The 144,179-nt window shown below is 44.5% G+C and overlaps 2 protein-coding genes across 2 annotated transcripts in view; both read left to right on the top strand.

The window, feature by feature from the left end:
- The first annotated feature begins 46,251 nt into the window (after positions 1 to 46,251).
- On the top strand, positions 46,252 to 118,374 carry Frmpd3 (FERM and PDZ domain containing 3). The gene is made up of 14 exons (XM_027433584.2): positions 46,252 to 46,399; positions 50,474 to 50,576; positions 53,362 to 53,407; positions 67,329 to 67,433; positions 71,963 to 72,070; positions 75,630 to 75,761; positions 76,807 to 76,926; positions 82,271 to 82,407; positions 82,748 to 82,874; positions 84,900 to 84,989; positions 87,023 to 87,202; positions 100,055 to 100,199; positions 113,078 to 113,899; positions 115,322 to 118,374. The coding sequence occupies exons 1-14, from the start codon at positions 46,252 to 46,254 to the stop codon at positions 118,372 to 118,374; spliced, it is 5,316 nt and encodes a 1,771-aa protein (XP_027289385.1).
- A 20,268-nt stretch (positions 118,375 to 138,642) lies between these two features.
- The window catches only part of Prps1 (phosphoribosyl pyrophosphate synthetase 1), a 20,318-nt gene continuing 14,781 nt past the window's right edge, over positions 138,643 to 144,179 (top strand). Inside the window, exon 1 of the mRNA XM_027433621.2 lies at positions 138,643 to 138,918. Within this exon, the coding sequence (XP_027289422.1) occupies positions 138,797 to 138,918 (122 nt within the window). The 5' untranslated portion in view covers positions 138,643 to 138,796. The remainder of the gene's footprint in view (positions 138,919 to 144,179) is intronic.

Here is a 144,179-nt window from a genome sequence, read left to right as displayed (position 1 = left end):
AAAAACATCCCATGTGTTCTCCCTAGCATTTCGCACAACACCTAGCACAGTTTTGGGCATCTGGTCCAGGCTGTTTACTAAATATTTGTCTCCTCATTTTAATTTCTCTCTGAAACAAGACACAGTATAAATAAAGAAAAAGAAAATGTTTGACTCGGTGCCTGGCTTCACTAGACGGAAGAGCCGAGCTGCACAATCATACAGAAATTGATTGTTAAAATGGCTAGGGTAAAAAAAAAAAAGTAGCTGAAATCTTAAGTGATTGGTGGCTGTGTACAGCTATCTGAAAGCAGAGATGAAAAGAGCTTGAATGAGTGAGGGACTTAATGCTCTATGCTGTGCTAACAGCCATGCGCCTTCCTTAGGGTAGGGTGGGAACCATTCTGGAAGTGGGACTGAGGGCCGTGGGCACCACATCAGCTCTTAATCTCTCCATCCTGCAAGACTAATGGTCAAGTCAGTTGCTGCAGTCTGTCCCCCCCCTCACCCAAATGCTGCTGAAGCCTCCACTGGCTGCTGCCGAGGGCTTAAGGCTCCTCTCTCTTTCTGAGAACCTTTTATGGCCATTTTATTCCTTTGTGGAACAATGGTGCTGGGACTTGTACAGATTTATTTGATGTATTGGTTTCTTGTTAATCAGCTCTGAGGAGAGGGGGCTGGGCTGAAATGAAGGCCATTACCTCCACCCACAGGGATTGTCTCCCTGCCTCAATGCAGCCTCTGGCCACATCAGCTGCTTGGGAGGCAGCACCCTTGGGAAAAATTATAAACACTAATTGAATTTTCGAGCTGCAACAAACGTTCAAAATTATCTAACAGGATTATTAATGTCTCATTTATACAGCATTTCATAGTGTATGAAATGACTATATGTGACTCACTCTTCTGACTTTAGGTGTAGGTTCTTTTGTTTATGTAAAAAGATCCTGACAACTGGAGGATAGATGGTTGTTAATTTCTTAAATGTGAGAATGATATTGTGGTTACAGAGGACTGTTCTCATATTAGGAGGTAAATTACCAAATATTTAGGGGGTGAAGTGTCATGATGTTGGAAACTTTAAAATGCCATAGCATTTCAAAGGACATAGCTAAGGTCAGAGGGGTATGAAGTTGCTACTTAATGAGTTCAGAGCTTGATTTCTGGAGATGGCTTACCATTGTTTAAAAAAATAAGACAAAACTAGAATCACTGAAAAAAGCTACAATGGTAAATTTTGTTATGCATATTTTACCAGAATTATATGAGAGAGAAGAGACAGATATAGGGAACAAAACTGACGAAAGTCGTAGTAAATGTTGAGTCTAGATGATAAATATAAAAGAAATTACCGACATGATCGAAGTACCTTATATACTTACATGAAGGTTGTCTGTATAAAACTCAGTACTATATACAATGAATGTACATGAATAAAAAAGAAATGATAGTATAGGTCTTGTCTAAACTTAGCTGCTCTGCATATTTAAAAATATTTGTCATCATAAATGGATGAAAAAAAAAGAAACTTAATGTGAGCAAGCTTATAGAGAAATGGACACCCAGCTTTTTGTAGCTGACCCAGATTGTACTGAAGATGAGTCATGTGTCCCAAGAGCACTTGGAAGATTGGAGCACCATGATGGTGCGGAAGCAATGGCTGAGTCACCGTGTGGCTGAGCATTGCTGGTTCATTGACAGGTAAGATGGCAGAGCTGTAGCAGCTGTCTACTGTGGCTGATTGGGTTGAACGATGGGCAAGTTGTTATACGGACAGTTCTTAGGTTACAACAGCTACAGCTCATGAATAGGGTTACCTCAACGGTTCTGAGTCATTCAGAGGAAGATACATTTTGTCTCATGCCCCCTATGGGTCATGGTGGTGCTTGTCAGCCATCTATGAATGAAAGAAGAATAGAGACATGGCTGACATTCTCATCCATTCATTTATATTAGCTTTGTTCCATCCAGCCTTGATCTTCACATCTCAAATCTAGAAGTGGGAGTCAGTAGGACTTTCTTAAAAAGTGACCTGTAATGGCATGATGGTAGTGGTAAATGGCCCAAGCTTTGATAAAAAAAAAAGAGATATCAGCAGGAAAGACCAGTCACCCAGCCTTACTTCTATATGATCTATTGGTTATTTGAGGTTTTGCTCATAAGAGAGACAGGATTCTGTAACCAGGCACCTTCTGCATTACATGCTCAGAGAAAGAATGTATCACCCATCTTTCTGCTGGCAGGGTGTGAGGCTTAGTTCAGAGCTCAACACAGTCATTAGGTTGCAGGTCAGCTCCCCCAACCACACAATGAATGGTACTCTGTGGGGATCACTTTGTCCCTGCTTCTCCTTTGCTACACCTGCCCAGTTTGAGCCCCATGAGACAGAAGGGCTCTAGACCATCCCAGTGTAGGAGGGAAAGGGACAGGGACATTATTTGCATTTTCCCTTGGCAAGATTTTGCCTAGTGTCTACATCAATCACTAAAAAGGATAAATGCCACCAAGAAAATGGAGAGAGAGGGAGAGCAAACAAGAGAGGGAGACGGGATAGGGAGAGGGAAAGGGAGAGAGGGAGAGAGAGAGAGAGAGAGAGAGAGAGAGAGAGAGAGAGAGAGAGAGAGAGAGAGCAAATATAGAGTAAACTAGATTGAGTAAACCTGCCCAACTCCTGATAGAGGAAGCAAGCTGGTCACAAAGCTAGCCAAAATGAATCCTTGGAGATTCTCCTGAATCTCTGGGACTTCAGCCTCTAGGAAATTAAATCTCCTCACATGTCATGTTTGATAGCCATTTTCCAAAATCATTGAGTCTGCATCTGGATGAAATCTGGCTGCTCACAAGGGCCAATGTAGAATGGGTATAACAAATGAGTGTAAGTGGGAGGTTAGATAGAGATAGACCAGAATGCAATGCTTTTTAGTTCCATTTTCTTCCTAGTATTGTACAATACCCAGCTAATCAGTCAAAGTAGAGCCCCAGAATACTAATCTAGTCTTTAAAAAAAAAGGCAAGGACTCACATAGCCTTAGCTGATCTTGTAATCACTGTGCAGCTAAGGATGACCTTGAACTCATGATCTTCTTGTCTCCACCTCCTATGTGGTGAGATTATAAGAATGCACCACCATACCTGGTCTAATCCAGTCCTTCTTAAAGGAATCGTAATACAGTATGCATTGTGCAGGTAAATAAACAACATCCCCCTCCCACACAGAGAGCTCTTTTCCTCTCATGTACCTTTGCCAGGCAGTCCTAATTGAAACCAGCCCTTGAAAGAGCACATCCACTTTCCTGTGTTCCCACAGCAAGGTGGCCATGCTCTGGAGTCATGCCAAGGTCCAGTAGGTCTTCATGTTCTTTCCAGCCCCCTCCTGCTCCCTCTCCTTTGTCAGCAGAGGCTCACTGGAAAGGCCAGTCTGAAATGAAGGTAATGTCTTGCAGTGCTTGTTAGTAGGTAGCTGCTGGCTGACTTCAGGGTTGGCCATCTCTCAGTCTTTTCAGAGCTTTTGGGTCTGTGTTTCACTTTCCCGATTCTTAACTGTAACTCTGAGCACAGGGATGGCCTGATTCTGCCCAGAGGTCTAAAGTTTTCCTCAGTCAGCTTCCTCTATCAGGTTTCTGGAGAAGAGGAGCCAGAAGCAAGGCTTTTAAGGGTCAAGATGCCTAAGAAGGGGAAAGGGGGCTTAATCTGTCTCCACTGTATGGATAAGGAAAGTTAGAATTGCTATCACTGTGTCAATAGGTTCATTTTCATCCCAGAGCAGAACATGAAAGAACAGCATCCCCAAAGAGCGTGCTCGAATAGGAGTCTCACCCAATATTGGGCAGAGTAGTTAGTTAAGTGGCTGTGCATCTGAAAAGGAATCCAAGGAAGGTGTTGGAAGACATAAAAGACATGTGTTACTTTTACAGCAAAGTAAAACATAGCTAAAACATTTTTGGCAGGCAGAAGGTTCTGGAAAATAATTCCCTCAAAAACAAAATTGCATCTTCACCTCAGAATCACAGCTTCCCACTGGTCTGGTGACCCAGCCACTTTCTCCATTACACCCGCTCATAGACCCAGTCTTTCCATGCTCCAAAACCAAAGATGATATGTTGTGGGCCAGTCTCTAACTTCTCATTCTGGGCCCAAATATGAAGGAGGAGAACAGTGGTGTGCTGTTGTTTGAGCTACTCCATACAATTACAGAGGCTCTCACCAAGACCATGCTCCACTTCCCAATCATGTGCCCCCACAGGGAGCCCAGATGGACTTATCTTTGGGGGGCATGTGGTTTGGGGAGCAGAGCATGGACTGGCCAGGTTGGGGTCTCGTCATCCTGCTGCTGTCCAGATTGCTCAGCCCTCAGCCCAGGATTTTCTGCCTTTGTGCTCTGCTCTCCTGTCTATCCTAGCCACCCCACATCTGAGATGCCTCTTGTTCTTCCTGGTAAAAAAAAAAATGAGCTAACCTTTTGTCTGAACTCAGACTCTGACTGCCATGTCCACTGTTTGCTGTGCCCTGCCAACTACCCGTCTGCAATCCGCTGTCTCAGGGAGAACCACACCCTCAGCCTCTGCTGATAGGGCCCAAATATAGGGCAAGTGGGGGCAGGGCTCTCCGTGGCACTCCCTCCGCTTGCTCCTTGTCTGCCTTTGTGAATGGATGGTAGTGCTGCTCTTCACTGCAATGTATGTATGTGTGTGTGGGTGTATACATGTATATATAATGCACAATACACATACATCAGGTACACAAAGAGTGACAGTGACTAGAAGCTGTCGTCTAAAGGGCTGAATCATGTTCATGTAGTCCAGGGTTAAGACTCTCCCTGTACTGTAGGGGAATGGCTAGATCAGACTGGAGAGCTGTACATGATGTGAAGGGAGCTGAGCAAGCAGGTGGTTCCTTGACACGAGTGTACCTCCTTCTGGATGTACTCACAGCCTCTGTTCCCAGACCTTCTAGACACTACAGCTTTCCTATGAGCCTCTTGTAGTGCTCCCACAGCCTGAAGATTATGCTGCCAGATGGGCCTGAAGCAAATTGCCCAGCAGAGTCAATCTGGGGAAGAAAGGGGCCTTGGGAGAAGACTGGTACTGGGTCAATCAGTGGGGAGGTAACAAGGAAGGACCCAGCCTTCCTAGAGCTCTGCACTGGGAAAGAGAAGCCATGGAACCTCCTCTTTCTCTTCCTCAGCTTAACCAGTTCAAGGGAGGACTATCATAAACCTTGAGGATTTACGAATATTAATGGAACTCTAAGCATTCTCCTCAGATCCCAGAGCCAGAAGGAGGCAGACAGTGGAAGAAGAGGTGGGGAAATCCATCAGAGCCAGCCATCAATCTTCACCTGTGACAAGCCGCATCAGTCCTAGGGCAGGGAATGGGGGCTCCAGTGAGAGCTCCTTTCTTGTCCAGGAAGAGCCAGGCAAAAAAAGACTAAGAGGAGACACCCCAGGCAAAAGTCTGGGAATGCAAAATTCTTAGAGGAATGTCTAGACCAGGACAATTCAACTCCAGATAGATTGGAGAGGGTAGGAATTTTGGAAGGTCCAGTATCTGTGGCCATGGAGGACTAGAAGCTGTTGGATTCCCCAGCAACATCCTCTAACTGTGCAGATAACCTCCTATAATGAATATAAATCCAAATGACCTGATTAACTAAGACCAAGGATCTTTTCGGGGGAAGACTCGAAAGCTCTTGAGAAAAGGAAATCCCAGATTCTACTTGTTCATTGTTAGAAATATCTACCTCCCAATTCTTCTAAAGTCTCTGGAAAGGACCACACACCTGAAAAGGATGTTCCAGTTTTGTCACAAGATCGGTCCACGCCAGCCCAGAAATGTGGTGAGCAGGAAGCAAAGGGAAAGTGCTGGAGAATGGGAGGCGATGCGGATGCCTGGAGCTTGGGTTCCCCTGCTACAGAAGTTGTTCCATGGTGGCCTTGGTTAGGACTTGGGAGATTTTGCAGAGGCCCCAATGCAGTTGGGGTTTTCTTCTGGGAAAGTGGGGCCTACAGGGAGATGATTGAGGCCAAAGAGAAATTGCCCAAAGAAGCATCTCTCAACTACTAAGCCAAGGATCCTAGACCAAAGCAAATGCTTTAGGCCTTTTCAGATACAATGATTATTCAATAATGTTAGAAATACACAGGTTTCTTCTTTGGTTTAATTGGCTTACCAGGCTTTCAAACACAGCTTTAGGGGCTGGCAGAATGGTTCGATGGGTCAAAGTGTTGTATAAACCTGACTGACTTCAATCCTTAGATCCCACAGTGGAAGAAAAGGACAAGTTCCCTAGGCTCTGATCTCTACATATGTGCTGTGGTTGCATGCACAAAAGCAAGCCAGTTCAAATTCCACCATGGATGGAGGTAAGACTCACCAAGAGGAAGAGCTATTGGCAGTTGTTGTCTGGTGCGGGAGGGATAGACAGTTCTCCTGAAATGTGGCCCTGCTCTAAGTTGACAGTGCTCTAGCAGATGGCCCTGCATCCATGCACAGCTGGCAGCACTAATTGGACCCAAGGAGTTAAAATGGAGGGAAGCGAGGGAAGGGTGGAAATGATGAAAATAAATTCTTTAAAAGAATAACATCATGCTGGGCAGTGGTGGCGCAAGCCTTTAATCCTAGGACTCGGGTGGCAGAGGCAGGCAGATCTCTGTGAGTTTGAGGCCAGCATGGTCTACAGAATGAGTTCCAAGGACAGCCAGAGCTACACCGAGAAACCCTGTCTCAAAAAGAAAAAAAAAAGAATAACATCACAAAAGGCTCATTGTGAGTGGGAAAATGGAATATGGAATGAGTTGTGGATGGAAAGGGCTGGAAGCAAAGATGGGAGTGGAATGATGGACCACATATAAACACCTGACATGGGACAAGACACACCATGGCAACCTGGTCCTGTTCACCTTTGCTGCCTCCTGTGGCACACAATGGAAGACCTGTGAAAACACACTGAGAATTGTGCCAAGGGATGCGTGAGGTCCAGGGAGGGAAATGGCCATCATTACCAGCGCTTTTCCTTCAAGAAGATTCTTTTAAGTTGTGTTTTAAAAGAGTATATGAGCCGGGCGTTGGTGGTGCACACCTTTAATCCCAGCACTCAGGAGGCAGAGGCAGGTGGATCTCTGTGAGTTCGAGGCCAGCCTGGTCTCCAGAGCGAGTGCCAGGATAGGCTCCAAAGCTACACAGAGATACCCTGTCTCTAAAAACAAAAAAAAAAAAGAGTATATGAAATTGAGAGAGACACAATGTGGGGTGGTTCTGGTAGGAGTTGGGGTGAAGGAGAGGGGGTGGGTTGGATGAAAGCACATTGTGTATACATGGATGAAATTCGCAAAGGGTAAATTAAAAAATTTAAAAGTAATGTAATTCTTTGTTCATTATAAAAGGATTCTGGGAGCCATTGAGGTATCTTGGGGCTGTCAAGATGGCTCAGTGGGTAAGGTGCTTGTTTCACAGTCCTGGTGACATGAGTCCAGTCCCTGTGTCTTATATAAAGGTAGAAGGAGAGAGAAGACTCCACAAGGTTGTCCTCTGACCTCCACAGGGGCACCACAACACATGTATGTGTGTGTGTGTGTGTGTGTGTGTGTGTGTGTGTGTGTGTGTGTGTGGGTGGGTGGGTGGGTGTGGGTGTGGGTGTGGGTGTGGGTGTGGGTGTGTGGTGTGGGTGTTATGTATTTGTCAGGTATACAGATGCACAACAATAAACAAATAAAGTTTTACAAGAAAGGTATCTGTGAAATTCTGAAATGCTTCAACAAATTAACAAACTTTACTCTGCTATAGTTCCAGTCTACTGGATTCATACCTGTGGCCCTGGGAAAGGGAGCTGTGGCAACCCTGTCCCTGTAGATAGCTTTAGGGCAGCCTTGTTTTAGATGTTTCCCCAGTGGAGGGGCAGGAGTGGAGGGAGGCATGGATATAGGAGTGAGAGCAGTGTCCCTCTTTGGTTCTAGCTCACTGAATGGCTTCCCACAGCAGAGCACTCGTTTGTCACATTTAGCTTCAGGAGGTGAGACAGGATGATCCATCCCTCAGGCCTAAGCCTATAAAAACTAGGGAATTGGCATCTGCAATCTGCCATTCTCTGCTTTTGCCTTCTCTGGTTGCAGCTAAACTGCTGCTAAAATGCTGACTCCTGCCTTGCCCATGATGGAGTGAGCTTTTAACTGGTAACTTGGCCTGTGAAGCTTACTTTACCCAGAGCTGCATAAAATGCTGCGGTGGGGGTTGGGGGCTGAAGAGATGGACAGGACCTGTCGAAATGAGCGGGGAGGCACTATGGATGGATGTGGAAAAGAGCCCCAGGAAGCTTGATCTTTCCTGGATGCCATTTCCAGTGATTGCATAGAAATGGGCCCAGGTGTTCTAGACATTTCTCAGGTGTCCAACTCCAGCACTGCTTTAAGTAGTGTAAAGACCAGGAAAGGTCAGCTCCAGATAGATTGTGGCCAGGCAGCTGAGTATTGGAGACTCCAGGGACAGTCTTTTCAGCACCTCTGAGGACCAGAAACTGCTGGAGTTCCCAGTACCCTCCTCTAATAACCTGCCAAGCTTGCCAGCAGTGGGATTACTTTGAGGACTGTCCTAGGTTCCTCTGTCGACAAAGATCTGTGAGAAACCCATTGCCTTATGTGATGGTTGGTTGTCAACTGGACTGTATCTAGAATCAACTAAAACCCAAGCTGCAGGGCTCTACTGTGGGGGATTTACTTAAACAGACTATTTGAAGTAGGAAGGCGCACCCAGTATTAAATCCAACTTCTTCGGGATTCCAAACACATGCTCATACATATATAAACACGTCCACATGCCCCACACAGGGAATGAGGGAGGACTGAAGAGGGTAGGAGAGAAAGAAAGAGGGATCCAGAACAAATAATAGGAAAGGGGTAATGGAGATGCCCAGCCCAAGATGAAGTGTCATGGGAGCTGTCATCGCTCAGGCAGGGAGGGAAAGCTGGACAGCTGTGAGGGACGTCCTAGAGGAATGACACCAGTTAGCCCTCCCTGAAGCTAGACACTAAGATTTATTCAAGACCTGTGTCCTGCGTGTTCCCAGGGAGGATTTCCATTCTCCTTATCCCTAACAACAACTTCTGGCTATGAGAGCTTGGTTCCATTGTGGTACTATATCTTCACTGTCAGTCAGAAGCACTCCAGGAGATTTGAAGAGTGTCAATACACTCTTAACGGTGCTGGCTACACCCAGATCAGTTAAATCAGAGTCTCTGAGGGAGGGCCCAAGGGGACATTGCTAGATTTTAAACATGCACCCTGTGTGACTCTAAAGTCCAGCAAGAGTTTAAGAAATGTGGGTTTAAATTGTTTACTTGTTGCCTTTTTTCCATGTCCACAAAAATGTGGAGCTTTACTGTCTTCCTTAACTCCACACAAATAACCATTTCTCCAGGGATTGGGAATAGAGGAAGGCTCTTGGCAAAAGGAACGATTTTCAGTGCAGCAGTGCAAACAACTGCATTAAAGTTTAGAATCTTGGGCCTAAGAAAGACCTTGGTCATTTTCTTAGTCAGGTTCCAGCTACCCATTCTGTTCCTGAGTTCCCCTCCTCTCCTCTCCTCTCCTCTCCTCTCCTCTCCTCTCCTCTCCTCTCCTCTCCTCTCCTCCTCTCTCTCTCCTCTCTCCCCTTCCTCCCCCTCCCCTCCCTCCCCCCTCTCTCTCCTCTCCACCCTTCCCACCCCTCCTTGCCCCTTCTCATTCTCCTCCTCTTCCCCTCCTCTTCCTCCTCTGTCACCATCACCTTCTCTCTTCCTTCCACAGCTGCATGTTCCCCTCAGTGTTCCCTACACAGTATTCAGCTCTCTCCTCCTATTCCTGTCTTGTGCCTATCCAAGTAGTCAAGGCAATGAGCTTAAGACAATCTTTAAGACAGTCCCAATTCCCTCTCTAAAAAGGATTCCGTAACCAGCTGGTGCTATGACTGAAATTTCACCCCAAATCCACATGGTTTTGACAAGGACCCCAAATGACCTCCTCGTTATATCTCCATTGGCTCTGGAAACCATCACAGAGGCAGGCGCTGCTATTTCCATCCAAAGAAGCAGGGCCCAAATCTTGCAAGGGAGGCCCAGAACTGGCAAAGCATTTGGAGAGTGACTGTTTGTGTATTCACTTGAGGGAGTCTTTGTGTACTTGTGGGTGTTTAGCCCTTATGGCTAATATTCAAATTAAGCCCATTTGCAGACTGACAAGACTTTTCCAAGTGCAGAGAAAAGCATCCTTATTCGTGACCTGAAAGAGAGGCGAGAGAGGGAGAGGGGAAGGGGGAAGGGGGAAGAATAGGGAGAGAGTTGCTACAAAAATACTTCGTGATGAAAATGTGACGTTTTATACAGTAGATAATTATCGTGCACTGTCATGCTTTAGCCTCTGAGCTACATGCTTTGGATTTGATGGTGACTCAGACCTTCAAGCCTGACATTAGCAGCTTGGCCTGGAAGATTTATGAATTCGCTTTTTGAACAATATTTCTTGAAATAAAAGGTACTATCTGGGGGAAACACATTTTAAGCCCCAAATCATGAATCTCAGTATACTGGAAATTCTATTCAACAAATAGGCTTATTTGGACCCATGGTTATATATAGAAAGGTGCATGGGATGTACATAAGTCCTATAGATCTGTATGTGATCCCCAAACAGGATTGTGAGAGCACTTTTAACTCCACATTTTCCTTCCCAAAGCTCTTTCAGATTCCTAGACCATGGTCCAGCACGGTGGCTCTCTCCAGTAACCCCAGCATTCAGGAAAATGAATCAGAAGGATCTCCATAATTTCTAGGCCAGTGTGGGTACATAATGAGTTCTATTGCAGAATGGGTTACAGGCTAAGACTATCTCAAAAATTTTCAAAGATTCCAGATCACTAGCGAACTCATTGAGAGTTGCTGATGCTTCTACTGGAGCCCCCGATGTCACACATGGTGTTTCATTTCATTTTCACAGTGGTAGGAGTATATTTCACAACTGAGAAAACTGATGCTTCCAATTAGGTACCAGCATACACATTCGAACCCGGAAGCCTGGCACGTTTCAATGTATACTGCTTCCTGATGTCAACCACCAAAGTTCCCTCCTCATCAAGAACAACACCACCATTGCTGTCATTGGGGTAATTGTCATCTTGTCATCATATTAGCTGTCAAAGGCTTCCTTTGTCCTAAAAGTTCTTTTAATAACAGTTAAGAGTGTTGCTAATAGCACTTGAGAGTTAATTTAATCTTGTTGTCTGCCAGACACTATCATACTACTCTTAGCTGTGTTTTCTTTATTTTTACTGTTTGTTTTGGGTTTTTTATTTGTCTGTTTGTTTTTGAGACAGAATCTGGCTGTGTATCCCAGGCTTGACTTGAACTCACTATGTAGCCCAGTCTGGTCTCCAACTCAATTCTCCTGCCAAAGTCTCCCACGTTCTAAGAATATAGGTATGTATCACTATATCCTGCCTCTTGCCCACTTCTGAGAAGAAGAAATGGAAGTTATATGGGGCAATTTACCCATGACCTCACAGTCAGTCAATACCAGAGCTAAGACATGACCTTAGTCTGACTCTAGAACCATGGGTCCTATGCCAAACTGCCTCTTGGATTAGGAGTCCTGCCTGAAGAAATGTTTGCATTTCTCACTTTTTATGTTTTTGCAAGCACTGTCTGCCTACCATGGGCTTCTGATGACTGGAAATGTCTCAAACTTATCTGCTAACTGGGATAGGGCCTGGGGGAGCAGGCCACCATGAATGTCGATGGATATGCCCTCCTGATGAACCAAGACTATTTCCAGCTGGCAGCCGATGCCTTGAGAATAGGGAGTGTGCTCAGAGAGGGCCTCTGGGCCAATCAATTTCTATAAAGGAACTCTGAAAAATTACCATAGCTAAGACCTGTAGGTGGAAGCCTGGTAAACAAGATGACTCTTCTGTTTGTATTTTCTTCCTCTGCATTTGATCCAGTAGGATTCTATGAGTACAAATTATCTTCATGACAACTGCTAGATGCATCTCTTAGCGGGGCTTCCTTCTTTCTCCTAACCTAACTCACCCGAATCCCTTACCTCCTGTCTAGTTTCAATGTTCTTTGTTTATTATCCCATTTTTCTCTTCTTGAAAATGCCAGCTCCTCTCCCCCTGTAAATCTCTTTACTTTCCCCTTCTTTTATTTCATCTCAAGCCACATTAAGGCTGTGAAGCACTTTGGAAAGTACTGAGTATGGCAGGCTGGTAAATAGAGTTTGGGGATATTTTTCTTTCATTGAGCTTTGAAAACCATTGGTAATTCACAGCCCTGGTATGTCTTTGTTCTTGCAGTGCTATTAGGTAGCAATAGATGGGGTTTGTGGCCATGAGCCCAAATGTACAATTCTTGCGGGGGGGGGGGGGGTGAAAAGTCACTCCAGGTGAAGTAGTATTAGCTTGATTAGCATTTCCCAAATTGACTTCTATGGCATTCCACGTGTGAGGGATTAATAGGTACCCTGGGGTACCTGGGTACAAAAGGGGTTTCTGGGTACAAATGACTTTGATAAGTACTGGGTTAGATAAGCTAAGTTTTACTACAGGATTTTGCCGAGCTTTTAATATCCTAATGAGCATCATGAATCTCCAAGAGGACATTTAGAGGTTTTCCATTTAAAGTGTGGTCTGAGGACTGGCAGAATAGGCATCACCTGGGAGCTTGTTAGACATGCAGGAGCTCAAGCCTCCACCCCATACTTTCCCAGCCAGAACTGGCATTGTGACAAGATCATCAAGGGAGTCGTCTGTGAATTAAATGCTGAGTGGCACCAATTTAGAGTGCATAGCATTTCTCAAACCTTTTTGTGTCCATAGGACCCTTCTATACAGAGTCTTCAGGAGCATCATCAGAGAAATGCCAAGGCCAGTAAGTCCCTCATAGAATTTTTTTCTAAAGAAACGGGAGCTAACACCACAATTTATAAATTGGGGGACTGGTTGGTTGTGCAGCACCCTAAGACGCATTTTACAGCGGTTTCATGTCTTCTGACTCTTGTGTCACCAGAAAGTCTTTCCATACCCCCTTGTTCCCAATTAACTCATTTCCCGGGGCAGTGCCACTGTTATGCTTCTTGGTCTGTTCTCTAGCCCAAATCACCTTGTTCATTTCTTAAACCCGGCAGCTTCTCCTGGGTGCCAGAGCTCAGAATCCGAGCATGCAAAGAATGTTCCATGATCCCCTGCTGTAAATCATTACAAAGACAATTTTCTTGAAGCTAGGCAACTTTTCAGTCCGGTGTGTTCTGTTCAGTTAAGCTGTCGTTGTTTTTCTTTTAGGCCTTTAAGCTATTGTGCCAAACATCAAAATAACACTAGCTATTTTGTATTCAGATCTTGCAACTCATTTGGGGGCATTGTTAATATTTTATAAGAAAATTCTCTTTTTTCCATTCATATTTGTGATTTTCAAGTGTGTTGCTCTGTTGCATTCATAAACACAATTTTTATTAAGTCTTGGGGCCCCATTTTTTCTTTCTTTTTCTTTCTTTTCTCTTCTCTCACAAGAAAAAAATTCTCCAGTTTTATGTTAAAAGGAAAATAAGGTTTGGTATGTGAACATTGGTTTTGCAAGGAAGTTGTCCAAGATGCAACTGTTCCATACAGTGGAGTACATCTGTGCCTAGACTCTGGTTCAGACACAGGCAAAGCTCTCAGTACAGTTTCTTTGGAGGTTATCACAAGTGTCTTTGCCATGGCCACTTTCTGTGGCTGGCCAGGATTGTATGTTTAGAGACCAAGTAGACTAGGTAAGATAACCAGAAGGATAACACTTAGAGATATTTGAAATTGAGAAAGACTGCCAATCCCTGAGGCTGACCAGTGTGGGAAAAACAGTGCTTCTGACATTTTCCATACTCCCATTGGCTGACCTGTCTCATACTCCCATTGGCTGACCTGTCTCATACTCCCATTGGCTGACCTGTCTCACACTCCCACTGAAGCAGAAACAACAGTGTAAAAGGAACTAGACTATGGAAACATCTCATCATGCAGGAGATCTGAGGCTTCATTTTAATTTCTCACTAGCTCAACAATACCAGAAGTGCTTTGGTACAGGGTCTCATCCTTTAAAGGAGACATGCAAACTCACTGAAAAAGATAATCACGCATAGCAATGATTCCTAACCCTTCTAAGTAGTAACATCAGGACACATCTGATAATAATGGATTATTCTACTGGAAGTGTTTTCTCTTTACTGATAACCCACAGTTGGTATGGATTAAGAGTTTGCCCCCTACTAGAAATCCATGGGCCTTTCAGCTAACCAAGGTCACATAGATTGAGCTGTGTCATTCATTGCTAGCTGTGAATTTCTTGAGCACTTTCTGTATACTTGGCACTGGCCTCGTCACTTTTATTTACATTATCACTTTATCTATAATGCCATCCAATCCTCACAATGCCTTATCATTTCCATGTACAGATAAGGAAGTTGAGGTTCAGAAAAGTAGAAAGGCACACAGCTGAGAGATACAGCCTCAGAGCAAGCCCCAGTGTGTAGAACTCCCAAGTTGTACTCTTTACTCCTTGGGCTGGAGGATCACAGAAATCACTACAAAATCCAAAAGGAAGGACCAGGGCTTTGGGGATTACTAGTCACATATGTTTGCCTCGTCATTTTACCTAGGGCTAGCCCTGAACACAATTGAGATTACAGTAATCTGAATAGCCCACTTGAAGAATTACCAACAGAGCCAATTCCCCAAATCTACCTTTGTACCCCATCACTCAGCAATGCTTACACTAGACATGCTCTACTTGAGCCTTTGCACACACTGTTCCTTGTGCTTACAATACCCACTCCCTTTCTTTCTTCAACACTTTGCTCAGTTGCCACCTTCTCTGGTGCCTTTCTCTTGCTTTGTTTTCCCTCTCCCCCCAAAGACTTATTTTCTATGCTAGCATAGAATTTTACCTACAGATTTATTTATCATCTGTGTCTTCTCACTAAAATACAAGATATACTAGGGCAGGGCTTTTTTTTTAAATCTCTTTTGTTTAGTGTAGTATCCTGAGGGTCTAGCACTACCTCTGGCATGCTGTAGAATCTTGATAAATATTTGTATGAAGAATGACTGAATATGAAGGAAGCTTTTGGCACAGTTCCCTGCCTATGCCATATCTACAGAGTCAACCATGGCCTTTGGAGACAAAATAGCAGGTGATCAGATAAGAGATGTGTAACTTCTCAGGTAAGAAGAAACAGAGGTGGAGTATTTTACATGCAAAATGACAAAAGCTGAGGTTTCATATTCTAGTGCCTCTTCCCAGCAGTTTTACTATCTGTTGATTGAAAAATGCATAGTGATGATGAATTAATCTAAACTTGTGGCTGTGTTTATTTATAAACAGGCTAATTGTGTAGCCTAGACTGACTTCAAATTGGCAGTCCTCCTGCCTCAGTCACCTGAGAGCTGAGATTACAGGTATGTTCTACCACACTGAGACATGTCTTAAAATAAACATAGATTTGGTTAATCATTCTGGCATTGGCCTAATGATTGGAAAACAGGGATATGTAATTTGTTGCCATGTTTTAGGATCGATGCTTAAGTGTCTGGCATCTCTTGGCCAGAGCTTGACTTCTAGCATTGTCTCTTATTATCTGTATGATCTTGAGGAAGTTAATTAAACCTTGGCCTCAATGTCCTTATCTTTACAAGGAGACTAGGAAGAGACTCAAGTTCATAGAGTTGTTATGAAAATTTAATGAGTCACTGCATGGGCAGCCTGTATAAAGTGACTGGCATGTAGTAAATGCTCCCCAATTTAAAAGTTGTCGTCATCATCATCATCACCATCATCATCATCGTTGATCATTATTTGAGAACTCAGATAATGCTCCCCAATTGAAATATGTTGTTGTCATAATCATTGTTGGTCATTATTTGAGAATTCAGACAATAGTTCCATGTATATAAGTTTGCATATGTACATTGAAATTTGGGGACTTTAGTACCCCCAAAGTCCTGGACCTGCAGTTCTAGGAGCCAATGCAGCTGGAGCAAGGTATCCCTAACAGTCAAAGAAAATGGATTGGAGTCTGGGTGTGGTGGCACACACCTGTAATCCCAGCACTTGAGAAGCTGAATCAGGAAGATTGCTAGTTCTAGGCCATACTGGGCTACATAGTTCCAGGTCAGCCTGGACTATATAGCAACCCACCGCCACCAATTTACAAAACATTTTTAAAGTAGATTAAGCCCTGGTAGCTAGAGGACCTAAGCATAGTGACAATGGGTAGGGATATCAACCAAAGGCAGTGAGTGGCATCATTTCAGGAGGATAGCTAGATGTACACATCAAGAGGGGAAGCCAGAAGCTACAAGACAGCCTTCCGATGATTTTCAAATACTGACTTAGCTAATAGTTGCTGAGGAAGACAATTAAAGATAGTTATCACTGAAGGACCTTGCTATAAGTTGTGAGTATCTTATCGCCCTGTGTTAGCTCTTCAAAGTAGTGAGGCTACTTTGATCTTCACCTTATCTGGCTTTGTATTATACAAAGAAGTCTTAGTGCCAGGCACTAGCCCATCACTAGAAGGCTATATATATATCCCTGCTCACCCCCTATCCCAAATGAAGACTCAAGAAGGCTTTTTGAATGGTCCTGGACTGCTAGGCTGTGCAGCCTAAGTTGGTAGTCAATAGGCAGTGATGCTTTCTCCTCTGTCTGTCATTGCTTGGTCCTGAAGAGCTCAAATCATAGGATAGATTAGCCAAGGAACCTGGTGAGTCCTGGAAATTCAAGAGATCCAATAAGAAGGAGGTCAAGGATGAAGATCCGTGGGGGTAAGGAGAAGTGGCCACCCCCTGAAGCTACACATTATTGGATAGGAGCTAGTTCACCCACGGAGAGAGCTCACAAGCTGGGCTCTAGGCTGATTAATTTGATGAGGGAGTTGAGCATATTCTGTGATTTTTTGCTAAGAATGGGCAACAGAGCCAATTAAACCTCACCTTCCTAAGGAAGAAACTGGGAATCCCAGCTTCTGGGTTTATTTTAGGAAACTGATCTTTCTGGGGGAAAAAACCCTTCGGTAGCACATGGCAGTATGCCACAAAAAGGCTGCTTCTTCTTGACCTTCAGTCCAAACTCCTGCACACACCAGAGATTTGTGTCCCAAGCCAAAGAGCTTAAAATACCCCTGTTGGTCTCATCCAGATCCAGTGGTGCCCCATCATCATTTCTCCCAGAGCATCAATTCCATTCTCCTTGTCGTGCAGTAGACCATTTGTAATTGTCTGGTCCTTCCCTTGTCCTGATGGCGAGTTCTGCTTTGTGGCCTCATTTGCATCAACAAACGCAGACTGGCATCTGTCAGCTTAGCACCTCAAGCCAAGGATCTGGAGCAGCAACCAGTAACCTTCTGAGCCAATACTTTGGATACTGAATTCAGAAATGACAGTGTCAAATTGGGGCTAATTTGCATAGGCTTATCAGGTTAATTACTACAATGTCTCCAGGAACTTAAAAATCCTTGAATTCTTATGCAACCAGAATGCTCAAAGTCTGTTGCTATGAAACTTGGAGTGTAAATTACCATGAATACCATTAATCTGTTCACTAGGAGGTTAATTTGCAATTTGTTGGCAAATCACATGTGGGTCTTATAGCAAGAGTGTGGGTGGTGTTTTCCTGCCAACTTGTAGCCCTGCCTGTGTTCCGGTGCATGTGCACAAGCACTCATACTAGTGCATGTATGCACCCATACATACACACAGTACTGGGATAGGCACCTTATGGAAACTTACTTCCTTGGTCTTCCCACGGTCTCCTAATGTTACCTGGATGTTCTGGCACACCCTACATCCTAGGGTGTGTGTTCTCCAACTTGGAGGGCTTCTGCACAGAGCACTGCTTGGTCTAGTGCCAGCCACCTTATGTGACACTAGCTCCTCCTGAGACAGAAGCACCAAAGTGTCTGCTAAAGCCTCCGAATCATCTGGCTTTTTGGAAAGATGTACTTTTGACTCAATGGCTCTCAAGTTGTTTTTGCATGCCTATGGTCTGTGTCTAGAGGAAAGAGACCAGGAAAATTTGCCTTGAGATTGGAGATGGTAACCATACCACACTGGTGAATGAGGCAACTGTTGAGCACAACTGTCCTATGTTATTCTTATGACTGGTGACAGGGTTGGTGACCCAAACTATTTTAGCTTATGCTCCAACAGAGACTGGTACATACAACCACTTGAAGACAATTCTCTTCTGATTCAGAGGACAAGCTGTGGGGAGTGACGGAAGGGGTGTTAGAACTACACTCAGAAGTAGCTAGCATCTCAGGGTACTCCTTTGGGTAGAAGCATTCTTGATTCAACTATGTGCTGAGAAGAAAGACCTAGTAAGAGATCATAAATGGAATGAGAATATAAAGTACCCATTCAGGAGGGATCTTCAGGAAATTCCTAATGCTTCAGGGGGCACTGAAAACCTGGGTGGGAGAAGCATACATATCCATCACAGTGATGGCTACCCAAAGGAATGAGGACATGGTACAAGCTTAGAAAAGCTCCAAACTGGTTTTGTTTACTGACCTTACCAGAAAGTCTTAGAACAGAGAATGTCTGTTAGATGGGAGAACATGGGATGTTCGGCACAGACACCTAAGAAAGTGTGACTGCTAAGGTGTCTTCAATAGTTCTCTTCACCACAATCTCCCGAGCCCATTCACTCACAAAACATTACCTGGAACTAGAGAAATGAGTTCGCAGTTAAAAGCACTAGCTGCTCTTCCAGAGGACCCAGGTTCAATTCCCAACACCCACATGGTGACTCACAACCATTTGTGACTCCAGTTCCAAGGAATCCAACACCCTCTTCTGGCTTTCATTGGCATGGGACAAAAACATGGTACATAGTCACATATACAGGCAAAACATTCACACACATAAAATAAAATAAAATAAAATAAGTACAAATTGTTTTTTACAAATTAAAGTATTAACTGAGGGGGGATAGTGGTTCATGCCTGCAATCTCAGCAATGGTAAGGAAGGAGGATGGTAAGTTTGAAGTCAGCCCTGGTTACATGCTGAGTTCCAGGCCAGTCTGATATGTATGTATGTATGTATATATGTATGTATGTATGTATGTATGTATGTATGTATGTATAAAATTTACAGTGTCTGGGTCTGGGGATATGATGAGCAGAACACACATTCTTTTTTTCTTTTACTTTTTTATTTAAATTCTTTAATTACTACTCATATTTACATATCCATCCCCCATTCCCTCACCCTCCCATTCTCCCATGTTCCCCACCAACCCCCCAGCCCATGCCCCAACTCCTTCCTGGGGATAGTGAGGCCCTCCACCAGGGACCTTCAAAGTTCATCATATCGTTTGGGGGAGGGCCTAGGCCCTCCTTGCTGTATCTGGTCTGCAATAATATCCCTCCATAGGAAATGGGCTCCCAAAGTCCATTTGTGCTCTAGGGTTAAAGACTGGCTCCACTGTTAGAGGTCCCATAGACTGTCTTGGCCTCCTAGCTGGCACCCACATTCAGAGGGCTTAGTTCGATCCAATGCTGTTTCCCCAGCTTTATGACTAGGGTCTCCATGCTCTCACTAGGACAGATCAACTGTTTCTATGGGTTTCTGCAGCCCCATCTTGGCTCCTTTGCTCATCCCTCCTCCCTCTCCACAACTGGATTCCAGGAGTATGGTTCAGTGCTTAGCTGAGAACACACATTCTAATGGAGGCTGGACTTTGAAATTAATTCTGCCTAGAGGCTTTCCCAGGCAAGGTGACTTCATTTGAGTCCAATAGGTGAGGTTGAAGATTGCCAGCCAGTCAAGGTGGCAGAGAGCACCCCCAAGAAAAGACATAGCAAAATGAGTACATACATTAGGGACATAATTTAGTAACAATAATAATAGGTAATGTTATTCACACTCTACCCATTTCACAGATGATGAACAAGAAGCTGAACTACTCAGTCAGTATCATAAGGTATAATTCAGCTACCTTCCATTACTGAGGTTCTGGGGACTTGCTCTTTCTTCCTGGTTCCAAGCCTGCCTCCATGGGTCAGAGGTTGTCTGTGACATCAACTGCCTACAAGGGTGCACCCTCCACCACGAAGACTCTGCACCAAGCTGTTACAGGGGCACACAGCTTTTATCCTTTCACTGTGCTAAAGAGATGGCAGAAGGGAAAGATGGGATTATGAACTCAGATGCCCACATGGCCAAGTCTGAAAGAGACAATGTACTCATTAGGGGAAAGATCAGATATAATGCCCAAGAAATGTTCTCTTTCCCTTTTTAATTGTCCTTTTAATAAAAAACAACCCAGAAGTTTAACTACAATATTAAATGGAAACTGACACTTTACCCTATAATGAGGCTACAGAAAGAATGGTGGGCACTGGGGTGACCCAGAGAGCCTCTCATCCAAAAGGGACACTGCCATTTTAGTTCCATCAAATTGTTATTTGGTGGATCCTTAAAACACTGAGTTACCAGTAGGAAATTTTTTCAATAGAAGCCAAAAATCTGGATCTCCATGTGAGATCTGAGGACTTTTACATTTTAAAATAACGTTTATTTATTGATTTGTGGGGCAGCATGCCACACTGTGTGTGTGTGTGTGTGTGTGTGTGTGTGTGTGTGTGTGTGTGTGTGTGTGTGTGTAGATCATTTGTGGAAGTTAGTATTCTCCTTCCATTGTGTGGGATCTAGGGACCAAACTCAGGTCATTAGGCTTGGCAGCAAGTGATGTTACCTGCTGTGCTATCTTGCCAGGACAATTTTTATATATTAACAATAAAAATGTTTTTCTATATTAACAGTAAAAAAAAATCCTCAAGGGTCTGGGAAATGGCTCGGAGGTTAGGAGCATTTGCTGCTCTTGCATAGGATCTAGGTTTAGTTCCCAGCATCCACAGTGGCTGGCTCATAACTATCTGTAACTCCAGTGCCAGGGAGTCCAACACCCTTGCTTGACCTCTGAAGGTAATGCACACATATTGTACACATACAGACAAGCACACAAACACATATTGTTTGATTTGATGTTTTGTTGTCGTTGTTGTTTTATGGGGAAGGGGTTCAGAGAGAGAGGGAGAAAAAACATGAATTTGGGTGGTTAGAGAGATAGGGAGGACCTGGGAGGAGTTAGGGGAGGGGAAATATGATCAAAATATATTATATATAAAAAGTAAATAATTTAAAAGTCATTGACAACATGGGATAAGCCTAACAAAGTTCTCCTGCTTACCTGAGTGAACTTTGAATAAAGTAACTGGAGTCTCATTTTCCCCAATATATAAAATAGGTACAAAAGCAATACCTGTTTCAGAAGATAATTATGAGAACAAGCTAAGGGCACATAACTGGAATACCTGTCACTTGTAAGTTAATAATAAGTGGAAACTATTTAGATGGTTATTATTCCTAAGATTTTCAACATGTAATCTGAAGGTGAGCTATTTCTAATTGACAGACAGGGAAGTCTTTATACCCTTCAGCTCCAGAGGTCCCAATGCTATATAACCCAGGCAGTTTAGCTCCTGTTTGCAGACAAAAGATACTAACCACACTTAGACATCTGAATAGTACATGTAGAGAGAGCTGTGCCTTTACTCTTTATGCCATGATTTACAAAGTCAGCCCAAGGCTGAGGAGGAGCTGAAAAAGCCTGCAGAATGATTTTAAACAGAATTCAGGGGGATACTGAGGCCATAATTTACCTCCACTCTACCTCCGGTTCTAACTGGAGATGCCCACGGTTTTCAACAAAGCTGTAGGCTGCTAAACCAAATGTTTTCTTTTTCTTCTGGTCGCTCCTTTCCACTGCCCACTGCCCACTGCCCCCTCCTTGATCTCTCCTCTCTTCTTCTCCCCACTTCCTCATTTCAGGCATTGGCTCTCACCCTAGCTCACATAAGGAATTGCCTTTTGAAAAACTACTCAGGTACGAGCTTGTCCTACAGAGATTCTGTGACCCCCCTTACACAATCGTAATCCAAATTCATATCCTAGTATGTACAGACCTACACCTTCCCAAGAACTCCGTATGGTCCTAGAGGGGAATGTGTGGGATGCTCTGGAAAGAGCTGTGTTTCTAAGCCCTCTTGGCCATTTCCCATCATGTTTTACTGGTCACACACACACACGCTTCCTCACCTCTCTGAGCCTTGGTCTCCTCACCCATCCTACAGGAATGGTTTCCTCTGGTGTTTGTGAGGATGTGGTGAGTCACTACATCGTGTATAAGAGTGTTTCGCAGAAGCCCAGACCTCTCTCCACCAGGGAGAGCCTGCTATTACAAGGTTAAGAAGGGTGTGCGTGGGGAGGCAACAGAGGCAGCAGGGAGCAGTATCACACATGGAGAAAAGGCCAACCACGTTAACAATGCAGCTCACAAATGAGAGCAAATTAATATTGGGCCCAGGGAGAACAGAACATTCACACAACAGGGGCAAAGCACCTATTGGAGCTGCTAGGCCTTGACAGGGAGAAGGAAGCAGGATCTCAGGAAGAGAAAGGAGAGGGGCCAAGTGGGGGGGGGGTTCTGGTGCTAGGGAGCTTATCTAGCTGGAAGCAGAAAGTAAGGTGCCAGCTACCAAGGAGGGAAAGATAAGAGGAAGAAAAGGTGGGGAGGGAACTTTCCACCTAGACTTGGGGAGCAAGTGGGAGTATCCAACAGCCCCTTCACAGGGCAGCAGTGTGACAAGGCAGTAATAACAAGGAGGCATGTCCCTCCACCATCAACACATTTGCCTTCATACAACTAGCAACTGGTCCCAGATCACCAAGCAGAAGGTCACCAAGGCAGGAGCTGCAAACTGTATAACCAGGCCCCTTCTCCCCCATGGCTATCTCCTTTGTCTCTGTGCCGTAAAATAATCAGGGTCCATTGACTAGGAAGCAGCAAGTCAAGCATCCCTCAGTTCAGAAAATCCCTGAAAAATCTTCAGAAGGAAGAAAACTGGAAAGTGGGGGGGGGGGCAGTGAATAGAGTGGACTGCTAGATCAGGGCAATATTAAACATTCTTATATGGCCTCCATTTCAGAGGCACTGACCAGTCAAAATGAGCAGTTCTGAGAAGCAGAGCATGGCTGTAGAGAGAAGCCAGTCGGGGGTGCTAGGAAAGGGGGACATTTAGAAGCCTTTAGGGGAGCAGCTATTTACCAATCACTAAAGAAGGAATGTTAGGTTTTACAGGTAAGATGGTGTTACAGGTGTTTCCTATGGGAATGTCAACCCTGATCCTCCATTAGTGGAATCAGTCCTAGAAGGTCTAGGATTCTTAGGCAGATAACTACCTCTCAAAACCCAAGGAGTCCTTTGTTTCTGCTTTGCTTCTATAGCAAAGGCACAGTAGATCGTGCCTATACTATTCAGTAGCAGTATCAGGTTCATGCCCATAGTCCCAACTCTTTATCTCCCCTGCATGAAGAATGCTTACATACCTGCGGCCCTGTGGTCAGGACCCACCCTTACAAGAACAGCAGTTCCAGCGTCAGAGAGCTTAGAGTCTGTGTTTATTTAAACAGGGAGGAACCATAGAATCAGCTAACCCAGCATTCTCATTTAACGTGTGGGGAGACAAAGGCTTAGAAAGGGAAAGCATAAGGCCACATATGTCCAGTTGCTGCCAGAGCTGAGGTGAACAGCAAGTTGTCTCTGTTCACAGCCCAGGATCTTTGCTATTATCCCAAGTCTTCATTATATTTGAGCCAAAATGCCAGAATATCTTCAGGGCCAACCTTAAACATAGGTAAACATTATGTGATCAAATGTGTCTCCCCAATTGTCTGTCTCTGTGCCTGAAATTTTACCATCATGACTCATTCCTTTGGACCTTGAGGCTTTCTGCTCTTTGGGGATAGAGTATAAACAAGGGAGTGGGGAGTGTTGTTGACAATCACGAGAGAAACGTGTTGTAAATTAGAGCCAAGCTACAGATTTGGAGAAAGCAGCAGCAAATGGTATAGAGGATAAGATACAGGCCAGACAGAGAAGAGCTTAGTGCAAGCATCTGAACCTGGGGCTTGAACCACCATGCTGGGGCAAAGACAGAGTATTTGATTATGAATGCATCCAAAGCTACACTCAAGCCACAAGCTTGGACACTCGGAAAGATTTTCACCCAGAAAACGATACTGTGACCCAGGAAGTTTGAGTCACTGCTGGCTAGAGAGAAGGATGTAAAAGTGAAGGGTAACATCAGGCTGTCTGGAGTGGCGGCAGGAGCACTTTATTAAGAGAAGCAGCCTGGGTGAGATGGATGTGACAAGAGAATCTATGAAGACATCGAGAAGAGCCCAGCCACAGAGGGATGGGCTCTATGGCTGCCAAGGAAGACTGGGTGTGGGATGTGTCTGTTCCGTGTCTTCCCTAGGGACCTACTTGCTGCAGGTGCCCTGGCCCAAGGCCAAAGTGCTTGCTCTTCCTCCCTTTGGCTTTCTTTCTAAGTCTTCTCTGGACTTGGCTCTGCTTCCTAGGTTCCTGAGCCTTCCCTTAGCCTTCTATCAGCTCTAGCATTCTTATAGCCAATCTTGATTGCAACCTGACAGGAAGTGGGAACAAGCTAGCAGATTTGCCTAGAAACTGATTACACCCAGCACGACCCTGTGTTTCCTTAGAGTGTGTTTGCTTTGAGGAGCTGGGGGTAAAGGTGAGTACATCTGGAAATTTGGGAATGTGTCTTGAAGATACAGTTACATAGCAGATATACTACAGTCAGTCCTTTGCACCCTTTGGTTCTGCATTCTCAGATTTAACCAACTGTAAATCAAAATATTCTGAAGGATAAAATTATCTTGCTTCTTTTGCAAAAAAAAGAAAAGAAAAAGAAATTCTGAAGAGAATTATGTTTGTGTTGAATTTTATTTCTTGTCATTATTCACTAACCAATATTGTATGACAACTCTTACATAACTTTTACATTGTATTGGATTTTTAAGTAATCTAGAGGTGATTTAAAGTATACAAGAGGATGTTCATAGATTATATGCAAATACTGTGTTATTTTAAATAGGGGAGATGAGCATCATTGTATCTTGGAATCTGTTGTGATCCTGAAACCTTCCCTGTAGATCCCAAGGGACAGTTGTGTTGTAATTTAGATTGTAGAGGTATTTGGAATGGTCCATGGAATGAGCTAAACAAGTGAAAGACCCTCCCAAAGTTTCTACTAGCTCTGTTGCAAGTCTCAGCTACTTGGGCAGAACACAGAACCCCAGCTATTACTAAAAGTAGCTTCACTCTTTTGGCCACCAACTGCTGTCTGACAAGAGCTCTGTGCTTTCTGAATGGAATGTGTCTTGGGGCCTCAAGAGATTCAACCCAGACACTTGCAATCCTGGGACTGGGTAATCTCATGGGAGGAGGAGGCTGCTATTGCCATTAGTTAGAGATTCCAAGCCCAGACAGTTCTGCTGGCTCCATTCAAGTCCCCAAACAATCTCCCCAGTTTAAGAGCAGGTCATTCTTAACCAATATGTCATAGGCACCGCTGATGGAGAATGCTATTTCACAGAGCAGGGGCTGCCTGGGCGCAGGCTCAGTAGCTCTGGAAAGATGAAATTCAGTGCAATCAATCTGGGAGAGTCATCCAGGATTTCTTTTCAGCTTTACTTCCCAGGAGCCCCCTCCCACCTTGGAGACAGACTAATCCCTGACATTTGTCTAGTGGCTTTATACTTTCAAAGCTCCTTCACATCCATTACCTCCATCCAGCATCACAAACACCCCCAGAAAGCTGGACTGGAAGGTGTTATTATCCCTGTCTGACCAATAAGAAAACTGAGGCCCCAAAGGGATATATGACTCATTCAGGGTCATGCAGCCATTTAGTCAAAGAACTAGGGCTTTAAATGTTTCCTAACTTCCAGCCTTGTGATCCTCTGGCTTGCAAGGTGGACTTCCTTCCTACAGGACTATGGAAGTGTGCTCCTAGCACAGTACCCAGCACACACAGATACAAATGAATATTTGCTGCATGAATGACCGAATGGATAGGCAAGCAAGGAAGGAACACACATTCTACAATGGTTCTTCTTATTTTTGTTGTTTTTGAAAAATGGTATCACCATGTCTCCCAGGCTGTTCTTGAATTCCTGGCCTCAAGTGATCCTGTATACTTCTAAAATTCTGAGACTATAGATACAGCCAACCACACACAGCTCTATTGATCGTTTTAAGCAATTAAAATAGGACAAGTATGTTACATTATTTGATCATTTTGACCCAGAAGGAAAGAGTACATGATCTTTCCCAATTCACTGATGTCAATGCCAAAGAAAGCCAAGTGTGACACCCATAGGGAAGCCAATGAGGCCTAATCTCCTAACAAAGCTGCCTTCTACTGATCCTTCCCAGAGTGCTGGCTCCCATTGGCCCTCAATCCAGTAGCAGGAAGGAATTAGAATCAGCCCCAATTCGAGACGGTCCCCAAGTTGTCTCCCGGAGCTTCTCTCTGCCCCCCCCAATCAGTGGCTCTCTGAAGTTCTGCTGTGAGAGTTAGCTGAGAACACTGGCTGCTCTCATCTTTAGGACCTGAGCATGCTCCTCTCCTTGATGAATTCCTAGCATAACCCAGACTTCAGAGGCTCTGGGCCTATCTCAGAGAAGACCACCTGGATCTTGCCTTTTCTGTCTCCCATAGAGTGTGGCACATAGCAGGTACCTATAAAATGTTAAGAAATGCAGTGTCTGTGCTAAAGAAGGATGCCCGGAGTTGCCACTTGTCCTTAGTCCAGTTAGAAAAACAGGGAAAGCAGAGGTAAAGACACCGGTTTTGAAATGCTACCTTGCAGTAATACCACGTGGAGTTTGTGCCAGGTAACCTCTCATTTAAGATCCCTGTGGTTTCTAACCGTGGATCCACCAGTTCAAGTCTCCTGAATCTCAGGAGACATTTGTTTTGCCACCCCCCACCCCGCCCAGCCTCAGTTTTGTTTTCTGTACAATGCTGAGGGTGCTGGAATGAGAAAATGAATGCAAAGCAGCGTCCAGCCCAGCCAAGCAGCAGCTGGATTATCCACACACCTCTGTTCCCAGAGGGAGGGGTCCCCCAGGGGCACGAGATTGCTCCTGAGGCCAGAATCCAGGTGGAAAAGAGGGGCTGAGGCTGTGTTTACCAACCCTGTGCTTAGTTCATCACCTCAGCCTCGGCTCTGGGGCTGAGCCAGTCGCCTCCTTCTTTAAGATTCTGGTCACAGCAGGGGCTGGGTTTCTAAGGCAGGCGTGATCTTTCTCTTCCTACAGACGCCACTGCCGCTAGTGTCTGCGCTGGGCACAGGCAGGGGCAGCGCGCGGGAGAGACGGCGGCGGGCGGGAGGGTTCCCGGCTCCGCAGTCACGCAGCCAGCCAGGGCCTGGAGAGGGTCCCCGACAGTAAGTACTGCACCCCAGCCTCCAGGTTAGGGCTTGCTTAGGAAAGGGTCCTATAGCTGGGGGGGGGGCGGTTGTGAAGTCCGAAGAGATTGCTAGGGTCCTCATTGGCACCTCAGAGCTACTTGGGGGCAGCTATGGAACATGTCCCTTCCTTCTGGGAGCGCCCCCTTTCTAGCTTCCCTGGGGAGGGGGCCAGAGGTTGCACAGAGTTGGCGCTTAGGGAGATGACATTCCTCTCCATCCCCCACCTCAAGCCCCCAGGGATTCCTTCTAGTTGCCAAGAGGCCCTCGGGTCGGTTCGCGGTGCCACGGACCAGAAAACTGCAAGGCAAGATGCAAGCGGGGCAGAGGTTTGGATGCCGATGGCAAAGTGGCAGCAGGAGCGGGAAGTTTTCCTGCCGAGGGTGGGGGGCAGGACGCGAATAGGGTAAAGAGCGGCTAGGAGAGCAGAAAGCTGGAGGGGACTGCAGGTGTTGGAACCCAAGACCCCTGCCAGCAGCCAGATCCCTCCAGGATCCTCTCCAGGTGAGAGCTTTGGTTCCCTGCTAGCAGCTGCAAGCCCACTGGGGGGAAGATCTGGGCTTCTAGCCTCTTCTCTTCCCAGGCACAGTGGCTAGGTTGCGCTCCGGGGATCTTTGAAGGTGGGGGAGGGTGCACAGGGGATGTTGATTGTATTGTGGGGAGGGGACAGCTGAGACCTGAGTGTTCTCCACACTGAGGAACATGGTGGTGCATTATTTACAGACATATCATTAGCAAGTGAGAATGAACAGAAACATATCCATCACTGTTTTCTCTTGTTTGTGTAAAATTTAGAGGGTATCAGGCCTGAGAGCACAAAGACCCAAATCTCCCTTCTGTTTTCCACCTTCAGCTCTATTGGTTAGGCTCACTAAGCTCTTTACCTCCCAGTAATAACCAGTCATATGCAGTAATGACAACACTAGCTGTCATTCGCTTGGAGCTTGCTATATGCCAGGCACAGTTCTAAATACTTTACATGCACTATTTTGTTCAGTCTTCACAAAAATCCTGTCGGGTAAATACTAATATTATTCATATTTTACAAAAGGGGAAATTGAGGTAGGGAGAAGCCTTCAAGGCCATGGCCCGAGAACTAGTGAAAGGTGAATCTCAGATTTCAACCCAATCTTCCTTCATACACATCCCTATTGGTAACTACTGGAAATATGATGGCAAGCTAACTTTAATGAAGTAATTTTTTAAAAAGGTTGATATCCCTGTGGCAAAACTTATTTTAATTCTGTATTTCTGAAGTCAGGGCCCAGTCCCAACGAATGTTGAATCAATTTTTCAAATCACCCCCAATTACCAACTGTGGAGAAAGACAAACAGTGGGCCAGAACAACACAGCGGATCCTATCACTTGATGTCCAATGATAATAATAATTTCCAGTAGAGCCTATAAATGAGCACTTGCTTTGCCAGCATGTTTCATGTCTTTGTATAAGTGTTTTGATGCAAGCCCTATGATGAGTATCACTTTATGGACAAAGGAATTGAGGTTTAAGAGTTGGGCTTCCAACCCAGATCCAGTAACTCCAAGCCCAGAGTGAGCTGTAACAACCCCTTGGCAGATCCATGCATGAAAATAGGGGTTTGTATTTACTGCAGTCCCCCAGCTGGTTGCCCAGAACACTGCACTGTCTTTCTCAGTTCTCGGCTCCTTCTACACCAAAGAAGGAATTGCATAGCTTGGTGGAGAGCAGGCTTCCAGGAGAAGATAGAGTGTTACGGATGGATTTGGATTTTGTTGTTGTACTAAGGGCCATGCCTGTAACATCAATAAGTTGTTATGCTTTGTAGGTTTTATTAATTAAGCAAGTGTCTGGTTTGCTGGCTTGGAGTTATTAATCCGATATTATGGCTCTATCAGGATACTTTAAAAAAATACTTTCAGCGATGGGCAAAACTGTCTTTGTATCTCCTGAGGAGGGGGGCTCTTGTTTTGAAACTACAACTTAAGTAGCAGAAGCTGCAGCTCATGCATGTATAATATTATTGTTGTGCCCCCCTCCCAGCATGGTCCCTGTGAGCTTAAACCTATAGGTAACTAAATCCCCTGAGGCTGTTCCTGGGTTATATCTAACCCTTCAGTGGAGTCCTTTGTAATTTCCTCCTATTTTCCCAACCCATTGAAAAAGCTAGCATTGAATAGACCCTCTTCAATATGAACAAAATAGGGTGTGTGAGCCCTGTGCCTTTGGTCTCTGGGACTATGGCGGATCTGGATCTTATTGAACCTGCTGTCCGCCTACCTTTCCTGCTGCTCCTACGAGAGGGGCCTTCCATGTGTAGTTCCAGGGTGCAGCATGAGAAACGCGCTGGTAATCCTGGTGTTCTCAGGGCTCTGGCTCTCCTCTCCCAGCTCTCAGCAGAGTCCATTGCATCATTTCATAAAGCCACATGAAAGGCGTCAGTGGGGAACTGGGCTCAAATTAAAGTTTTGCTTGACTTTATTCTGTAATTTCTTCTAATTTCAGTGACTTAAGTACCCAGAGGTCTCCCCTCTTTGCTGACTCTTCCTAACTATTCATTTGCTGTCACAGTTGACATTCCTTTCCTGGAATGTCCTTCTCATCTTCACCACTCTGCCAGGGTAGGGGAGATGTGCTGGGAGATCCCTTCTTCTGTGTTCGCACATCATCCTCTGCAGCCCTCTGTGCAACCAGGTAACATATGGTTTTGTGTTTGTTTACATACCTGTCTCCACATTAGATTGCAATCTCCCTGGAGGGAGAAGCTGGATACATAGTAGATGGACACTAGAATTTTTTGGTGCACATACAAAGGAGAGAATGAGTTAATGCTATCCAAACGCTGCAGAGGAGAGCATCTCATTCACAGCAAGGCACTATGCCACCCTTCCCTTTATAAGAAGGTCAACAGAAAGAGAACTTGCACCAGTCTTCAAGAAAGCCCTGGCTCTGTGGGGTTTAATCAATCAAATCAAAATGCACCATACTACTAAAACCTGATGGCTTACAGAAGGACTTTCTTGGTTAATAGGCTACTTGGGTATAGCAACTCAAAGTTAGTCCTCAAAAATTATCATTTTTCTAGATTTTTTTAAATGAAAACTCATACAATAGGTTCTGATCATGGTTTTCCCTCCCCATCTCTTCCCAGACCTTCTCCAACGCCCCACATATCCAACACCATCCTTCTTTGTCTCTTTAAAATACCAACAGGCAGACAAAAAACAAATAACTCAAAATATAAAATAAACAAACAGAGAAAAAGCACAACACACACCAAAAAAACCCTACAAAAAACACAAAATTGGAAACCATAATGTATATACAAAAGACCAGTGAGATTTTAAAAAGTGCCCAAACAAAGCAGTATGAGATTTAAAAAAAATCTATAAAAACACCATTAAATTCGTTTTTGTGTTGGCCATCTACTGCTGGGCATGGGGGCCTGCCCTTAAGTGTGGTTTGTGTACACAATGGGACTCCATTGGAGAAAACTGGTTTTTCCTTTGCAAGCCGTTGTCAATTAAATAGCTTATTGGTTAGGGATAGGGGAATATGCCCTTTTCCCTTCTCAGCACTGGGGTCCCATCTGAGCCGATGTAGGCCATGTGCATGCTTGCCAAGGTCTTTGTGAGTTCAGACGTGTGTCTGTCCTCCTGTGTCTAGAAGACATTGTATCTTTGGTGTCCTCCATCCCCTCTGGCTCTTACAATCTTTCTGTCCCTTCTTCTCCAGGGTTTCCTGAGCCTTGAGGGGAGGGATTTGATGGAGAAATTCTATTTAGGACTGAGTGTTCCAAGGTGTTTCCCTTGCTGCATGTTGTCCAATACCTATCTACCTCAGGAGAAAGGTTCTCTGATGGTGGCTGAATGACATTTATCTATGGTTATAGCAGAATGTCATTAGGAGTCATTTTATTGCTATGTTCCCTTTGCAGAACAGTAGAATTTGGTTTTCCCTAGGTCCATGGCATACCTAGTCTCAGATTCTTGGCCACCAAAACAGTGTCAGGCATAGGTTTCATCTCATGGAGTGGGCCTTAAATCCAATCAGATAGTGGTTGGTTAATCCCACAGTTTTGTGCCACTATTGCAAGCAGGTCACCATTGTAGGTCACAGCGTTTATGACTGGGTTGGTGTTTCCCTTTCTCCTCTGGTAGTCTGTAGAATACCTTCCAGTACCATGAACACTAGTCAGAAGGGGTAGGCACCAGCTCAACATCACCATTTTCAATGAGTTCTATAAGTGTTATCTTCAGCAATATTGCCTTACCATCAGTTTGTGGGGAGTAAGAAATAGCCTTGGCAATAGCCTGGGTTGCTTGGGGATTATCATGGGGCCCCGTTGGCCAATGACTCAACTAGATGTAACCTATTCCTGGTACTGGAGGTTTCACTTGGTGGAAGATGTCTAGTTGAAGCATTGCCTCCCTATTATTTGGTGAATCCTGTTAGATTTCTCCCTTGTATGTATATATTTTAAGAAGCTTCCATATAGCCCCTCATATTGTCTGAGGTATTAGTTGTCCCTTCCTGTATTTCCCCCTTACTCTCCTCTTCCTTCCCTCTCCTCATTTCATCATCCCGTTCCAGTCTGTCCCATCTCTCCGTAACTATATGTTCTATTTCCCCTTTCTCAGGAGATGCTTCCTTCCCCTCTAGTCCTTTACTCCATGCCTAACCTCTGTGGTTATGTGGATTGTAGCTTTGACAGGTACTTTCTGCCCATGGATTTTATTCTTAGGTGGAGTGTTCATCAACCTCCCCATTCTTTCCTGACCCCAGTTCGGGAAAGACCTTAAAATTCCTTCTCTCTCAGCTTGAAGATGCAATTAGGCAGAATAAAAGGTGTCTCATTGTCCTGAGGCTGCAGTTAGCATCTCTGGACACCTCCTGGCAGGGTGTTATGAGTTAACCAGGACTCTATTCACATCCTTTCCTTTGTCTAGTGGCTTCTTGACCTAATTTCTGCCTTGTATCTGGGGAGGACTGATTGAATAGGTCTCAGATGATACATGAGAAGGAGCTAGAGGGCTGCTCTCTCCCACATCAGCCTGGTGCTTGTTGATCATAAGTCCTACGCTGAAGATACCCATTTCAGGCATCTAGGCAAACCACCAGGGTAGATTACTTTACTGTCTTCTCAAAAGCTTCCTGAGAGAACACTGAGGGGAGGATTCTGTGCCCCTGCAAAGCCAGGCGTGAGAGAGAGAACGTGGGAAAGACCTATTCACTAAGTTAACTATAGCCTTTTGCTTTCCTGTTAGCCTGTACTTCAGTTCACCTTTATGCCTTCTGCTACATATTTCCTGAATGATATGGTCTCTGGACCTGGTCTTGTGCCCTCCCTCTCTACTGGCCCAAGTCTGGCACTTCCTCCAGGACCCAGCTGCAGTCCTAGCCTTCCCCTCCTGTTTCTGGAAATCACCAAGGGTGCAACAAGAGCAAGTAAATAACTTGCGTGGTCCTTGCCAACTCTGAGATTGTCCTGGAGTTGACCAAATCAGAGGCTGGGGGCATCCAAGGCTGGTGGCTCAGGCCATTGATGCTTAGCAGTCTCATAAAGAGGAGGATCTTGGCACAGACCACCAGCTGAATAGGCCCTCTTTTAGCTTCGAGAGGCTTTGCCCAGAGCCCTGTGCAGTCAGTGCCTGCCAACAAGGCTCCAGGGATGAGTCCTGGGTCTTTGCTGCTGGAGGCAGCTACTTGGGAAGTTCCCAGAAACTCCTGGCCACACCTGCTCCCTTGTCTGTCCTCCAAGCTTTGTTTACAGTTCAGCCCTTGGCAGACTAAAGGCTGAGATCCAAGAGAAGCAAAATCCTGGGTAGCTAGGGACCCTCTCTTGGCTTGGCCTTTTGTGCCAGAGCTCTATGGTCTAGCCTGGCCTCAAAGAGGTGTGCACTGAAGGAAAAACTCCAGGCCTGCTATTCCTTTCCCTGCCAACTCTACTTCTCACATCATGACTATGCTCTCCTATTTTTTGCAGTTCTCTCCCAGTCCTGTATGGCTTCTGTTATCTCCCCTTTCACAACAAAAATCCAGCTTCTGGTGCCTGGAAAATTGGCCTAAGTCAGCAAAGTGTCCTGGACCTTTCCCTCATGTTTCCCATTTGTCACTTGCCCACTGCATCCCCATCTGTGAACCGGGTATGAGCACCGTACTGTCGGTTTGGCGAAATAGGAACCCTCCTCCCAGAAGAGTTCTGTTATCTGAAGTGCTCTGTCTGAAGGCTCTCATTACCAAATATGGTCCTTGAGCAGCGGTGGATGCCCTAAGGGTGACACTGGGGGCAGCTGGCAGGCATCTAGAGGACAAGGGAGAAATTGGAGAGGGCCTCCCAAAAGCTAAGGTGACTAGAGATGGTGTCTCTGGTGTGTTTGCCTTCCCCAAACCTGCGCCTTTGCCTTCAAGGTCTCCAAGGTCTTTCAATCCAATTTCTTCTCTGTCTTGTTGCCATTGTTTCTTTCCCTCTTGGCTGTGGCAGGCCCCCTCTCCTGTTCAGCTGTCTTCTCTTCTTGCTTGTCTTTGCCTTCATTCCTCATCTTGTTCCCTCTGGCTCAGTCAATCTGTCTTGGCCTCCTTCAGAAATACTTGGTGTCGAACATGGAGGTGGGGGCTGAGGTGCCCAGGGTTCTTTAGAATGACATGACAACTCCTTCAAACTCCCATGACTATTTCATTGCTCTAGTGCCCCCTCACTGCCTCAGCCAGTGGCAGGTGAGTGAGGGCTAAAATGCAAGGATCTCCCCACTAACTGCCACAGCTCAATGGCAGCAGCTTCAGATCTGGTGACCCAGAATGCCATATGGCATCAGCCTCACATCTGGAACAGCCCTAACATCTGTCACCAGACTGGCAGGCCCAGCAAGGAGAGTTTAGGAGTGTGTCCGGACCTATTAGGCAGCATGTCGGAATCTACTGAATGTGCAGCCCCTGAGAAGAGGGGAAGGCGAGCGGACAGCTGCAGAGAAGGTCCTCGACAGCTTCCTTTCAAAGACACTTCAGGCTTGATCTTTGACAAAATCACTCCAAGCTCCTAAATATTTGTAGAAGAACAGATGAGTTTGGTCACTACATTTTCCCTCTTATGACAGATAACAGTCATTCCAGCCCACCAGGGGAAAGCTAGTTTAGACAATCAAAGAACAGAATCCAGACACCAACAAGTTTTCCCAAAGATGCTCCTTCAGCCTCAATTGAAGAGGAAATTGCAGGGCTGTAAAGACCTGGGAAGGAAGAAAGAGTTAGCCCAAGGAAAATAACTAACTCAGCCACCTAGAGACTCTCAGGAGTGGGAAGGACCATCTACTCTTCCTACCCACCCCAGTGCTTCTACCATCCTGAAAAGATGATTGCATAGCCTTTAATGAAAATCCCTTCCCTATGAAGGAAATCCTGTTTGATTTCTAACTCTCAAAAGACTTAGAGCAGGCCGGGCATTGGTGGCGCATACCTTTAATCCCAACACTCGGGAGGCAGAGGCAGGCGGATTGCTGTGAGTTCGAGGCCAGCCTGGTCTCCAGAGCAAGTGCCAGGATAGGCTCCAAAGCTACACAGAGAAACCCTGTCTCGAAAAACCAAAAAAAAAAAAAAAAGACTTAGAGCCCTACTGTCTCCTGTTCCCTTCTGTATTATAGTCTTGGACTCTTTCTTGGACTCCATTCTCTCCCTGGTCTTTGGCCAGATACATTGAGGAGTGTCTCCTTTGGGTCAGATTCACTGCCATGATTTGTATATGACATATTATCTCCCAAAGATGTGTGTGTGCTGAAGGTTTAATGCCCAACTGCTGGATCTGGTTGGATCCTAAGTTTTCTAATCTAATCAAGGCATTAATATCTAGTGGATTTATAAAGCAATGATTTTGGAGGAGGTGACAAAAAGAAGGCCCTAGTTGGAAGAAGTGGATCAATGGGTGTATGTGCTTCAAAGATGTGTCCTGTCGTTGTCCCTTCCTATCTTTCTGCTTCTTGTTTGCCTTGAGAACAGCTGCTTTCTTCTATTACATACTCTCTGCCACAAGCCACAGCTTCCCCACAGACCTACAAGCAGTAGGGTTGAGTTTCTAGGAAAGGTCTTTGTGAGGAGGTGATATTTAAACAGAGACCATCCATGTAAAGAATGAGGAAAGAGATTTCCACAAACGAATGCGATACCATGTGAGCATGCACTGAAACCTGCAAAATCACGGATGAAAAAATTAGGTCTTCCTCTTTTTAAGTTGTTTTTTTTTCAAGCACCTATTATAGAAATGAGAGTCTAACCAATATGATCACCATCTATGAATCTGACTTTCATGGGGTAAACCACAGGCAGTAACCAGTTGACAATGAATTGTATGGAATGACCAGAGCCCTCTATTATGTGTGCCTCAAAGTTATTTCTCTCACTTATGCATTGGTTCACTTGGAAAACAACACTAAGTCCCAACTATTTGCCAAACACCATAATAGGTATACTGTTAAACAAAAGAGACCCAGTCCCAACTCATAGGGTTTATAGCAGATTATCCACAAAATACATAATTACAAAGTGTGATGAGTCTCATGAAGGAAATAACGGGCCAGAATAATAGGACAGTTTCCAGGAAAGGGTTTTGTGAGGGAGTGATATTTAAGCACGGACATAAAGGATAAAAGAGCAGCCATGTGGAAAATAGGGAAAGAGGTTTCCAGGAAAATAGAATAGCAAGTGGGCTGGCCTGGAGATGGCAAAGAACTTGTTCGGTATGATGAGAAACTCAAAGGTAGGTGATAGGGCCATATTGTAATAGTCAATATTAAGAATAGCATTGATGAGATCACAAAGGACATGCAAGCCATGGAAAATAAGTTTCAATAATGTTTACGAGCCCTGGTGAATGTCTGAAGCATTTTAAACAAGAGAATGACTAGCTCTGGTCTTGGCTATTGAAACACCTGTAAATGCCAAATTTAGAAGGGGACAGCAGTGATATCAGAAGGCCAATAAGGAGGCAGCTGCAGCAATCCACAGGAGAAGTGATGGTGGCTTGCATCAGTGACAGCCATGGAGATGGAGAGAATTGCACAGATTCTGGATGTCTTTTGAAGTGACATCTGACAATACTTACTGAGAAATTGGGTGTCAGGGATGAAGGAGAAAAGACAGGCTTCAAGAAGGACTCGGGTTTTCAGCTTGACTCAGTGCCATGTACTGAGATGAAGAATGTTGAATGAGGTTTTAGAGGGAAAAAGAAATCACGAATTCAGTTTCAGCCATGTTAAGTTTGAGATTCCTGAGAGATATAAAAATAAAAATGTCAAAGTCTGGAAGTTTGGGAGCTCCTGAAGAAGAGTGAGTAGACTGTAAGTTTGGAGACACTATATACATGTTGGTTGTATCTAAAGCCAGGGTGCTGCATGGCATCACTTCAGGAAGGAGAAAAGAAAGGAGAAATGCAGACCAGATAGTCGAAGAACTCCAATATCTAGTGCCAATGAAAGAAAGAAAGAAACCCATAAAAAGACACTATGGAAAAATAACTGGGGAAGTAGAAGGACAACCGGGAGCTATTCACAGAAATCAAGCAGGATAGTATTTCTAGAGGGAGTGGCCATCTTTGTCTACATTTGGTGAGAGGTGACGTAGGAGCAGAACTGGATGTCTGTAGAAGACAGAGAGTCCCTTAAAAGAGCAAATGTGGGGTGACATGTGAAAATCAGATGATAAATGATCAAGGAGGGAAACAATGAGATGAGAAAGTATGTGTGGAAGTTTTTGGTTTTGGTTTTGGTTTTGGTTTTGGTTTGAGGAATTTTTTTCTATGAAAGGGAGCAGGAAATGCATCAGTAAAGAGATCCTGTAGTAGAAGATGGGTTTGGTTTGTTTTCATAAGGATGGACAGTTTTCATCAACATGGCAGCATGATTTTGGAAATCGATATTTTAAGGAAGACAGTGGATGCTCAACGGGACAAAATGCTTGATAAGGTGAGAGAGGTTGGTCCCAGAACCTAAGGGACAAGGCTTGCCATTGATAGAAGAAGAAAAAAGCGTTCTCCATTTTACCAAGGTCAAGTTGTACACATGTGTTGCTGTATGCTTTTAATGGTAGCGAGATGGGGATAATCTCTCTAATAATTTCTGTCTTTTTAGCCTCATCAGCTGAGACATCTTGAAGTTTTAAATTCAGCTGATGGGAAGAGTGAGAAAAGAAGAGGAGCTATGAAATAGGTATAGTAGAGAGTGACAAAGTAGTGGCCATCCATCAGTGAAAATATGCACTAGATTGGAGACCATTAGGTTAGCATGAAAGCCAGCTAGCTACCCAGCTGTATAATAGTCTGTGTGAAGCGTCCTCCAACTACTGCTAAGACTACATATGGTTGCATTCTCAAGGGTGAGGTTTTAGCAGGCAATCCTAGCAGAGGGAGAGAAAAGAAGAGAGTTGAAGGTGTTTGAAAATGACCATAATGGAAGACCAAGACTTACAATCTGGAGAAGAGAGGACTTGAAACTAAGAAAGAGCTTGAAGGAGAAAACTAGTGAATAAGCAGGGCAATTTGATATTTGAGAGCTAGTAGATGGAAAGTTGGCTCAGGGGAAAATGGAGAAGATTTCCAGGGAATATGGGAAGCTAATAGATGATCAACATGCATTCTGGTGACTCTTGCAATGGAAATCCTTTGGAAGAAAAGTGAAAGTACGGTAGACAGCATGTATGTAGTGGAGTGTTAGCACTGGAGATTAGGGAGTTAGTACAATACTTGGTAGTGTCTAGGTATGACAACGAAGTGAGTTCCGTGAAAGAAGTTGTTTTCAGTGGCTTCCCCGTCACCTTGTAGATATTGAATTCACCAATAGTGATAACAAAAGTAGGAGTGGGCCCACCATTTCATAGCTATTATGAAAACAAAAGAGTAAACAGAAAATAAGTCTTAGCTAGAGGGAAGTGGTGTAGCCATTGTAGGAAACATTGTAGCCATTCCTAAAGAAAATTAATTATAGAGTTCTCATCATATCTGAGAATCCCACTTTTAAGTTGGATTAGTCAGTTTTTCATCGCTGTGCCAAATGCTTCTGAGAAATCATTTTAAAGGGGGATAAATTTGTTTTGGATCATGGTAACATAGGTTTCAGTATACAATTAGCTGGTTCCACTAACTTTAGGCCCATGGCACAGCAGAAACACCCTGGAGGAAGGGCATGACAAAGGAAAGCTGCACACATCATGGCAGCAAGGCAACAAAAAAGAGAAGTGAGAAAGGACAAGATTATGTCTCTCCAGGGTGCTCCTCTAGTGACTTCTTTACTCATCCAAACTAGGCCTCCACATCCCCTTTCTCCCACCTCCAAATAACACCATCACATTATCTATCCATCAAGTGATCAGTCCATTGGTTGACTCAGATTCCTGGAATCCAATTGCTTTCCAAACAGCAACCAAACCCTGGAGGCATGAGTCTTTAGGAGAAACAAAGCATGGGTATAATCCCCCAAAAAGTGAAATGAGGGATCCAGCAGATAGATATTTCTACTTCTGTATTCATAGCAGCATTATTCGAAGTGACCAAATGTTGGGAACAATCAGTGTCCATCAACAGATGAATAAAATGTGGCACATACATAGAATATGATTGAGCCTTAAGAGGAAGGAGGTGCTGGCACAGGCGACAATATGGATGAATCCTGAAGACATTCTCCTCTCTGAAATATGCCAATCACGTTAGTTTCTGTTTGTGAAGAGGAAAGCTTTCTGGAGAGATGGATGGTGGTGAGAGTTGCAAAACAATGCGAGTGATTTTAATGTCACAGAAGTAATTGTATAAGTAAAAATGGCTGATGTTGTAAATTTTATGTTATGTATATTGTGCCAAGATTTCTTTTGAGAACGAGTGGAGGGAGTATCACATATGATTAGGAATAAAAGTCTTCAGTGACCTTGGGACCTACCTAGAAGATCTAAAGGAAACACTGGGAAGGGAGGAAGACTGGCAACAGTAGTGTTGCAGGTTCCTCAGAAGGTGGGGGCACTTTAGAAGAAAGAACTAATGGCCTAGAGAGGACACTGGACGGTACAGAGGGCCTACCTCCCCTGTAGAGCCTGAATGACAGAGATTTCAGAGAGAGAGAAACGAAAACAATTTTACAAAGCAAGCAGCTTCCAGTGAAAAACGAAGGACTGGGAGTGAGACAGATCCCTGACAAGCAGAAAGATAGGGAAAAGGTACACAAGAAAGACAGCAAACTTCTGAGCTTTTCCTCACCCTCCTCATCTGAGATAAAGGCCTGGTGGACTTTTCCTCCTGCCAGCAGAGCTCCCCTCCCTGCTGAGCAGCCCTAAGTATATTTACCTGAAGCTGTAGGTCTGCCTGTTCACCTTTCTTTGGCTAAGCTGGCCAATCCAAAATGAGGAGAGGGGAACCATCCAAGGCAACCACAAACACTTAAAACTTTCAGCCATCGAGGGGAGGGGGTTGCTGTCTTCATTGCCTGTCCACTTACACAGCAACAGAAGGACAGGCGGAAAGAACTAGCCTCAAGAAATAACCAAGTCTCCATTTGGAAAGATGGCAGGCAGTTTCCAAAGAGTAATTAAGAGTGCAAAAGAGTGTGCTATTGACTAGAAGTTCTAGAGGCCACAAAAAATAAAGGTCATTACAGTAAACCCCTCTAAGCCAATGGCTTCACTTTCTGCAGTTTTAGTTACCTTCACTCAACCAGAGCCCAACAACACCAAGTGAAAAATTCCAAAAGTAAACAATTCATACCTTCAAAATAATTTTTATTATAGTCCTGTCTTAGTTTCTGTTCTGTGGCTGTGAAAAGACACCATGAGCAAGTCGACATATGAAAGAATGCATTTAATTGAGGGCTTGTCTACAGTTTGAGAGGGTGAACCCATGACCATCATGACAGGAAACATGGCAGCAGGCAGGTAGGCTTGGCACTGGAGCAGTAGCTGAGAGCTTACGTCCAGTCCTCAAATTGGAGGCAGAGAGAGAGAGAGACTGGGTCTGGCAAGGGCTTTTGAAACCTCAGAACCCATGCCCAGTGACAAACTTCCTTCAGCAGGTCCATGCCTCCTAATCATTCTCCAAACAATCTCATCAGCTGGAGACCAAGCATTCAAATACATGAGCCTGTGGGGGCCATTCTCAATCAAACCACCACACGTACATGGTTATTAGTCAGTCTCATTTCGTTTCTTTCTTTTTAGTCAGGACTCTCACTGTATACCTCAGGTTGGCCTGAAACCTATTATGCAGCCAGGCTGGCCACAAACTCCTGATCTTATAGCCTTAACCTCTGGAATACTGGGATTACAGATGTGCACCAATAAACCCATCTTCTCTTTTATCATTGTTAATCTTTCACTGTGCCTCACTAGTTAAATTAAACTTCATCATACAGGCATATGTACAGGAAAATAACCACAATATATAGAGAGTTTGATATTATCTCTGACTTAAGGTAACATTGGGTGGGAGGGTTGTCTGAGAATATCTCCTCCATGAATAGGAGGAGGTCAGTTCTGTGCCTATCATCCCTGATGTTGTTTACTGCTGTGGTGGCTTCAAAGAGGGCTGCTCTTAAAGATGGCACTCAAACAGCCCTCAGTTCACTTTGGAAAGAACAGTCCATTGAGCTGACCTCACTACATTTTTATAAACTGCTAGGTTCATAGGTTCTTGACAAAAATCATAGAGTAATTGGCAGATCTGGGTTCATGTTGTAGTTCCACCTGGCTTAAAAGTGTATATTCTTTAGCAGGTTGTGTGATCTCTTTTGTCAAGTCTGTTTCCTTATCTGTCAAATAGTCATAGTACTGTCTAGCTCAGGAGGTTTCCATAAAGATGGAGGAGGGTGATATGTGAATAGACCCTGGAGCTTGGAAAGTCCTCAATAAACACCTTATTCACTTTGCATACCCTTCCTTTCAGCATCTAACTACCTGACTCCCAGATGTCTCTAGTCCTTGGGATGACCAAATTCTTCAGTAGGGCCAAATTGATCTGTGTCTTTTCTCTCCTTGCCCCAATGTGACCTTGCCTGTCTCATTTCATAAATGTTTTGAGCTCTCCATATTCATTCCTCAGATATATCTTATTCAGCCATCCAGAGCTTTGTTTACAAAATTAACATGTCCATGATAGATGATAATGGAATTTTTTTCTACTGATTGTTTTTTAGTAGTTTTGAAACAAGGTCTCATGCAGACTAGGCTGACCTCTGTAGCTGAGGATGACCTTGAACTCTTGATCTTCCTGTCTCTTTGTGCCACCTCCTGGGATTACGCATGTGTGCCACCACCCCGGCAACAGTTGTGTTTTAACTGGGACTTTCAGTGGTACAACAAAACAGAGTAAAAGCACTTCAGTCCTCCCATCTGACTGTGTTTCTCCCATTGTCTAAGGATAATGTCCTTGCATCCCAATTATAGTCAGCAGTGGCATCACCCTAGAATAGGTCTGAATGTCAGAGCTGACTACAGACCTGCTGCCTCAGAATAATTTGGCAATACCCCCACATGACCCATGTGCACATTAAAATTTGAGCAGCACTACACAGTAAGAAGCAGCTAGCTGAAATGAGAGGTGAGGGCATCTTTACAAGGGGAAAGAGTTTTACACCCAGAGGAGCTATTTCAGAGCTCTGGAGATGGGTCTCCCATTTACTGCCACCTGGAGTCCATGGCATCTCATAGGTACCCAGATGCTTGCCTGCTGTGCTGGATCTTTGGAGTTTCCAGGAGAGTCAGGCTCCAGTTACTGGAATCAGAGGGCTAATTGGCGCCACATGGCTCCAAATCCTGCCAGTTTCAAGGAGAATGACAAGACTCCCCAAGGAGCCAACCAAATGTAAAGAAAAAAGAGCCAAAGGCAAGGAGGGATGGAGAACTAAAAGCCAATGCCTGGAAATGTAACTGTAACATTTTAGTCCTCCTGCCCCAAAGCGAAAAAGATAGAGCATTAGCTTAGAATCATTTCATTGCCCTGTCAGTTCATCTGTCTTTAGCCGCATCCTGCCTAGCAACAGTTGTTAACGTGAACTCCAGCTCCTGGTTTCTCTTTGGCTAGTGATGGAAGTCAGGTTGGTCCACAGAGGAATCGAAGCATTCAAATGGAGTCAGACTGTCTGATAGTTTGGGCCAGGAAATGGGCCACCCAGCTAACAAAGGAGCAGAGTGCAGAGCTGTCTCTTAAAAAGAAAAGAAAGGATGTGGGAAGGCCCCAAAGCTGTGTGACTTTGAGTGAAGGTTCATTTTTGACTCCCTTTCTCTGTTCCTCCAGCCACCTTGAATAATGCTACCCATAATATTGTCACCTCTACATTTGTATGATATACTTAACCTTCGGAGTGCTTCTCTTTTGTAACCATGATCTCATCTCATTCTCCCAACACCACAAAGTGACTAGGATCAGAGACCCGTTAAATATAATGTGCGCCGAACATCCAAGCCTGGCCAGGACATGACATGTTACTATTCAGAGGGCTGAAGCCAGCTTGAAGTGGAAATTCTAGGTGGTCAGGGTCCAGGACTCCGAAACTATGTAGCAATGATGCTGGGATTTTTGGGGTTTGCCAAGGAGATTTGGCTCCAGTTGGATCACGGATGTGCTCAGTCTCTGTGAATAACTGCTCCTACCTTGAGGGCTGGGAGAGGAGCAGTGACCTTGCCTCTTTGGCAGGACAGATAGCAGCTGTGTGGAGCTAATGGATGCAAAAGTATGTTTTCTCAAATGCCATAATAGGTGTTAATGGGCAAAGTACATGGACCTAAAGGGTTGTAACTATAAGGCAGAAGGAGAAGACTAGAACTTTTTTGTGGATCACTGAATGAAGAGGGCTACCCTGGTGTAAGATGAGCAGATACTTCAGAGATATTGTGTAGAAAAGGGGACTAAATGAAGGTGTTGTATGCTTGGGGGCAAACAACAGAAGAAACTAGCAGATGCCAGAAATAAAGCAATTGGGGGGGAGGTTCCGTGAGATTTGGCTCCTTCATAATTTGTTCAGGGTTACCCTGTTTGGAGAGACCAGAAGCCAAACGTCTTTCAAAGTCAAATTGCCTACTTTCCCCCAGGAAGGCAGTCACGTGGCCCTTGGATGGCTGAGCTCCTCTCATCTATCACTGCTTGCCTTCAGTGTCACTCCTAAGTCTCCAGACAGTTAGCAAATTTCAGAGGGACTGGGCTGCAGACACTGAAGGATGCAGACCTTAGGAGGGAAGGAAGACCTTCCATTGGACTATAAAATGGCCTCCTGGGTCTGTTAATAGAGGTTTCTCCCCGACCCAAGCCATGTGGGAAGACCTAGGCACTGTGAGGCATAGATGCTTGTACAATTGAGAAGGATCCAGCCAGGGACAGCTAGTCCAGCTCAAAAACAGGCCTAATGAGGAACAAAATGTGTTTCCGTTACACCTGGAGACGTGCCTTTTATGGTGGAGAATAGCTGGGCCCCTTGTGTGAGAGAGCTTGTGTTCACATCTCTCTGTACAGTGTGTCTTTTCCTGGCCCACCAGAACCACTCCCACACCCACCATGGCACCTTCTCCAGCTTTTCTGCCCTTTCCTCTGGATGTACCAAGGCTGTCTTAGTCTCAGTCACACTCTAATTGCTGTGTGCACTGGGCCCCTGTCTTTTCTCTTCCAGCTAGACTGGGCTCTTCAAAGCCACAGACCTAGAGCTTCTCAGTGTCCTCGGGGGCTCTGGACTACCTGAGTAGGTGCTCAATAAATACTCGTTGATTGACCAATGTGAGTCAGGATAATAAAGCAAAACATAGCCCCAAAGGCGTGTTGGTTGTTCTGGTTCCAACAATGACTGTTTCAATCAGTAATGGTGATTCCCCAAGGCCCACTGAAGGCTGAAGTGTCCCCAGCTTCACAAAAAGAAAAGGGAGGGTAAATCTGGATTATTAAGTGGTGGGGATGGAAGGCTGAGTACAAGACAGTACAGGATACCCATGGTATACCTGCAGCCTCTTTGCTCCCTGTGCCAGGAGCTGTGCAGCACAACAGGTTCTCAAGCATCCACCCTGCCCCAAAGGATGCCCACATCATCAACAAGTTTATGGCATCCCAGGAAGAGGCTTCTTATTGTCTTTGAGATTAGGTGGCAGAAACGAAGGCTCAATGGAGTAGCAACTCAAGGCTGAGGCCAAGACAATGCTCTCTGGCTCTCTTCGAGGCTAAACTTGTACCTGCCAGCAGAAACAGAAGTCAGAAAAGCACCTCAGGTCACCCTCAAAGATACCCTACACCCCCAAAATACCTATTGGGGAAACAGCCAAGTCACCTTCCAGCTGCTTCATGCCCTTCGGTTAGAAAGTGTCCATTTGTCTTAATAGGATAGGAAGCCAGGAGGGAGCTAGCTTCTAAATTTGCTCTATAGAGACTTGCCCTATACTAGCATCCCTTTCCACCTCTCTAAGGGATGAAAGACAGTCTCCAGGCCACATTGGATACGGCTGGAGTACATGTGGCTAATTCATATCAGCCCTGGTCTGGCATGATGGAGACAGCTGTGGGGCCTTTGCTGGACTATCATTTATCTTTCGTATAATTACTCCAAATCGCACCTTCCCCCCAAATAGTCTAACGATCAGCTCTAATTAGTTGGTTCTTGATAAACAACCTAGCTGCTTGAACCCACCTGCCACTGAAGTATTTGGAATCCTTAGCTAGTCAACAATTGCATCACTCTATCATAGAGTCAAAACCTCCCACATCTTCTACAAACCTTGTACTAGTTTGATTAATTAACTCCTAGTCATCTGTTTCAAAGAGCCCTTGCTAGAACTATAGTTTTAGAGAATCAATATACTGAGGTAAGGAACCTAGACTCATCTGCTATACCTGAAAGCCTGAGGGTATGGGGGAGCCAGATCCAGTTGCTAAGATTCTGAATCCCTTGGCTCTGATCCTCTCTCTTCCATCTCTGCCTGCTTTGCCCTTCTGGACCATCATTCCCTGTTTTACTAACTCCTTTATCCCTGGCACCCAGTGCCCCCACAAACTCCACTTTCCTTACCCCCCACCCCCCCCAACACACACTGCTTAGGGTTCTTCATCCAAATGCTACACCTGGGCCTATCTGCCTGAAATATGCATCACCCTGGCCCTCAGTGTAGAAGCTTTATACAGCTCTGTGTAACTGCTAACCTTTAGGAGCTTAAGTAGTAGGCATGGAGAGAGGAACGTGAAATGTCCCCCAGGTGTGAGGGAAGTGTTTCCTCTTGCCCAGCATTGCCTGAGTTTCGGGTCTGTCAGCAGCCTCAAGAAGATGTTCCCCTTCTGGCCCACAGAGGCCATTTTCCAGCTGTCCCATTAAGTGAAACAAGTTGGCATTATGTACAATTGTGTAAAGTAATGGTCCTGAACATTAGCACGCTTGTTTATATATGCCACCTAAATAGTTCCTTTTTATATATCACCTAATAGACATTAAAGCTTAAAATTGCATAAGGACTTCGCGAAGATGTTCCTCATTCTGGAATGACTTCACATTTCCTTTCCCACTTATTCGCCTGCTTTTGTGGCCTGTTCCCTGGGGGGTTAGTTTCCTTTAGGGAGTTAATAGCTAATTAAGATAGGTGATACCCGTTCGTTAACTTCAGAACAATATATTTGCATGTAGTCTTCTTCTAGAGTCCCAACACCATAGAGAATGAGTGTGACTTGCAATTCCCACGTCGCCAGTTTCTCCTGAAGACAAGTGGCTTCTCCCCCTAGCTCCCTCTTATTCCAGGATGAACTACGAGGTAGTCATCGCTTCTGCTGGTCCCAAAGCATGAAGGAAATTAAGCTGTGGTCTCCCAGGTATCATAGCCAGAACCATAATTGATGTCCCTCCCAGCTGGCTTTGAGGCTTAGTTCCCTTTGCATCTTGTTTTGCTCCTATCTTCCCCTCCCCCCCAGTCATGTGATGCAGGAAGAGAGCGCAAATGATATGGAATGTGTCCAGCTGCCAACAGAGACACTGCGACAAGTGACCATTCACCGAGACCCTATATATGGCTTCGGCTTCGTGGCCGGCAGTGAGAGGCCTGTGGTTGTTCGATCTGTGAGGCCAGGTAGGTGACCCTCAGAGGGTACCCCTCCAACCCCTGGCATTTGTCACCAGTACCTCCGTATCTTCCCAGAGAGCAGAGCTTTTAAGTATATGGGATGACTAAGTAATTTACCAAGCGTGGGTAAAGATTTCTCAACTGATAGCAAACCATTTGGGGTCTGAAACAGAGACTGCAGTTAAGAGGATTTGGGGGGAAATCTTCCTTTTGCACAGAACATGCATAGAAGAGACATCATACCTTGGCTGAGAAAGTACCATTCAATTTAGTTCAACGAGTATTTATAGAATGCCTACTCTAAGGCCAGCGGTGTTGCAGGGAAACACAAGACACAGTTCTTGTCCTCAAGAACCTGGGGACCAGAGAAATGGCTTAGTGAACAAAAGCACTTGCTGTGCATGCCTAATAGCCTAAGTTTGATCCCTGGAATCCACATACATGTGGAAGGAAAGAATCAACTCCATGAAGCTATCCTCTGACATCTGCACCTGCACAATGGCATGCATGAGTCCATACTTGCACCACACACACACACACACACACAGAGAGAGAGAGAGAGAGAGAGAGAGAGAGAGAGAGAGAGAGAGAGAGAGAGAGAGAGAATCTGATCTCCAGGCTGTGGAGACTATTCGTGAGAGATGAGCTAGTGAAGACCAGAATTAGGATTGGGACCACTGGTAGGATGGGAAAAGGATAACAGAACGAACAGTCTCAAGGCCAGACTGACAGTAGCAAAAGCTCCTATTGACGAAGCATCTCCTATGTCCTTTGTTTTGCTTTGTTTAGTTCTCACAGCAAAGCCAGCAAGGTAAGAGACACCACTCCCATTTTACCAATGAGGAAACTGAGGCATAGCAGGGTGGGTAAACTAGGAAGCAGCCGAACTAAGAGTCTGCTCAGAGCCTGTCTGAGTTGGAGAGGGGCAAGTTGGACTTGAAAGGGACTGCATGGGATGGAAAAGGGAACAGCCCCCAACCCCCAAATATGAAACCCTGCCATTGTGAATGAAGTAGAGCCACCGAACTGTTGTGTTTGAATTCTCTGTGCATTGACAGGAAAGGGCTTTATTCCTCACTAGCTAGGTCTGAGGCTTGAGATGTCTACAACGGTTTCTCACTCAGTCAAAAGGAGCAGCAGAGTACGAACTGGTCTTGCAGAAATTTGATGAATTTCACTATCCTCAAAGGAAAAGAGAAAAACATCTGTAAGCTGTCTTCAACTAGAGGGCACAAGCAAACAAAACTCAATACAGGAGTTTGTGGATAACCTAAGGCTCCTGAATCAGTCATATAGTTTGCCAAAAGAGTTCTGTCTTCTGATCAGAAACCAAATTTGTCTAGGGAAGAGGGAATAGGTGAAACTTGGTATAAACATAGACCACCAGGAACCCCTACTTTAACAAAGTAAACAAAATTTGAAGGCTGGTAAGAAACCATCCCCCATTCCATCCCTTTCCCAAAGCAGAAGGTGAAGGAATAAAAAGCAAAGTCCAGGGACTGGAGAGATGACTCTGTGGTTAAGAGCACTGACTACTCTTCCAAAGGACCCACGTTCAACTCACAGCACCCACATGGCAGTTCACAACTGTCTGTAATTCCAGTTCCAGAAGACTTGACACCCATGGCAAAACACAAATGAACATAAAAATAAATTTTAAAAAGAAAGAAAAGTACCATGATAGAGCCACAAAAAGCTAGGAGCTGACAGGCCCCGCCCTGTAAAAAAAAAAATGGGCTGATTCATGCAGCTACTGGATGCAGTGGGTATTTGCTACCATACGAGGCCACAGAAAAGATGAAATATCCTATAAAGGGTCACTCATGGCTCTGAAAGCCCACACACCATTTGTGCAAAAGGCAGATCAGTATCACCACTGATGTGTATAGGCCTAAGGCCCTAGAAAGAAGTTGTGTTCTCCGAGGACCTCTTCCACTACAAGCTAGAAAGAGAGGGAAGAAGGAAGGGAACTAAGTAAAGCAGCCTCTGCCTGAGAGACTGTTATTTTCATTTTGTTGACTTTTTAATGTGTGTTTATTTTTTACAGTCAGGGCTTTGTGTCGCCCTGGCTAGCCTGATATCAGCTATGTAGCCCAGGCTGGCTTTGGGCTGAATAATTGTCCTGCCTCAGCTCTCTAGTGTTTGGATTATAGTTGTGCACCAACACATCCAGTTTATTTGGTTCTGGGGAGTCAGCACATGGCCAGGTGTATGCCAAGCAAGGACTCTACCAGCTGAGCTACATCCCTAGCCAAAGACAGTTGTTTTGACAGAAATAGAAGTAATGAAACAAATGGAAGAAATTGTCCCTTGGAAGCTCCAATAGGCATCATTTATTCAGTTCTTACCGACAGCAATCAGCTATTTTGTTTTGTTCAGTTTTTGAGACAGTATCTTACACAGTCTAAGTTGATCTTTAAATCACTGTGTAGTTATGACTGACCTTCAACTCCGGATCCTGCTGTCTCCACTTCCCAAGAACAAGGGTTACAGGCGTGGACCACTGTACCTGGATTAGTCAGCTATTTTAAATACTATACATTCATTATCTCATTTATCATCCCACTATTCTTATGATGTATAGGCACTGTCATTTTCTCAGTTAACAGATAAGTGACTGGGAGACATTAGAAGTCTCACTCAAGGTCACATGGTAAATTGCAACTGAAAGATTAGAGCCCAGTTCTTCGTGGCTGCAAAGTATATGATTGTCAACCCCATGCCCACAATTCCTGAAATCACTGAGCTGTCATGAGGCACGGCCTAGAAAATGTCATTGCTGTTCCATTGGTGATTTCTGCTGGTTATGCTGGCTTAGGTGTCCTCTGCACATGAGTCCCAGGCACCAGTGCCATTGAGATACATTCAGGTGACTTTTCATTTTTGCACTTGGGATTGAACCCCATGTATGCTGGGCCATTAAAACCTTACCTCTCACCTGTCTTCACTTTTTTTTTTGTCTTGATACAGCATCTTGCTAAGTTTCCCATAATAGCCTTGAACTTACTTAGTAGCCCCAGCACCCATGAACTTCAGATCTTCCTGTCTTAGCTTCCCTAGCAGTAGGGATTGTAGGCCTGTGCCATCAGTGACATACTTGTGATATATATGTTTGGTGCACTTCTTTTTGGAGAGAAAAGTTGGGATCTGGACTTTTTAAAATGGCCACAAGCAATAATCAAGGCCAGTTTGAGAGTGGGAAGTAGCTTTTCTTTAGGTTTTGAGTCAGGCTGAATCTGATTTCTTACTGTCTTTGTCTCTGGAAAGCTTTTCTCAAGAAAAGAAAAAAGGAAGGAATGAAGGAAGGAAGTTTCCTAGATAGCAGAGGCAGCACTGCCTGTGGCACCTCTCTGTCCCTCCCTTTTGCCTTAACCAAGGCATATAGCTTTCCCACAGATCAGTTCTTAACCTCACCATTAGAGACAGGAAGGCAGCAAGAAGATTTCCTGCTGCCCAGGGACCTGTTCTTTGTTTACACATTTGTAGGGGATAGCATCTCTCAGTGTTGGAAAAATTTTAACCCTTTAAGTCTTAAAATCCATCCCCCCATCTCCAAGCATATGAATGCCTAAACATTTCCAGAATAAATATGAGTAATATTCAGATGAGAAGATTTCTTCCCCTTCTCTTGTCAATTGTACCAGAAGCCATTCATTTTGCCTAAGTAACACCCTCAAATGAGACATAAGTGTCTGTTCCTCTTTAGAACCAACCCAGCCAGACACTTACAACCACATCTGAGCCTGGGGCCTTTTGCTAAAGGGACTCTACTCCATTCTCTCTTCAGTCCTCTGTCCTCCATGGGGAGAAGCCTGAGCTGGAACAACAAACACCTCTGTCACCATGCCTCAGTCTGCATCATCCGCAGGCCACTGTTGGAGTGTTCTCTCTCTCTCTCTCTCTCTCTCTCTCTCTCTCTCTCTCTCTCTCTCTCTCTCTCACGCGCGCTCTCTCTCTCTCGCTCTCTCTCTCTCCTCTCTCCCCTTGCTTGACTCCCTCAAGCAATGTGGCTTTTGCCCAGACTTGCACTTTCCATGGCAATACCTCTGAGCCCTCACGCCTCTCTCCTCTCCTCTGCAGGAGGCCCCTCTGAGGACAAGCTCCTGGCTGGTGACCAGATTGTGGCTATTAATGAGGAGGACGTGAGTGAAGCCCCCAGGGAGAGGTTCATAGAACTCATCAGGTAACAGGGGCCTCTGGGGCCTTGACAGGAGCTGAGCAGTGTCCCCACCCCTGTCCCAGCAGTGGCAAAGGGCTTCCACTATTCAAGGCCCTAGAGAGAAACCTTCCCAGGCATATCAGCTCTGGCCAGGACTCCTGGCCACCTAGAACTGTGGATATCATCCAGTAATGGTCACCATAGGCCTTACATACTCTGCTGGTAACATGAGTAGACAAAAAGAAGAGTCGTCCTACTCCAGCCTCACCTCTGTCCTCCCCAACTTGTCTCCTCATCAAGCCCTTTGGAGTTTTGGAGTTACTGTGCAGTGAGACAGGTCAAGTGAGTGATGAGAATCCAATATGCCATTAAAAGAACACTCGGAGATAAGCACAGTACAAGCAAACACACATACAGAGTCCTTGTCCCCACACCACACACTCATGCCTTTGCATAGTTGTCTTGACAAAATGACAGGATAGAAGTGAAGACTAAATTCAGTGAGCTAACCTCAGTTTCTGGGACTCTCTTGCTCTCTGCTCTCTCTATCTCTCTAGCTTGCTCACTCGCTCACTCGTTCTGCCTTATATAATCTGCCTTCATCTTTGCTTTTTTTCCCTCCTTCTACTGTACTTGGTTCAGAGTGTTTTCCTTCTATTCATCTTTCTGGAACTCCCTAAAGCCTGCCTTTTCCCAGAAACACTCCCTGGAATTTAGAGGCAGACTTGGCATTTTGTGTGTGGTACAGCACTCTCCTATCTGCTTGAGAGGTATAGGAATGCTGGCCTAAAGTCCAGAGTAGATCTTTGCCATACTCCCCCTGCAGCCCAATACCTCCAAATGTCTCTGCTCTCTAGTGACTTTTGTTTGTCTCTTCTTCAACTGTCCATTGCATTGCCCTACTCTTCACACTGTGCCCTTCACCCTCCACAAGCACACCCTCCCCATCAGTACATGCTGGAGTTCTTCCAACTATGCCCCTATGAAGTCCTCCTTTCCTTCTAGTGGATGTCTTTTGTACCCTAGAACAAAGTAGTCTGATTTTGTGAGGTATTCTGGAGATCCTTTGGTGTCAAAACAAACCTTACTCTTTTGATAACTCAGGTGCTAATGGCTCATCCATCCATCCATCCATTCATTCAATTAATATGTATTATTGTCTGCTATGCACCAGACACTACTTTAGGCATTGAAGACACAGCAGTGAATAAAACACAAAGCTTCTTGGCTTATTAGCATTTGTAATATAGTAAAAAGAAACACTACAAACAGTGGACAGGGTGAGTAATTATATGTACAGCAGGCAAGAAGTAAATAAAAATTTAAGAATAGAAAGTATATAGGTTAAAGAAGGTCAGATTGCTGGGCCCAATGGTGCAAAATGTAACTTTAAACGCAATGCTCAGTATTAGCTTAATTGAGAAGGCAACATGTGAAGACTTGAAGAGGTAAATACATTGGAGAAAGAAGAGCTAGTGTAAAGGCCCTTAAGACATCACTGTCTGCCCTTTTTGAAGGAGGAGCAGGGGAGATGCCCCCAAGAGTCTGGTAAGATAATGAAGGGAACATTGTAGAAGATAAATCCAGATTGTGGAGAGCCCTGTAAGTCATTGTAAAAACTAACTTTCTTCATAATGAAATGGGGAAAACTGGCAAGGACTGGAGTGGGTGACTATATGTCCCTTCCCTATTATAGATAAACTGCTCCCTGAAGATTCTCCCTATAATGCAATTCTTTGCTCTGGCAACTTCTCAGATCTTGGAGCTGATTGGTCAATAGACTTTGCCTCAACAAATGTGGCAAATGTTCATTAAAAGTCATTAGGCAGGAGTCTTAGACAAAAGTGAATCACCAAAGTCAAGGTATCTTTGATACTGTTGTTGCTGCTGATGGTGGTGGTGGTGGTGGAGATGGTAGTGGTGGTAGTATTTGAGACAGAGTCTTGCTATATAGTCCAGGCTGGCCTCAAACTTATTATCTTCCTGCCTCAGCCACCTAAGTGCTAGAATTTTAAGTCTGTGGTGTTAGACTCGGCATGACACTCCTTGGATGCCTTTGTCCCTATAAACATCTGAAAAAGGCCAACAAGGAGAGGGAAAACTATTCCCATTTCACTCAGTTATTTTTAAAAGATCATGTATTCCTGCTAGAGAATTTTCCTAGCCCACAGCCTCTTTGATCATTGGCTCAATTCTTGTTGGAACAGTTTTGAATTCTTCATCCTTTTGAATATTTGCTATCTGGAGAGTCTGGGCTTCCATCTGTTGCTCCTTGGCTCTCATTTTTTGGTCCCTCAATTAAAACAAATCTGCTGAATATGAGTCACAATGACCAAATAACCTCCTTTGGGTTTTTCTTTTGAGTTTCTCTTCTTGCTTAAATACCAAATTGCCAATAATCATTGTACATGGTTCCCAGGACTCTCTGGCTGTGTGCCCTTTAACTTCTATAATTCAGGCCTGTAGTTTTCCTTGAGAAATTTCTAGTCAACAGATAAAATCGTACCTAAGGTTTAGTGATTTCTGCAGAGAATGTGAGAAGGACTATGAAAAGAAAACCTGAAAAATGACAAGCCCAGAGGTAATGCTAATACCATTGCTGAGCGCCCATGTGGACCAATATGGATGGTTTTGTGTCAACTTCCACAAATGATGGGAGGCGAGGCATCCATGCAGATCCTCAGATTACCCTCTGTCCTAATCCATATACTGGAATGCAACCCAGGGGAACATTCTGGTGTTGCTTCTTGTACTAGATGAATACCTAGTGCATGATATACTGCTCTCCTGTTCCCTCTTTTCTCTGTAGGAGTGCTAAGGAATCCATCGTTCTTACAGTTCTGCACACTCATCAGGTGAGTGAGCCTCTGTGCCATCTGCCCTTCATCCTGCCTCCTGCCTAAGAAGAGATGACTCCATCTTGGAAAGTGGCAGCCTAGGATAGCAAAAGGATCAGAGACCTAGGAAGGAAGAGGGATAAGAAAGCAGAGCAGACCTGAGAGGCACAGATTTAGAAGTAAACTTAAAGATGATGTCTACCGCCATGCCCAGGGCTGAAGATTTTGAAGAGCTAGGCAGTGCTGTAATATGTCCCCGCTTTACCAAGTTAAATTGCCCCCCTGCCTCAGCTTAGAGTCTGTCTTCTACCATGTGTTTGCTATACTCCACCTGAATGTGACCATCTCCCATAAGGTTCTGCCAGGTAGTGGGTGCTACTTTTACTTATCCACATAAAGACTAAATGACCTGTGATGTGTGAGACCTAATGCTATGTTTGAAGCATTTTAGATAAAATTTCTGGAATGACTGGGGATGATAATTCAATGATAAAGTACCTGTCTAGCATGCTCAGCATCATGGGTTTGACTCCTAGCACCATACAATTTCTCAATTGAGAAATGAAGTTATACCAGGTGGGCTGGCTCTCACCTTTAACCCCAGCACTTGGAAGGCAGAAGAAGGTGGATCTCTGTGATTTCTAAGGCATCCTAGTCGCCATAGAGAGTTCCAGGCCAACTAGAGTTAAATAGTGAGTCACAGTTGGAGCAGAGCTTCATTTTTCTCCTAATACATTCAGTGTATGTGTGACCTTGGGTGAGTCCTCTTTTCTAATCTGTTCCTTGATCTGTAAATTGGGGTTTGGAGCTGGACAATGTTGCCAAACATGCATTATCATAATAATCAACACAACTGCTATTAGAAGGGAAAATCTCCCATTTCCCTCTCCTAGACATTGGATTCTGTCAGTGTCCATTACTAGCATATATCCTTACAGCAACATTAACTTAAATCACAAACCCAGATGCAAAACTTCCATGTGTAAAACTTTGAACCCCCACTCCACCTCCAGCCCATCTGTCCTTTCCTAATGTCATGAAACTTCCTTGTACCCCAGCACTGATGGCCCACCCCCATTGAAGGAGACTGAACCAAAGATGGACCTTGAGAAAAGACAGACTTTCCCAGGCATCAGACGCAGACAGGGAAATAGCTTTCAATGAGAGACATGTTTGCATGTAAAGCCAGAAATGGAGCACTGGTGCAAGCCAAGGCTCACAAGTCAAGAAGCATGGTTCAACTCAAACCAGGAACCAGCTACCTTGCTCTATGGTGGCTAGCTCTTTTCAGTCTAATGCATACATGTGAACACACACACTTGCATATACACACATGCTCAGCATATACACATAGCACATACACTACAACATGCATATTGTGCCAGACAAACAGGTCTTAGGTGTTTGCATTTCTCTACCCCTGAGAAGACAAGCCCTGGCATTCTGTGGCTGCTATGAATAGTCCTTTCCCACCTTATTGCTCAATGTACAGTTGCTTGGTGAGCCATGGACAGTCAATCTCTACCTGCCCTATACTGAAAACAACAACTAGTTCTACCCTCAATGCATGCATTTTGTAAGGTTAGAATTTACTCTGCTGAGCCAGGTATGGTAGTCCACACCTGTAATTCCAGAGCTCAGAAGGCAGAGGCAGGAGGATCAGTTGAAAGGCAGTCTTGGCTACATAGTATGCTCAAGACCAACCTGGGTTACATAAGACCCTGTGTCCACTCTCCCTGCCCCCACTAGTAAAAAGAATTCGCTACTCTGATCAGAGGTACATTGTGGGGTATCCTGTTACTCTGGTCTTTTCAAATGTCACGTTTGTCCAGATGCTTTTCTTGGCTACGGCTACCCTTTCTAAGAGAGCATCTACCCACCATTATCTCTGGCTACTGCTTAATTTGTCCTCAAAGATCAAACACTATTTTGTTGTGCTGACTTTTCTTTTATTCATCTCTTATATATTACATCCTAACCACAGTTTCCCCTCCACTCCTCCCAGTCCCCCAACACACACACACACACACACACACACACACACACACACACATCCCCACTCCTCCTCTTCCCTTCAGAAAAGAGCAGGCCTCCCAGGGATATCAACCAAACGTGGAATATCAAGTTACAATAAGAATAGGCACCTCCCCTCATATTAAGGCTGGGTGAAGCAATCCAGTAGGAGGGGAAAGGTCCCAAAAGCAGGCAAAAGAGTCAGCAACAGCCCCCACTCCCACTGTTTGGAATCCCACAAGAACACCAAGCTACTCAGCCACAACATATAGGCAGGGAACCTAGGTCAGACCCCTACAGGATCCCTGATCTCTACAAGGCCCCAGAAGTCCCAGTCAATTGATTCTGTGGGCTATGTTCTTGTGATGTCTCTAACCCCTCTGGTTCCTCTGATCCTTCCTCCCTCTCCTCTGCAGGACTCCCAGAGCCCTGCCTAATGTTTGGCTGTGGGTCTGTGCATTTGCTCCCATTAGTTGCTGGATGAAGCCTCTCTGATGATGATTATGCTAGACTCACTCCAGTCTACAAGTGTAGCAGAGTATCTTTAGTAATCCTTTCATTTACTTTTTTTCTGCTGGTCACAAACACTGGTTTTTGTTTGTTTGTTTGTTTGTTTGTTTGTTTGTTGGCTTTTTGATGTTTTTGTTTTGATTTTGCCTTTTTGAGATGGGTTTTTGCTGTGTATCCCTGACCATTCTGGAACTCGCTCTGTAGACCAGGCTAGCCTCAAACTAACAGAGATCCGCCTGCCTCTGCCTCCCAAGTGCTGCCTGACACAAATACTGTATTTTATGTCATTTTCTTTGGAGCTAATTGTAGTCACGGAGAGTTGCAAAATTAGTAGAAAGATATCATGTGCATTATATAGCCTGTTGTTACTAATGGTTACATCTTCTATAACTATAGACTGTAATATCAAAATTAGGAAATCAGAGGAATGGCTCATGCCTGTAATCCCAGCCCTTCAAAAGTTAAGGCATGAAAGCTGCATGATGTATTAGTCAGGGGTCTCTAGAGGAACAGAACTTACAGAACAAAACTTCAGTTCATTTTACATGGCTGGATGTCTCAGCTGGTCTTCACTATATGCTGGAGTCTCCCAGTAGGCTCCAATGCCAGTGAAGGAATGGACTTGCTAGCAAGGCGAGAGCCAGGAGGCAAAGAGCAAGCTTCCTCTTCCTTGCCCTTTATATAGGCTGCCAGCAGGTGTGGCCCGGATTAAAGGTGGATCTTCCCACCTCAAAAGATCTAGATTAAAGCTGTGCCTTGCCATCTGAAAAGATCCAGATTAAAAGTGGCTCTTCCCACTTAAAATGATTTAATTAAGAAAAAAATCCCTCACAGGTGTAATCAGCCGCTTGGGTTTTAGTTCATTCCAAATTCAGTCAAGTTAACTGCCAATAATAGTCATCACCCATAAGCTACAAAGCAAAATCCTGCTTCAAATAAGCACACTTAAGGTTTTTCAGGATTGTAGCACTGATCCTATACACATACACAGTAGCATGTCAATTTATCAACGGTATACATCCACCAATACAATCAAAACACTGGAAAAATCTACCATAAAAAGATCCCGTATGATGCCCTTATATAGACACACCCTCTCCTCCCACCCCATCTGAAATCCCTGTTAACCACTAATCTGTTCTCCATTTCTGTATTATTTCAACAATACTATGAAAATGGAATAATATGGCACAATATCACATGGAACCATTGGGACTTAGCTCTGTTTCACTCAGCATATTGCCCATGAGATTCATTCAAAATGTGTGTAGCAATATTTTCTTGCCTTTATTGTAGAACAGTATCCCATGGTGTGAATGCACCAGTTTAGTTAATCATCCACCATTGAAGGGCCTCTGGGTTGCATCTAATTTGGGGCTATTATGAATAAAGCTGCTATAAACATTTGTGTTTCTTGTGAGCCATAAGAACTCATTCCTCTGGGATAAATGCTCAGGAGTGTGATTGCTGGGTCATATAGTAAGTATGTGTTTAGTTTAAATAACTGCCAGATTGTTTTTCCAGTGTGGCTCTATCATCTTAGCTTCCCTTGAAACATTATGTTAATATTTTTGTTATCTATGTCCCTCATTAGACTGTCACCTTGAAAGGGTGGAGACTATGCTTTCTTACTGCTGTATCCCAAACACCTGGAACAGCATCTGGCACAGAAGAAGTGTTAATAAATACTGGTTGGAGGAAGGAAGCCCAGGAAACACCCTAAACTCAAATTACCAGACTGGCATGCAGAATGAGAATCTAACATTTTCCCCATATCCATCCTAACCTCCCTCCTTCACATTCCACCCGCATCTGATACCACAGCTTCTCCATCTCACGGCCCCTTTGTAATGGCCAGTCTGCTTTCCTTGTCCTCCTTGTGCATTTCTGAGTTCTTATTGCCCTTCTGGTTATTCTCTTTGTGTTACTTGATGTCTCTTCTAATAACATTCATTTCCTTTAAAACCTGGCTGATTATGCCTATCTTTCAAACAGAATTGCCTGACTAAACATGATGAGAGCTTCTAACTCATTCAACTCATTCATGGAGCATTTATCAAGTGCCTGCTATTTTGGTCACTTATATAGGCTGGAAAATATAGCTGTTTGTAACACCGGCATGTCTCCTGCCCTTGGGTAGCTCATATTCTAGTTCTTGGCTCTGTTCCCTCCAAATCCTGGGAGCACAGAAGTAGGTAGGCACATACACAGGTGATGTAGTAGTCAAAACCTTTAGGATCCAACCAATCTTGGAAGCCTCCTAGTTGAGCCAGATGTTAATCCCTTATCTGGTTTACATTTGTAAAATTTTCTCAGGGGAGAGGTCAGACAGAACCCAGGAAACTTAGGGAAGCAGCTACTTACCAACCAATGCGAAGGAATACCTAAATATCTGATGACCAGTATGGCCAAATTAGTAACATCTCAACTGAATGGCAGTCTTGCACACACACATGTCCATTCCATCCTTCCTGAAGACTTTGTGTACACAAAATTGCCGAGTCCTTGGATTTTATTTGTAACCTCCCAAATCAACACCCTTGGTGCTTTTCTGGTTACTTGTGAACATGCCTAGGACATGAAAAGTTTGGTTTGTCTGACACATGGTTCCCAACTGAAGTCAAGTAAGGAAATGTACATTCTGCTTTCTCATGTCAACCCTCATAAAGAGATGCTCAGAGGAAATAGGCACATTAGTTCATGCATCCCAAGTGCTGGGAGGCTGAGGCAGCATGACCACTGGGAGTGTGGGGTCATCCTTAGCTACGTAGTTCTAGACCTACAGTGTGGTCTACAGAGTGAGACCCTGAGATGGGGAGAGAGACAGATTGAAAGACAATGAGAGGGATAGAAAGAGATTCCTCAAGGATGAAGACAGTGGGAAGTAATACAGACTGGGAAATACTTCTATAGGACCAGTTCTGAGTCTGGTACCAATAAGTGAGGTGGCCACAAGTCAGACGCTTAACAATTATGATTCTCAATTTCTCCTCCTAAAATAAAGAAAATAGAGTTTACCAGGATGAGTTCTTTTCAGGATATAAGATGATGATCATGACAAAGAATTGGAACTGTTTTATTGTTGTTGCTTTGGGTTTTTTGGTACTTGTTTTGTTTCTGAGATTAGAGTCTTACTATGTATGTAGCAGAGGCTGGCCTCAAAAATTATAAACTTATAATGTGAATATTGGAGCAGTTGTTCACCATGTACAAATCAGTGTTCACAGCTGTATAGAGCTACTGCATCTAACAATATTCAACTAAGACAATCTTCTCTCTCAAGCTGTAGTGAAATTTTCTTGAAGACCCCAGTATACACTCAGTATTATACACCCATATCAAGCAGGTACTTAGCATTTTAGAGATGCAAGGAGACTATTGCCTCTTAATGGAATCTTCCCATGTTAAAGTTTGACTACCAGTCCTCCAGAAGACAGATCCCTGACAGGTCTAGGGTGTGGTAAATAATTCAATATTCATAATGACATCCCATCGGTGATTCTGGTAATCAGTGTGATTTAGGAAAACACTGGACCAGATTATCTCTAAGACTCCTCCCTGCTCTGGCTGATAATGGTCTAATGCCTGCTCCTTCATTTGGTGCCTGATAATGGTTCCTGGCCCTGACTATTCATCAGAACCATCATAGAAGCTCCTAAAAAACATTTACATTCAACTTTTAGCCCTGATTAATAGAATTACAAGCTCTGAGGGTGGGGCCTTGGTATTGGACTTTTGAAAGGGCTCCCTCTTTCATTTGACATTTTCCTCTTAACAGAATAAATTATACTCCAGCAGACTATTGTGGGAAGTAGTTTCAGAGGTCACCGCACCGCCACCTATACTGCATATATATCCACGTATTAAGGCTTTCTTTAATATTTTCATGACCAACTATCTCCCCGTGGCTGCTTATTAATCATGATATCTGTAGACTTTATCACGTGGTATGTCCTCAACAAATGTTAAAATTTAAATAAAGTACTGAGTTGTGACTTCAAATAGCCTTGATAAAGAAAATAAAGATAGTTCCATTAAAAGGAGGGCCAAATAAGAGCAACTCAAAGAGCCAGAATCCTTTCTGCGTGAAGCATCTTCCCAGCAAAAGCTGAGAATAATGAAAATGACTATAAAAATGGTTATCCACAGAGAATTTGGGGTACTTAGTAGTTCTAGTCCTGTGTTTTTGAGGTGTGTTTCTAGACAGATGGTATGCACCCAACTCATACTTTCTGGATTCAGAACTAATTCGCTATTAATTATAGCAATCAAATCAGTACCTTTTATCCCAAGTCAACCATGTGCTTGGTGCTAGAAGAGACAAAGTGATGTTAAATACTATCTCTTATAACCTGATTGAGCAGATAAACTATGGCAGTGTGGATTAACCAAAAAATTGAAGGGAATGCAGGAAAGTGGAGAAAAATCCAGAACAAAGAATTGGAACCGTTTTATTGCTGTTGCTTTGTTTTATTTTTTGTTTTTGTTTTGTTTCTGAAATTAGAGTCTTACTATGTAGGAAGGCTGACATCAAACTTACTGTTCCCCTTCCTGACTTAGCCTCCTACGTGATGGAATTACAGGGGTGTGTGTGTGTGTGTGTGTGTGTGTGTGTGTGTGTGTGTGTGTGTGTGTGTGTGTGTGACCCCCAACTCTGCTGGAACTAGGTTTTAATGAAGGGATAGTATTTAGCTGGTCAAAGGGAATATTGGGATCCCCAAAAGGTAAGGATAAGGAAGAGGTGGTGTGAATGGGGCCTAGAAGTGGAAACAAGCCCACTGTGTGCAGGGAGTTGACCAGAATCACCCAGTACCACCAGTGGTGATATTGGAGGTAGGTGAAGAATGAGGCTAGGTAAAATGTAGGGAAGCTTGCAAGTCATGAGAGGATATATTCATCACTAGGTAGTCCTGAGCGCTGAAAGGCAGGCATCCTGGTTCCCATCTGGTGTAACCTGGATGGCCTTCCTTTATCCTAGAAGCCCACAGTGGTTGCTATGGGAATTGATTGTAAGTAGGCTCAGGTGTCAAAGACAATGAACAGCTAATCAGGAAACCAGTGAAGCTTCAGGAAAGAACCTGAGCTCCATCTTGCAGGCATCAAAATGTAGCCTTTGACCCACTGCTCCCAATTCCTCTTACCCCCTGAGTCTCTGGTAGCCACTGTTTTCCTCTCTACTCCTATGACGGCAACCATTTTTGGATTCTGCAGTTATATAGAAGTAATAAGTTCTGGTGTTCTGTTGCACAGGGTGACTGTAGTTAATAATATTGTATATTTCAAAACACCCCATAGATGACTGGGAAGGTTTTGCCACAAAGAAGGGACAAGCATTTGAGGTGCTGGTTACCCTGATCTGATCATTGTACATCATGTACATGCATCAAAATATCACATTGTACTCCTAAATATGTATAACTATTATGCATCAAAATAAAGATTTACAAAATGGGAACCCTATCTTGCCGTGAAAGATTAACATTTGGCCCTATATACTTGACTTCAGCCAAAATATGAGTGATCACAACCCTGAAATCTGTGCTAATAGAGCCACCAAATTAAAAAATGCTCAGAGAATCAGCAGCTGCTGAATTTAGCCCTGAGGGAGAGGCAAGCTCTCACTTCAATTCCTTATTCCACCTAGCTTCTGCCTTCATATTTGTTTCAAGGGGCTTGCAGTGGCCCCAGAGGTACTTAGTGATTCTAGGCCCGTGTTTCAAGCCAAAATTCATCTTAGCCAGAAAGGGTGCTTGTTGCAAAATTAGACTCCCAGATGCTGGGAGGAGAAATAGGGTCAGTGAAGAGCTCAGATGTTTCATCTTTAAGGTACTCAATTAATCTATGCTTGATGGGTTAGTACATCTTCACCGGTGGAGATTCTTGGACCCCACTCTCCCAGGGATTCTGATTTCTAAGTGGTATGGCCATGGGCCTGGGCTTTTGTATTTTAATAACCATTCTCCAGTGGTTCTTATTGGCTAAGTTTTAGAAATAGTAGGTTAGTGCATGCTAATGTTAGTAAAGGGGTGGGCATGTTTGTAAAGAACTATACAGTAAATACTTTAGTATTTGTAAAACAAACGCATTAACCCCAAAGCAGCCACAGACAACACATAATGAAGATCATGACTTTATTCCAGACAAAATTTATTTATAAGAATACGTAATGGACAAGATTTGGCCCAGACAAGCCTGTCATTCACAGGGCCATACAACACTGGTTTGCATGTTTGAGTGTTTTAAGTCAACCTATTGTAATCTTCAGGCCCCACAGCCGAGCAGATGCTGTGGGACAAGAAGATCTTTTAGAGCTGCCTTGTGTCCTCCTGGAAGTCAGACCTCACCTGTATCTAAGCACCAGGCTAGGCGTGACTCTGTGACATCTAGCAGAGAGCATCTGGCAATGAGTGAGTCACCATCAGCAACTGAGACTGAAGACTGAGAATAGGACGGAGTCTCCGAGACCGAGAAGACAAGGGTCAATGAGGAATGAGGCATAAACAAGCTGAAAATAGCTCTGAAACAGACACAGTGAAATGATTAGAATACCTGAAAACTCTGGCAATTCTGTGTCCTTTATGGGTTTGCTCCTGTAAATACCTGAATCTTTTCCTTGTGGTAGTATAAACGTTCCGAGGACTGGAGGTAATTTAGATTTTTATAGGAACCGCAGAACTGTTGGCCTCTCCACGTGTGTATATACATAAAACAATATGTTCCTTGTGCAAATCTACTGCATAGGACAAAGGTAGAATCCGAACCTGTGAATGAAATGTCAGGAGTGGACTTCCAACTTCAGCCGGCTGCAGGGAGGACACAGTCACTAATTGGGGTTCAGGAAGCTGGAGCTCTGCTTCTTTGGATATACTGAGGCACCCCTATCCTCCTTTCTCTGAGCCCCTGTTTCACATGGAAAACTGCAGAGTGAACTGTGTGACCACCTGCAGGTCACTCAGATGCCTTGCTCCACACTTGGACCACGGAGAAAACTGACAGCATGTGATTTTAGAGAAGGGTAGCTATCAGGTCAAACAAAGAGCCCACCAGCTTTGTGTTTGTGGCATGTTAGTGAAAAACAGGTGACTGAAAACTGAGTCATGCAGTTATCCAAACAGAGAAAGCTACAGATTTATCTGGCCTATTATCTTTGTTTCTGTCTCAGTCTGAAAACCTTCCCGCCCCCTACACACACACACATGCACACCCAGGACTTGAGCACCCAGATTGTGCAACATACAAAGGCATTGATCTCATGAGCAATCTCTACTGTAATTGCTTTCAGCATCCATCTCCAGTCTGAATTTTATGTTGTCTGCTGCCAAACAATTGCCCCTCACCCCTGTGCCTCAGGATGAGAAGTCTGAGGTTCCTTGGCTGCAGTTTGAAACCATCAGAAGCTTTAAAAAAATCACTGGACATGAGACCCTTTCTCAAAACACACACACACACACACACACACACACACATATACACACACTGATGTTCTGGCCCTGATCCATGGAATTGGCCTGGGGTGGGGCCTGGGCATTGGAGGCTTTTAAAAGCTCTTCCAAACATTTCTTCCGCGCGGCCAGAACCAAGACCACTGCTGGAGGTCCTGCTGGACTCGGGTAGAAGAAGTGAATTTTTATGATCTGTGCTCTTGGGGGGGAGGGATGTGATTGCTGACCCCATCGAACACAGCTAGGCCCAAAGCTGACATGATGAGGACAATTTGTTTCTGATGTGTCTTTTTCTTAGGGCCCAGCCCTCCTGCGGCTGATGCAGTAAAAGCATCCTGGCTACAGTGTAAATGGTATATAATAGCTTAATGTACTGCCTTAATGTGCAGCTGGCATGGACCTTTGGGGTTTAATATGAAGGAATTCCTGATTGAAGGACTCACAGGCTTTATGGCAAGGCCCATGGGAGAAGCCATTTAAAGTGGCCCCGAACCTGATACATCCCTTCCTCAGTCCTCATCTCAGTAAATGACAACCCTACTCTTCCTATGGACTTTTCTCTTTCTCACTCCCCATATCTAACCCCATATCTAACGTATGAGCTTGGTTCAGTCTTCAAAATATGTGCAGAATGTACTCACTTTGATCATTTTCATTCCTGTCATCCTAGCCCATACCACCATTACATTTTCAGTGTCGCACTGCAATCACAAATACTGCAGTTAGCCACACCTAACTGGTCTGACCATTAACCTCCCACACTCCATTTTCCTCACAACACACAAAGGCATGCACATACATCACACTCCATCTACCTAAAACTCCCCAGTGGAATGAAACCCAGAGTTCTCCCCATGACTTACAAGGCCCTACATGACTCAGCTTTCAGCAGCCTCTGAGAACATGCCTCCTCTGGTCCCCATTTCAGCACTGTATTCCAGTTACAGAGATTTCTACCCCCCTCAATCCTATGCCTGCCTCGGGGCCTTTACCATTATTTTTGCTCAGCAGCCTCTCTCTTCCGATAGCCTCATAGTATCTCTGTCTTGTTTCCTTTGGGTCTCTGATAAATGTCACCTTCCCATATAGGTCTTCCCTTACCACAGTATGTACAATACATCCCTTTCCCGTAGAATGTGTTTCTGGATGTATACATGTTTATTTGTATCTAATACATATGTCCCCATAGGAAACGAAACCAATGTCTTGCAGAGATACTCACACCCATGTTCCCTGTAGAATTATTCCGCAAGACATGGGGCCAATCTGCGTATCTGTAGACAGAGGAATAGGCAAAGAAGTTGTGATTCAGATATATCACAGAATTTTATTCCAATTCTAAAGGAAGGAATGTGTCTAAAGGCCCTGGGTTCAGTCTTTCAGCATTGCAAGGAGAATCAAAAGCGAATTCTGACATTTGTCACATGGATGAACCTGGAGGACATTGTGTTACATGAAATAAGCCAGGCAAGAAAGACAAAAACCTCATGATCTTATTGATATATGAAATCCAAAAACAGGAGAGTTACAGAGCAGAGTAAAACAGTGGTTACCAAGATCTGGGAGCAAGAGAAGAGTATGGGGGGGGTGCTTACTGTTCAGAATACAAACTGACAGTTACAATACATTGTTTTAAATCTAGTGCAAAGCTGATTATAATGCAATTGCAGGTTTCAAAACTGCTAAAATAACAATCCTACTGTGGCCATCCTCAACATTCTCTTGTGTAGTTCTTTATGCCCTGCTTTATTTTTTTCTTACAGTAGTCCCCCCTTATCTGCAAGGATATTTCAAGATCCCAAGTGGATTCCTGTAACATGCACAGTACCATATATATGCTTTTTATACATAGAAAGAATAAGATTTGATGTATAAATTAGGTATAATAAGAGATTAACAACAATAACATTATTAAATAAAACAATTAAGAGACAAGTATGGCACATGCCTTTAATCCCAGCACTCAGAATGCAGAGGCAGACTGATCTCTGCCTTGAAGGCCAGTCTGGTGGTCTACAGAGCTAGTTCCAGAACAGTCAGGGCTACACAGAGAAACTGTCTCAAAAAAAAAAAAAAACAGGAGGAAAAGAAAGAGAGAGAACAGTTATAACATTTTACTGTAATAAAATTTATTTTAAATGTGTTAGTTGTTTGCTTCTGTAATTTGCCATGTTGTATTTTTGAAATGAACTTAATTATCAGTCACTGAAATCACAGGTGAAACTGAAAGCTGGGCATGATTACACATGCCTATAATCCCAGAGCTTGAATAGTGGAGTTAGGAGAAGCACAAGTTCAAGGTCCATGGCTGCATAGTAAGTTCAAGGCCTGTCTGGGTTACATGACACCCTGTATCAAAAGAGAAAAAAAGAATAAAACATAAAATTGCAGAAAGAACTACTGCAGTTATATGCTACTTAAAAGATATTTATTAGCCAGACATTATACTACACATTTGTAATCCTAGCACTTAGGAGGTGAAGACAATAGTATCACAAGTTCAAAGCCAGCCTGGAATATATAGTGAGACCCTATCTCAAAAGAAAAAAAAATCAAAGATTTTTCAAATTGTCTCTTTGTTCCTGATAGAATAAACACACCATAAGAACACAGGGCATGGAATTCGGTCAGTCTTACTTACTCCTTTAACCCTCATCGCTAGAACATTGCCAGGAAAATAATAGCTGCCTTTAAATTAATCAGATGAATAAATAAATACCCCTAAAGACTCAAGAATGCCCTTCAGCATGACTCTTGCATTTCCTGGTTGCTAGGCTGCCTGCAGCTCAGCAGAAGAATAGAATCTTAAGAACACTTCCCTTGGTCCCCACAGGGGATTGGGTTCAGAACGCCCCCATAGATACCTAAATCCAGGATGCTCAAGTCCTTTATATATGTATATAATGGCATAGTATTTGCATGGAACCTACCCACACCGTCCGATATACTTCAAGTCATCTCTAGACGACTTCAGATTCTGAATACACAGCAAATGCTATGTAAATAGTTGTTACACTGGGTTGTTTTGGAAATGAAGGCAAGAAAAATGTCTGTATGTTCAGTACAGAGGGTTTGGTGGTGGTGGTGTTGTTTCATGTATTTTTAATATGTGCTTGGTTGAGATGCAAGGATGCAAAGCTGTGGGTAACAAGGGCTGACTGTAGTTTACAGTGTTTGCTAATCATGCTTCCTGCTGAATTTTGGGAAAGTTTTCAAGAATAAGAGAGCCTGAGTGATTCTTTGGGCATTTCAAGCAGAACTGAGTAAACAAAGTGATGCAGCGTTCAGAAGCAGAAAGCCAGGGGCACTGAGCTAAATCGCTCGTATCTCTCTTCCAGAATAGTTCAGAAAGTGTAGATGAGCCATTTTGGAGGGCTGGGTTTCTTCTCTCTCAGATCTCAAAAATATTTGTTATAAGTCTCCTTTCTAAGGGCATATCTGTGAGATGAATACGATTATTTCTGTAAATCCTCTGGGGAGTGTGTATTCCCACACAATGAAGTCTACCATTTAAGTCGATCTCATTTTAAGAAAACTGAATATGTAAAAATTCAATGTATATTATTACTGAAGAATTTTTCTTTCAAACCTCCTTAGGCTTAGAGCATTCGTAATGGGATTCAGTTTATCCAAATTCAATTCATGCCCAGCTTTTGCACAACACACTAATCATACAGGGAGACAATTAGCACATTGCCTTATAGCACATTACCTTGCACTTAATAGGTAATCAATACTTAGTTATTGACTCATGCATCAGTAAGGCAAAATATCTCTGTACTTGAACATTTTATTTTTGAGACTGTGTCTCACAATGGTAGTCTAAGCTGGTCTCAAACTCATGATCTGTAGGCTCAGCCTACTAAGTTCTTGAGATGGCAGGTGCGTACAACCACACTTGGATGTATTGAGACATCTTAACTCTAATATTACAAAAGAATGGAGATCTCACCAGCCCTTTGTTCTTTTTCCAGTCCCCCAAATCTGCTTTCATCAGTGCTGCAAAGAAGGCCAAGCTGAGGTCCAATCCTGTGAAGGTCCGATTTTCTGAGCAGGTGGCAGTTGGAGAAACAGATGCAGTAAGTACAGCCTTGGCTTCCCTCCTCTATCCTTGGCCAGAATCAACCTGGCTATTGAGGTCTCAATCAGGGCCCTTCTGGCAGTGGATGCCTTTATGATAGAGTTGGAGCAGAAGGATGCCGGTGCTCTGAATGAGTGGGTACTGAGGAGAGAGGAGTGTGTGGCATCCAGAGAGGACTGGGAGGGAGGGAAAACAACATATTGATTCACTCTGTATCTTCATAGTGCTTAGAGAAATTTCTGTCCATAGCACAATAGAGCACACTCAGGGCAAGTGTTTCATAAACATCTTTTGGCTGCTTGATCGAAGCAGGGAGGAAGTGATGGTTTTGTGAAGACCCAGAGAACAAGTGGCTGGTGAAATGGAACTCTCTTCACATTTAAGTGGCCCTGCAATTCCACATCTTGACTGGGGAAGAGTGTGCTGATGGGTAGCCGCCTACCAGAAATGATACAGACCCTGCTTAAGTCACTAGTTTTTCCTAGGCACCAGAAGGGATCCAAAAGGAATACCTGCTCCCTGCCACTGGCTACCTTTTTGTGGGCTTGGGGGCGTGGGGGGGGGAAGTGGTATAGACTGAGACTTTAGCAAATCTCCTGCTGTGTGGTATCCTCTTAAAGAGCAGCTAAGGTTAGCCAGCCCATGTCAGGCAGCTCCCAATTTAAGGATTCATGGCCAGCCCACAGGTTTCTTGCTGTTTTGTGAAGTATGCATGCAGTGAGACATCTACCCCAGATGTGCCTATAACAAAAAGGTAAGTGGAGAGCAGAAGTCAGTGTGTACAGTAGTCGTGACTTCTGGCCCAGAATTCCCCCAGGAATCTGCAGGAGTTGGTGATGTTCCAGTGGGAGTAGCAATAGCTGGAGCTACCAGGCATGGTGTGCTTTTGTAGGCGGTGATGGGATGGGCTGTCAGGAAGCCTGATCATGTATGTTCTAAGACACAGCTGCAGTTGTTGAGAGACGTAACAGCAGTCCCAGAATGAGCAGAGAAATCAGCAGGATGTCAGGCATTTTTATAGTTCTCAGAAGTAGAGCCACCCAGAAGAAAGGAGATTGGACACAAGTGTCGTCCATTTTCTATCCCTCATCTGCCTCTCCTCTGTAAACCTAGCCCACACCTTTCTGTATCCCTGTGTGAAGAAGATTTGAAAGCCCCAAAGGGTTACAGAGATGTGAGGACTGATGACCAGTGAAGAGAGGGAACAATATTGAGCCCTGTTGGTCAGAGTGAAATGATTGCAAGGTCCAAGTTACTAATAAGACATTGGTGTCCTGAACTGTTGAAAATTCTGAGGTTAGGCTGGACAGATGGCTCAGTGGTTAAGAGCATTGGCTGCTCTTCCAGAGGACCTGGGTTCAATTCCCAGCATCCACGTGACAGCTCATAACTGCTTGTAACTCCCATTTCATGGGATATGACACCTTCACACAGACATACATGTAGGCAAAAAAATGAATGTGCATGAAATAAAAATAATTAATTAAAAGTAAAATTCTGAGGAAAGAAGCACTGAGTTTGCAAAATATGGACAGATGTATCCTATCCCACCTCAAAACTACAGTCAAGGCCAGGAAACTCAATGAAGAACTCCCGCCCGCCTCCCTGTAACTCTTCTTGCCCGCCTCCCTGTACCTCTTCTTTCCTTTTCTTCCTTCATCTTCCTTCCATTCTCCAAGTTCTGTGCCTCACTGGGCCACAGGCAGAATGAAGAGCCATCTCTAGTTCAACCATAATGGCAACCACCACAGGGCAGCTAGAACCTATCCAGAGTTTACTTCTCTCTCATTCAGGCCCCAAGCTTGGCTTGAGACTCTCTGTCCAGGAGAGAAAACATCCCCATATTGCAACCCTCGTGCTTGCTGCCTATGTGCACCATAGCACTCTGTTGAGACCTGGGGTGTCCAAGTCCAGGTGACTCCAGGCTGCCCCATCATTCCCTTCCCCTTGTGTTCCAAGGCTTTATTAAGCAGCCAGAACAAAAATAAATCCTGTGGGCGTTCCTTGCCAACTCTATTTTTAAGCAAAATCAATTAAGTAATTATCTGAGTCCAACCCAGTGTGCTAAATAAACCTTGCCTCCACTGAGCGTCATCAGCCTAGGGAGCTGGGCCTCTGGGCCTGGCAGGAGTGGGCCATCTCAGGAGCAGAAAAGCCTGGACATCATCATCACACTTTTCCAAATTGATATCCATGCCTTTGCTCCGTGGTTTGACCCCATCTAAATTTGACTCCTGGCTCCTCACCACTGTCTGCCACAGCCAATCTCAGGAGGACTTGCTTATTTGGTATTGTCCAAATAGCTGCTGGATCTGCACTGTTCTTCTCAGGCTTCTCTGATAATTTATATCAACTATCTCATGCAAAACTCAGAACCCACTGGGCATTGGTAGTGAATGCCTTTAATCCCAGCAATCGGGAGGCAGAGGCAGCCGGATCTCTCTGTGAGCCCTGTCTCAAAAAAACAAAACAAAAAACAAAAAACAAAACTCAGAACCCAGTTAGCCTTACATACTAGCCTCACCTGCCTTATACCAGTGAGTTTGTTTGAGGTTCATAATGATCAGACATGACAAAGGATGACAGAAAGAATGCAAGTTAGACTCTCTTTTCTTCCCTCTCCCTCCCCCTCCTCGATCTCTTTGATACAGAGTTTCACTATATAGTTCTGCCTGTTCTGGAACTCCCTATGTAGACTAGGCTGACCTCCAACTCACAGAGGTCTACCAGCCTGTACCTCTCCATTACTTGGATTAAAGATGTGTGCCACCAGGCCCACCTCAGGACTTCTACTTTTGCTATAGCTCCCCAGATTCTCAATAGATGAGTATGCAATAGAAGTTCTGTGGCTGCCACTTAGTTAAAGAATCTGGCCATCTATACACAAGTACCCATAGAATGGATGCTGCTGGCCCAGGAAATGTGTGCATCCTCCTTGTGAATCTAATCATTCAAGTAAGCACATAGAAAGCACCTATTGTTCATGCAGTTAGCAGTCACTTATTCAACACCAACTATGTGCCAGGTGTGCTGTTCATTGCTGGCACCACAAAGATGACTAGGCATGGTTTCTTGTGCTCTAGGTTTACTGTCTGATTGTAAATGACAAATGTTCTTTAAATATTGCTGGAAGCTAGGTATGGTGATATATGTCTGTAGTCCTAGTACTCAGAGGAAAAAGAAGAAAAAAAAAAAAAAGAGGAACCAGCTAGACCCCATAGCCAATTAGTCTGAGCTATATAACACGACCCTGACTCAAATATAAATAAATGAATGATTATTGTGCGCATACTTGTAATCTTAACACTTTGGAGTTAGAGAGAGAGTTGAGAGCTTGAGGCCAGTCTGAGCGACATAGGAGGACCCTGTCACCAAAAAGTGTGTGTGTCACTGAGAAAAGAGTATGTATGTTGCTTTAGGAAACATGAGAAGAGTAGATCCCATGATATCGGATGAAGACTTTACAAAATATTCATTTGAGCTTGATTTTGAAGGCCGAATAGGAGCTTGCCAGGGAGAGAAAGAAGGAAGGCAGAGAAATAGCCATTATTGAATTGAATTTTTGTTAATTGAGAAATTCACATTCACCATTTATAAATGAACCCCTGTGCCTGGAAAACTTCTGCTAAGGAGTTATTTGGTGTTCAGAAATGGACTCTGCCAGTGGTTCTGAATAAGGATCAGTGAAGCCACTTTCAAAGAGCTTTTGGGAATGTTTGAGAGCGAGTTTGGTTATCCCAGTGATTTTTGTGTGTGTGCTAGGAGCACTTAGTGTCTCGTGGGGGGAGACGCCGAGAGCCCTGAAGGGAGTAAGGCAGCCCTGGAATGATGAATTCGGAGACATGGAAGCATTGAAGAAATGAGGCTTCTAGCAATGGTAAGATAGGAATCCAGAAAGGTAGACAGGATCCAGGTAAAATGGAACCTAAAGAACAAGGCACGGTGGCACCCGCCTTTAATCCCAGCACTTTGGAAGCAGAGGTAGGTGGATCTCTGCACTTTCTGGCCAGCCTGGTCTACAGAGTGAGTTACAGACTAGCTGGGACTACATGGTAAGAACCTCCCTCTAAAAGGCAAAGGAAAAGAAACGGGGCCTAGCATGGGCAAGGCTCTACGCAGCATCCCACGCACCAGAGAATGACAGAATAAAGGCAAAGAAGGGCTTGTGAAGGGCCTGGTGGGAAAAGAAGCATCTGGATAAACTGGAGTGTGTGAGGTGGTCCCAAAGAAGACTCCTCATGAGCTGTTCATGCTGTGTTTGGTGGCCTCTACTGAGCCAGTGCTGTGTAACGCTACAGAGCGTCAAACTGCAATCGAAGGCAAATACACCATGACAGAAAGTGAGGAGTGAACTTTGGATATGGCTCAACGTCTTCTTGGGGGTTTTCTTCTGGTCTGCGTGTAGCATTATTATTGATCTTGTCTTTCCTCTGTCTTTGTTCTTATATGCCTTTGGCTCCCTCCCCTTCTTTCTCTTCCTTTCTACAAACCCCTCTGTCTTCCCCCCCCTTTCATGTGTGTCCATAGAAAATGATGAAGAAGGAAGCGCTCCTCCTCATCCCCAATGTCCTGAAAGTTTTCCTAGAAAATGGACAGATCAAGTCGTTCACATTTGATGGCCGGACCACTGTTAAGGTACATAAGGAGTTCCCTTACCTGGGGCAGCTGTTTGTGTTCCTCTGAGGTTGCACACAGTGGCTTCACCGCTGAAACAAGTTTGCCTTTGATCTGTGCTCTGGAGGGTGAGGCTGCAAAAGCATCTAATCCCAAGATGAGGCTGCTGGTAGTGGAAAATTGCATGCCCAGCTGTGTGCTAATTATTGTAAAAATGCGCATGTGTGTGTGTATGCACATGAATGCACATCTGCTTGTCAGCTACTTTGTGTTCATGCTACAGCAGGTCCTTCAGGATTCTTGGGAGCTAAGCAATGTGAAGATCATTAAGCCATTTATAAAGCCAAAGTGATTTATATTGATACAATAACACCTACACAAGTTTACACACAGAAACAAACAAATGTGATCTCTTGGGAGATCAGCTTAGCCATGTCTTGCTTTTTAAATAGCAACTAAATCTTAGGTACTGAAGCAGGATTTGAGAAGTCTGGCCACAGGAAGAGCAATTACTGAACTATGATTCTTAACAGCTCAGCCAGGCATCAAAAAGTCCTAGTGCTTCTCTTAGTCCTGAAGAGAAGAGGTGGTGATACAATTTATCCTGAGGTTCACTCTGCAGTGAGACAGAAATCTCTATCCCTGATTTTTCTGGACTCTCACCAGAAGGAGGATGGCATCCCAGGAATGAATGTTCTTATTCAACCAATGCTGCCCAGGTTGCTGGGCAGTCATGACACCTGCCCAAGGAGCCTACCTTGCCCACAGCTGTCCTGTGGTTCCCATGCAAGGGCCAAGATGACCCTATAAATAAAGAATTCCATCAGGCACGGTGACACAGACCTATAAACCTAGTATTCAGGAGATTAAATAAAGAGAATTACAGGTTCAAGGCCTGTGAGGGAAGACCCTTTAGGAAGGAAATAAAGGAGAGAGGAAGGGACACCCTCAGCCAGAAAATTCTTGTTCAGAGGAATGATCTAGTGTTTTTCTACTGGCATTTACAGATTGTTCCTGTATTGGTTTGAGGGATGTCTAAGAGTGTTTTAGCGTCATCCCATGGGAAACAGAACAGTCCCCAAATGATTAATTGTCCTACCCAGAGTTTCTTTGGAAAGCTTAGGCCTACGTAGGTATCTGTAAAGAGACTAAGACCAAAGTGTACTTCTTAGGAAGCTATGGCATGGTCTTGCCTATGGAGAGTCTTGGGCTATGAAAGGAGATGTTGAAACAGAAGTAGGCCACCCAGATGCCAGAATCTTCTTTGGTGTCTCTTTATGGATTACTATACTCATTGTAGATTTGTCAATATCCTAGAGCACTGACCAAACCCTCTTCCTCTTAGATGCTCAGAGCACTTCCTATCTCACATTGCCACTACCATTGTGGCATCCAGGCAGTACCAACCTTTGACACTCAGTATCACACTGCACTTCAGGAAAGGTGCATGGCTAGTCATTAGAACTTTGACAGGCTTCCAAGCAACTTGTAGCAAAGAGGTACCTACATGAAATGACAGTCTAACATGATGGCACTTAAACATCTAGCACTAGTCGACAATCACTGGCTTGGCTGTCCACAATCTCAATGTAACTTAACTACAAAGAAAACCACATCTATCTATGCCAGGGTTCTGGTAACACCCAAGCCTCTGTGACTATATGAATAGCACAAATAAATCCTCTCAAATACCCAGGACTTTGCAGCTCTCTGTTCAAATGACTGAGCATCTCACATACAGGGGATTCTTTGGCAGCCCTGTCTGTCAGGGAGCTCTGAACTCCAAAGCCTGCTTCCCTCCAGCCTTTGGGGTTTGAGACATGCTGACTTTGTAAACGTACACACTGAAGTGTGTATGCTGAAGCCACAGTAAATAGATGGCAGACGCCTCGAAGCTGACATTTGGGCAGCCCCCACCAATATGCTCCCAGATGCCCTAGTATTAAAAGTAGGGCAGCAGAGCAGACGGAACCCAAAAGTAGTCAGATCTATGACTGTACTCTAGACACGTGGCATTGTTCCTCTTTGTGGACATATTTTTCAAGTTGCTAAATTGATCGTCTATAAAAGCTAGCTATGGCCAAAAATGAACATTTTGCCAGTAGCTCAAGTCATTTGATTTAGATTATGAATCCAGAAATAGTATACTTTTCAATCACAGAAACATAGCTTTGGATTTTGCTCATTCCTAAGAGTTGACAGACAAACGCAAATGGACATTCGGACTAAAGAGAGGTGAGAGGCATTGCCAGAGAAGCTAGGAAACAAGAAGGACCCTAAGAGAGACATACATGGTCCCCTGGAGAAGGGGAAAGAGTCAAGATCCCTTGAGCAAATTGAGAGCACGGGAAGAGGGGGGGGGCTAGGAGAATGAAAAGGGAAGAAGAGGAGGGATGCGGAGGACATGAGGGAGCAGAAAGGTTGAGTCAGGGGAAGAATAGAAGATAACAAGAATGGAGATATCATAATAGAGGGAGACATTTTCGGTTTACAGAGAAATCAGGCACTAGGGAAATGTCTGGACATCTACAAAGATGACACCAGCTAACAATCTAAGCAACAGAGGAGAGGCTACCTTAAATGCCCTCCCCTGATAATGAGATTGATGACTGTCTTATATGCCACCTGATAGCCCTCATCCAACAGCTGGTGGAAGTAGAAGCAGACACCCACAACTAATCACTGAACTGAACTGGAATCCAGATGCAGAGAAGGACGAGTGAAGAGCACAGGGGTCCAGACCAGGCTGGTGAAACCCACAGAAACAGCTGACCTGAACAACGGGGAACTCTTGCTCCTCAGACTGATAGCTGGGATACCAGCATGGGACTGATCCAGACCCCAGGAACATGGGTTTCAGTGAGGAGACCTCAGAAATCTATGGGACCTCCTGTTCAGTACTGATCCCTAGCATAGGAATAGACCTTGGGAGCCCATTCCACATAGAGGAATACTTCCTGAGCCGAGACACACGGGGGTGGGCCTAGGCCCTATCCCAAAGTAAATGATAGACCCTGATCACACCCTATGGATCACAACTCACTCTCCCTGGGGAGTAGAAAGGATATGTGATAGGTAGGGTTTTAGTTTGGGGGGTTGGTAGAGGAGGACAGGAGAGAGAGGGAACTGGGATTGACATGTAAAACAATCTTGTTTCTAATTCAAATTTCCAAAAATCTGAGAAAAAAAAAAGAGAGATGAGAGGAGAACCAGCAGAATGCCTGAAGTCCATAAGCATTCAGGAAATATTTATCTAATAGAGGAAGAGAGAGAGTAGGAAGAGGGAGGGATGAAGCGATGCAAGGTTAGGGCAAACATCCATGTAGCATATATCTGACCAGAGGAAATTCAGAAATACCTACATCCACCTCCTGAACCTTCGGTGTTCCCCAGGGCCCAGGCCACTGGGCAGCACTCATGAGGCCCTTTACTGGTCCCAGAACTCAGTATCTGTGCTACCACAAATCCTTTTCCACAGGACTGTGGTGCTTGATTTCCAATGTTTCCTCGTGTATTTATTGCTTTGAGTAACTCAGAGTCTGAAACAATGCCCCCTCTCAAGGCTCTTTTTGTTCTACAGGATGTGATGGTGACTTTACAGGACCGTCTCTCCCTGAGGTACATTGAGCATTTTGCTCTTGTCCTTGAGTATACCGGGCCAGAACAGAATCACAAGTTCTTGATTCTCCAGGACAAGCAGCCCCTGGCTTATGTAAGTCACCCCTTTATCCTGGCTTTGTCACTGCATATAAGCAGTGCTAGAAAAGAGCTCCCAAGACACAGCTTAACTAGAAAATTCAGCATGATATAGTCAACCAAGTCCAAGAAGTCAGTTTCAACTGAGATGGAGTGTTTGTATGTATATATGTCTGTCTGTATGTATATGTCTATATGTGTATATGTATTGTGTGTGTGTACCAGGATTATAGGCATGAGCTACTGCATAGACCTCATTCTTATAAAGACCATGTCCTAAAAAAAGTGATTAAAAAATACTAGTCACAGCCAGATATGCTGGCACATTCCTTTAATCCTAGAACTCGGGAAACAGAGGAAGGGAAATCTCTATAAGTTCAAGGCCAGCCTGTCTACCTAGCAAATTCCAGGCCAACAAGGTCTACAAAGTGAGTACTTGTCCCATAAACAGAAAACTTCATTGAGAAATTAATATAAAAAATAAGGTATTTATAGGGCTGGAGAGACGGCTCAGAGGTTAAGAGCACTGGCTGCTCTTCCAGAGGTCCTGAGTTCAATTCCCAATAACCACATGGTGGCTCACAACCATCTGTAATAAGATCTGGTGCCCTCTTCTGGCCTTCAGGGATACATGCAGACAGAACACTGTATACATAATAAATAAATAAATAAATAAATCTTAAGAATAAATAAAAATAGGGTAATTATAAAACTATACTATAGTAAAATTTACAAATTGATTCTTGAATTTTCTATTTTGGACTGCGGTTGTCCATGGGTAACTGAAACCAGGGAAAGTAAAACCCAGGATGAGAGAGGAATACTCAGTACGAATTTGCCAGGTATGAAATTCGAGTGGGGAACAACAGCTTAGCTCATCCCTAAAGCCTACTTTAAGAAGCCACCCAGCCACCTGCCCCCTGCCAGTCATTGATGCTATGGTTTCTTCTCCACCCCCTCCCCCTCCCAGTCATTGATGCTATGGTTTCTTCTCCACCCCCTCCCCCTCCCAGTCATTGATGCTATGGTTTCTTCTCCACCCCCTCCCCCTGGGGTTTCAGGTGGTACAGCGGACACACTATCATGGAATGAAATGCCTCTTCCGAATAAGCTTCTTTCCCAAAGACCCCGTGGAGCTGCTGCATCGGGATCCTGCGGCTTTCGAGTACCTATACATCCAGGTAGAGTCTGACTTGGGGACACAAAGATAGACCAGTGAACAAATAAGCAGGCAGGCTGTTCTGCCATCACAATGAAGTTACTGTGTAAGCTCAACCTTCAGCTTGCTCTGAGGGGTCCTTTCCTTTCTTGCTACTATTGTAGTCCATCATCAAGTTGGCTGCCCTGGTGAGTTGAATCTGACTGTCCAAGTGCTGTCTACTTGGCCACGCAGAGCCCATCAGTTTTCAGAAACAAGCAATCCCAGGAACTCGGGTGCTTTCACAGAATCCCCAGATTTAACAAGCTCTTTTGGTTTATGAACTCTCAACCCCCAATAACTAGGTTCAGTAAGAGATGGCTCTGACCTCACTCCATCCAGAAATATTTATTGAGCCCATACCCTGGGTGAAGTCCCATGCTGGGTGCTGACAATCAGAAGGGCAGAAAGGATAGATTTCAGTCGCTAGAGTTCATATATTCATAAATATAACCACAACAGGGTTCAATGTCAGTAATGACACCCAGGGAGCAGTCTGCCAGCCCTACATGAGAGAAAGAATGAAGGCTTCATGGTGGAAAAGATATGTGTATACTCATAGCTGTAAAGAATGAGTGGATGTTTGCTGCGTAGTAAGACGGAAAAGAGGGGTCGTATTCCAAACAAGAGCCCTTGCATTTTTCAAAGGCATGCTGATGAGAAAAAAACACAAGTGATTTATTGCAGCTTCAGTACAGGATGTAATGTAAGGAGCAATAGAAAATGAAATTGGAGAGCTGGGAACCAGAGAGTGAATGCTTGGTAGGCCATGGAGAGCAGACTTTATTCTGGAAGCTGAGCAGTACTTCTCAGAATGTGGGCCCTGAACCAACAGCATCATTAACTGGAAGCTTGTTAGAGATGCAAATTCTTGGGCCTTATCCCAATGATTTGTTTTAGCAAGCTCAATGAGATTAAAGCAAAACAAAACAAAACAGAATCTCGTGTATCTCAGGCTGACCCCAAATGAACTATGTATCTTAAAGATAACCTTGAGCCTCTGATACTGCCACCACCTTCCAGGTGCTGGGCTTACAGGTAGGTATCATGACACCCAGTTCTCTATGAGAGTTTAATACCCACCCCCACCATTCCCATGCCAAAGCTTTTGAGACAGAGGAACCACTTCAGAACAGTGGTTCCTTAACTCTACCTGAACATCATAATTATCTGGGAGGGGGCTGGAAAGATGGCTCGGTGTTTAAGAGCATAGGCTGTTCTTCGAGATAACCTGGGTTCAATTCCCAGTACCCACATGAGTTCACAACCATCTGTAACTCCAGTTCCAGAAGATCCAAGGCCTAGGCACGTATATGGTATGCAGACAATTATGCAGGCAAACACACACATAAAATAATTTTTAAAAATGAATTATCTAGGAAGCTTTTTAAAAATTATCTAGGAAAAAAAATATATTCTTTCCTACCCCAAATCTGGGAGTGGAGCCCAAACATTGGTGTTTTTTAATTAACTTATTCTAATGAGCAGTCAAGGTAAAGAAATCCTGCTGAGGAATGGGTAAGAGTGCTAAAAGGAGAGTCACCTGGTCATTATCCAAAGAAAAAGCAATGTCCAAAATCAGGGCTGTGAATGACAGGGTATTTGGGGTGGGATCCAAGGGAGACATAAAGGCTTTGATTTGTTGAGTGTTGGTAGAGATGGTACCAGTCCTCATATTAGTGAATAAAAGCAGTATCATGAGATTGGAGACAGGATAAATTCATTTTAGGCCATGTTGGGTTTTAGGTACCCACAGTCCATATACAGCACTTGAGGAAAAAAAAAAAAACCCAACTTATCTGTCTCTGAGGGTGTCACTTGGGACTGCAATGAGAGACACCACAGTTGTCCTTTCTGCCCTTTCTGACAACCTAAAATGTTAGGAACATTTCTCAGCCTCGAGCTCCTTTGCCAAACCTCTAGAGGGACAATGGGTTATATGGTTTAGTCTAGTTCTCATTTTGTTTGTCCTGAATTTCTTCACTCAGACTTCTGGGATTGCCTTGGTTCTCATATATTGGAATTGGATGACAAGTTCGTACCCAGCATAGTTCTCCACTTTGTGATAATATGGACTTCATCTGGATTTTTCCTTTAAAAAAAATCAGTTTTTTGTTTTTTGCTTTTTGCGCCAGCTAGAGCTCAGTTTTTTATAAACTGAGGTCTAATTGGCACGTAACAAACTGCACATGTTCAAAGTGAACACTATGATAAATTGTCAACCACAGCCATCACCACAATCAAAATATTGAACATATCCAATATTCACTGACATTTCCCCAGGCTCCTTTGTAATTCATCCCCCAGGCAACCTCTGACTGGCTTTCTGTCACTATAGATTTGTTTTTATTTCCAAGAGTTTATGTAAATTAGGCAATACAATATGTATAGTTATTTTGAACTGGCTTATTGTCCTAAGTTTTTTTTTAATTGTTTTGGTTTGGTTTTTCAAGATAGAGTTTCTCTTTGTAGCCCCTGGCTGTCCTGGAATTCACTTTGTAGACCAAAATTGCCTTGAAGTCACACAGATCCTCTTGCCTCTGCCTCCCAAATGCTGAGATTATAGGCGTGCACAACTACCACCCAGCCATTTTTCTTGTTGAGTAGTATTCACGGTACCAGAATTTGTTACACACACGTTGATGGACATTTGGGGTATTTCCAGATATGTGCAATTATGAATGAAACGTCTATGAGCACTCATGTTCAAGTCTTTGCATAGATGTGTGCTTTCTTTGCGTTTAGGTAAATAGCTAATAAAGAAGGGTTTGATTAGTTTTCTAACATAAATTCTAATACTATTTTCCAAAGTGTTTATACCATCTAACATCCCTATCCATCACATATTACAATTCTAGCTACTCCAGTCTTGTCAACTCTTGGTATAGTCTGTCTTTTTCGTTTTTCACTCTAGTCATTCTGATATTGTATAGCAGTGTCTCTTTAAGGTTTCCATCTGCATTTTCCTAGTAACTAATGGTATCGGATAATTTTTCATGTGTTCACTGTTGTGCATCTTCTGTGATGAAATGTCTGCCCAAATCATTTGCCTGCCTCTTTATTGGGTTATTTGTTTTCTTATTATCAAGTTTTGAGAGTTCTTTATGTATTCTGGAAACAAGTCATTTGTTGGATATGTTATTTGCAATTATTTCCTCCCAGTCTGTGGCTGGCCTTTTTGGTCTCTAAACAGTGTCTTTCACAGAGCAGATGTTTGAATTTTGATGAAGTCCAGTTTGTTAATCTTTTCTTTTAAAGATAGCATTTCTGGTGTCATATCTAGGATATATATGTCTATTCAGTGTATCTCTGTGTGTTCATGCATGTATGTGTATGTATTTTGGCATATAGATATAGATACACAGTTGTTGAGGCTCCACTCATTGAAAAGCCTATCCTTTCCTCGCTGAATTGCCTTCATGCTTTTATTAAAAATCAGTCTGTATAAACAATAAAACATCTAGACCTAGTGGGAAAGCAGTTGTGTATGTATTTGTAGATCTATTTCTGAACGTTTATTTCATTCTATTGATCTTCCAGTCTATCCCTACGCCAACCACACACTCTATTGGCAACTAGAGCTGTATAATAAGTCTTAAAATCAAGTAGTGTTTGTCCCCAACTTTGTTCTTCTTTTGAAAAACTGTTTTTATTCTAGGTCCTCTGCATTTTTTCATGGGAATTATGGAGTCAGCCTGTCAATTTCTACTAAAAATCTTACCGTGATTTGGATTGTAGTTGTGCAGAATCTGTAGATTGGTTAAGGGGGAATTGATATGTTAACCATACTGAGTCTTCCAGCCCATTAACAAAAGCATTTCTACACTGACTGAGGTCTTTAATTTTCCTCAGCAGTATTTTATAGGTTTTTGGTGTACATATTTTGGTGACATATTTTGTCAGAACTATCCCTAATTATTTCTTATTTGATGTCATACTAAATGATTTTTATTTTTGTTGTTGCTGCTGCTACTGTTGTTTTTGAGACATAGTCTAATTCTATAACTCAGGCTGGTCTGGAACTGTGTAGCCCAGGCTAGTGTTGAGCTAGTGAGCCATCTTCCTACCTCAACCTCCCAAATACTGGGATTATAGGCATGAGCCACCATACCCAACAGTGATTTAAATTTGTAATTCAATTTCCAATTGTTTGTTGGTAGCATATAGAAATATATCTCTCTCTTTTTTTTTTTTGGTTTTTCAAAACGGGCTTTCTCTGTTATAGCCCTGGCTGTCCTGGAACTAGCTTTGTAGACCAGGCTAGTCTAGGACTCACAGAGATCCACCTTCCTCTACCTCCTGAGTGCTGGGACTAAAGGTGAGCACCACCACTGCCCGATAGAAATACATCCTACAGTGATTTTATGCCTTGTAACTTTGCTATACTCAACAAATAGTTTTAGTGGGTTTTTGTAGATCCTACTGGATTTTCTGTATAGATAAACACTCTTATTTTCTTCCCCTCACCCCACTTTTGATACAGTCTTGATCTATAGACCAGGCCAGCCTAGAACTCACTGTGCAACCCATGCTGGCCTTCCAATTCTCATGTCTCAGCCTCCAAGTGCTGGATTTATTTACAGTCATGAACCACCACTCTTGACTGAAGCATCCTTTTTCTGATCTTTTCTTGTGCTATAGTGACACCACTGTGGCTCCCTAGTCCCTAGGACCATTTTGTTACAACCTCAACCAAACGTCAACTGTGCAAATGAAGGTGGAGTCATTGATAGCTTGGGTGCTTAGAGTTTGGAAGGTTATCATACACTTGAATATCACCTACAAGGTATTCCCTCAAAGACAGCAAAATGTTTTTGTCCTTTGGATCTCAAGGAACAGAATCTCTGCTCCATCCTGCAAACTACCTCTCTCACCATGGGCTTCTGGATCACAGTCCCACAGAGAGCCTCTCTTAGTGTCTTTTTCTCCTTGTTCTCATCTGAACTATTTATTAGAAGAGCCTGGTATGGCTACTGATTGAGTACAGGACCTCTTGTAGGGCAGGATGTCTCTTTTAACAGAAGAAAGAAAGTGAATGAGTGAATTCTCACTTGCATAGTAACCTTCACTTTTCTGCCCACTGACTTGCTGTTGTGTGACCCGCCACTGAGAAGAGTGTCTAATTTTTGCTGAACCAAGCACATAGTGTCTCTGTGACCCAAGACTCCCCTGTTACTGCCCAAGGGCAGTAACCCTCCCTTTCACTTGATCCATTATGTCTTGCTGGTGGCATGATTCTTTTCTGGGCTCCAAGGGCATAGCTAGGGACCAGAGAGGGGAAACAATGGCTCCTTTAACTCATAGATTTGGTCTGCTCTCTCTCACAGAGTCGTAATGATGTTATCCGAGAACGCTTTGGAATGGAACCCAAACCAGAGATGCTTTTGGGCCTTGCTGCCCTCCACATCTATATCACTGTCTCGGCCACTCGACCTAGTCAGAAGATCACACTCAAGAATGTGGAGTGAGTTGTGAAAGGGTCCTTCTGGGAGGTGGGGGTGGGGTGGGGACAAATAGCTGTCTATAAGAAGATGCAATTGTTGAACTGCACTCTGCTTTTCAAGGGAATAGCCATTCTATGGGGGTAAGAATTGGAATTCCTGATGCCTGGCCCACCATGGTTTAGAGCTACAGTTTCTACAGGCTACTCATGGCCACAGTTTACTTGTCCTTATCCTTCTGTTTCTTTTTCCTAGTGTCTGTTTTCCCATCTCTGCCTCTCAGAGTTACTCAGATTCCTTCTTACTGTCTCCCTTACTTGACCCCACTTTGTCTCACTAATCTCTTGCTTTTCTTGTTTTTAGGAAGGAGTGGGGCCTGGAACCCTTTCTTCCCCCCTCCCTCCTGCAGGGCATCAAAGAGAAGAGCCTTCGGAAATCTCTCTCTCAACAACTGAAGGCCCACCAAATGCATCCTTCTAGCAGCAGCAAGGTACCCACAGAAGCTTCAGAGGGTCCTGGGTGGTATTCTGGGGATTTCTACCACTCTTTCTCACTCAGGTGCACACTCTCCCACTCTTTTTTGGGTGCACATCCCATCATTCTTTCTGACTTGGGTACATATCTAGCTTGGCCAAGTGTGGGGCAGTTATAGAAAAGAGTTTGTTTCAAACCCAAACTTTGCCCAAATAGGCTTAGTGACACATCACACTAAGCCACTCAAACAAAGGAGCAATAAGGAAGGTCATTCTTGGGATCTATCTCCAATTAGTTCTGATGGCGCGCCTGTCCTGTGGAAGGCACTAGCCCTTAAGAGAGGCACGTATTTTCCATGAGAGTGATTGCTCTGTCCTTCAGTAGCTTTCTAATCCACCCGTCCTAAAATAGGGAATTTTAGATGAAAGCCCAACATGGAACTGGGGCCACTGCTGGGCTGTCTTCTGAATTCTAGGAGACACCAGTCTTTGCCTGTGAGAGGCTTCTTTCCCCACCTCCCCCTGGCCCTGCTGGGCCTTCTTAGACTGCTAAGACTCCATCTGCTTGTGCTTCCTGCCCAAGAGGCTGGAGGATGGTGACAAATACTAGAATCAGCATGCAGGAGACACAATCACCCCCATAGATGCCACCCATTCCAGATTTCTTGAATTACCAACTAGCTTCCCTTTTAAGATGCAAATTTCTCCAGAGAACTAAGCCATCCCCACCTTACTGTGCATGTTTAATCAGATTGTTTTTTTTTTCCCCTTGGCTTAGAGCACCAACGCTCTCCACCATCTCCACAGCAAAGATTTTTTTTCTATGCACTCCAGTGCTCTGCTGAAGAAAGCCTGGCTTTAGCCATTGACTCAGGCACAGTCAAGTAGGGAAATAAAACCGTAATTCCCAACACAAAGCAGCAGGCACTGGTACTCTGTAAAGGTTTGGGAGAGACAGATGCCAAGCCCAGGCTAGGAGAGGAGGAATTGCCATATTTAGGGCCAGAGCTGAGACTTGAAAGATAGACAGACAGGGGCTTAGAAGATGAATTGCTAGAAGCAGTACTAAGAGGAAGACTTCCCTCCACAAGGAGATCCATCTCTATAGAAGCCAGCCATGGGAGTCATGGTAGCAGGGGAAGGAACATAAATGGTTCAGCCTGTGCAAAACTACAGAATGTAAGAGACATGAAGCTGGTGGAAACAGAGACAGGAGGGAGCCTAGGGAGGTTAGCAGGAGCCAGTTCTTGGAGGGCTTTCTATGCCACAGAAAGGGGTTGCACTCAATCCTATAGGCAGCAATGAGCCATAGAGGAATTGAAGCAGGAAACTGATGTGATTAAATTTACTCTATCTTAGGATATTCCCACTAACACTAGGTGGAGGTAAGTGAGGGAAAGAAGCTGAGGAGCCAGATTGCTAACATGGGAAGGAATGTCAAAGCAACGGTATAGAGCAAAAGAAATGGGTAGATCCATTCAAGAGGAAGTCAGGAGATAAACGAAATATGATTGGGAGACTGATAGCCCCCAGATGAGAGGATGAAGGAAGAGTCCTGTGTCCCTCACAGGCTTCTAGCTCAGTTGCCCAAGACATGCTGACAGAGACCTGGTAGCCCAAATGAAGAACAGACTTGGGCACCTGGGGGTGCTCAATATGAAAGCACCAAGCTGGACCCCATGGTTGCACGTGGCAATGGCACTCTAAGGATCTGAAGGATCTTAGGAGACACGTACAGATTAGGTGGATGGCAGAGTTGCAGGAAAGTGCTTGAATTAATGCAAGAACAAACAGATTCAATTGATATTTGGGGTATGGGGATCAAGAGGTCTGTGGAGTACTTAGAAAGGTAGGTGGAATGCTGAAGGCGAGAGCCATCCAAACTGGGACTTCCTTCCAGCGTTACCCAGGCCCTTCTCATTTTCACGGAGTAGGCTGATGACTAGCTCCTGCCATAAGAGGTTGAGACTCCACTTGGAGGATGTGGGCTTGTTTTTCTGTGTTCCTCTGGATTTTTATTTCAAGGTGGGTTGTTTCCACAGGGCTCCGCAATTCAAGCAAAGCTCCAGTACCTGCGAATTCTGAATGAACTTCCGACCTTCACTGGTGTTTTATTCAACACTGTAGGCCTGGTCAGTGGGACTATGGGATTGGGGGAGGGGCAAAGTATGGGGATGTGGGGGGCCAGAATCCAGCCTTTGTTGGAGGGACAAAGTTGATTAGCTCTCATATTCAAAGCATCCATACATCCATGGATTCAACTAACAGATCAACAATAGTCTAAGAAAAAAATGTGTTGGTACTGAACATGTATAGACATTTTTCTTAACATTATTCTCTAGACTTAACAGCATAACAACTATTTATACAGTATTTGCACTGAGTTAGGTATTATAAGTAATACTGAGATGATTTAAAGCATACATTAAGGTCAGATGTGATATTTCATGCTTGTAATCCCAGCAATCTAGAGGCTGAAGAACAAGGATCATGAGTTCAAGATTGAAGCCATCCTTGTATATATCTCAAAAGTACACGATAATATACGTGCAGATTATATGCAAATGCTATGCCATTTTATATAGGAACTAAGCACCCATAGATTTTATCTACAACAGAATCCTGAAAACAATCCCCAATAGATAACGAGGGCCAATTACATCTGCTTTCAATGCCTCTTATTGATCCTTTTGTGCCCACTTCCTATATTCCAGGGTTTGACAACCCTTGTCTGTAAAAGGCCAGATAGAAAATATGTTTGCCTTTTGTTGGCAGATCAAATGGATCTCTGTAGCAGCCAGTCAGCCCTGCTGTCTTAACATGAAAACAACTACAATGTATTAACAAATGGATGTTGCACTGTGCCAATAACTATTTGGAGACACAGAAATTTGAATTTCATAGCATTTTCATGTGTCAAAAATATGGTTCTTTCGATTTCTTTCCAACCTTTTTAAAATTTTATTTTTAGCCACTGAGGCATATGAAACAGGTGATAGGCCATATTTGGCCCATGGGCCATAGTTTGCCAACCCCTACTCTATTTGTTCGCCTCTACATATACATACTCCCACAGTCCCCTAGCCCAGGTTTCCTGAGTCTCCATACTGCCCCCTACCTACCGAGAACCTGCTCTGCACAGTGAGGCTCTCAGGAAGGGCTCACTGGCACCATCCCTAAGACTGCTCCAGTCTAGTTGACTCTGGTAAAAAGAAATTCAAATCATCTTACTGATTGGCTCCAGGTGCTTGTCATGCTCTGTGGAACACGCTGTCATGCTAGCATGGCACACTGGAGAAAATCTGCTTATCAAAGTGCCTGTAGGCAGACATAAGAGGTTCCCGGGGTGACGTTAATAGCAGGAATGGGCCAGCAGAAGGCTCAGGTTTGATGGCTTCAAGGAGTTTGTCAGCCCCATTTAAGGGAATCCAGTCTGTCAGACCTAGGAGCAGCCATTTGTACGACGGGATTTGTAGAATACTGAAAGCTCCCTGGCCCCTCTCTTCACCACCACAAACCCTCAAACCTCTCTGCCACCACTCTGACATTTCTCAAATGCCTATTGGTCATTCCTTTGAGTCAAGGCTGCTGAGTACCTATTAAATGGTAAATCTAGGGAACCCTTCATTAAGCACCTAAACAACCATGAATGCCTTAGGCAAAGTTAGTTTTTTTCACTTTGGCTTTGGCACTGGGCAAGAAGTGCAAGTTGGTAGAGGGTGGGTAAAAGCCGGACATAATGCTGCCCAGTCAGGCAAAAGCACTGGGTAGCTTTGGATGGCTCTCAGCAACTGTAAAAAGTACCTCGAGGCTTGATAAGGGAAAGTTCTCCAAAGGCACCAGAAAGAACATACTTCACCTACCTCACGATTTTGTTAGAGCCAACCCTGATGCTGCCCACTTAACTTGCTGCTGTAGGTCAGGTGTGACTTAGGCCGAGGATCTAGGATCCTGAACCAGGGAGGTTCCAGACCATTTTCTCCTCAAGGTTGCCTTTTTAACCCTGGCACTGAGCTTCAGGTATTTCTCTTCCCTTACCCCACTCCTCACACACCCCAGCAGAACTAACATAATACATATTTTCTCTTCCTCACTGCCTCTTCTCCTCGGATATTCTCTCCACTTTTGTCTGTGAATGTTGTCTGCCTGGCACACTTGGCACTAGGATGAGAAGCAGTCAGCCACCACTCTCCTGGTGGGACCCCGTCACGGCATCAGCCATGTTATTGACCTCAAAACCAACCTCACCACTGTGCTGTCTGAGTTCAGCAAGATCAGCAAGATCCAGCTGTTCCGGGAGAACCAGGGTGTGGCCCGAGTGGAGACCAGTATCATGGATGCCAAGGTGAGCCCTGCTTTGAGGTGCTGCTTCTTACCAGGAACAGCCCTGGGGGAGAAGGAAAGAGAGTTGGGGCATGTGAAGTGAGGCTCAGAGATTCTGAAGTGGCTTCTCCATAGAATCCTTTGTCCTGTCTTTCTCCATCTTCTAGGACTTAGGCCTTCTAAGATGATTAATCAGCATGCCTTAGTTACTGTTCTATTGCTGTCATTAAGAGAGCATGACCAAGCCAGGTGGGGGTGGTGTTCACCTTTAATCCCATCACTCAGAGGCAGAGGCAGGTGGATCTCTGTGAGTTCGAGGCCAGCCTGGTCTACAGAGGGAGTTCCAGAGCAGGCTCCACAGCTATACAGAGAAAACCTGTCTCAAAAAAAAAATGAAAAGAAAAAGATAACATGACCAAGAAAACGTATAAAAGAACTCATTTACTTGTCACTTCCAGTTTCAGAGGGTTAGTGTCCATGACCATGGAGCATGGTAGCAGACAGGCAGACATGGCACTGGCCCAGTAGCTGAGTGCTCACATCTTGAGACACAGGTACAAGGCAGAGAGACATAACTGGGAATCGTGTAGACTTTTGAAACTTCAAAATCCACCCCTAGTGACACACCTCCTCCAAGAAGGCCATGCTGTCTAATCCTTTCCAAGCAGCATTATCAATTGGAGATGTCCAAGTACTCAAATATATGAACCTATGGGGACCATTCTCATTCAAACTACCACACAGCACTACGTTGGGCTAGAAACTGTTGGGTCCACCTGAATCAGTCTCCACAGAGAACTGGAGCACCAGAACTACCCAAACCACCATTTCACAATTATTCTTGTCATAGCACAAACAGAAATTTGAATTTATGGCTATCATGGTGGCTTACAATCCCAGTATTCAGACAACTGAGACAGGAGCATTACTGCCTACACAGTGATTACAAGTCTAGCCTAGGCTACATAACTAGCTGCTGTCTCAAATGTTAAAAGAAAAAAGGAAGAAAATAAAACTCATACAGGTGGGTATGGTGTTGCATAGCCATCTGTATTCATAGCCACTTGGTAGGCCAAGAGGGAGATTAAATTTCACAGCACACTTTGGCTACATAAAGAGGGAGTCCTTGGCTCAAAAGGTTTGTGTGTGTTCTCAGTGAATACAGGTGTGTGTGCACATGCAAATGGAGTCCGGGGGTGTCTTCTCCAGTTGCTCTCTACCTTGCTTTTGAGACAGGACCAAGACCTATTTGGTTAGACTGGATAGCCAGCAAGGCCCAGAGATCTTCCTGTCTTCTCGTTCTCAGCATTTGGATTGCTGATGCATTGCTACCGAACCCTGCTTGTTTACATGGATGCTAGGGGGTACTTAGGTCCTCATACTGGCACTTTGCTAACTGGACCATCTTCCCGGCCCTTGGGGGAAAAAAGTGCTTATGGCTTGTGAGGAACCACAGTGATAGAGCACTTGACTACCATAGATCCTAGATTCTGTCTCTAGCACTGCAAAATATAAAAAAAGAAAATCACACTCACATGGAACTTCAAGCTAAATGGAACAGCCTTAGAGAGAGAATCTGCCTGTCTGCTCAGAGATTAAAGAAATGAATGCCTTCACCCATCTCTGCCCCATCCCATTTGTATATTGGCCCACTCTGAACTATGCAAAAGGTGTGTCTGTGCATGGACCCAGTGGTTCTGGGGAGTGGAGGGACAATCAGAGCCAATGTCCCATCTCAACCCCCAGAGTCCAGCTCTCCTAGAACCTCAGAACCCTCCCCATAGATCAACACACTCAGACTGGCAATCAGCTGTCGCAGAAGTCTGGCAGCAATGGTCAGCCACCCCTTCCACAGTTCTCCTGTTTGAATACAGTGACCAGTGTGGGCAGGGGGCAGGCCTTCCTGCCAGCTGGCAGAGACTCTTGGAAGGAGGTACAGCTCTCCCTTCTTGATGGCTTTCCCAGGAGGACGTGTAGTTAACAGATTAAGCGGTGGAGTGTTTTTCTGTTTCTAAAAGAAACAAGTATTTATTTTTGTGTTTGTAAAACCCAGGAAGCTTTAATATGTTAATTTTTCCACCTGGGATACACAGGATTCCCATTAGTTTGGGAACCTGCCTGGCGCTAATGTTTAATTGGGTTGTGGCCACTTTCCCAACCATTTGGTTGCTACTCTCAGATGTTGTTCGGTAAAAAGCCAAGTGAACTGGTAAGGAAAGGCAAAGAAAGGCAAGAAGTGCAGGGGAAGTGTGGCTCACAGAGATACAGAAGGAATTTAAAACAGCAAAAACAGCTCTCAGATTTTTTTTTTCGGCCTTCAATATTTCATGAGTGAGTTTTCCACATCAGTAGCTCAATAGAAATTCCATGAGAGGTTTTAAAAAATAAAGGCACCTGAACCCTATTCTGAAAACTGATCTTCCCCCACCCTTTTTGGAGACAGGATTTATCTGTGTAGTCTTCGCTGTCCTGGAACTCACTTTGTAGACCACGCTGGCCTTGAACTCAGAGATCGACCTACCTCTTGCCTCAAAAATGCTGGGATTAAAGGTGTGCACCACTGCCTAGCAAAAACTGATGATTTCATTGGTTAGAAGTGCCACCCTGAGCATCAGGATTTATTTAATTTTTTATTTTCTCCAAATGATTTTGTAATACAACAAATTAGAGTGAGCATAGGTTGAAGATTTCAGAGAAACTACATTCTTATCAGGCTAGAATCACAAGCATACATGACCTGCCTTGAAACAGCATCAGAACACCTGCATAACTCTGGAGTCAGATGAGGTTCACCCTCCCAGGGTACACACACACATACACTCACTCACTCACATACACCTACATGCACACATGCACATGCGTGCACACAAATACAAAACTAAAATACATCCCTTCCTAAAAAAGCAGTATGAAGTGAATGTCACAGATAAATGTGGTATGGAATATGGGATGAAAAGAACTTGAAGGAGTGAACCACAACCAGCTTCCTCGAGAGGGTGTTTTGAGCTGGATCTTGAAGTGATAGGCATGAATTAGCAGAGAGGAGTGGGATGTGTTCAAAGGCAAGGAGCAAGCACGGAAATAAGCAAGCCATATGTGCAGGTCGATAAGCATAGCCGCTTGGCTGGAGAGGAAAATAAGGAGAGAAGAGATTGGAGAGATTAGGGGCGGGCAGAACAAGTCAGTCAAAAGCCTCCCAGGCCAGTTTGAGGAATTTGGATTCAATGCGGTTGATTAGTAGGAATGCAACTGTAAGTCCTTGAGCAGAGGGGTAACAGAATGAGAGCTGATTTGGACTAGCATGAAGGAAGGGCGGAAGCAAGACAACTGTGAAGCCAAGGAGCAGATGTGAAGCATGTGATGTGTTAAGACGGGCATGGGTGTTGCACACAATGCGTGTGTTTTCTTATTCTTACCCCTATCGCCTACTGCACATGTCGGATGTGCACTGAAGAACAGTGCTAGGTGTAAAGAACTCTAGCAGATCATGTGTAGGTGGTAAGACGGCACTACCGTTGGGGATAAAGAAATACATTGTATTTGGTGTGTAGATGAGACTTTAAAAGGGTGCAGTGTGGGAGTAAGCTGTGACCAATAGTCAGATAAATGACATGAGTGTGCAGAGGTGTCACCAAGTGACAAAGGGTTCAGGCATTCCGTGTTAAGAGCAACTGACAAAATGCAAAAAAAAACTTCGGGAGAGTTATCCACTTGGTGTCATAATTGTTATAGGTGGTAATAGGATTTACCATGTACAATAGGTAGAATAATCCCTTCCTACATGCGTGTATTCCATAATCCTCAGAACCTACTAATATGCTATGACAGAGAGGAATAAAAAGTGCAGATGCAATTAAGATTGCTAATCAGCTGACCTTAAAATGGGGAGATTAACATGAATTATTCAAGTGGAACTAATGTAGTCAATAGAGTCAGTCTATGTGGTACAGCCTTCATTAGGGAAGAGGACCAAGGACCAACTAGTGTGGTGACTTCCAGGGTCAGGGAAGGCAAGGAAATAGATTCAACTCTAGACCACCCAAAGTGACACAGTCTTGCACTCGATTTTTAACCCTGTAAAACTCATATCAGAACTCTTACCTCCAACACTATAAAGGAATAAATGTGTATGTATCATTTAAGCTACTAAATCTGGAGTCATGTGTTACAACAACAGTAAGACATTAATACCATGAGGTTTTTCACATAACAAGTACTCATATATTACATTTTTTTCTTTTTCCTTCCTTTATTTTGCTTTTGAGACAGGGTCTCATGTATCTCATGTTGGCTTTAAACTTTTTTTATAGCTAAAATAATAAGATGACCATAAACTCATGATTTTCTGCCTCTGCCTCCCAAGCACTGTGATTATAGGTGTGTGCCACCATGTACAATTTATGTGCCACCACATGTAGTTGTTTTTTGTTTTGTTTTTATTTTTTACTCTTTGGAGACCAACCACCCAGATCCCAAATTAAATACATGGAGACTTATTCTTACTTATGAATGTCCAGCCTTGGGTTGGCTTGTTTCTAGCCAGCTTTTCTAACATAAATTATTCTGTTTCTCTTTAACTACGTTATGCCTCTGGACTTTTTACCTTTCTTTATTCTATATATCTTTCTTTCTTACTTTGTGGCTGACTGTGTGCCTGGGTGACTGGCCCCTGGTATCCTCTTTCTCCTTTTCTTATTCTTCCTTCTTCTCTCCTAGATTTCTCCTCCTATTTATCCTTTCTGCATGCCAGCCCCACCTATTTGTCTCTTCTGCCTAGCTATTGGCCATTCAGCTCTTTATTAGACCAATTATGTGTTTTAGACAGGCAAAGTGACACAGTTTTACAGAATTAAACAAATGCAACATAAAACAGTGTAACACAGCTTTGCATCATAAACAACAGCAGCAGAAACAAATCTAACACACCTTTACACAGTTAAAATAATATTCCACAACAACCATACCCAGGGTTTTGTAAATGGTGGGCAAGCTGTGAATGCACTCTACTGACTGAGCTACATCGTACCCAACACTCCCATGCTATAATAAAGATATTATTTGATTGATAAACATGCCATTTGCAGCCAGCTTTTGTTACAAAAAAGAATCAGTGATGTCTGCTGTGTGGGTTACTAATTCATGCTCTATGAAATGGGCACAGCAACATTTAATCTTTTTCCATATGAACGTGGAAGATGAATGACAACATCATACTAATAACTTGGTTGGCATATAGACACCACAGAAATCAACAAAATGCACGGATTAAAGTTTAAAAAAACTGGTTGCAATTATGCATGAAGATGAATGCCTAGAATCCCAGCACTTACGAGACTAGTGCAGGGGGATCAGGAGTTTGAGGACAGCTAGGGAGGACATAGCTCAAAAGGAAGTGGGGAAGGCGAGTGAGATGGTTCAGAAGGTAAGAAAGCCTTCTACCAAGTCCTGGGGACCTGTGTTTAATCCCCAGATCCTACATAGTGAAAGAAGAGAACCAACTCATATAAGTTGTCCTCTGACTTCCACACTCAAGCCCCGGTGCACACAGAAAGACATACATATATAGAAGAAATAACTGTATCATAAATAAACAGGAGAAAAATCTCGTTGTAAGATGAGTGCACTACTATACATGGAACCTTCAATTTCAGCTTCTTGAATTTCCTTAGCAAAGGACATGGATGTTAGAAATCACACTTAGCCCATTTCATCCTGGATAGCTCATTGTGGCTTGAGAATATTCTGGAAGGGTCTACTGTCTCAGCCATGACTGTCTTAGCTAGTGTTTTCATTGCTGTGAAGAGACACCATGACCACGGTGACTCTTATAAAGAAAACATTTCATTGTGGTGGCTCACTTAGAGTTTCAGAGGTTCAGTCCATTATAGCCATGGTGGGGAGCATGGTAGCGTGCAGGCACATGTGGGGCTGGCTACATCTTGGCTTGCAGGCAACAGCAAATCAACTGAGACACAAGTCACCTGAGCATAGAAAAACTCAAAATCACCAAGCATTGGTGGCACATGCCTTTAATCCCAGCACTTGGGAGGCAGAGGCAGGTGGATCTATGTGAGTTCAAGGCCAGCCTGGTCTACAGAGTGAGTTCCAGGACAGCCTCCAAAACAATACAGAGAAACCCTGTCTCAAAAAACCAGAAAGAAAGAAAGAGAGAGAGAGAGAGAGAGAGAGAGAGAGAGAGAGGGAAGGAAGAAGGAAGGAAGGAAGGAAAATCTCAAAGTCCACCCCCACAGTGACCCACTTCCTCCAACAAGGCCATAACCATGCCCAACAAAGCCACACCTCCTGATAGTGCCACACCCTATGAGCTTATGGGGGGCCAATAACATTCAAATTACCATAGTGAGTAACCATAAGAATCATGCTCAAAGATTCTGGTTTTGCTTCTGTAACAGGTTCTCATGTAATCCACACAGACCTCAAAAGATGACCTTGAACTTCTGATCCTACCTCCTCTACCCTCCCAAATGATGGGATCGCAGGCATGCCCTTCTCCCCAACACCTGGCTCGTGTGTGTAAAGATTTTAAATCACTGACTATCCTGAAGTTCCTCCCAGATCATTTAAATCAGCATTTCTAGGACTGGATGCAGGGATAGCTAAGTTTTTACAGACACCTGGGTGATTCTAATGTACAGCTGTCCCAAAAACCATTGCTTTAAAACAATATTCTGCCTCACCCCAAAATATTCTGGCTATGCCCAATTAGCCTTTCCCAGTGTTATGGAGGCAAGAACTCAAATGAACTGGCTCTCTGGGATTCAAGGACCTCCATCTGGTACCCCTTCCCTCTCCAGGATGCTTCCCATCGTTTTCCTCTTGTCAGAGATGCTGGAGTGAGCCAACTCTATACAGGGGCATCCCAGGAAGGAGATGCAGCTGGAGCATGCCAAATTAATCCCTGCTGTAGCTTCTCCTGCCTGGCTCACGCCTTAAACTCCATTCTCTTTATCTCATTTTCCACTTGAAGATGGCCTGGATGTATTTAGTTACAGTTTTCACTCAGCTTACTTGTTCATAGTAGAGAGAACATGAGGTAGTGTTCACATATTGTTCTCCAAGAGACAACAGACTGAAACAGACACCACTGGGCCATTACCCTACTCCATTGCTACAGAAGCACATAAGGTCAAAAAGGAAACCATCAAAGGAATGCCCCCATGGGATCTCTATGGCCCAGCGTGTTTCTGGTTCTCCTGCTTGAGCTTCATTGCTTTAGTGTTTTCTGTATGGGCAAGCATTACATGAGGCATCATGATGAGTAAAATCCTATTTAAGGTAAATGCTTGTTTTTGGACTTTTATAAGAAACCTATCCGACCTCTGCTCGCCTTCCCTTAATTTGATTTGTAATCCCTGTTGGCAAAAAAGCTCATCTGGGTTCCTTTTTAACAAGCCATGCTTAATCCATGTCGGGGACAAGCTGGCTACTTGGTAAGGCTACTAATGTGATGGGCTGTGCTATCCTGAGCCACCACTGTGCTTGTGCTTCTCAGAGCACAGGATTTTGACTTCTTGCTCTTTTATTGATGATACTGGACTGCATGGGAGTAAGGGGAAACTGAAGTGAAATCAGTAAAGCCAAGCAGTCAGTCAGTCGGTCAGTCAGTCAGTCAGACTCCTGTCAGTAATTCTGTCTGCAGCCAGCCAAGCAGCCAGCCAGGTAGCTAACCAATCCAAATGTGAGACTGGCTGGCTGCGCTGCAGCCAGCTTGTCAGCCAGGGCTCAAGTGAGTCAGACTGTTCTTCAACAAGCCAGCCCATCAATCTGTCCATCCATCAATCAGCCTCTCAGCCTGGCCATTGGGCAAATAGTCCAATATTCAATTTGTCAGCCAATGCCATATCCTCAAAGAAGCTTCTTTTAGCGTCTGAAAGCAAATGTCACATAGCACACATTTACGCCCACCCACACACTGCTCCAGGACAGCCTATGTTCTGGTAACCCTGTAATTTCCCTTTCTGGTCCTTATCACAACTTGTGGCCATATTTGCTTCTAAGATTATTTGGTCTGTGATTTATTACCAGCTACATTGTAAGTTCCACAAAGGCAAGGACCCGGTTTTTCTGTTCTGGAATGAGTGGCTATAGCTGTCAGCTGATCTTGCTCTTCAGGAGGTAGCTCACCAATGTGTCACAGCTTGCTGGGTGGATACAACAGAACATGGGAGTATTTTAGCTAGAGGGAGCAGCATAGGTTAAAGTACGGAAGGGATGAACTAGCTTGGCAAACTAAATTACATGACGTTGTTTAAATAGAAGGTGAGGGGTGGTGATATGAGAGGGGGACATAAACCAAGCTAAGGCACATGTGGCTGAAGATGTACGATAGGTCCAAATCCTGGGAGGCCTTATAAGGTGTTGTAAGGTAGTTGGATTTCATTGCTATTGGCAGTGCTAAGTTATAATAAGAGTTGTGCATTAGAAAGATCCCTTAAGTAGCAATAGGGAAGTGAAGTAGAAAGACACTGGAGGAAGAAAGGGCACTTAGGGGGCTCCTGGAGGTCCTTAAGTTATCTTCCAGATTATGAGATGTCACAATTTGCATGACAAAACATACCCACAGATGAGGCATAGATTCACACCGACAAAGCAGCTTGGGACCAGAATGAGAGCCCTGCCGCGTGCCCGTGTCTTAGCATCATCACATCGTCACATAGTTTAAGAGGTATGGAGAACTCAGTGAGATCCTGAAATGAAGTCATAGCAGTGGGAATGTCCATGGTGTTCTTGAATGCCCTGAGGCAAACCTAGTGTATCTTGAGTCCTCCCAGTAATAATGACAGCAATTGTCACCATCCAAACCTCTGTGTGTCTTTGTGCTGCAGATGACAGGGGTGAATCTGGAAGGTATATGTGGCTCCCTTGCCCTATTCTACCCTTCAATCTGTGTTATGTAAGGCTCATCATTCTGTTGTGACTGAGAAATTTCCATTCACTGGAAGTACTGACATCACCAGCGTCCCTTCCTAATGACTAGGTAACATTTAATCCGTGGCTCCTCTCATTGGAGAAAAGAGCCACTGCTCCTCAATGTGTTTAGATGATTCCTTTTTCCTTCCCATGGTATTGCAAGAATTTCATAGAAGCATCATTAGTCATTAACTTGTTCTTTCAGTGACACTCCAAATGCCTTACTGTGACATGCATTGGAACTGGATATTCAAAAACAAATGAATCAAGCTGGGTGTAGTGGCACTCTAGAGGCTGAGGCCAGAGGATTGCTGCAGTAAGGGACCAGGATGGGCTACATGATACAGGTCAACTTAGGCTACAGGATGAAACCTTGTCTCAAAAAAAAAGGTATTTGACTTATAGCATTATATGTGCTTCGAGAAAGGAAAAGAGTTCAAAGGGAAACAAAATGAAACACTGACTCGATAATCCCAACACAGAGGTAAAAGATGACCCACCATGGGGAAGAATCAAGGATTGTAGACATAGCTTGGAGCCCAAATAAGGTAAAAGGCTACACGAGAAAAGCCAGCTAAAGAGCAATTGGGACAGGGCTAGGTAGGTGCCTCAGTCTTAAAGAGTAGTTGCTGCTCTTCCAGAGGACCTGAGTTTAGTTCCCAACAGCCATATCCAGTGGTCCACAACCATCTGTAATTTCAGATGTGTCAGGGGATCTGACACATCTTGTGCCTTCCTCAGATGCCTGCATGAATGATTGTATGCTAACATGCAGACCTATAGACATAAATCAAAATAAATCTTAAAAAAGAGAGAGCAATGCAAATACAGCCAGAGGTCACAGAACCAGAACACAGTGTCACCTCACAGAAACAGAAGCCATGACAAGAGTGACCAAAGCAGAAGGTAATCACTGTTGACAGAAGCATCGAAGTTAATGAGAAGGGAGTTTCGGATTATGAGTTTCAGGCCAGCCTGGGCTGCATAATGGAATCTTGTCTCAAAACCAAACCAAACAAAAAAAGTACCATGTTCAGGCATAGTTGTGCTTGCCTGTAATTCCAGCACTTGGGAATCTGAGGTATGAAAATTACCAGGATTTTGAGGCTAGCCCGAGCTACATAGCAAAACACTGTCTCAAACCAACAAAAGTAATAAGTCACGAGATGTATTGAATAGATCAAACTATACCCTGGAAGCTGATTTTAACCCGACACCTGCCTCTATAAATATTAATTATAACACAGCCACAGCCATTTGTTTAGTTTACAGATTATCTATGGCTATTTTCACACTATGGTGGAAGCACTGTTTCAACAAAGCCTGGGTGTCCTGTAAGATCTAAAATATTTATACTCTAACACTAAAAAAAATGCATGAAGTAGAGCACGGTGGTAGAAACCTATAATCTTAGTATTTGGGAGGCTGAGGTAGGAGGATCTCAATTCAGAAACAAATTTGAGTTAGGATCCTATATCAATTATACATACAAACTGTCTGGAGAGGTGACTCAGCAGTTAAGAGCTCTGGCTGCTTTTCCCAAGGACCCAGGTTTGATTACCAATACACACATGAGAGCTTAGAATTAGTAGTAACTCCAGTCCTAGGGGACCCAACACCCTCTTCTAGTTTCTAACCAGGCAAACACGTGTTGCACAGACATATATGCAGGCAAAACACTCATATGCATAAAATAAACTAAAGGGAAAAATAAAAAAATCAACAAATAAAAACAAATGTACAAACACATGCTGCCCTCTGCTCCTAATGAACTAGTCTATGTTCAGCTTAACTTACATGTTGGGTTCCTGAGAGCTAGCAAAGAAAACTAATCTGACTTCAGCCACCAGCAACTAGTTTGGATTCAGAATTGTTCCTAAGGTGATAGTAGCAGCCCAAGGCAGTTGATTGGCCTTCATTTTCACTGGTGAGGTCCTAATCATTTTTCTTCTGAACTCCTGCAATCACCTCGTAGCTGGGCAGAAAGGGATGTTCCCCATTAATTCTTCTAGGCTTTTATTTTGTGATGCTGGAAATCAAACCTAGGGCCTTCCTTGTGTTAGGCAAGCAATCTACTACTGAGCCGTATCCCCACTTTGAAACAGGATTTATTGCTGGCCTCAAACTCACTAGGTATCCAAGGATGACCTTGGACTCCTGATCTTCCTGGCTTCACCTCCAAACCCTAAGATAATGGGCATGGCTACACCTCACCAGGTTTCTGTTAACTCTTAATAATGTCCTCTAGTGATCCCAAAAGGTCCTGGCTACTCAGAGCCCATGACTCCCTCCTCAGCCAGTCTCTACAAGTTATTATCTCACTTTGATTGTATCCAGCTTACTCACATGACACCTTTGAAATGATAGAATGAATTCGAAGGTTTCTTTAAAATGCACTGCTGTTTTATCATTGCAGGAATCTCTGAAACAGTTAAGGAGTTACCTCTAGGAAACAGTCAACAGAGTGTGATAATATTGCCCATTGTGGGTCTAAAAACAGCAGCAATTGGGGCCAGGGGAGTAGTTTGATTGTAGAGTGTCTGCCCAGAATGCACAAGGTCCTATATTACATCTCTAGCACTAAAAAAGAAATAACAAGAATCCTGTTGATATGAAATTTTCTGTAACAAACAAACAGATCTTTGTGGTCAAATGAATTTGGAATACTAAAATCTTTGAATTTTTATGGGATATATTAGTTAATATATCATAGGATCTTAGAATTCCCATAGCACAAATGTCTGCATAGCTTGTTTCACCTACCACCCTTAACTGCAGAGCAAGAAACACCAATTAACAGCCACATTGCCTTTATTCCTAGGCAGATCTCTGAGTTCGAGGCCAGCCTGGTCTACACAGTGAGTACTCGGACAGCCAGGGCTTCACAGAGAAAACCTATCACATAAAACAAAAAGGAAAGAAAGAAGCACAATAAAAGGCTGGAAAGATTTCTCAGTGGTTAAGAGCACTGGCTGCTCTTCCAGGAGTCCTGGGCTCAATTCCCATCACTCACATGACAGCTCACAATCATCTATAATAGGCTCTGCTGCCCCCTTCTGGCATACAGACGATCATACACACAAAGCACCCATATACACACACATACATACATACATACATACATACATACATACATACATACATACATCTTCTTTTTTAAAAAAAGAAAGAAAAATGCCAATAAACTGGCATAGTGGTTCATGCATATAATTCCAGCACTTGTACGACAAAGACAAGAGGATTGCTATGAGTCTGAGGCCAACCTGGGCTACAAAGTGAATTCCAGACTAGCCAGAGCTACACAGTGAAAAATGTTGTGTTCAAGAAAAGAAAAATCAGTGGCCATTTCTAGGCTACTTTGGAAAATATGGGAAATAGAAGGGAGGTCAGGAAGGGACAAGCAGGACTTAGGCCAGAAAGGATTTGTCCCTAAAGTCACAGTTAGAACTCCATTGTATGGAGTGTGGTGTCCAAGGAGCTCATCTGGATGTTGTCAGGGCATATGGAGAGGAGCAAAGAATACTTCATGCAGCCAAGGTGGTTACATTCAAGGATATTCCAGGCCATCCCTCAGCCTAGCCTAGATTCCCAGCTTCACCCCCACTCTCCCAGCTGGCCCACACATCTGCTGAGCTCTGACAAACGCGAATACAGCCACACAACAGTCACATGACATTACATAATTTTAGTCTTTTTCAGTAAAGGTGCTTCATTAAATGTGTGCGTCAAGGTTTATTTAATGCTGATACCTAGAGAAGCCGTTACTACAAAGGAAAATTTATGACAGAGGAAATTGCCTGGCCATGGACCTCAAGTAGGGTTTGGAATATATGGTTCCTGTAACTACTCAAGGCATCTTTTCTTTGTTACTGTCCTCCCAGAAATGCACCTGCCTCTCTCCTGCCTTCTCATGTCTTTATGTTTTGAACCATCTCTTCCACAGCCTCTGGTGCTGTTGATGGAGTGGCCTGAAGCCACCAACTTTGCCTGCCTGATTGCGGGATACTGCCGCCTTCTGCTGGATTCCAGGAAGATGGTCTTCTCCAGGCCTGCCAACCAGCCTCTTCCGCCGCCTATGATAAAGGCAGGTAGGGCTCAGCCTCAGTTTTTTGTGTGCCTGAGACCCTCTGGACTCTGAAGTCATGGATGGAATGGTTCCATTGCCCTGGTTTTCATCACGTGCCAACAGTGCCAGCCTGTTTAACAGCAGCCGTTCATGTAGCACACACCCTACTGACACACCTTACTGGCAAGCACATATAACATCCACATGTACCTATTCCTGCAAAGGATGCCTGTGACCGCACACTGTGCTTAAGTCAGTGGATGTATGTAAGATGAAAGTAGCAATCACATGATAGAACCAATTAAAGAATTGCATGGTTGGGGGGGGGCTGGAGAGATGGCTCAGTGGTTAAGAGGTTCAACTCACAGTACCCACACGGCAGCTCACGTCTGTCTGTAACTCCAGTTCCAGAGTATTCGACTCCCTCACACGGACATACAAGCAGGCAAAATACCAATGAGCAGAAAATAGAAATAATTTTAAAAGAGAATTACATTGGCCAGGTATCATAGCACGTACTTGTAATGGTACATGATTATAATACCAGCTACTAGAAGGTAGAGGCAGAAAGAGTTCAAGACCAGCCAAGGCTACATAGAAAAAGCTTTTCTCAAAAGGGATTATATTGACTGTAAGGCAGAGCTTTAGTAATCTGGAAGAGATTTGTGCCTGCTCTGGCTTCATTGAAGTCAGGTTGAAAATGAAAATAAGACCCTCCTTTTTGTTCATCATATCGGGGACTGACAGAAGTGTCTGAAGTATGAAGTCACTGAAGGCTGGGAGTGGGGGACACTGGACATGCCCAAAAGAAGGCTTGGAGCTAGAAGTAGAGGTTCATAAAGAGCAAATGCCACTTCTAATCACAAGGTGTCCCATTTAGGCAACCTGGTATGGCTGCTTCTCAGAGAGGTGCTGGTGATGGTATGGAGGCCTTGAAAAATCAAAGTTGTCCAACCCAGGTGTCCTGCCCAAAACAAGTAGGAGGAGAAGTGTGACCAGAGAGCTGGGTCCTCCCTGTGTTAGACCTCAGGCTCACCTGTGCACAGGAAGTCTTCCTATCCCAAGCATCACAAACAGAATGGAAGTAGCACCCAGGATTCACTATTGCCAAAACCTGAACACTTGATCCACTCGGCCTTGCCTCTTGACTATTATTAAACCATCAAGACATTCTTGATTTGGGGTCACCTGATGGAGATCATGGTATCTGAGAATAGAAACACACTCCTGGCAGATGACCCAGCACCAAAAGGGCTGAGCGCCACCCATTTTAAGGTTGTTCCTTATCACGAACAAGACTGTCACATGCATAGCAGCAGATCTTGTAGCTCTGTTCACAGCAATTGAAAGTCAGTTCATCACATGAAGATTTGGGAAAGGATTGGTGGTCCCAAAGGAAGGGGTGCCCACATAGTAGATGAAAGGAAATGGATTAGAACAGGAAGAAACTGGGAGTGAGAGTTTGCATGGCTTGGGATGACTAACTTGAATGTGCTTTTCACACCTACAGATGGTCAAATGTTGTAAAAACCATCATTAGGATTCTCAGTGTCCCCTGTGGTCCTCTGACTAATCACATCCAAGTAAGCTGTACCTCTTACTGAGCAGGAGGGGGAGAAAGGAAAGGAGAAGGCATAAGGGGCCAGTCAAGACAGGACCAGGTGGAAGAATGAGAGGTGTTTGGGTGTCCACTTGGAGAAGGCAGTAGGTGTGGATATGTAGATGTAGTCCCAGTCTGGGGGACAGTTATCTGCCATGTTATCAGCACCCTAGCCAATGCTGCTTGCAAGTATCTCCATAGTAACTATGGAGATTGCGGCACCAAGTCCAAGACATGGGCTACATGTGTCTCTGCAGCCTCACTGAACACCTTCCCTGTTGCTTTTTCAAAGTTGCATCTGTTTTACTGGATTCTCTTGGAGGTAGGTATGACTTTCACACCCCATCTCCAAGTCTCCAATTCCTGAAATGCTCCTTGCACACCTGCAGAGTGGCAAAAGTTCAAGACTTCCCTAGAAAGTAGGTCTCTGTCTCCATTTAGGAGCCAAATGGACCACTGTAGTGTCTCTGCTGTTTATAATGCTTCTGCTTCAAATGAAAACAATTAGCTCAGAGGCAGAAACAAATAGAAAACCTCTGTTCTTCTTTCTTCTTCTGTCCAGAAATATATGAACTTGCTATTGATATCACCTCCACTGAGAATGGTGATGTGTTTGGAGGCCAGTTTCTTGGCCTTCTAAACTGCTGGGTGCTAGGTTGACATCAGCCACTGACAGAACGTTCTTGCTGTGTAAAGTGACCCTCCTAGCTTGACCTAAACTCAGCAAAATGCCAGGCTGATATGTACATCAGGTCTTGTGCCCTCTAAGCAGAGAAGGGTACCACTGAAGAGGCTAATCCCAAATTGCAGTGGATTAATAGTTACTTCCTGGTCTTGAAGACCTTTAAGATCGCAACCCATAGCTGAGATGGCTTTCTTCCATTAACTATCACTTTCATTCTTGAACAGAAGTTCCATCACCCACCATGGTCCTTTAGCAAAGGCTGTATTGGAGAGACATCTAGCCATACCTAGTGGCACAGGCATATAATCCCAGCTTCATGGAAGATTGAGGCACAAAGATTGCAAGTTCATGGTCTGTCACACCAGGGCTACAGAGAGAAGCTGCATCCTCACAGCTTCACTTGGGCTTTTCCCAGGGACCACAGCCACAATCCCCTTAGGCCATGGTCTCTGCGGAAAGGAGGAAGAAATATGGCCTTGCACCAGGCATTGGTGGCACACGCCTTTAATCCCAGCACTTGGGAGGCAGAGGCAGGCGGATCTCTGTGAGTTCAAGGCCAGCCTGGTCTCCAGAGCGAGTGCCAGGATAGGCTCCAAAGCTACACAAAGAAACCCTGTCTCGAAAAACCAAAAAAAAAAAAAGAAAAAAGAAAAAGAAAGAAAGAGAGAGAGAGAGAGAGAGAAAGAAACATGGCCTCACAGAAGCTGTTGACTACCAACTAGCCAAGCCCAGTGTTCAGTCTACCAGGCCAAAAGGATGCTGTTAACGCAGCAACAGAGGAAGGAAGCACCATGTATTGCAAACCTGGAAAAACAGGAGCATGGGAGAGTAGTAGGGAAGGAATCTGTTCTCGCACAGTACTTGAACAAAGCAAATATTTCACTTATTCACTAAACAGATGTTTCTCAAGGACCCATCAAGACAGACATTGGGAATACCGATAGGCATAACAGCTATGATGTTTTTGGCAGTTGACTTCACATAGCTTACAGTCTACTGGGGAAAATAGGGACAGATGATTCAGGGATGCTGCCAAAATAGTAAGTAGCTTGTCATTTACATAGAAAGAGTGCAGCAGCCCAATTAGCACCTGCATTTGAGGGCCAAAAACACACTGAGGTGGCAAGAAATCCAAAGGCATGGCCAGTAAGATGGCTCAGTGAGTACAGGCACACGCCACCAAGATTGAAGACTTGAGATCCACCCCCCAGGACCCAAATGTTGGAAGGAAAGAGCCATCTCCCACCATGCACACAATGGTACCCATGTATCTACATGAATGCACACATGTACGCACACAGACAGGCACACACACACACACACACACACACACACACACACACACACACACACGCATGCATCCACACACGCACGCACGCATGTACACACAGAGTAAGTGGTGGAAAGAAATAAGGAAAGAAAAGGAAAACAAGAAGAAAGATCCAGAATCAGCTTTCATCTCTCCTTCACTGAATATTCTTATTTTATGTACATATGTGTATATATAAATGTATACATATATTCAGACATTACAGTTTTCGTGTACATATAACCCAGCAGGCTGAGTGTGGTGATTCATGTCTGTAATCACAACACCCAGGAGGCTGGTGTAGGAGGATTACACATTCAAAACCAGCCTAGGCTACAAAATGAGATCCTGCCCCCACCCCACCCCACCCCCCCAAAACACCCAGCAACATTCATAGAAAGTTAGAGTGAAGATAATATTCTATTTTCTTGATGATTCAGAAAGCCCATGAGGCTCTTGCAAGGCTTCTATGTCATGATTATGACCAATGAACACAGCACTATAAAAATACACGAAGGCCAATTCTAGAAAGCTGCTTGAGTCTTGTGTTGACTGTGTGTATAGTGTAAATGTCTGTATGTCTCATGTATATATTATATATTCACAGCATATATATTTTAGCATAATTCTAGTCATTTTACTGTCCTGTTCTTTTCAAGCATTTTTGAGTCGACCTTGTGAGTAACTGAGTACAGACGGATAAACTAGGGCACCTCCACCCCCCTGCTTAGAGAAAGCTGATGAGCAATTCACATAGATTTACAATGTGAGAGGCAAGCTGTCCCAGCCATCAACCAATGCACCTGACTTTACCGGTACTTCTAACCTGCCTAGAGGACACTCAGGATAATCCAGACACATTCTCTCCTTGTATCTGGAAGTCATAATACCAGTGGAGGCCTAGACATCACCTGACCTTGGCGATGTAGTATGGGAAAATATTTCTTCCTGCAGGGAGGGCAGCTACCTGTAGAATTCCAGTCTTTATCTAAGAGAAAAGAGTATTCACTTGCTTATTGGATATAACCGTGGGAGCCACCTCTGATATCAGCATGTTGCCAGGTAGCTACCCTGATGGTTCAGTTGTCTCCTAGGTAGTTATCACCTGGAGCATTTCTAGCCCTGCAGATGACGCCTTCAGGTAGACATATCATAAACCAAGGACTTATGGCTCTAGGTTCCCTAGAGTACTTCTTTAACTCTCAGAGGCCTGGATAGGGGATGGATCCCTAAATACTCATTCCACAACTGATCCCAGGGTTTCCTGCATCAGCCAGTGAAACAGGAATGGAACCCACACAGTGTGATTACACTGAATCTGTATAGAGGAAAATAACATGGTCTATGGAAAACTCCTAGCATGTAAAGGCAGAGAGACTTGGGCTCCAATCCCTTCCTTCTGTTATATCTTCACTGTGTAAACATGAAAAAGTCCCATAAACAGTCTCAGTTTGCTTGTAATAAAAATAATAATAATAATGTTTACTACATACCCCCTGAGGGATTAGACAAGATAATGTGAGCTAAACTACATAAAGTTCTTTCACAATGCAAAGCACTTTTAAAAAATCTTTTCTTAAGTGTTCAAAGTTCACCATGTGCTAAGTCACTGCTTTTTAAAAAATTATTTTTGTTTTTAAACAAATGTTTTTACTGTTTTTAAGCAAACAGTAAAGAAATGGGGAACAGCTGGGAGAGGGAAACAAATATGATCAAAATATATTGTATAAAATTGAGTATGTAAAAAAGATGCTTCTTTTTGAGTGTGTGTGTGTGTGTGTGTGTGTGTGTGTGTGTGTGTGTGTGTGATGTATGTGTGTAGGTGCCCACAGAGGCCAGAACAGGGTTTCAGATCCCCTGTAACTGGAGTTACTGGTAATTGTAAGTCACCTGATGTGGGTTCTGGGAACTGAACTCAGACCCTTTGGAAAAAGCAGCAAGTGCTCTTAACCATTGAGCAATCTCTCCACTCTGCTCCCCCAGCACAGGCTGTCGTAGGGATGGATCACTATATAGCCAAGATGGCTTTGAACTCGCAGTCCTCCTGCCCCAGCTTCCAGAGTGCTTTAATTACAGGAGTATCACACACACACACACACACACACACACACACACACACACACACACACACACACTGAGAGATTTGTGGAGGAGTTGGGTTCTTGTTTGTTTATTTCTTCTTGTTGTTGAGCCATAATCATACGATGTCGTCCTGGCCTGGACCTCACTATATGGACCAGGCTTCTTGAACTCACAAAGAGGCACTTACTTCTACTTCTAACTGCTGGTTTTAAAAAGCATGTGCCACTGTAGCTGGATGAGAGGTTTTATTTTTATAAACAGCATTATTCAGATATTATCTCCAAGCCATAAAACTTTTTCATTTAAAATTCATAGCTCCATTTGTTTTGAGACAGGGTCTCACTATGTATCCCTGGATTACCTGGAACTTGCTATGAAAACCATCCTGACCTCAAACACATAAAGATCTGCTTGTCTCTGCTTCTTGAGTGCTGGAATTAAAGACCTGTGTCAACATGACTGAGTACAGCTCCATTTTTAATATATTTAGTATAGCTGGGTGGAAGTGGCACATGCCTTTAATTCTAGCAGCTGGGAGGCAGAGGCAGGTGGACCTCTGTGAGTTTGAGGTCAGTCTGGTCTACAAAGCAAGTTCCAGGGCATCCAGAGCTTATATATATATATATATATATATATAATATATATATATATATATATATATATATGAGAGAGAGAGGGATCGTATTCATATTATATCATATTCATAGAGTTATGCAACCATCTAGTTTTAGAATATTTTCACCACTTGAGCTGGGTCTGGTAGCACAGTCCTGTAATCACACCTATTGGTTAGGCTGAGTAATATCAGAATCAAGGCCAACATGGCCAAAGTGAGTTCAAGGCCAGCCTGAGTAAGTTAGTGCTACAAGTTCAGTCCCAAGTACAAAGTTTTTTTTTGACCTCTCATAAAGAGAAAAAATCAGTATGCACAAATCAAATGTAATAACAGTCCCTCCCCATATTGTGTCCTATCTGCTACCCACACCAAGCAGCCACGGCTCTGTAACTTTGTCTCTATAATGTTGCTTGTTCTTGTGTTTTATATAAATGTAACTAAGAAATATAGTCTTTTGTGCTTTGCTTTTTCACTTAGCATAGTATTTAAGGATCATTCACACAGCAATACATTGTTCCTTTTAATTATATAATATGCTGTTATATAGAATACATATTATTAGTTCATCAGTTGATAGACTTTTGGGTTGTTTTTACCTTCTAGCTATTATGAATAATTAAGTTAGACATTTATGTCCAACTTTTTGTGAGGCTATAGGGCTATATTTCTCAAAACATACAGTCAAAATGATAACTATGTTGAATTATTAGAGAAACTGCCTATTTTTCAAAATGACTCCACCATTTCACATTCAGATCTTTATCAATATGTGTTATTGCCTGTCTTGTTACATCCATCATAGTAGATAGAAGAGGCAACTCCTGATGTTAATTTGTAGTTCATGAATGGCCAATGATATTGAGCATCTTTCATTTGCTCATTGGCTTTTAATATGTCTTCTTTAGTGAAATACCCATTAAAAATCTTTTGTACAGTTTTAAGTTGGACCATTTGGCCATAATATGAGTTTATTTCTGCACATTTAATTCTATTGCACTGATTGTCAATACTACGTTATCTGGCTGGAGAGATGGCTTAGGGGTTAAGAGCACTGACTGCTCCTCCTGTGGCCCCAGGTTCAATTCCCAGCAATCACATGGCAACTCATAACCATCTGTAATGAGGTCTGGCGCCCTCTTCTGGCCTGTAGGCATGCATAGAAGCAGAACATTGTATACATAATAAATCTTAAAAATACTATATTAGCTTCATTATTATTGCTTTGTAGCAAATTTTCAAATCATGATTATCTCCATTCTTTTTCCTTCTTTTTCAAGATTGTTTTAGTTTTTCTGGGTACTTGGAGAGTCTATGTGAATGTTATAATTGATTTGTCAATTTTCTACAAAATCAGCTGGGATACTGTTGAGTCAGTAGATCAGTTTGAGAAGTATTGTCATCTTAAGTTGTCAGTGATGCATTGTGAAGCCTGCTAGTCTACAAATGTACAATCTTTCCACTTATTTAAGTCTTTAATTTGCTTCACAAATGGCGTATAGACTTCAGTATACAAGCCTTGCTCTTTTTTTTTAAATTTTGTACCTAGTGTTTGATACCCTTTTTATGTCTAGTAAGTCATTTAATTATTTTCTGAACTTTTGAGCTCAAAGTTGCACAGATTAAAAAGAATTTTCTTATACTAGATAGGGGTTTGTAAATAGTATATTTTAGGTTCAGCATTGGGGTGACACACACCTTTAATGGTAGTACTGAGAAGGCAAAGGCAGAACAATCTGCATGAGTTCAAGGACACACAGCAAGTTTCAGGCCATCCAGGGCTACATAGTGATACTCCATCTCAAAACAAAGTATGTTTTAAAATAATGACTTAACACTTTTTATAAGCATACTATAAGAAACTGGAAGCAGTAACATCATTTATAATTCTGGAATGATGGGGATGGGGCACAGTGAGCACACAGGGGCTTAGGAGTCAGTCAATGAAATCTTAAACCAAACAAATTGAGGCATGCATGCCAGTAAGCACAACACTTGAAAGATAGAAGCAGTACCAGGAGTTCAAAGCCATCCTCTGCTACACAGAAAGTTCATGGTTGCCCTGAGCTACACAAGACCTTGTCTCAAAACAGAGAAATGAGCAAAAACAAAATAAGTGAAGTCGTGCTCCACTGAGATGGCCTAGACCAAATTTCCTAACTTAAGGCCTTTGCTCACCTACAAAGTTCCAAGACCCTTCTTCATATTCCTGTCCATTGGTTTGTGACATCTGTGATTATATCAGTCATGTGTAATACCTTTAATCTCAGCATTCAGGAGACAGAGGCAGGGGGGGATCTCTGAGTTCAGGGCCACCCTGGTCTAAATAGTGAGGTCCAGGACAGCCAGGACCATGCAGAAAGACCCTGTCTCAAAAAAAAAAAACATTTTTTAGTTAACATACAAAATAATGGGTTTCATTACATCACTTTCATGCGCATGTATTGTTATATTTCTCTCAATCACTATCCCCACTGTCCTCCCATACCCCTTCCCCTCATCCTTTACTCACTCCCTTTGTTCCAGGCCAGCCAGAAATACACAGTGAACCCTCCAAGGGTGATGGGGGAAAGGAGAGATGATATCCATAAATTGCTTACCATGAAAGCACAAGAACCTGAATTTGATTCCCAATACCCATGTAAGGGCTAGGCACAGTGGCATGCACCTATAATCCCAGCACTGGGGTGGTGGGGACAGGAAGATCTGTGGGACAAGGTAGCCAGTGAGTCTAGCTGAATTAATAAGCTTCAGGTTCTATGAGAGACCTTGTCTCAAAAGCTAGATAGTTAGCAAGATGGTTCTAGTGGGTAAGGTACCTGCTACCAAGCCTGACAACCTGAGTTCTATTCCTGGGACCCACATGATGAAAGGAGAGAACCAACTTCTGCACATTATCCTCTGACCCTTGAAGCATACTGTGGCATGCATGCATGCATGTGAGCACATGAACAAGTAGGTATGATGTGTACACACAATGGGGAGTGTGGCTCAAAATGTTTTGAATGAATACATAATTGCAAAATAGGAAGAGAGAGGTTGAGGAATATACCTACCATTGACCTCTGGCCTCCCCTTGCATGTGCACACACAAACACACACGCATGCCCCCACGTGTTAAGGACGTAACTCAATTGGTAGAGTGCTTGCTTAGCATACATAAAACCCTGACTTCAATTCCTAGCACCACATTAACTGGGTGTGGTGGCATATAACTACAACCTCAGCTTTCTTGAAGCAGAGGAAGGAGGATGAGAAGTTTAAGACAGCTCTAGAAACCCAAGACCCTATGTCAAAACAAATTCATATATATCAGAATAAATATGGGACCTCCTGTAGAAGCCCAGTACTTATCCCTAGCATAGGTGTGGACTTTGGGAGCCCATTCCACATAGAGGAATATTCCCTGAGCCAAGACACACGGGGGTGGGCCTAGGCCCTATCCCAAAGGATACAATAGACTCTGTTGACACCCTATGGAAGGCCTCACCATCCAGGGGGAGCAGAAAAGATATGTGACAGATAAGGTTTTAGTTGGGGGGTAGGGGAGGACAGGTGGGAGAAGGGAACTGGGACTGTCATGTAAAACAATCCTGTTTCTAATTCAAATAAAAAAGTTGGAAAAAAACAGTCTTATATATTCTAAGATGACCTTGAACTTGCTAGATAGCCAAAGATGACAAAGATCCCAACTGCTGGGATTACAGGCATGTGTCACTATAACAATTTTTTTTTAAATGTGGTGCAGGCAATCAAACCCAGGGTTTGTCATGCAAAGCAACCAAACTACCATCTGAGCTACATCCCAAGCCCAGCTGGGAGAGCTTTTTCAATAGATAACATTTACTCTGTTGAAGAAATTCCCTTGGGTTCTAGTTTGTTGAGCTTTATCCCAATAAGGCCCTGGGGCTTTTTTCCAAATGATTTTTGTGCCTTTCAAGATGAGCATGTATATTTTATCTTCCATTAATATGCTATATTGCATGAATTAATAATTGATTTTTCAGAGTTTGAGAGATTGGACAGTGGTTAAGAGCACCACTGGCTACTCTTCTAGAAAACCTAAGTTTGATTCCCAGTGGCCATGTGACATCTCACAAGCATCTATAACTCCAGTCCCAGGGGATCTAATACCCTCTTCTGGCTTCCATGGGCACCAGGCACTCAGGTGATACACAGACATACATGCAGGCAAGACATCATACACAGAAAATAAAAATAAAATTTTAAAATAATGTATTTTTCATGTCAAAACCAGTTTGCATTAATGCAGTAAATCCCCACGGGTATGCAAATACTAGTAAGTAATTCTTTTTATGTGTTTCTGGGTTCCATTTGCTAGTATTTTGTTGATGGATTTTGTGCCTCTATTTATAGACGTTTTGTTCATAAGACATGGTGGTCTGTAGTTTCATTGTGATGTTTTTCTTTTGGTTTTTGTATTAAGATGACACTGGCCTCAGAATGAGCTGAAAGGTATTCTTGTCTCCTTTTACTTTTCTCCTTTTCATTTTGAAGACAGTGTCTCGCTGTAGCCAAGACTGGCCCAGGACTCACAATATTGTTTAGGCTGTCCTCTGATTGGTTCATGGTAATCTTCAGTCTCTGCCTCAGTCTCCCAAATGCTGGGAGGAAGGGTGAAAACAAGACAGTCAGGAGTTGAATGCCGGTTTCAGAAACATAGTGACTTAGAGGCTAACCTAGACTATATGAGACACTTTCTCAAAATAAAACGGTACAGTATTAGAGTCAGGCATGGTGTTATATACTTGTAATTCCAGCACTTAGAAAACAGAGTCAGGAGCATCACCACAAGTTTATGGCCAGCCTGACCTACATACAGTATGACTTCCAAGCTAACCAGAGCTATAGTGAGGTTATGACAAAAACAGTGGAATAATTGAGATTCTAACTGCTGTTGAACTGTATATACTTCTCCTTTCAATTCAGACCAGTTTTTACATCATGTGTTTGGGACTCAATTGCTGGGTGCCTGTACTGTGTATTTGTCCCAGCTATAAGTATTAGTGAAAAGTAACACTGACATATTGATCTGGCCTTGTCAAACTGGAATTTGAAAAGCATTTAAAGTTTTGTTTTCCAATACCTTGGCCATCATGATGATTAGCTATCCAAATTCTGAAGTCTCTCCAACCTGGACTCAATCGCAGGCTGTCACTTACAACCCGTATGACTTTAAGTAAATCATATAACCATTTAAGTCTGTTCCTTCCTTTGTTAAATGAGGATATTGATACCTGCCTCACTGGTTTGTGAAAACAGAATGGGATTATATGACATTTATCCTGGCTGCTTTTGTTGTTGTTATAGTTTGTTTGTTGGAGACAGGGTCATCCAAATCCTAGGCTGATTTTAAACACACTTTGTAGTTGAGGACTACCCTGAACTCCTTGACCATTCTGCCTATACTTCCCAAGAGCCGGGATAACAAGCATGTGCCATCATGTCCAGCTTTGTGATGGCTTTTCACCTGTCTGCTGATAGCAGAGTAAGCTGTCAGTTTCTGAGTATAGTCTCATCGATGGTGTGAAATGAGTTCCCAAAACAGTGTGGTAGAGAAGCCACTCAGAGATAGAATTTGCTGTGGATAGGGCTCAGATGCACATGCCTGCTATCAAGAGCTGTTGCTAAGAGCATTTCACCACCTGTAGTGACCTTGCATGGATCAGGAGAGTAATAAGCTTTGAAGGATTATAAGAATCATGCCCCATGCTCAAACCACATACCACGAGCCAGCATAACTCTCTTACACACTACCAATTCTCATGGTCAGAATTTGACCAGTAGGTAACTATCCTTTTAAGGCCTCTGAGGCTCCTGCCCATAGACATTTTTGAAATGTAAACTCTCGGGACTTATACTAGCCAGGTTTGTGAGCTGTTTAATTTTAATTCTTTTTGTTTGCTTGGTTTCTGTGACACTGTCTAATACCATAGCCCAGGTTGGAGCTTACTTTGTAGCCTAAGCTAGCCTCAAACCCATGGCAGTCCTTCTCCATCAGTCTTCTGAGTGTGAGCCACCATACTCAGCTTGTACTATCCAGTTTAACACCTTCTCAGTAAACACAGCAACTTCTCATACCAATTTCTTGGGCTAGAAGACATCCAAGATCACAGGAGAGCTACAGAGTACTGGCAGTAGGTATGGCTTCACAAAGGGATGGAGGCAATGACAGAAACAGTAACAGACTCAAAATAACACAAAACAAACCTTATCTCCTTAGGTATGTTTCCAATGGACTCTCAAACCAGCCATATCCGTGGAAGAATCCTGTGGTACCCGACATCAAACCATGCTTTTTCCCTTTTCAGAGTTGATGAGGCTTTTGCATCTGTGGCCATCACATTCTATTCACTCTGCTTTCAGTATCAGCAGTGACATGGTCCATCTGCTCCCCTCTTCTCTCTCTCTCTCTCTCTCTCTCTCTCTCTCTCTCTCTCTCTCTCTCTCTCTCTCTCTCTCTCTCTCTCCTTCCCTCTCTCCCTCCCTCTCTCTCTTGTATCTGTCACCCAGTCACATTGCACATGGGCCAGAGATGCCGAAAAGACTCAGCTATGATGCTCACCTGTGCATTCTCTTTTTGGGTTTAGATCACATGCACAGCGCCCATCGCCCTGTCACTGGGGGCCACCTGGGGAAAAAGGAGAGTAGTTATGTGGGCAGCGTGGGCGCCAGCCCTAGGAAGTCGAGCCGATGCACGACCCCGCCTGCCGACTCTGAGCTTGTCAGCTTCTGCTACCTCCACATGCGGGAACAAAGGAAGGAGCAAGAAAGCAGGACCGATGTTAACGAGAACCTAATCTTCTTCGAAGAAACCAGGCCCCGGACCAAGTCGGACCCCACATCCAAAAGCTCTGGCCAAGGTTATGAGGTGATTCCCGATGACTTTGATGCAGCCAGCCTAGACCATGAGCCTTGTGCCAGCAGGGCCCGGTCCTACACTTTGGACAATTCCCTTGGGGCCGAAGCCCTGAATTTCTACTGTGACTCTTGCAAAGTCAAACTCCAGGAGCAGCTGGGGCCTCGAAAAGGTGGGAGGCCTGGCTCCTCTCGGGACAATATGGTAGACTTAATGTCCCTCCCACCACCAGGAAGTGAGGAAGAGGAGGAAGAGGAAGATGAAACAACTTCTCTGTTGCCAGCCATTGCGGCCCCACCCCCTGGTTTCCGTGACAACAGCTCTGATGAGGATGATCCCAAGCGCAGGGCTGTTCAAAGTCAGGAGCAAGGACGTCACCTGCGTGGGCTCCTATATGATGAGATTCCAGTGACACTGATTGACAGCGTACAGACCCGGACAGTACGAGATCATGCCCAGGAGCTGGATGATGCTCTGGTGTCTACTCTGCAGGCTCTGGAAGCCCTGGCTGCTTCAGAGGATGGACCTCACCCTCCACCCCCACAGACTGCAGGTAATAGCCCATTCCTCATGCGGTCTTACTTCTTCTGGTCCAGGAATGTTCAGCAGGCAGCATTGCTTCTTTTCAAGCAGTTGTTTAAGTGACTATAGCATATCAAAGGCAGTGAATTGGCACACTAGTTCAGATCTCAAGAAAAAGGAAGATATGGAGCTGAGATATGTTTTGGCTCTAGGTATAGCTGTGTAACTCATGATTCCATATCTCTGGACAGTTACTGCAGATGGAACCCACAACAGCTGTACATCAAGGCCAGGATTAAGGAACAGGAATAGAGGAGAGACACAGAAAACAGACAAATAATAACAACATGCTCCAAAAGACCAGCTAATTTCCAAAATGACCTGTGATCAGGACAGCCAAGAGCCTTCTCCACTCAGGGCTGGGGTTAGCCTATATTTGAGAACATGCATCCTGAGGCAGACACAGCAGAGTCCTAGTTTCCTTACTCACAGGCAGTGCAACTCATGGCAAGTCACTTACTCGCTTCTGTGCATCACTTCAGTAATTGCATCACACAGCATGAAGATTAAATGGCATCATCATTCAGACAGAAGGCAGAAGCACTACCTTACTCACAGTGAGGAGCTCAGTAATCAGTAGCTATCACTGTTAGCTATCAATTGGCAGGAGAACCATGCTACATGCTTGCTATTCTCTATTATAGATGCATGCAAATCCATCTTCTGAAAGGCACACATATGTGCCCCACATACACACACACACACATTTTTAAAAAGAGAGATAAACAATGCAACAATAATGGCAAAATCAATAAAGAGGCACAAGGAATACTAACAAGCCTGTGAGTCGGGGTCAAGTATGGACGGAGCCTGTCTTTTCTATGCATGAGTGATCCCTTATCTTTGGGTGGCCCCCTGAATGCTTGCCCCCAACCCAGGCTGACATTTGTCTTCACTCATCATCGGGTGCTCCAAAACTAGTCGTTTCCAGGTCCAAGGCCCATGTGGCTGCCAGAGAGAAAAGCTTGGCTAAATGGCTTCAGCTGCAAGGACTGTAGACAGGCCTGGCCAGATGAGGAGGAATAGAATAGCACCTCTCTTTGCCAGCTCTCTTCAGGACAATTAACAGAAATTTTCTAGCTGTTGAATCTAAAAATAGCATTGATTGGCATGTTGTTTTACATGTTAATTTACCACCAAACTGCCCAGATCTTCTTTTTTGGTATTCCTTTTTTTGGATTCCAACCTTTCACACCCCCTTCTCACATCTTGTTCCTCTTTGTGAGCTCTTCTTGGCTCCTCCCCCTCAGCCCTACAGTTTTCTCAGGCTTGACTGGTTTTCCCCAGCTTGAAATACTGCTGCTGCCTACCATTTCTCCACAAACACTCTAGATAGGGTTGGAAAAGACCTTGATGCTAATACATGTAACAAGTCCCATTCTCGTCCCTCCAGGTCTGATTGTGCTGGCCACAATCACTCCTGAATCATCGCTCGACTCGGGCCATGAAACCAACTCTTCAGAGCTCACAGATATGTCGGAGATGATGTCGGCCATGAAGCAGCACCAGAACACGACCTACTTCCTGGCCCAGCACCTCAACAAGGACAGCCTCCTTGCCCGAAAGGACCTGCCCTTCAGGATCCAGAGCTGCGCGGCTCAGGCTGTGCTCACCGCCCCTTATGCCCTTGGGCCCCCAGATCCCAACCCATCCCTCCAGCCAGCTGTCCCTGGCCAAAGTCCTGGCCCCCCTGGAGCTCGGAGAAAGCTGCCACAGTCAGAAGCCCAGGTGCAGGGAGAGAGAACATACTCCCTGGCGGTGCACCCAGCACTGTCCCCACAGCTTAGTGAGCAGAAGAATCTGAGCTTGCTTCCCCCGGTTCCTGAGGACAAAGGGCCAGGCCACACTAGGGCAGGCCTAGAGATGTCACTGAGGGCAGCCACACCATCCCTCAGTGAAGAGCAGGTCTCAGAGCTAAGGGAAAACTTGCCCAAGGAAGTCAGGTTGAGCCCCAAGCTTATCCTGGACCCAAAAGGCAGTGTGACCCCAGCCATCATCTCGGCGGCCCTACAGCAGGTGGTACACAGTAAGAATCTAGCCACTTCTGGTACAGCCTTGGCAACACCCTCCAACAGAGGGGAGAGGAGGTTAGAGGCTGGCATGGGGAGGCCTGAGGTCACCATGGGCAGGCCAGAAGTTAGCCTGATGAGCAGCAGTGCCAGCAAGAATCTGAAATTTAAAATGAGCCCTGGTGTTCCAGAGACCACACGAAATTCTCAGCAGCAGCTGGGCCCAGAAGTCTCTGCCAGCCCCAGAGTATCCACAAGCAGCCGGGCTGACAACCTCCACCTTTCCCCACAAGAGGACAGGTTTCCTGTTCAAAGTTTCCCTCCGAAGAGCTATCTATCCAGAACAAGTCGAGACTCGGTGGGCAAGCAAGCTACTGGGGAGGTGGCAGGCAAGGGCGGGCTGGAGGGTGCTAAGCCTCCCCCTAACAAGCAGAGCATAGTCTCTGGCCATGGGGAGAAAGGGCAGCTGGAGAGCACATCAAAAAGCAGCAAGCTTGAAGAGACCAGCCTGGTCCCCCGAGCTGGCTATCCCATGGCTCTGCCCAGCCCAAGCTGCCAGGCTCGAAGCCACAGCCCTAGCTGCCAGGTTCGAAGCCACAGTCCCAGCATCCAGTCCCGAGGCCCCAGCCCCAGCTGCCAACCTAGAGGCCAGAGCCCACTGAGGCCCCTGGCCACCAGCCGGCAGGTCAGCACCATGCCATCTAGGAAGCTTGAAACGACCCTGGATGGAGCCCATTCAGCCTCTGAAAGCTCCACAAAGCCCAAGTCATCCCGAGGTCCTTTCCGACTACGCAACTTATTCTCTGCCACCTTCCCTACCCGCCAGAAGAAAGAGACAGATGAGCGACAGGCCCAGCTGCAGAAGGTAAAGCAGTATGAATTGGAGTTCCTTGAGGAACTTCTAAAGCCACCAAGCCAGGGAGAGCTTCCAGGAACAGAGTACCTGCAACCTCCAGCGCCTGGCCGCTGCAGCTGCCAGCTACGCAGTAGCCCTGTGCAGCAGGGCCCTGGCATGTCTCGTGAACAGAGACGCAGCTGTGACTGCAAGCGCATCTGCCGAGGGGGACGGCCTCAAGCTGCCCAGACCCCAGTGACTGGCCTCCGGGAGAGGGAGAGAGTCCTCCCTACCCAGAGGCAGCCAGAGGCTGGCCCAGGCTTGAGCCTTGGTAGTCCCATCAATGACCAGCGCATCCGTTCCACCAGCCTGGAGTCCCGTGAGTGCCGGTCAGACCCTGAGAGTGGCATTTCTTGCCTGGCCACGTGTGCCTCAGGGGGTGAGTGTTTGGGAGATCCCAACTACAGGAAACTGATGCGCCACTACAGTATCAGCGAGCTGGACCAGGGTGACAGGGCCTCACTGACCTCAGATGTCTACCCGCACCCACCCTTGGGAATGCTACCTAGAGAGGTAAAGGATGTAGAAACAGGCCTCCCACTAGTCTTAGGTCCAAAAGGCAAGTGTATGGAGTCACCAACTCTAGGAGACCCCTCCTATGTCCAAGTGGCCCCTGAGAGCAAAGGGCCCAGGCAGATGGCTGTGTTTTCACTGCCAGAGGAGGTATACCGGAGGCCAGCTGATCTGGATGAGGACAGTGAAAGTAGCAAGTGCTGCTCCATCCGCTACTGCTTCTATTACCGCAAGTGTGACATGGCAGATGATGCCAGCGACGGCAAGGATGAGCTCTCCTATTCCATCCCCATGAAGATTCTGCCTGGCATGAAGCTGGACGAGCAGGTGGTGCCTGTGGTCAGCAGAACCCTGCAGGTACTAGATGCTGCCACCTGCAGCAGCAGTCCTGAGGCCCCCCACACCCAGGAGATCGACCTTCGGGTTTCCACCTTTGAAGGGAGCCTGGCTAAAATCAATGCCCTACGGGCCCATGCCTATGGCCTCCCTGATGGTTTTCTGGCTGCCCGTCTGGACACCAATGAGTTGCTGACCGTCTTGCGGCAGTGTGTGGCCAGTCCCGAGGCCCGTGCCCCCAAGCCCTATGTCTCTCAAATTTCTGAATACAAGCTTGAGCTAGCTCTCAAATTCAAGGAGCTGCGGGCCTCCTGCCGCCGAGTAGCCAATGTGGACAAGAGCCCGACTCACATGCTGGCAGCCATCACAGGCAGCTTCCAGGTGCTGAGCAGCCTCATTGAGACCTTTGTGCGGCTGGTGTTCATCGTGCGCTCTGAGGCCCAGCGTCAGGAGCTGCTGGCCAAAGTAGAAGAAGTAGTGAGGAATTACACCTTCCTGCTGCGTGCAGCCGAGGAGTCCACAGCCCGGAACCTTAACCAGCAGCAGCAGCAACAGCAACAGCAACAACAGCAGCAGCAGCAGCAGCAGCAACCGCTGCCACAGCTGCCAGGAGCCACAGGGCACCCACCAGGCTCCCCATCATCGACTGTTATGAGCACATTCACACACTCCTTAAAAACCCTTATTAAGTAAGGCACTTGCCCAGTCTTGTCCCCTCCCCATCCACGGCCCCAGGTTTGAGCTTTGTGGTCTTTGCATCTCGTGGTGAGTGTGTGTGTGTGCGTGTGTGTGTGTGTGTGTGTCTGTCTACTGGGCCAGTCAGGGTCCAAGAGCCTATCTATCAGTCTCCAAGGAGTGAAAACTCCCTAGACTAAGGCTCTCTATTAAGGGCTGCAGGCTTAGCTGCCGCCCTGGGTGTCCTCGCCCCTTCCTGGCCTCTGGGCGTCACTGTGAGGGCAAAGGCCCCTCGCCATTACGCCCACCACAGAGCTGTATTTTATCTCTTCTCTGGGGCTCATAGGTGACATCAGGTTCACCTCCTGCTCTGAGTTGGGCACCGGGGGAGCCAGGACCTGGAGCTCCTCCTAGCATCTGCTGCCCCACGGAGGGCAGTGGCAATAGCAGTAGGCCACAGTGCCAAGCCAGGGAGAGAGGGCGCTCGTTCCAGATGTGCCCACCCACCATGGGCTCCCCTGTACCTGGCAGGAGCCACCTCAAGGGCCAGTGCCCAGGTAGGATATGTGCAGAATACAGCCATGTTGGGCTGTTAGTGGCTGGCTCAACAGGCTGGCAGCCTTGGGAGCCCTTGCCCCCAGGTTCAGGAGCTCCACACCAGCCATCCCCAAAGTTCCCTGCCCCTCACTGATGGGCAGGGCAGCTCAGTCCACTAGGGAGCAAGCCTCTGAGATCACCTCACTTGTTTTGGGTAAGGTACCCGGTGAAAATGTCTGCTCTGGGGAGATCCAGCGCGGGTATCAGAGCCTACCCAGCTCAGCCCAGCCAAGCGCAGGAGCTGTTGCCTGAGGCGTGTGGCTCCTCTGTCAACATCGCTACCAGATAGACTGTCCTTAGGAGTTTGCAGTAGCTACGGATTGGGATGGGGGTGGGGGGAGGGGGAGGGGTGGGGGTGTTGATGACTATATCTTAAACTTCTGGAAGCTAGCGTGATATGTTAATCCTGAGTATATGCTTTTGGCTGTGTATTGACCCTGTGGATTTGTCTCTCTAAGAAACGAAGCTGAGCGCCTTACCCGGTGCAGTCCTGCACCTCTCTCTCCCTCTCTGGAACCATCTGGAAGGGAATTCACACTGTTTAGCATCCTCCTTGACACTCATCTATTGCCGATGCTACCACCACCACCACCTCCACCGCCACCACCACCACCACCACCACCACCACCACTGCTGTCACCGCTGCCACCGCTGCTGCCGCTGCTACCATCACCCCCTCCCCTCCCCAGCCCTCTGGGAGTGAAGACACGGAGTCCCTACAGTTATCCTTCTGTGGGGCACAAAGAAAGCCAATGTTTCTTCTGTATAGATTGCTTCTTGTCCACTTCTCCATAGCTGCTTGTTTCCCACACCCTCCCACCCAGTGTCGGCCTCTCTTTCATCACTGTGTGAGAGGCCTATGTGAAATCTCTCGTTCTTATGTGAGTTTTATAAGATGTACACTGTGCCAAGCCCCTGCCTATCCTTGGTGATCCCAGCGCAATAAAGCCTCCTGAGTGGCAAGGTCTCCCAGCAAGGAGGAGGGGCACCCTTCTACAGAAGCCAGCCCCCCTTCCTTGCCTCTCCTCCCACAGGACCAAGATGTTTAATGGGCCAGAGATGCAGCCAATGGGGAACCCTTTCCCCCACGACCACTGCCAGCAGAGTTCTGGCATGGTCTTCCTCTTCTCCCAACTTCTTGATCCTACACCTTTGCCACTCAGACCCTGCCTATGTCATTTCATCGCTGCCATTCACCTCTCCCTCAGCCTCATGGAGAGGAAACATTTTCTAATGTCTGTATATAGTATATATACTACATAAATATATAAATTATATATTACACTAATTTATGTCTTGTTTTTCAAACAAGAATGATTAAATCTATCCATCTTATGATCCCAATAAGTCTTTGTAGTGTCTTTCTGTGAATGTCCTTGTCTCCTTGAATTGCTGGCTTGGGGCAATCCTGTGATCCTCCTTCACCTTTGTCCCCTGGTACATGGGCTAAGTTGAGTGATGACAGCTAAGGATCCCACTCCTCTCATACCCTTCCAACACACAGGGGTTCCCCCTTGTTTCTCTTAGAAAACACCGGATGACACAAATGTAAGATGTTTCCCACTTTCTATTGGCTTACCTGGTCCCCGTAGCTGTGACTTCAAACATGAAGGGCTCAGGCTAGTCAAAAGCACAATGTGCAAAAACAAACAGCAAACAAACAAAAAACCCAGGTGGTGATGGCACATGCCTTTAATCCCAGCACTCGGGTGGCAGAGGCAGGCAGATCTCTGTGAGTTCAAGGCCAGATTGGTCTACAGAGTGAGTAGCAGGAGAGGCTCCAAAGCTATACGGAGAAACTCTGTCTCACAAAGCAAAACAAAACAAAAAGGAGAAATCTTTACTTCCTCCTGTCCTCTTCATTTCTTCCATTAAACACAGGTTCCCAGGAGTCTCCGGTGTGCTTTGGCACAAAAGCAGGCATAATATCCTGCTGCACGCTCATCAATGATGAGGTAGAAAACCCTCCTTCTGGGTGATGATAACCGCAAGGGCACATGGCCTGGTATTAACTCCATCCAGCCCCATTGCCTTGTTGACATCATGTACAGAGGCCCTTCAGAGTCACAAAAGAACAAACAAACAAACTGGGTCTGAAGAGGTCCTGGCTAAAAGGCTTACAAGCAAAGGATTGAGAGAGGAGGGGCTGGAGGCAGCACAGTCAGCTTGGACCACTCTGCAGATTCTCCAATGCATATGTGGTATAAATCACGGACTCTGATAGCAGAGTTCTTCGGTATGCTGCCTCTTAGACACCACGGTTTGGATTTAGTGGAATGTTCATATAAAGTGAAGCTAGATGCCACCCAAAATGAGTGTCAGGCCCTGCACCAATCACACTGCCGGGGCCCTGTGATCTTACTCAGTTCTACATTGGGGTCTTTGTGCACAGAGAACTATCACATAGTAGGTCTTCAAAAGGTCTGTTGTGTAAATGGATGTCAAATTAGATGAGTATCATCAAAGAGCTCCTTCAGTCTTCTGTGTGTGAGAAGGGCACACACTCCCCTGGGAATCAGTAGACCAGGGTTGTGTAGTGAGACATGACTGTGCAGCTTGGTATCCTATTAGAAGAGGTGGGGGTTGGGATTGTGACTTAATTGATAAGAGTACTTGTTAGCATGTCCAAAGCCCCAAGTTTGATGAATCGCCAGCACTGCATAAAAATGGGACATAGAGGCTGGAGAGGTGGTTCAGCAGTTAAAAGCACACACTGCTCTTCCAGAGGACCAGAGCATAATAGTTACCAACACCCATGCCAGGTGTCTTCTAACCACCTGTAACTGCAGCTCCAGGGGATCTGACACCTTCTTCTTGCCTCTGTGGACACTCTTGTATGGATGTACGGGCACACATGCATGCACAGAGAGAGAGAGAGAGAGAGAGAGAGAGAGAGAGAGAGAGAGAGAGAGAGACAGAGACAGAGACAGAGACAGAGACAGAGAGACAGAGAGAGACAGAGAGAGACAGAGAGAGAGAGGAGAGAGGAGAGAGAGAGAGCATTTTTAAAAGCTGGATGTGGTGCTTTAATCAATTCAGAGTTCAGAGACATCTTGGGCAAGTAGCTAGGGTTGGAATATATAAGACCTTGTCTCAGAGAGAGAGATACTGAAGACAGAGGAGAGAAGCTGGAAACCAGGCATGGTGGCATATGCTTGTAATCGCAGCACTCGGGAAGCTGGGAGCACAAGTTTGAGGCTAGTGTAGTTTAAATGGTGAGTTCTAGGCCAACTGACGCTGTAGCCGACCCTGTTTGAAAATAAAACGACGCAGGTGTTGAAGCTACAACCCAGTGTCCCATCAATTCAGCTGAGTTTAACCAAGTACTTTGCCCAAGCTTCTGAAACTCTCCTGAGGTGACTATTATTCTCACTTTCTGTGGACCCGGTGCCATTCCCTGCAGGTGCTTGGAGCACTGGGAGAGGTCCTATTCCCACCAGCATCTTTCTGGTCATCTTCTGCTGGAGTTGGGACCTGGAGCTGATGCTTCTCAACTGCCTGAGGCACCTCCTTCAGAACCTGACTCCTGCCTTTCTGACTTCAGCCAATTAAGTGAGAATGCATTCAGACTGTTGGCACGGGTCCAGAGCGCTGGTGGGGCTGGCACAGTCACATTTTTTTCAAGCTGTTGTCAAGACATTGTGGATAATAGGCAATTTCATCAGCTATGAATTGAAAAGACCTGCCTTAGCCAGAATTTTTGCTGCCAAAAGGATAGGAGAGAATCAACTGCCAGACTGGAAAGGGGTGCACTTTTATAACTTAGGATCCAATTTCTCCCAGCAGCCAATAGGATGGGAGTAATAACTCTATCCCCTTCTCCATCCTGAAGCCTGAAATTCGGCCTGGGAGTGAGCATCTGGAGCAAGGAGGACATCGTTCCTGGAGCAGGAGAAAGTGAATTTTGAGGGTTCGGTCTTGGGTCTATGAAGGAAGGTTTCTTGGGTGGAAAGCCCCAACCTGCTGCAAACCACAATTAGGTGGGGATGTAGAAGATGTGCCTTCTCATAGTGACAGACTGCTAGTTTTACTGGCATCTGTGCTGCCGGTGACCCCCAAAGGCACCCATATCTATGTAGCGAGTCCCCTGTGAAGACATGCACTAGGGGTAGGCCTGAAGTTTTCAGTTAGACCTACCACTCAGGGGTGAGCTCACAAGCAGCTTCCCTGCTGACTTATCTGCTTATCTGTGATGCCCTGGGTGTTGATTGATGGCTTATTCTTGTTTCCTTCTTCAACACATACTCTCTCTCTCTCTCTCTCTCTCTCTCTCTCTCTCTCTCTCTCTCACACACACACACACACACACACACACACACACACACACACACACACTTGAGGAACAGCAAAATGCCTCAGTGGGCGAAGGCCACACCTGGTGACCTGAGTTTGATCCCTGGGATTCATATGGTGGAAAGAGAGATCTGAATCCCACAAGTTTTCCCTCCCATCTCCAAACATACCAAGACACAGGAGTGCCCACAAGTATACACACACACACACACACACACACACACACACACACACACACACGCACAGAGAGAGAGAGAGAGAGAGAGTAAAATAATAATAATAATTCTCCCTGCTCTTAAATTTAAAGAAAACTGGGTATGAATGTTTGCCATATGCTAGACACCCGCCAAAGTACTTTACATGCATGATCTCTTTTAATCTTCACAACACTCCTACGAGAGAGGTGATAACCATCTATCTCCATTTCTCAGAGAAGCAAATTGAAGCCCAGAGGTCCCACAGATGGTAAGAAGACAGTCAGTTTCTCTACCCAGCCCATGCTTTTAACTGCTGCTCCACATTGCTCAGCCTGGCCCCACATTTGAAGCATCCCCATGGATACAGAGTCATGAATGCAGCCACACTCATGGGGAAAATGGCATGTAATTATTGCTCTAGGTCTAGGTGGCTGTAGCAGGTGTGGATAACCATGGAGTGTGAAATGCACGATGCTGGGATCCAACCTGCCCCAGACCTCTCTCTACCAGCCTGTGCTTGTGCCAGTTGCCTTTCACGGAGCCAGGGAGAATGCAAGCTTATGTACGCGGTCATTTGTGAATATAGTAGTTGTGTCTTCCAAAGCCACACTCAAAATAGCAGGTGAGCTTCCAGGTAGTCCCTTAGCATCTCCCATGTGCCCACTTTTATGGGGTCACTTAAGATTATCACAGGGTATGAGAAAGTATGTTGGCTGACATATCCAAGCATCGTAGTTAGTGTGGCTCACATTCTTGACACATGTGGTTATCTCAGAAGATCTGGAAGGAAAATATCATTTGTATGGCATATTATTTTTAAATAAAGATATCATGACACCAAAAAGCTGGGTGTGGTGGTTCATGCTTATGACCCCAGTACTCAGGATGTGGAGGCAGGAGTTCAAAACCAGCTTAAGCTATGTGAGACTCTGCCATCTTTAATAACTCACCCCTCAAATACCAAAAACAACAGGAAATCATGGAGAAAAAATAAACCTTGGCTGACATCGTCTTCTTTCTTACTTTTGTTTCATTTGGCTGTTTTGCTACTTTTAAAGAATACTTAGCATTTCAAATACACAACACACCTGTCGAAAAACTCTGGCTACATTTCCTTACCTAACTACATGGCATCCATCTTCATTCTTCCTGACTCCTAGCTCCTAGACTTGCTTTGACAGAACATATATATAGTTTCTAGCAGATGAATGAGATGAGCTAGCAGCACAGACCCCAAAGAGAGGCTGTTTAGGACTGACACATTTCCACAAATCTGGGCCCAAGTAGAGATCAAGCACCTCAAAGATACAGAACCTAGAGGGATGAGCCAGGAAGGGACACTAAGACACAGCAAACCTCCCTCACAGCAAACCTCCCTCTCTGCATTCTTTACTCCCTAGTGTTGCTTATTACATATTTGTTATTGCAAAACAAGATCTCTCTCTCTTTCTCTCTCTCTCTCTCTCTCTCTCTCTCTCTCTCTCTCTCTCTCTCTCTCTCTCTCAGAGTGGCCTGAAATTCTTGTCTTTCCTGCCTTGGCCTCCTGAATTCTGGGGTTACATTTATATGCCATCATCTTTGGCTTCCACAATAGACTTAAGCAGAGGGTCGGCCTGGAGCAGAAAGTAAGGTGATACAGTTTCCCTGCAAGAGGGAGATTTCTGCATCGGCAGTGAACAAAGCAGGGATGACTTGTAGGCTAACTTGAGCAGTGCACCCCAGCATCACAGCTTGGCTCTATTTTCAGCACAGTGGCTGACTCGCTAGATGATGGGGTTCAAGTCATTTCACCTCTTTAGGGCTCTTCTCTAAAATGAAGATGACTGAGTCTTCAGCCTCCCTCTGTGCTGTGAGGATTAATGAGGTGATGCTGAAAAAGCGGCTATGAAAATCCTGACTCCTAGCTGCACAGGCTTAACAAGTGCAAATCAAGCTGCCCCGTTTGCAGTTGGCCCACAGAAACTAATTAAGCTTGCGCTGAGCGCCTGCAACTAGAAACTTGGCCCAAAACAAGACTGAGGACCTTTCCTCCAAATATCTATTCCTGTCAGGCAAAGCCAGCTTCTGTCAGTTCCCCTCAATGGAGCATGCACAACCTACACCCTCCCAGCCTTTCTTTTGAAACCATGAGGCTCTGTGGCTGCTCAGTGGAGGATCACTAGCTTGCAGGAACAGGGAAGCAGGCCCAAAGTTCTTCCTGGCCTCTGGCCAACAGCCTGACTTGTTGTTTCTTTCACACCCATACCCCCCATGTCTTCATATTCATCCTTTTGCTAGAAGTAAATTTAATTAAAGGGGACTGGGATTTCCTATCCTACTTAAACACATAGGCTTAAGGGAAAAGGTGGGCTGGGAAGTATAGCTCAGTTGGCAAAGCACTGCCCAGCCCCTAGAAGTCTCTGAGTTCTACCCTCAGCACTGCACTGAAAAGCGAAGTAGAGGAGGGTGTTAATTTGGTTTTAAAGAGAATAGTCACTTGAAATTGATTGATTGTGTGCGTGTGTGCTTGGGTGTGTGTGTGTGTGTGTGTGTGTGTGTGTGTGTGTGTGTATCTGTGTGTGTGTGTTTCTCTGTGTCTCTGCATGTGTCCATCTGAGAAGGCCAGAAGAATGTGTTAGATCCTTTGGCATACACGTGTTGGTGAAATGCCTAGTGTGGGTGCTGGAATCCAAACTGGGCCATAACAATAAAGAAGCAAGTGCTCTTAACTGCTGAGCCACTTCTCTAGCCCCAAATACTCACTTGGGGGGGGGGGTTCAAGACAGGGTTTCTCTGTGTAACAGCCCTAGTTTTCCTTGAACTAGCCCTGTAGACCAGGCTGGCCTTGAACTCACAGAGCTCCACCCACCTCTGCCTCCTGAGTGCTGGTAGTAAAGCTGTATGCTACCAAAGCCCAGCATCAAATACTCACTTTTTAAAACATTTTTTGTCATAGGCAAATGAAATCTACTTATTAAACAAAAATCTCTAATATGGTATATTTTATTACATTAGAAATTATGTGTGCATGCACGCTCATGACATAGCATATGTGTAGAGGGCAGAGGACAACTTGTAGGAGTCCATTCTTTCCCTCTACCCTGTGCATTGTAGGGACTGAACTTGGGTCTTCAGGGTTGACAGTAAGCACCTTTACCCACTGACCCATCTTGTTGGCCCCAGTATAATTTTACTAACTACATGACCTTCATGCTATGTATCATATCTCTAAACATGTTTATCCCACATATTACTACATGTAAACTCTAACTGATATCTCTCCAGTTCTGCTCCTCTCCCCAATCCTGGCAACCACTATTCTGTTTTGTTTTGTTTTTTGAGACAGGGTTTCTCTGTATAGCTTTGTAGACCAGACTAGTCTCAAAATCACAGCAATCTGCCTGCCTCTGCCTCCCAAGTACTAGTATTAAAGGTGTGCACCAGCACCACCTGACACAACCACTGTTTTAGTATTTATCTTTGAATAGTAAAGTCTTTTGTTTCAGCTTCCACATATGAGTGTGATTATGTGATATTTGTCTTTGTTACTCTGGCTTGTTTCACTTAACACGGTGGTTTCTGTGTCTTAATTTTCCTATAAAGGACATAATTTTCTTATTATTTATTGCTGAGTAAGACTCCAGTGTACATATACAGTGCATTTTTATCCATTTTTCTATTGGTAGATGTCTAGATTGATTCCATATGTAGGATATTGCAAACAGGGCTTCAAGGAACAGAGAAATATGGGTATCCTTATAATACGCTCACTCATTTCCTTTAGCAATAGACCCAGAAAAGGAAATGCTGAATCATACGGATAATGGAAGCCTCAAAATCCTTTTTTACTTCTCTTTCTCCTTTCTTTCAATGAAGTCTCACTTTGTAGCTCAGGCTAGCCTAAAATCTTGTGATCTTATTCCCTTAGCCTCAACAATTACAGGCATGCACCACTGTGCCCAGTTAAACTCTAAATCAGTATCAGCTTCCCAGGGGGCAGCTCCTTGACTTTGCCCATTCTACCAGGGTTTACCCCAAATGGTTTCCACTTTCACCAAGGCAGTTCACCAGCCTATGGCCTTATGCCAAGGATAAATGATGTTCACAAAATTATGGGGTAAGGATGAATTCTGCTCTGAAGATCATTGCCGACTTTCCTAGAAAGCAATGCAGCTTTGGTTTAGGACCACTGATTGCCCTCTCAACTCCTACCCCAGTAGGAGTCTTCAAACTGGTCTTCAAACATTCCTCTGGCTTCTCAAAGCCTTGCAGGATGACAACCTTCTATCACTGTCTCCCCTCCAAGCTGATTTATATCTCCATTTATTCTTTCTGAGCAAAAAACCATCAGAGGCATTCATTAGACCGTGAGCCACAGATGTACTCAATAAGGCATTTGGGGGCTGGGACAAAGAGCTTCCTGCGAAGTCATATACATATGCACTTGTGTTTATGTAGTGCAGGGGGCAATTAATTGTTTTTTATGAGGTCTCACTACATAGCCCTGGGTGGCCTGGAACTTGCTATGTAGACCACCTGGCACTCACTGTGAAAACCATGCTGGCCTCCCATGCACAGAGATCCATCTGCCTGTGCCTCCCAAATGCTGAGATAAAGGTCTATACCAACAAACTCAGCCTTAAATCTGATCTGTTAACTGATATTCTTTTAACTGCTATGCATGCCTTGTGATCTTCATAATACACCTGTTAGAATCCTTCTACTTGGAAGGGAAGCAGCTATGAGAGGGAAATACTTAACATACAATATTATATACATCTATGAAAGTTTTAAAAATTAAAACATTTTTAAAGGAAACAAAAGATTGGCTGGGCAGTGTTGGCCCACACCTTTAATCCCAGCACTTAGGAGGCAGAGGAGGCAGATCTCTGTGAGTTCGAGGCCAGCCTGGTCTACAAAATGAGTTCCAGGACAGCCAAGTCTACACAGAGAAATCCTGTCTCAAAAAAAAAAGGAAAGAAAGAAATGAAAGAGCAGGCATCGTGGTATATAACTTTAATCCCAGCATTTGGGAGGCAGAGGTAGAGGGCCTCTGATTTCAAGGCCAGACTGGTCTACAGATCAGGTTCCAGGACAAACAGGACTATACAAAGAAAGCTTGTCTCACCGGGCCTTTGGTGGCGCATGCTTTTAATCCCAGCACTAGGGAGGCAGAGGCAGGTGGATCACTGTGAGTTCTAGGCCAGCCTGGTCTCCAGAGTAAGTGCCAGAATAGGCTCCAAAGCTACACAGAGAAACCCTGTTTTGAAAAACCAAAAAGAAAAAAAGAAAAAAAGAAACCCTGTCTCAAAAAAAACAAAGAAGACCGGACAGTGGTGGCTCACACCTTTCATCCCAGCACTTGGGAGGCGGAGGCAGGTGGATCTCTGTGTTCAAGCCCAGCATTATCTACAAAGAGAGTTCCAGGTCAGCCAGGGCCACACACTGTTAAGACCCTGTCTCAAAAAACAACCACCATCACCAAATAGATCTGGGTGTGGTGATTCAAGCCTCCAATCCCAGAATATAGGAGGGCAAAATGTTAAAGACCAGCCTCAGCTACAGAGCAAGTGTGAAATGAGTTGGGGCCACATAAGACTGTCCCAAATGAAAAAAAAAATAGAAGGGAGAGAAAGAGAAAAGAAGCAAGGCTGTATCTCAAAATTTAAACAACCACAAAAAATAGGCACTTAAGAGATGGCTCAGAGGTTAACAGGATTGGATGCTCCTCCAGAGGACACAGATTTGATTCCCAGCACCCACATGACAGCTCACAACTGTATAGCTCCAGTTCTGAGGGAGATGGTGCGGTCTTCTGGCCCCTGGAGGCACCAGGCATATACTTGGTGCATAGACATATATGCAGGCACAACATCTATCTACATAAAATTAAAAAATACCTGGGCGTTGGTGGCGCTCACCTTTAATCCCAGCACTCGGGAGGCAGAGGCAGGCGGGTCTCTGTGAGTTCAAGGCCAGCCTGGTCCCCAGAGCAAGTGCCAGGATAGGTTCCAAAGCTACACAGAGAAACCCTGTCTCGAAAAACCAAAACAAATTAAAAATTAAAAATTAGATAAAGCGATTTTTTTTCAAGACAGGGTTTCTCTGTGGCTTTGGAGGCTGTCCTGGAACTAGCTCTGGTAGACCAGTCTGGTCTCAAATTCACAGAGATCTGCCCGCCTGTCTTCGGAGTGCTGGGATTAAAGGTGTGTGCCACCACTGCCCGGCGATAAAACAATTTTTAAGTCCTAAAATTAAGAATGATTTCACGTTCTTGTCAGCCTCTCCTTGCAGTGTACACATTTGAGAATCTGTTTCCAGTATGGACAAGCTGTTGGCAGTGCTCAGAATCAAATGCAATTCCTGGCTTCCAGTTATGGCCTGCAGGGTCCAAATGCTAGATAGCCTTACCTATCATGGACAGCCATTCTTGCCCTCTTTCTAGCCTAGCACAATGGAAATGCACAATGCCTCACCTAAAGAATGAAGTAGAAAATGACAGATTTCATTTGCTGAACAATGGAAGAGACTGATTTGATTCAGCTATTGTAGTGACAGGCCGTTACCAGCTTATCTCAGAAACTGCTGTCAGGTGCACATGCCCACACACACACACTATTTGAAATAAATAAAATAAAAGAACCAAAGTCTGTTCTTGGTCTAGGGCTCTTCCAATTTAGAAACAACTGAATTAATTCAGAGCTGGAGTTAATAAAGACTGGTGCCACTGGGCGTTGGTGGCACATGCCTATCCCAGCACTGGGAAGGCAGAGGCAGGCAGATCTCTGTGAGTTCGAGGCCAGCCTGGTCTCCAGATTGAGTGCCAGAATAGGCTCCAAAGCTACACAGAGAAACCCTGTCTCGAAAAAAAAAAAAAAAAAAAAAAAAAAAAAAAAAAAGAAGAAGAAGAAAAAGAAAAAGAAAAAAAAAAGAAAAAAAGAAAAAGAAAAGCAAGTAATAAAGGCTGGTGCCACCACACCCAGCAAGCATGGCTTTCATTTCAGCATTTTTAGATGCAAGGAAGTACTTGTAACGTCATTCAATCATCCCATAGGTCAGTAATTATCCTGGGACAGCCCTTCAGTTCATAGAAGCTTAACACCAGCACAAACTGCAAAGTTCACTTGTTCCCACTGCTTTCATCTGATGATGACTGTCATCTTTTAAATGCCAACATGATCCTGCCTCCCTGTGATACTGACTGACCATACACAATCACGCGGGGGCGCGTGTACACACACACACACACACACACACACACACACACACACACACACACGTGATAAACAAACTCACATGAACCCTAGAATGAAATGCATTCAGCTAAATCCCAACTAAGATAAAATCAACTACAGGCTGGGTGGTGGGTGGTGGCGCACGGCAGAGGCAAGTATCACTCTGAGTTCAAGACCAGCCTGGTCTACAGAGTGAGTTCCAGGATAGCCTCCAAAACAATACAGAGAAAACCTGTCTCGAACCAAAAAACAAAACCCTAGGTGTCTGAGACAAATCCCTCAGAACAGGAATCATTTTAAGAAAATGAGTAAAACTGTGACCTTTGTTACTTAGACACAACGTTCTTTACTTCCCCAACACGCCCCATCTTCAGGGATGGAACTTGGGCTTCCGGGAAAAGAGGCTGGGAATGTGCTGATTATGTTTTCCCCTCCCTCTGCTCCTCCCAGATCCTCACCACCTCCCCTCAGATAAGACTCCACCCTCTTTCTGCCTCTCATTACAAAACAAACAGGCTTCTAAGGGATAATAATAAAATAAAATAGGTCCTATAGCTGAAAGGAGAAGTGGACACATGCTCCCATCCCTAACCCAGAAGCTTTCTCCAACTGATAATTAACTTGCAAGTGAAAAGTTAGTCTTCTCCAAGGGAGTCTCACTAAGGAAACAACCTACTCCTAGGTGCCGACTGCACACCCAGCAGTAGATGGCCAACAGAAAATTAATTCAATGGCATCTTTGGAAATCCCTTGTTTCTGCAGATGTGATGGCCTTTGTTGTTGTGTCCCTTGAAAGTTCTCTGGCATGTTTACCTTTGTTGTTTTGTTTTGAGACAGAGTTTCTCTGTGTAGCTTTGGCTGACCTGGAACTTGCTATGTGAACCAGGCTGTCCTCAAACTCAAAAAGATCCACTTGCCTCAGACTCCCAAGTGTTGGGATTAAAGGTGTGTGCCACCATACCCGGCTGCCAGGTGTTGGTGGTGCACGCCTTTAATTCCAGCACTCGGGAGGCAGAGGCAGGTGAATGTCTGTGAGTTCGAGACCAGCCTGGTCTCCAGAGCAAGCGCCAGGATAGGCACCAAAGCTACACAGAGAAACCCTGTCTCAGGAAAAAAAAAAAGAAGAAGACATCCACCTGCCATGTTTGGTCATTGAATTAAGTTGGCTGAGAAGGCCCAAGTGAACAATGGACAGACAGTTCAAGTCCACCTCGGGTCTGGAAAATCAGAACAGACATAAGGCAGGATCTAGAAACAGAAACAACCTGGGAAGAATGCTAATGCCATAAAGAGCTAGAATAATCACCAGAACATGACTCCGAAGTCCAGCTAGTTACTGTGCATTCTGGAAAGAGGCCAGCATATTAGAGCCAAAGGGCCAGACTCCAAAAGGGAAGATTTTGTTTTGTTTGCTTGTTTTTAAAGACAGAGTCTCTTATAGCCAAAACTAGGCCTTGAAGTCCTTATCCTCTTATCTACATTACTGGAATGCTGGGATTGCAGAAGTAAAGCCATCACACTTTGAGGTGTGTGTGCGTGTGTGTGTGTGTGTGTGTGTGTGTGTTGGGAGATGGAACCCAGAACCTTTTGTTGTTGTTGTTGTTGTTGTTTTCGAGACAGGGTTTCTGGAACCCAGAACCTTATCCATGCTAGATGAGCACTCTACAATAGAGCCACAGACAGCCACAGAAGAAAAGGAAGGTTCTGCCAGCTGCAACCCGCTCCTAGTCCTGCAAAGTGTAACAAGAAGTGCTCTCTTCACTACGCTGTTGAGGTTTGCCATTTACAAATATGTTTGGCAAGCTTTATAAGGCAAAGGGCCATGCTTTGATTTGATGGGATTCTTTTTAAAGTCAACATTATCTGTGTACCTGTCATGTTTGTATATATATGGTTATGCACATCAGTGTGGGTACATATGTCCATCGAACATATGTGGACACCAGGGGGAAACTCCGGAAGTCTTTATCTCTTTCTACCTAGCTGCCTTAAGACACAGGCTCTCACTGAACAGGAATCTCACCATTCCAGTAAGGCTGGCTGTCTGGCAGATGAGCTCCAATTATTCACCTAGTTCTGCTCCTTGCCCCACATGCATGGAAACCGGGGGTTTAAATTCAGGACCTCCAGACTTCCTTGACTCCCCATGGAAGACCATACCCTCTCTGAGGAGCTGATGGACGGTGGGGTGAGGGGAAGGCAGGGAAGTGGGATGAGTGGACGGAGGGAAAACTGGGATTGATATGTAAAATTAAAATATAAAATAAAATTGATTAACTAAAAAAAACAAAAACAACCAAACCAAAAAAAAAAAGAATAGAATAAAGACATTATATACAAACCAAAAAAATTTCAGATCCTCATGTTAGTACAAGAAGCACTCTCCCCTACACATCCAGATCCCCAGCCCCTAGGGGCATGCTTTAGTTTTGTTTTATTTTGCAGTCCTGGGAACTAAATTTAAGACCTCTCAGATGGTAGGCAAGTGCTCTACCAGTGAGCTACATCCCCAGCCCTGTTCGAGGTTTGCTCTTTTCTGTTGTCTTTTTTTTTCAAGACAGGGTTTCTCTGTAGCTTTGCTGCCTGTCCTAGAACTCGATCTATAGACCAGGCTGGCCTTGAACTCACAGAGATGCACGTGCCTCTGCCTCCCAAGTGCTGGGATTAAAGGTGTGTGCCGCCACTGCCTGGCCTGTTGTCTTTTTTTTTTAGACAAGGTCTCACCATGTAGCCCAGGCTGGCTTTAAACCTGTGATCTTCTGGCTTCTGCCTTCTGAGTTTAGAAAGTACAGGCATATACCACCATGCTCAGTTTTAAGGCCATGTTTTATTAATACCTGTAATCCAGAGGCTAACAACTGTACTTTATCCAAAGCTCTTCATGAGATGACAAAAATGGAAAGGACTGAGGGCTGGAGAAATAGCCTAGTGGTGAAGAGAACTTGTAATTCTTCCATAGAATCCGGGTTCAGTTCTCAGCACCCCAGTCAGGTGTCTTACAACTATCTGTAACTCCAACCCCAGGAAGATCTGACACCTCTGGCCTCCACGGGTACCTGCACTCACATGGATATACCCACACAAATCACACAAATGCATATACACATTATTAAAAATAATAAATAAATATCTTTGGAAAAAAAGAAATGCCAAGCACAGGAGTGCCACCTTTAATCTCAGTACTCAAGATGTAGAGGCAGGTGGGTCCCTGTGGGTTCAAGGCCAGCCTGGTTTACATAGCAAGTTCCAGGCAGGCTGGAACTACACAGTGAGACCCCCGTTTGAAAAGAACAACAAAAAGATTAAAAAAGACTGGGTCAGGCAGTAGTGGCGCACTCAAGAGGCAGAGGCAGGAGGATCTCTGTAAGTTGGAGACCAGCCTGGTCTACAAGAGCTAGTTCCAGGACAACCTCCAAAGCCACAGAGAAACTCTGTCTCAAAAAAACCAATTAAAAAAAAAGAATTGACTGAACAGAGAGAGGGATTCAGACTCTCAATAATATCTGCCACTCAGAGAAAGGCAAAACAAGACAAAAACACCCCCTTTGGGTGGGGTGATTAGAGATTTCTCAAAGAAGCCCGTTGACACAATTCTCTTAGTGGCCCTGTGCTTTGCGGTTAGCTGGAAATATGAAATGTAGGCTAGAGGGGATCCCTCAGCATTTTCTAGAACAAAATGAGTTCTGTTGCCTGGCTCCTTTTCCCTCCAGGCCAGAGATCCAGATCTCCCTTCATCAGAACTGCAGACAGCTCTTACCATCAACACCTTCAAAACATCATCTAAACTCTTTCGCTACCTAGTGTTATGAGATACTGTCAGCCAGAGACAGTGATGTATATTAAGGGATTTACAGTAAGGAATTGACTTAAACCATTATAAGGGCTGGCGAAGCTAGTCTGAAATTCTTGGTTTATCAGCAAGAGCAACAGCTAAAGCTATGGTCTACCTACCTGAGTCATCTTTTGATAGCTTGCTTGGTTTGTTAGTTTGCCTTTCTTTTCTTTAGTTTTTCAGGGTTTCTCTGTGTAACCCTGGCTGTCCTGAAACTCATTCTGTAGACCAGGCTGGCCTTGAACTCAAAGCTCTGACTTCATCTGCCTCCGGAGTACTGGGATTAAAGGCATGTGCTGCCACCGCCCAGCTTTATTTTTTTATATATTTTTAGAATTTTTTTTTTAGAGAAAGGGCCCTGCAATGTAGCTCTGGCTCAACTCAAACTCATGATCTCTCTGCTTAGTGCCTCAAGTGCTGGAACTAAGGACATGTATCTCTGATCCTGGCAATGCATTTTTGTTTTTCTCCTAGAGGAAGCCTTAGTTCTGTTTTTAAGGGCCTTCCAACTGATTGAATCAGGCCTATGCAGAATAAGTAGGAAAACCTTTGTTAATGTCAAACCATCCTGAACATTCATCTTACTTACAAATTACCTTCTAGCTGGGCGTTGGTGGTGCACGCCTTTAATTCTAGCACTAGGGAGGCAGAGGCAGGCAGATCTCTGTGACTTTGAAACCAGCCTGGTCTACAGAGTGAGTTCCAGGACAGGCTCTAAAGCAATACAGAGAAACTCTGTCTCAAACCGCCCCCTCCAAAAAAAAGAGAGAAAGAAAGTGGGCAAATTATCTCCTTTATTACACCTATATCTGTGTTTTCTTTTCTTTTTTTCTTTTCTTTTTTTTTTTTTTTTTTTTTTGGTTTTTCGAGATATTGATTCTAGCTCCAGGGGGATCCATGTCTCCTCCACAGGGACCCCACACCCACAGCCAGACTCATAATGTGTGTGTATGACTGTGTTGGGATAAGGATCAGAGAACAACTTTCGGGAGTTCCATGCTGGGCTCTGGGAATAAAATGTAGGTTATTGGGTTTTCATGGCAAACACTCTTTTTTTTTTTTTTTTTTTTTGGTTTTTCGAGACAGGTTTTCTCTGTGTAGCTTTGGAGCCTCTCCTGGCACTCGCTCTGGAGACCAGGCTGGCCTTGAACTCACAGAGATCCACCTGCCTCTGCCTCCCAAGTGCTGGGCTTAAAAGTGTGTGCCACCAACACCTGGCTTTGGCAAGCACTTTTAATTGCTGGGCCATCTCATGGCCATTTTCTTTTGTGAGACAAGATCCCATGTAACTCAAGCTGCTATCAAACTTGCTAGAAGCCCAAATTGGCCTTATACTTGTGATCCACCAGTCTCTGGGATTCGAAAAGCATGTACCACGCCTAGCTTGTTTGGTTCTGTTCCTTTCTTTCTTCCCTTCCTCTTTTGCTCCTTCCCTCCTTTCCTTCCTTCTGACACAGGGTCTCACTACTATATATAGCCCAGGCTGGCCTGGAACTCATAATCCTCTTGCCTACAAAGGCAGGATTAGACATATGGGCCACCATGCTCAGTTTTGAGACTACATTGGATTTAGTAACAGGAAGCACAGCACAGAGGAGTGGTCACACAAGCTTCTTGTCTCTCTTCTTGCCTGAGCTCCCAACACACCCTCTTTTACTCTCTTCCACTTTACTCATCCATCCACCACACCCTTTGCTAAGGCTCTTCTTTTTTGATTTTTGTTTTTTTCTCAGAATGCCAGCCTGGGTCTCAGGGGACCCATTTCCTGTAAAATCCTTTCTAGATTCTCAATTTGATTTTGTTTCTCTACCTCTAAGGGCTGAGCTGAAGTTATAGGGAAGCACCACCACACTAGGCTATTAAGCTTCTTTTTGTATTTTGTGCCTTGAGAAAAGGAATGCATATTGTTCATTCTTTATGTGCCAACATCCAAAGGGCCTGATATATAGGCAATCAGAAAATTTCTTCTGAATTATATTAAATTTATAGCACCCACCATAACTTACATATAACTCAGTCATACTTTTCAAAACCTCACTTCTCTCTACAGAAATGGTTCCCTTTTATTATTATATTTTCAGTGTGTCACATGAATACAGATGCCCTTGGAGGGCAGAGACTTTACAAGCAGTTGTGAGCCACCTGAATGTGCTTTGCAAGAGCAGTATTTGTTCTTTTTTTTGGGGGGGGGGTCGAGACAGGGTTTCTCTGTAGCTTTGGAGTCTATCCTGGCACTCACTCTGTAGACCAGGCTGGCCTCAAACTCACAGATATCCACCTGCCTCTGCCTCTGCCTCCCAAGTGCTGGGATTAAAAGTGTGTGCCACCAAAGGCCCGGCTCAGTACTTGTTCTTAACCACGGAGCCATCTCTTCAGCCTCATAGGTAGTTTGATAAACTCGTTGCAGTGCACACCTTTAATCCAAGTACTCAGGAGGCAGAGGTAGGTAGATCTCTGAGGTTGAGACCAACCTGGTCTACAGAATGAGTTGCAGGACAGTCAGAGATACACAGAGAAACCCTGTCTCAGAAACCCAAGGGGAAAAAAAGAAAGAGAAAAGAAAAGAAAGGAGTGAGCCTCATTTCTACTGGGTGAGAAGGTAGAGAAGGTATGCCTTTGTAATCTTGGCACTAGAAGTCTGACAAGGGGGAACTGCCTCAAATTTGAAGACAATCTAAATGGCACAGCAATTACCAAGCCAGCCAGGGTCACAAGTCAAAAACCTGCCTGAAAACAAGAAAAATGGCTTTAATCCCAACACTCTGGAAGCAGAGGCAGGCGGATCTCTGAGTTCGAGGCCAGCCTGGTCTCCAGAGCGAGTGTCAGGATAGGCTCCAAAGCTATACAGAGAAACCCTGTCTTGAAAAACCAAAAAAGAAAAAAGAAAAGAAAGAAAACAAGAAAAATGGGTTAGGGATGTAGCTCCGTTTGTAAAGTGCTTGCTTAGCATGCATAAAGCCCTGGGTTTGATCCTCTAGCATTGTACAAACCAGGCATGCTGAAGCATTTCTGTAATCCCACACAAGGTGTTGAAGGTTGAAGTTCAAGATCATACCAAGTTAGAAGCCAGACTGGGATAGATGAGACCCTATCTCAAAACCAAAAAGCAAACACACATTTATGCTTCATTCATCATCCTCTGTCTACCCACTCATACACATCGCCCATATTCTGATGAACTAATCTGTCCATATCTACCGATCTCTAAGGGTCTGAAAGCATATTTTATTTAAACGTATTCATTTATTTATTTGTTTTTGAGGCATCTGTTTCTTCTTCAAAGCATTAGGTAATCAGAATTTACCACTTTTATATATTTGGGGAAAGCCACACTCCTTCCCTAATTGAACACACTAAATCCCAGTGTTAAAAAAAATGCAGCCCGGCGTTGGTGGCGCACGCCTTTAATCCCAGCACTCGGGAGGCAGAGGCAGCCGGTTCTCTCTGTGATTTCGAGGCCAGCCTGGTCTCCAGAGCGAGTGCCAGGATAGGCTCCAAAGCTACACAGAGAAATCCTGTCTCGAAAAACCAAAAAAAAAAAAAAAAAAAAAAAAGCAACTTTCTCCTACATTACTCCAGGATGTCATTTTCCCCTGGGACTTGCCTTCCAGGTAAAAACTACACTTGGTAATTAGTGCCGGCAAACAAGCCCTTTGGATTGTATGCTCCTGGGTCTTTGTGATGTAATAAAAGTCCTTTAATTTACCCCCATACTTACAACCAGATAAAAATCCGGATCAGAAACCTACACACTCTTGTGACTACCATCTTGCTAAGACAGATACACTTAAAAGAAAATGCATGCCAAGGATGGATTTGGCTTTTTGACCTGAAACAAAAGAAAATACGCATGATATCCTGTTGCGTGGTGGGGCGGAGGAATCTAGCCCTAACGCGTCTGCAGAATCCCTCCTCCTACATCTTTTCACACCCAGAGAATCTTCTCCAAGCTTTCCAAGCAGTGTTTCCCTAACGCGGTGCTATCAGGAGGCGGGGCTACTTCTTAGTCCCGCCCCCTTCGTGCCGTTTAGCCAATCACCGGAGAGAATAATTGGGCGGCAACGTTACCGGAAGACTCCTCCCCTCACTCCGGCTCAGCCAATTCGGAAAGGTTGGGTGGGGAACTTCCTTTGTGGTCCCGCCCCTCTCGGTGCTCGGTAATTTAGAGCCGCGCGCTGGGCGGGAATGTAAGATGGCGGAGTAGCAACGCGGTGCTGTAGGTGTTCAGACGACCGGCTGACTTCGGATTCAGTCTCCGCAGCGGCAGTGACCCCTGAGCGAAGGGCGCGTTTGTGTAGTTGCCCAAGATGCCTAACATCAAAATCTTCAGCGGGAGCTCCCACCAGGACTTATCCCAGAAAATTGCTGACCGCCTGGGCCTGGAGCTAGGCAAGGTGGTGACTAAGAAATTCAGCAACCAGGAGACCTGGTAAGGACGAATGTGGCATCCCGAATGCACCTCACCTGCCCAGGCGGCGGCACCTTGGGGAGATGGAGCGGCCACGGGAATTCCGGGGCGCTGAGGGGGAGGGGGGCAGGACGGGGCGGTAGAGGTTAGCTTGCCCTGCGGGCTGTTCCGTTATTTTACCTCGCGGGAGGGTCGCGTTTATCCTAGCCGCGCGGTTAGGTGGAGCCAAGATGGAGGGGGCAGGCGTAGATGCTACGTTTGAAGGTTGGGGATGGAGGACCTAATGTAGGGGGGTAATTGCCTCCCCGGAGCTCCTGGAGGGGGTATCACCGCTTGGCTTCGGCCATGGGGACACGTGGCTCGTCGCTTCACTGTGGAGCCACTAGGCTGGGTTCGGTTCGCTTTAGGCGCGTTGACTGGTGTACATCGGAGAACCTATCGCGTTCTGAGCCCCCTCGTGGTCTTTCTCCTAGAGTCGAAAAGCTTTTTGATTCGAAATGGTAGCGTTCTGGTTTGGTCTTAAGGGAAGCATGTTCTGAGTACCACTTGCCTTAGATTGGAAAGGGTCGGCTTTTCTTATTTTTACAATCTGTCTGTCGAGGAATCGGAACCACCCTTAAGTTAAATCAAGGTGATGGGATAAAGTGGTGCTTTAGCTCAGTCTCTTTGGTGTTAAGCATCTTACCTTGAGTCATCCCGAAAGTCTTAGGGAAAGCTACATTGTGGAATTGGAAATTTTGACCTTTCCCAATGCTGCTACTGCCACCCCTCCCCCCAAATAGCAGCCTCTTAGTGTTACGTGCGTAGGGATTTAAGAAGGATATTTAGTGAATGTTAATAACTGAAGACAGAATAATGCAGAGGAAGAGCTAGCCCAAACGGTGAATTGAAATTTGAATTTTTTATGGTTTGCCTTAAAACTCCTTGTCCAGCACAGATGTGTCACACACCTGTAGTCACACCACTAGGCATTAGGATAGCCAGCCACAAGCTTGAGGCAAGCCTTGTCTACATAGTTAATTCTAGATTGGTCTTGACCACAGAGTGAGATCCTTTCTCAAATACTAATTACTAACAAAACTCGCTCTCTAGCCCCAGTTTGATGGTCCACGTGCACTAAAGGACCGTGTGAGAGATTACCTACTTTTTTCAGTGCTCCTTCCAACTGTTTATGAAACCTTCTAGATCTCATGCGCTGTATTTTGTAGTTTTCCCACAGATAGAGCACAGGCCATAATCCCGTTTTCATTGGTTTATTTTGATTTTGTTTGTAGGGTGCTTTTTTGTGTGATTTTTCCAGCTTTGGAGCCTGTCCTGGAATTCCTGTAGACCAGGCTGGCTTCAAAGTCACAGAGATCCTCCTGCCTCTGCCTCCCGAGTGCTGGGATTAAAGACGTTGGACACCAACTCCTCGCTTCAGGGGGAATCACCCACAGGTCTCTAAAGTGTAGGCATCGGCCTGCCTTTCTTTGCCAGTTTAGTGTTGGGATTATGGACTGGAGCCATCACTGCCTCCACAGCCTACAGTCTTACAGTCATCTGTTAGGGATCTTTTTTTAAAACTAATAATCAGTAAAGGTACATAGGATTTATTTTCTGACTTTTTCTCTAAATAATGTTTTTGTATTTCTACTTGAAAATGATTTCCAAATATAACTATTTTTTTAGACCTAGCTAAAGTTCATCTGTAATGGATGACTTCTTCCTGGCTTAGTGTGCTGTTAATTGTCATGCAAATGATAGTGCAAACACATAGCAGCTGTAGCCAGGCAATACCTTAGTCAAAAGAGGAGTGCAAGCCACTTCTTACTCCTGGGCCTCACTCAGTTAAGAAAAAACAACCCCAGACTGAGAAAGATACTTTGGCTAGGGGATAAGAATGTTTTTCATTTAGAGGTTTTCTTTGACCCCTTTGATTATTAAATATTTTCCCTGTTTTCAGAAAAACAAAGATGTTTGTTCTTTTTTTTTTCTTTTTTGGTTTTTTGAGACAGGGTTTCTCTGTGTAGCTTTGGGAGCCTATCCTGGCTTTCGATCTGGAGACCAAGCTGGCCTCAATTCACAGATCCGCCTGCCTCTGCCTCCTGAGTGCTGGGATTAAAGGCATGAGCCACCAACGGCATCAGCCCGGCCTGATGCTGCTTTTTTTTTTGCAGGGGTGGGAAGAGAATGACTTTTGTTTTTATGTTAATCCTCTGCATAATATAACACACCAGACCTTGAGGTTATATTTGGGGTGATAGTCATGGGAGAAGAGAGCCTCATTTTCTACTGACATTTTTGATTAAGCCCAACTTAGGTAATAAGGCTTTTTACCTTTATTTATGTGTATGGGTGTTTTGCCTCCATATATGTATGTCATGCATGTCTGGTGCCTGCTCCTTTGGGACTGGATCCCAGATATTTGTGAGCCACCATGTGGGATCTGGGAATCCTCTCCTAGAGTAACCACTGAGCTGACTCTCCAGCCCTAAATGTAAGTTTTAACTTTAAGTTTGGCTTTGAAAAATGGCTGAAATGTTGGTTATTAAACAAAATTATTTTTAAAAGTGGTACTGGTGGGTTGTTCTTTTTTTTTTTTTTTTTTTGCAGGTTGGGGGGCATGGAGCACACCTGGCTGGCTTAGAACTTGCTGTGTAGTCCAGGCTGGCCTTGGAACTCAGAGGCTCTGCCTCCTCTAGTCTAATGAACAAGCCTGAACCACCATGCCTGACCACAGGATGTTTTTGTTTGGGGTTTTGGTTTTTCAAGACAAGGTTTCTCTGTAGCCCCGGCAGTCCTGGAACTCACTTTGTAGACCAGACTGACCTCAAATTCAGAAATCTGCCTGCCTCTCCCTCTTGAGTGCTGGAACTAAATGTGCGCACCACAATGAAGGGCTAATTGTATGTGTGTATTTTAAAGATTTTATTTATGTAAAAGTTTGTTTATATGGGGATGGGCTTGTTTCACATATTTTTGAGTGCTTGCAGATTCCCAAAGAGCAACAGATCACCTGGAGCTGGAGTTATGGTAGTTACCTCCTGACCTGGGCACTGGGTCTTCTAGAAGAACAGAACAGCACTTTTTTCAGACTGGGTCTCACTTTATAGCTCTGACTGGCCTGAAACTCACTATGTAGACCAAGCTGGCCTTCCAGTTCACAGATCCTCCTGCATCATCTACCTGTACACTCAGTTAAGGACTCTTTACTCTGAGCCATCTCTAGTCCTAAAACACATACATTTTAAGGACTAACCTCTAATGATGCTATTGTATTTGTCATGCTTTTAGATGTTTAAACTGGCAATAATTATTCTTGTTTGGACATTTTTGCCCTTTTCCTTTTTGTTGGCATGCATTTTATACAAAACAGTGGGCTTTGGTTTGGCAAAGAAAATGTTTTCTCTGTAGGGCAGTGGTGGCACACACCTTTAATCACTGCACTCCTGAGGCAGAGGCAGGTGGATCTCTCTGAGTTCCTGGACAGCCAAGGCTATACAGAGAAACCCTGTCTTTCTCTCCTGGAAAAAGCCTAGATAATGAGGTTTCATAATTAATAACTCACCTGCTTTAAAGAAAGAATATGAAGCCAGGCAATAGTGGTGCACACCTTAACACTGTAGAGTCAAAGGCAGGTAGGTAGCTCCCTGAGTCAGAAGCAGGCCTGGGCTACACAGAGAAACCCTGTTCCTCCTCAGCTTCTTCCTACCCCAATAAAGAATTTGAAGTACATTCTGTAGTTACAAAAGCAAGGAGTTTGTTAAAATAGATAGAAGTCTTTTAGAACAAAGGACTATAGTCATTTTGCCCAGAACTTGACAAAAAAAATAATTGGTAAAATTTAGATTTACTTTGTGTATCCCTTGGCTTCTGGCAGCCGCAGGGATGGATAGATGCATAAGTAACATGTTTTTATTTTCATACAGCTCTGTAGAGACTTCATATGCAAACTCCTGAAGGATTTATGGATGGGCCCTTTACACAATGAGAAAGAATAGGGTGCAAAATGTAATTTTGTGAGTTTTTTTTATTGGCTTGTGTTTGAAGCTTTGTATAAGGTGATAAGAAGTGAAAAAAAAAAAAAGCCAGGCGTTGGTGGCACACGCCTTTAATCCCAGCACTTGGAGGCAGAGGCAGGTGGATCTCTGTGAGTTCGAGGCCAGCCTTGTCTCCAGAGCGAGTGCCAGGATAGGCTCCAAAACTACACAGAGAAACCCTGTCTCCAAAAACCAAAAAAAAAAGAAAGAAAGAAAGAAAGAAAGAAAGAAAGAAAGAAAGAAAGAAAGAAAAGAAAAGGTGATAAGAAGTCACCCTGGTCACCCTGGTCTAAATGCTTTGAAGAATCCTTTAAGCCTATCAGTCTGTCTAGGGTCAGTTGTGAAATTGTTTGTTCTCTAACTCCTAATCAAACATCCTGACAATAGTAAGTGAATGTGTGGAACACGTGGTATTCTGTGTGCTTTCCCGAGACTACAGCCATAGATAGACCTCTGATACCACATATAAAGGGCAAAGCTGACCTTATTGGAAATCAGTGCACCCAGCTTCTTCTGTCCCCCAAGAGAATGGAGATCTGGGTTAAAGGGGTGGGATGTGTAAGGAAGTACAGAGAGGCTTAGCCATTTTTGAAGTTGCTCAATTACTGGAAATAATTGGTCTAGAACACTTGAGCCACAGAACAGAAGCACTGTATCAGGGAATCTAATCTCTCAAGGAAAGTAAGAGAAAAGACCACACCTTTAATCCCAGGACTCTGGGAGCTAAAGCAGGGTGACCACAGGGCTCAAGGTCAACCTGATTGCTTTGTTTTGTTTTCAAAGTCTCATGTAATCTAAACTGACCTCAAACTTGCTATGTAGCCCAGGATGACTTTCGTTTGTTTGGTTTTCCAGACTAGCTTTGGAACCTGTCCTGGCACTCACTCTGTAGACCAGGCTGTAGATCCACCTGCCTCTGCCTCCCAAGTGCTAGGATTAAAGGCGTGTGCCACCACTGCCATGATCTAGAATGCAAATAAGATCCATTAAGGATAAGTATTTAACTTTAGTTCTTGTTTGTTTTTGTTTTTTTTTTGTTTTGTTTGGTTTGGTTTTTCAGGACAGGGTTTCTCTGTAGCTTTGGAGGCTGTCCTGGAACTCTCTCATAGAGTAGACCAGGCTGGCCTCCAACTCAAAGATCCGCCTGCCTCTGCCTCCCAATTGCCGGGATTAAAGGCGTGCGCCACCAATGCCGGGGCCCTAACATACCTTTCTTAAATTATAAAATTTTTCTTAAATGTCCACATGAGTGTTTTCCCTGCA

The sequence above is a fragment of the Cricetulus griseus genome, chromosome X (genome assembly GCF_003668045.3).
Source record: "Cricetulus griseus strain 17A/GY chromosome X, alternate assembly CriGri-PICRH-1.0, whole genome shotgun sequence".
Classification (NCBI taxonomy): domain Eukaryota; kingdom Metazoa; phylum Chordata; class Mammalia; order Rodentia; family Cricetidae; genus Cricetulus; species Cricetulus griseus.
Note: the sequence above shows the minus strand (reverse complement) of the source record. Positions and strands in the feature narration are given on the sequence as shown.

What these genes read in the sequence shown, in the direction of transcription:
- Frmpd3 (XM_027433584.2), top strand. Translation starts at nt 46,252, where the DNA reads ATGCAGGAAGAGAGCGCAAATGATATGGAATGTGTCCAGCTGCCAACA. An exon ending in TGTTCGATCTGTGAGGCCAG is followed by an intron (nt 46,400 to 50,473) that starts GTAGGTGACCCT and finishes TCTCCTCTGCAG; the next exon opens with GAGGCCCCTCTGAGGACAAG. An exon ending in GCCGCCTATGATAAAGGCAG is followed by an intron (nt 100,200 to 113,077) that starts GTAGGGCTCAGC and finishes TTTTGGGTTTAG; the next exon opens with ATCACATGCACAGCGCCCAT.